The sequence below is a fragment of the Ranitomeya variabilis genome, chromosome 1 (genome assembly GCF_051348905.1).
Source record: "Ranitomeya variabilis isolate aRanVar5 chromosome 1, aRanVar5.hap1, whole genome shotgun sequence".
Lineage (NCBI taxonomy): Eukaryota > Metazoa > Chordata > Amphibia > Anura > Dendrobatidae > Ranitomeya > Ranitomeya variabilis.
This window is the reverse complement of record NC_135232.1, coordinates 751610916-751744433: the sequence shown is the minus strand read 5'-3', so window position 1 is coordinate 751744433 and position 133518 is coordinate 751610916. Positions and strand designations below refer to the sequence as shown.

Here is a 133518-nt window from a genome sequence, read left to right as displayed (position 1 = left end):
GTCTATTTGGTTTTTTTAAACATCAAAAACCGCAGGCCTACACATAGTCCATAGCAATTTATAGTGTACTGCTTTAACTCGCCAAACAGTTCATTAACGTCCATGGAACACAACAAGCACCAACAGTCTGTTCCAATGGCAGATACTCGTCTGCCCACAACCCCCTTTATCTGGAGGTACATCACAGGAGCTCCTGCTCCACACACTGACTCCTGTCTGTCCTGGTTCCCAGGGAAAATCTGCCTTACTGGGATCACCGTCCTTGTGACCAGGGCACTTCAGATAGTCCAGACCCACAGAAGGAACAGTAGCTTCCCCAACACAGTAGCCATCGCAGGCTCTGCAGATACAGCCTGTCCTTGCACTATTCAGGAAGTCCAGTCCCAGTCACTTCCAACACACAGGCAATCAGTCCATGGCATCACAATGTGGTTCCAGGAACCCAGTCCACTCCAGGAAATTCCAACACACATGTCTTTAGGATCTCACACTCTGACCATTCAGGTCCAACCACTCTGACCATGTGACCCAAACCCTGGTCACATTATGTAGCTGTAACGACCCCCATAGGTGGGAGGTGTGTGTGGGTAGTCAGTCCCGCCCAGCTCTCCAACTAACCCTGTAAGACCCCCTTATAACTTAACAAACACTTGTGGAACTACAAGTCCCAGAACAACAACATTTCGGGCTTACAGCGCAGAGTACAATCTCTATCTCTGTGACCCATACCGGCCATTCACAATGACGCCAGTCACTGTATCGCACAACCCAAAACATCTAAATGACCCTGATCAAAAGTTCACATACCTCATTTATTAATACCGTGTATTGCCCCCTCTAACATGAGACAGCTTAAAGTATTTTGTGGTAGTTGTGGATGAGGATCTTTATTTTTTCAGATGGTAAAGCTGCCCACTCTTCTTGGCAAAAAGCTTCCAGTTCCTGTAAATTCATGGGCTATCTAGCATGAACTGTGCACTTGAAATCTCCCCAGAGTGGCTCAATGATATTGATATCAGGAGACTGAGATGGCCACTCCAGAACCTTCACTTTATTCTGCTATAGCCAATGACAGGTCGACTTGGCCTTGTGTTTTGGATCGTTGTCATGTTGGAACATCCAAGTATGTCCTATGCGCAGGTTCTGGGCTGATGAGTGCAAACTTGCCTCCAGTATTTGCAGTATTTGCTGATAACGTGCTGCATTCATCTTTCCTTCAACTTTGTCCAAGTTTCCTGTGCCTTTGTAGCTCACACATCCCCAAAACATCAGTGGTGGTGTTCCTTTCATCATAGGCCTTGTTGACCTCTCTCCAAATGTAACGTTTATGGTTGTGGCCAAAAAGTTAAATTTTGGTCTCATCACTCCAAATTACCTTGTTCCAGAAGTTTTGAGGCTTGTCTCTGTGCTGTTTTGCATATTGCAGGTGAGATACTTTGTGGCATTTGTGCAGTAATGGCTTTCTTCTGGCGACTCGACCATGCAGCCCATTTTTCTTCAAGTGCCCCCTTATTGTGCATCTTGAAACAGCCACACCACTAGTTTTCAGAGAGTCCTGTACTTCAGCTGATGTTATTTGTGGGTTTTTCTTTTGCATCTCGAACAATTTTCCTGGCACTTGTGGACAACATTTTTGTTGGTCTACCTGATCGTGGTTTTGTTTTTACAGAGCCCCTGATTTTCCATTTGTTAATCACAGTTTGAACGCTGCAGACTGGCATTATCAATTCCTTGGATTTTTTTTGTATCCCTTTTCTGTTTTATACAGTTCACCTACCCTTTCCCGTAGATCCGTTGACAATTCTTTTACTTTACCCATGACTCACAATCCAGAAACATCAGTGGCTGGATGAAAAATGCAAGAGTCTGTCTGGATCCCAGAAACTCACTCAGCTTTTATGCACACACACTGATTACAAGCCAACAGGTCACAAGTGAGGATGTTACCTTTAGTAGCCATTCAAACCCATTTGTGTCAACTTCTGTGCATGTTATCAGGCCAAAATCACCTGAGAAAACACAGTAGTTTGACAGTAAAAGGCTTCACCCAACCACTAACCATGAGTGGAGAAAAAGTTTTGGTGTTATCATTAATATTCTCTGAAAAAAGGCCAAGAAAGCAAAAATTTTGCCAGGGTATGTAAACTTTTGAAGCACAACTGTAAAATGAACAAATAAAGTTGCACTTTGCAGTGCGAAAGCATGTAAGGCACCTTGTCGTTGGATGCTGAGCATGCATGAATTGGCCAAATTATGTGCTAAGTGTGTTTATTTTTTCTCCTTATCTAGAGCAGTAAAGCTATTCATATTTCATATACAGTTGAAAGCAGAAGTTTACATACACTATATAAAAATACACATATGCATGTTTTTCTCAATATCTGACATGAAATCAAAATAAACCTATCCCATTTTAGGTCAATTAGGATTACCATAATTATTAATATTTGCCAAATGCCAAAATAATAAGAAAGAGAGTGGTTTAAGGCATTTTTATTATTTACTGCAAAGTCAAGAGTTTACATACATTTCATTAGTATTTGGTGCCAGTGACCTTAAACTGAATGACTTGGGTCAAACGTTTGGGATATCTTTCCACAAGCTTCTCACAATAGTTGGTTGGAATTTGGGCCCATTCCTTCTGACAAAACTGGTGTAACTGATCCAGGTTTGTAGGTCGCCTTGCTCCTGCACCGGCCTTTGCAACTTTGCCCATAAATTTTCAATAGGATTGCGATCAGGGCTTTGTGATGGGCACTCCAAAACATTGACTTTGTTATCCTTAAGGCTATGTGTACACGTTGCAGATTTGCCTACGGATTTTTCTGCACTAAATCCGCACCTCTTGGCAGAAAACGCACGTGCGTTTTTTATGCCTTTTTTTGTGCAGTTTTGATGCATTTTTTAATGCGTTTTTTATGCGGATTTGTATGCGTTTTTGAAAGCTTAATAAATATCTATTATTGAACAAAAAAAAAGATTTGTGATGTCATTTCTTGTCCAACCTCCTCTTTTACATGATAATACATTAGATACATTAGATAGAATAGATAGAAGGAATGAGATAGATAGAATAGATAGAAGGAATGAGATAGATAGATAGATAGGTAGATAAATAATAGATGGATAGATAGATCGATCGATCTATGGATAGATGTAGATAGATATATGGATAGATAGATCTATAGATAGATAGATATACAGTACAGCCCAAAAGTTTGGACACACCTTCTCATTCAAAGATTTTTCTGTATTTTCATGACTATGAAAATTGTACATTCACATTGAAGGCATCAAAACTATGAATTAACACATGTGGAATTATATACTTAACAAAAAAGTGTGAAACAACTGAAATTATGTCTTATATTCTAGGTTCTTCAAAGTAGCCACCTTTTGCTTTGATGACTGCTTTGCACACTCTTGGCATTCTCTTGATGAGCTTCAAGAGGTAGTCATCGGGAATGGTTTTCACTTCACAGGTGTGCCCTGTCAGGATTAATACGTGGGATTTCTTGCCTTATAAATGGGGTTGGGACCATCAGTTGTGTTGTGCAGAAGTCTGGTGGATACACAGCTGATAGTCCTACTGAATAGACAGAATTTGTATTATGGCAAGAAAAAAGCAGCTAAGTAAAGAAAAACGAGTGGCCATCATTACTTTAAGAAATGAAGGTCAGTCAGTGAGAAAAATTGGGAAACATTGAAAGTGTCCCCAAGTGCAGTGGTAAAAACCATCAAGCGCTACAAAGAAACTGGCTCACATGAGGACCGCCCCAGGAAAGGAAGACCAAGAGTCACCTCTGCTCCTGAGGATAAGTTTATCCGAGTCACCAGCCTCAGAAATCGCAGGTTAACAGCAGCTCAGATTAGAGACCAGGTCAATGCCACACAGAGTTCTAGCAGCAGACAACAACTACAACAACTCTACAAGTCTACAACAACTGTTAAGAGGAGACTTTGTGCAGCAGGCCTTCATGGTAAAATAGCTGCTAGGAAACGACTGCTAAGGACAGGCAACAAGCAGAAGAGACTTGTTTGGGCTAAAGAACACAAGGAATGGACATTAGACCAGTGGAAATCTGGGCTTTGGTCTGATGAGTCCAAATTTTAGATCTTTGGTTCCAACCACCGTGTCTTTGTGCGGCGCAGAAAAGGTGAACGGATGGACTCTACATGCCTGGTTCCCACCGTGAAGCATGGAGGAGGGGTGATGGTGTGGGGGTGCTTTGCTGGTGACACTGTTGGGGATTTATATAAAATTGAAGGCATACTGAACCTACCACAGCATCTTGCAGCAGCATGCTATTCCATCCGGTTTGCGTTTAGTTGGACCATCATTTATTTTTCAACAGGACAATGACCCCAAACACACCTCCAGGCTGTGGTAAGGGCTACTTGACCAAGAAGGAGAGTGATGGGGTGCTACGCCAGATGACCTGGCCTCCACAATCACCACACCTGTACCCAATCGAGATGGTTTGGGGTGAGCTGGACCGCAGAGTGAAGGCAAAAGGGCCAACAAGTGCTAAGCATCTCTGGGAACTCCTTCAAGATTGTTGGAAGACCATACCCGGTGACTGCCTCTTGAAGCTCATCAAGAGAATGCCAAGAGTGTGCAAAGCAGTCGTCAAAGCAAAAGGTGGCTACTTTGAAGAACCTAGAATATAAGACATAATTTCAGTTGTTTCACACTTTTTTGTTAAGTATATAATTCAACATTCGTTAATTCATAGTTTTGATGCCTTCAGTGTAAATGTACAATCAATTTTCATAGTCATGAAAATGCAGAAAAATCTTTGAATGAGAAGATGTGTCCAAACTTTTGGGCTGTACTGTACATAGATAGATATATCCATATCTATCTCTATAGATATATCCATAGATATGTAATAGCAAGGCCGATGTTTATTAATGAAAAATGTTTAATTTTTGGAAAAAAAATGGCGTGGGCTCCCGCGCAATTTTCTGCGCCAGAGGGGGAAAGCCGACGGCTGGGGGCATTATATATGTAGCCTGGGACTGGGGTAATACCCATGGCCCCTTCCCAGGCTATGAATATCAGCCCGCATCTGTTTGCGTAGCCTTTATTGGCTATTAAAATAGGGGGACCCCCCCAAAAAAATGACGTGGAGTCCCCCTATGTTTTATAGCCAGAAAGGCTACGCAGACAGCTGTGGGCTGATATTCATAGCCTAGAGAGGGGCCATGGATATTGGCCCCCCGGCTACAAATACCAGCATCCAGCTGTCCCAGAAATGGCGCATCTGTAAGATGCGCCAATTCCGGAACTTAGACCCTCTCTTCCCACTCCCGTGTAGCGGTGGGATATGGGGTAATAAGGGGTTAATGACCCCTTTGTATTGTAAGGTGACATTAAGCCCTGTTAATAATGGAGAGGCGTCAATAAGACACCTATCCATTATTAATCCTATAGTAGTGAAAGAGTTAAAAAAAGGACACAGCCAGAATAAAGTTTTTTAATATTCTTAATTTCACCATACTTACCATACTCAATCGTCTGCAAAAAATTAAAAATAATAAATCAACCGTATAGTCCCTGTCCGATGCAGTCCAATTAATAATGAGTGTCCCACAGCGATCTCCCCTATAGAACAGTGACATCGGGTGATGTCACTGCTCTATAGGGCCTCCCAGTGACACACTGACAGGAGACAATGGCTCCTGCAGTGTATCACTGAAGAGGTTACTGTAGTTCAGGCTCTCACTTTATGGCAAAGCTGCGTGGGAAATTTCCCACAGCAGTGCTGCAAGTGAAAGTGGGAACTATTTCTCACAGCGGCGGAGGGATACAGTGCGGAAGGATACCTTCCGTCATTGTATCCCGGCACCCCTGGAGATCGGTCGCATCTGCCGATGTGACAGCTCTCCACGGGAGATCGTCGTGGGACACTCGTATTAATTGGACTTCTGCGGATCAGGGAGTATATTGTTTGTTTATTATTTTTAATGTTTTTGACAGGTGAGCAATGGCTTCGGAATCAAGGTGATGTGAGTATGTACTGTATGTTGTATGCTCTGTATGTTGTATGCTCTGTATGGTGTATGCTCTGTATGTTTTATGTTCTGTATGTTTTATGTACTGTATGTTGTATGTACTGTATGTTGTATGCTCTGTATGTTGTTTGTACTGTATGTTGTATGTTCTGTATGTTTTATGTACTGTATGTTGTGTTGTATGTACTGTGTGTTGTATGCACTGTTTGTTGTATGTTCTCTATGTACTGTATGTACTGTATGTTGTATGTACTGTATGTTGTATGTTCTGTATGTTGTATGTTCTGCATGTTGTATGCACTGTATGTTGTATGCTTTGTATGTTGTATGTAATGTATGTTGTATGTTCTGTATGTTTTATGTACTGTGTGTTGTGTTGTATGTACTGTATGTTGTATGCACTGTTTGTTGTATGTTCTTTATGTACTGTATGTTGTATGTTCTGTATGTTTTATGTACTGTATGTTGTGTTGTATGTACTGTATGTTGTATGCACTGTTTGTTGTATGTTCTTTATGTACTGTATGTTGTATGTTCTGTATGTTGTATGTTCTGTATGTTGTATGTTCTGCATGTTGTATGTACTGTATGTTGTATGTACTGTATGTTGTATGGTATGTATGTCGTATGTACTGTATGTCGTATGTTGTATGTTCTGTATGTTGGTATGTTGTATGTACTGTATGTTGTATGTTCTGTATGTTGCATGTTCTGTATGTCGTATTTACTGTTTGTTGTATGTTGTACGCCTTATGTACTGTATGTCCTATGTTCTGTATGCCGTATGTACTGTATGTCGTATGTACTGTATGTCGTATGTTCTGTATGTTGTATGTTCTGTATGTCGTATGTACTGTAAGTTGTATGTTGTATGTGTGTATTTGGTTTTTTTTTACACTTGAACACATACTGTCCCACTATACTGTCCCATCATCCGGCTACCTGTCACTGTAGCAGGCATAGCCGGATGGGACTAGTAGACCCATCAGACGATGCCTGCCTACATACATACCTGCACACACACCCACACACAAACACACACAGCTCCGCAGATGTCTGCACAGCCCTGCAATCCCCACACAGCCCCGCAATCCCCGCAGACCCCCGCGATCCTCACAGACACCCGCAATCCCCACACACAGACACACAGCCCCGCAGACAGCCGCAGACCACCGCAGACACACACAAACACCCGCAGACAGACACGCACATCTTCTCCGCACACAGTCTCCGCCCACACACAGTCTCCACCCACACTCCGCCCACACACTCTTCCCCCTCCCGATCTGCAGCGTTTCACGCATCCAACTCCGCAGAAAAACAGCAGATCTTTTTTTAAACCTGCGGTTTTGCTGCAGATTGGCCTGACACAATGGAAGTCAATGGGTGCAGAAACGCTGCAGACTCGCACAAAAGAAGTGACATGCTGCTGATTTTTCCGCAGCATGTGCACATCAAGTGTGCGGTTCCCATAGACTTACATTGGTTGTGCACTACATTGCAGATTTGATGCAATTCCGTGCGGAAAAAAAACGCTGCGGATCCACAATAAAATCTGCAACGTGTGCACAGAGCCTAAGCCACTTTGTTACCATTTTGGCAGTATGCTTCCGGTCATTGTCCACTTGGAAGACCCATTTCCGCCCAAGGTTTAACTTCCTGTCTGATGTCTTGAGATGTTGCTTCAGTATTGCCACATAATCTTCTTTTCTCATGATGCTATCTATTTTGTAAAGTGCACCAGTCCCTTCTTCAGCAAAACAACCCCACAACATAATGCTGTCACCCACATGTTGCACAGTTGGGATGGTGTTCTTGGGCTTCCAAGCTTCTCCCTTTTTCCTCCAAATGTAACGATGGTTATTATGCACAAAAAGTTAAATTTTAATTTCATCACACCACAGGACGTGTCTCCAAAAATCAAAGGGAACCTGTCACCTGAATTTGGCGGGACCAGTTGTGGGTCATATGGGCGGGGTTTTCAGGTGTTTGATTCACCCTTTCCTTACCCGCTGGCTGCATGCTGGCCGCAATATTGGATTGAAGTTCATTCTCTGTCCTCCGGAGTACACACCTGCGCAAGGCAATATTGCGAAAACCCCGCCCATATGACCCAAAACTGTTCCCGCCAAATTCAGGTGACAAGTTCCCTTTAAGGTCTTTGTTCCTGTGTGCTTTTACAAACATTGATCTGGCTTTTTTCCATTTCTTTTGGAGTAATGGCATCTTCCTGGCAGAGTAGCCTTTCAGCCCGGGTTGATACTCTTCACAAGGTCTTTTGCTTTTGTCCTTCGGTTGAAATGCACATGTCGGACCAAAGCACTTTAATCTCTGGGACACAGAACCCGTCTCCTTCCTGAGCGGTATGATGGCTGGACATTCCCATCTTGTCTGTGTTTGCCTATAATTTTTTGTACAGATGAACGAGGCATTTTCAGGCATCTTGAAATTGTACCCAAAGATGAGCCAGACTTGTGCAAGTTCACATTTTTCTTCCTGATATCTTGGCTGATTTCTTTAGACTTTCCCATGATGCTACACAAAGAAGCAGTGTGTTTCAGGTGTGCATTAAAATATATCCACAGATGTGTCTCTAATTAACTCAGATGTTGCCAAAACACCTATCAGAAGCTTCAAACACATGACATCATCATATGGGCAGTCCAGAATTGTTTAAAGGCATAGTAATCTTAGTGTGTGTAAGCTTTTAACTTTGCAGTGAGTAATAAAAAGCCTTAAAACATTCTTTCTCTCTCATTATTCTGGCATTTGGCAAATATTAATAATTATGGTAATCTTAACTGACCTAAAATGGGAAAGGTTTATTCTGATTTCATGTCAGATATTGACAATAACATGCATATGTGTCTTTTTATATAGTGTATGTAAACTTCTAGTTTCAACTATATTTCATATTTACATGCTTTAGCACTACAGAGTGCAACTTTGTTTGTTGTATATGGAGGTGGCTACTCCTAGTTCACACCTGTGTACACCAGTTTTCTGATTTGGCAATGCCAGTCAGTTTTTGCTATCAAAATAGATAAGGACACCAACAAAAAACCTTAGAAACCAAAGTTAGAAAGGCGAACAAGCTTTATTCAAATAATCACATATAAAATAAAACAAAATGTTTAAAAACAGTAAAACACCACAGGTGAAACCATATGTAGGTGTACCTGGAAACAAAATAGTGTACGTATGTGAAGGTGTAACAGGTTAAAATATCACCGAAGTGTGCTAGTCATATATGGTTATAAAACAGTGTTGGTATTTAGTTGGTATCAGCTGTATTAGCAAAACAATCTCAATAATACTATACTGCATATGTCTTAACCCCTTCCCGACATCTGACGGTATAGTACGTCACATGTCGGGACCCCCGCTTTGATGTGCGCTCCGGCGGTGAGCGCACATCAAAGCCGGGACATGTCAGCTGTTTTGAACAGCTGACATGTGCCCGCAATAGGCGCGAGCAGAATCGCGATCTGCGCGCGCCTATTAACTAGTTAAATGCCGCTGTCAAACGCAGACAGCGGCATTTAACTACCGCATCCGGCCGTGCGGCCGGATATGAGCGCATCGCCGACCCCCGTCACATGATCGGGGGTCGGCGATGCTCCTCCATTGTAACCATAGAGGTCCTTGAGACCTCTATGGTTACTGATTGCCGGTGGCTGTGAGCGCCCCCCTGTGGTCGGCGCTCACAGCACACCTGCAAATCTGCTATGTAGCAGCGATCTTATGATCACTGCTGCATAGCAGAGCCGATCGGGCTGTGCCTGCTTCTAGCCTCCCATGGAGGCTATAGAAGCATGGCAAAAGTAAAAAAAAAAAGTTTTTAAAAATGTGAAAAAAATAAAAAAAATATAAAAGTTTAAATCACCCCCCTTTCGCCCCAATCAAAATAAATCAATTAAAAAAAAACCCAACCTACACATATTTGGTATCGCCGCGTTCAGAATCGCCCGATCTATCAATAAAAAAAAAGCATTAACCTGATCGTTAAATGGCGTAATGAGAAAAAAATTTGAAACGCCAGATTTACGTTTTGTTGGTCGCCACGACATTGCATTAAAATGCAATAACGGGCGATCAAAAGAACGTATCTGCACCAAAATGCTATCATTAAAAACGCCAGCTCGGCACACAAAAAATAAGCCCTCACCTGACCCCAGATCACGAAAAATGGAGACGCTACGAGTATCGGAAAATGGCGCAATTTTGTTTTGTTTTTTGCAAAGTTTGAAATTTTTTTTCACCACTTAGGTGAAAAATAACCTAGTCATGTTAGGTGTCTATGAACTCGTAGTGACCTGGAGAATCATAATGGCAGGTCAGTTTTAGCATTTAGTGAACCTAGCAAAATAGGCAAGCAAAAAACAAGTGTGGGATTGCACTTTTTTTGCAATTTCACTGCACTTGGAATTTTTTTCCTGTTTTCTAGTACACGACATGCTAAAACCAATGATGTCGTTCAAAAGTACAACTAGTCCCGCAAAAAATAAGCCCTCACATGGCCAAATTGACGGAAAAATAAAAAAGTTATGGCTCTGGGAAGGAGGGGAGCGAAAAACAAAAACGGAAAAACGGAAAAAGCTCCGGGGGTGAAGGGGTTAAAGAGATATATAGAAGAGCCAACCAGCTATAGTTGCAAGGTAATCTTGATATATGTTGTATCACATAAGATATACATGTTGTTATCTAATTGGCCCATATTATCATTAGTATTGTATAAACCATGTGGTCACATATAAACATATGCAGAGGATAAAGTGCAATGGATATACACAGCATCAGATTTGAAATACAGGGGCTATAGTAGTCATGATGAAGTCTTAGTAATAGTGTTGAGCATTCCGATACCGCAAGTATCGGGTATCGGCCGATATTTGCTGTATCGGAATTCCGATACCGAGATCCGATACTTTTGTGGTATCGGGTATCGGTATCGAAACAACATTAATGTAAAAATGTGTAAAAGAGAGAATTAAAATAAAAAATATTGCTATACTCACCTCTCCGACGCAGCCTGCACCTTACCGAGGGAAGCGGCAGCGTTCTTTGTTTAAAATTCTAAAAAATTTTAAAATGCGCGCGTGTCCAGCCTCCCGGCTTGTGATTGGTTGACCGCGAAGCAACCAATCACAAGCCGGGACGTCACGGGAGGTTGGACAAGCGCGCATTTTAAAATGTGCGCGTGTCCAGCCTCCCGGCTTGTGATTGGTTGACCGCGAAGCAACCAATCACAAGCCGGGACGTCACGGGAGGTTGGACAAGCGCGCATTTTAAAATGCGCGCGTGTCCAGCCTCCCGGCTTGTGATTGGTTGACCGCGACGCAACCAATCACAAAGCCGGGACGTAATTTTAAAATCCTGAAGGACCTGAAATTACGTCACGGCTTGCTGTGATTGGTTGCGTCGCCCATGTGACTGCGACGCAACCAATCACAACGCCGGAACGTAATTTTAAAATCCTGAAGGACCTGAAATTACGTCACGGCTTGCTGTGATTGGTTGCGTCCCGGCCACATGGGCGGCACGCGACCAATCACAAGCTGGGACTTCACGTAAAGGAAAGAAAAGCGCGAATTTTAAACAAAGAACGCTGCCGCTTCCCTCGGTAAGGTGCAGGCTGCGTCGGAGAGGTGAGTATAGCAATATTTTTTATTTTAATTCTTTCTTTTACACATTAATATGGTTCCCAGGGCCTGAAGGAGAGTTTCCTCTCCTTCAGACCCTGGGAACCATCAGGAATACCGTCCGATACATGAGTCCCATTGACTTGTATTGGTATCGGGTATCGGTATCGGATTGGATCCGATACTTTGCCGGTATCGGCCGATACTTTCCGATACCAATACTTTCAAGTATCGGACGGTATCGCTCAACACTACTTAGTAAGCATCTCTGCCCAAAGCCGGGAACTTTGTCACCTTCAGACACCATACAGGAGATTTGGGAGTGAGTATCCGCGTTACTATGTAACTTCCCTGGCCTGTATTCTATGTGGAAACTGAAATCTTGAAGGGCTAAGAACCACCTAGTCACCCTGGCATTCTTACCCTAGAAGTGCATGGTCAGACACTAGCTTAAATCTACAGCCTAGAATGTGATACTTCACCACTTTATGGCTAAGCACTCTTCCTTCTCAACAATTGCGTAGGTTTTCTCATAGGACGAGAGTTTCCAGCTCAGATACAGGATGGGATGCTCTTCTCCATTTATTGCCTGAGACAGCACAGCTCCCAGCAAGACCTCTGAAGCATCTGTCTGAACACACAAATGTTTTGCTGAAGTCCAGTGCGACCAGAATCGGATGCTTGGACAGAGCCCGCTTAAGCTCCTGAAATACCACCTCTGTGTCAGGAGTCCATTTCACCATTGTCGACTTGGTGACCTAAGGAGATCCGATAATGGTGTGGCAATTATGGCAAAATTCCATATATCTCTTTAAGACATATGCAGTATAGTGTTATTGAGATTATTTTGTCATAGGTTCTGCTTTTGTTACTGCCTGTTAGTTCCCATGCTGTCCTCTCTCTGTTGGGGTATAATCCAGAACTTGGATGAATCGTTGGCCATCATACTGAGTTAAGGGGCATTGTGGGGCATCATACACAGTTGGAACACACTGTGGGGACATCATACTGTGTTTTGTGGGAATTCACCATGGGGCATTATACTGTGTGTGTGGGGGAAGCCATGAAAGGTGTACTGTAGTGGTTGAGACCACTAAGGGGCTTCAGTATGGGCACTATTTCCTTTTATGTGCCACAATACATGTCCTCCTCTCTATATTTAAATCTTGGTCTTGCTGGTGACTATGTGACATTTCTCCACTTGATGCGATTGAATGTTTTTTAATGTTTATTTTTTCTGTGGGGGGGGGAGAAAATGTGAATGAGGAAGAGGCAATCACTTTGTAAGTCTGCCCCTGCAAGGCAATATTATGATCAGTAGTCTGCATCAGTGTTTATAAGCCAAAATTAGGAAAGGAACTTACTGTGAGAAAAACAACTATGAAAACATTTTTCTTTCATGTTTTGAGCCATTCCTGGTTTTGGTTTACAAATACTGTTGCAAAACACTGACTAAAATGCTGATGCGCAAATAAAGTCTATATATATCTTATATTCCTTAAACATAACCTAGTAATACAGTTGATAAGGGTGAAAAAGACAATACAGGTGCTTCTCACAAAATTAGAATATAATAAAAAAGTAAATTTATTTAACTTCTTCAATACAAAAAGTGAAACTCATATATGTAGTCATTACAAACAGAGTGATCTATTTCAAGTGTTTATTTCTGTTAATGTTGATGATTATGGCTTACAGCCAGTGAAAACCCTAAAGTCATTATCTCAGTGAATGAAAATACTTTATAACACCAGCTTGAAAAATGATTTTAAAATCGGAAATGTTGGCCTACTGAAACGTATGTTCAGTAAATACACTCAATACTTGGTCGGGGCTCCTTTTGCATCAATTACTGCATCAATGTGGTGTGGCATGGAGGTGATCAGCCTGTGGTACTGCTGAGGTGATATGGAAGCCCAGGTTGCTTTGATTGCAGCCTTCAGCTCGTCTACATTGTTGGGTCTGGTGTCTCTCATCTTCCTCTTGACAATACCCCATAGATTCTGTATTGGGTTAAGGTCAGGTGAGTATGCTGGCCATTCAAGCACAGTGATACTGTTGTTTATAAACCAGGTGTTGGTACTTTTGGCAGTGTGGACAGGTGCCAAGTCCTGCTGAAGAATTAAATTTCCATCTCCAAAAAACTTGTCTGCAGAGGGAAGCATGAAGTGCTCTAAAGTTTCCTGGTAGAAGGCTGCGCTGACTTTGGTCTTGATAAAACACAGTGGATCTACACCAGAAGATGACATGGCTCCCCAAACCATCACTGATTGTGGAAACTTCACACTAGACCTCAAGCAGCATGGATTGTGTGCCTCTCCACTCTTCCTACAGACTCTGGGACCTTGATTTCCAAATGAAATACTAAATTTACTTTCATCTGAAAACAACACCTTGGACCACTGAGCAACAGTCCAGTTATTTTTCTCCTTGGCCCAGGTAAGATGCTTCTGGTATTGTCTATTGGTCATGAGTGGCTTGACACAAGTAATGCGACACTTGTAGCCCATGTCCTGGATACATCTGTGGTGGCTCTTGAAGCAATGACTCCAGCAGCAGTCCACTTCTTGTGAATCTCCCCTGCACCTTTTTCTACCAGACATTTTCCTTCCACTCAACTTTCCATTAATATGCTTTGATATGTAACACCCCAGGTAACCGGTTGTTACAGTGGCATTGCTTTCCTCAAGGGGAGAGTGATGTCATGCTTGGAAGCGAGGAAGGATCCCTTTAACAGGTAACCAGCACATACAACACTGTTTTGACTCCAAGCCAGAAGGGGGAGCTCTGAACCCGGATTCAGTGGAGCTTCCCTAGATAATATATATTCTGGCCTGAGGGAGGAGTGGGTTAGTTTGTGAGTGGAGAGTTAGGAGAGAGGAAGCAGACAGAGTCTGTGAGAGAAAAGCTGGGGCCATGCAGTCACGTGAAGTGCTGCAGCTCCTGGGGAAGGAAAGGGGAAAGCAGAGCAGTCTGTAGGATACTGGAAAGGAAGAGAAGCAAAGAAAAGTAAAGGGCTGGAGGGAAGCTGCGACTGAACTTCCTCCATGCTGAAGCGCAGAATTCCGGTAGCCGGAAGACTGAGGTTATGGGGTTAACTCTATGCCCCACAGCAGAAACCGGTGGGCAGCTGGATTTCAAGTCACATGTCCACCATTCACACCCGATGGCACAGTAACACATAGAGCCCGGGTCATAATTAGAGATTTTGTAAAAAGGCTTGCGTTACCTGCCATGCGGGTTCGTGTCCTACCTAAAGGGGGACAGAGAGAAAGTGGGGGCCTTGTGTGAGGCCTAAGGCAGCAAGGGACTACAACACAGCACTAGTAGGAAGGCTTCCAATTCCACCTGGCTAAGGGGATTCCTGAGTCGCTTCCAGGCCTGCCGCGCCACACAACACCCGTGATCTGGACCCTGGACTGTGGCTGCCTTGCATCAGTAAAGAGGTAAAGAGACTGCAACTTGTGTCCTCTGTTTCTTTCTACTGCACTGGGAGCCCTGGGGACCCAGCTTCACCTGTGGGAAGCCATACCATCCCTGCTGACATAACATCACCCCAGTGCACCCCTTTAAGCAGTGTCGGTCATCCATGACCGAATACCACAGGTGGCGTCACTAACATTCTTATTCTTAAAAACCCCTTTAAAGACCTTCCCTTTAATTTGCTAAAGAAAAGAGCCAGCGCACTACTAGTAATATACAAATAATGTGAGGGGTGCAAAAGAGATGGTAAAAAATAGTAACAGCAGACGAAAGAGAACAGCACCACTCTATATAATTGCACACCACTAATAATTGATAAAAATAGGAAAACTTTATTGATACACCAATTTAAAAACAATTAAAATGGCAAAATGCCATACACTCCACACTGGCCCGCCAAACAAGATGATATGTGTTCTCAACACAATAATAGACAGGTACACTTGGCAAACAATACAAATAACCAAATGATCACTATCACGCGGTATAATGTCGTGTGACCATAGTATGGTGAAAACACTGGCGCAGAGAATAAACAGCCTCTTGAAAACACAAAAATTATATGTATATAATATACAATAAACAATGGCACCTAATAGCAGAACAATGATGCCCCTAGTCTAAGAACAAGGTACAAAAAATGCTGGACCACACAACTAGTGGCCACCATGTGGCAGCGATGTGAAAAAAATAGTAGACTAGTAGTGATAGGAACAGACCACTAAGTGCTCCTAAGGATGGTGTAGTTACCACAAAAAAAGGGGGGAGCGCAGATCATAGGTCCAGCCAGGTAGAGATGCTAAGGGCATGTACCCATAGGTGCCATGACATCCATATGTAGAGGACTAAGCGCCGGAGGCAGAGCACAGCGTGGGGAGTGGACCCAACGCGTGTCGCCGTCACTGAGGACGGCTTCGTCAGGGGAAGGTGCAGCCAGGCAGTAGCATAAAGTTTAAATACCTGATCGCGCGGTCAGGTGGGGGTCGGGACGCGCCTGGGAGCCGGAACCGGAAGTGACGCATAAGGGCGGAAACACCCGTGCTGGCAGACGTCTCCGCCAGCACTGCACAATGCGCATGCACCGGAGAGGTCCGGCGTTGCGCATTGCGTGGAGGACATGTAGTGCCACGGAGATATATAGGAGGATGGAAAAAGTTTAGGGGCACAGCAACAGGCATTGCATGAAATAAAGGATGCAGGCATGTCAGAGGGTGAAATGTATAAAGGGGGGGTGATGCCCATGTGTGTAACCAACTAATTAAATAAAATATAGACAACAAGAATAAATAAATGAAAATAGAAAAGGACACACTTAAAGAATAAGACAATTAAATCAGACAAAACATGTAAGGGACCACATATAAGGAAACTTCACTGGGTATAAACACATACACAAATGGAGAAGGGAGGGGGATTAGTTGTTTGAGATATAGCCAAAATAGTTACTGATATAACCCCCTGGAAAGCGGGCTATCAGTAAAGAATAGATCTGTGCCCAGAGTACTGAAAGCACATAAACCTGACAACCATCAAGGAGCCCCTTGATGAAGCCTATGGATGGAAAGAAAATGATACGGCTGTGACAAGCAACAAACCTCTCACAGGGGTACCGGGGTCAGCCAGCCAATCTACCAAGCAATCGGTGTAAATGTGAGTACCCCAAATATATCAATTTGAAGTACCTCATTGGAGTTTACAAAACAAATAAGAATAGTCAGTTGCAGGATATGAGAACCTTCATCAAAAGTATATAAGACTTGATACAACCAAAAAAAGGTTATTATAATATTTAATCAGCTATTAGTCAATGTCTTTCTGATTCCGCCGAAATTGCTCAATCCATGATATAGATATGACGTATGTAATCAGCAACACGCATCCAATGGGACGAAGAACCAGGATGCACATATCCATCCATGGATAGAACAAGGATAAGAGCAGGGCCCAATAACATCTGATGAATCCATCTGAAACAGAAGATCACTTGTTTAGAATCAGCCCAGAAAGCCAGTGAAAAGAAGGTCCTCATTAATGCCCAGGGGGACCGTGGACCGCAGTGAGAAAATCCAACGTGCCTCCACTTGTAGAAGCTTGTTCTCCAATGAACCCCCTCTGCCCGAGCCATGCACCCGCTCTAAGCCAACGACTCTGGTACCTAAATATTTACCCCCATGGCACAACAACAACACTGGAAAAGAGGTATTCCAGTGGGACAATTCCTCAGGACAAGGAGGAATTGCACACGTGATGAGGACTTTTACAGGGAAGCACAAGACCTGACCAGGAGGTTTAAGAAAAGGACATATCCCAATAAATACATCTCTCAAGCGTACCAAAGAGCTAAGACGCAGTCCCAAGTTTCCCTTCTGGACTCAAGAAAGAGGCCACCGGACAAATCTGTCCATTTCATCACTGAGTTTACTACGTATTGGCCGAAGGTAAGGGGGATACTACAGGCACATTGGGACATCCTCACGACCGATCTTACAACAGTGCAGGTGGTCAGTGAGCGCCCTATGCTAACTGCGAGGAGGGCCCCTAACCTACGTGACATCCTTACAAGAAGTCACTACACAAGGCCAACTGTGAAACTAAATAGGGGCATCTCATTAAAAGGATCTTTTCCCTGCGGTGACTGTAATGTCTGCCAATATATGGTTCCTGTGAGGGACCAATTCCATAACCCCATTGATCAAAGTAAACATCTACTTAGGACTTATGTCAATTGTAAGACAATGAACGTTATCTATGCCCTCATCTGCCCCTGCCCACGGGTCTACGTGGGACAAACGTCCCAAGAGTTACGTAGACGTATACAAAAACATTTTTCTACAATTAGCACCGCAGCGGCTGATTCTTGTAAGGGCAAACTACTCACTACGGTGGCAGCGCATTTTTTGTTGTGCCATGGGGGTAAATATTTAGGTACCAGAGTCGTTGGCTTAGAGTGGGTGCATGGCTCGGGCAGAGGGGGTTCATTGGAGAACAAGCTTCTACAAGTGGAGGCACGTTGGATTTTCTCACTGCGGTCCACGGTCCCCCTGGGCATTAATGAGGACCTTCTTTTCACTGGCTTTCTGGGCTGATTCTAAACAAGTGATCTTCTGTTTCAGATGGATTCATCAGATGTTATTGGGCCCTGCTCTTATCCTTGTTCTATCCATGGATGGATATGTGCATCCTGGTTCTTCGTCCCATTGGATGCGTGTTGCTGATTACATACGTCATATCTATATCATGGATTGAGCAATTTCGGCGGAATCAGAAAGATATTGACTAATAGCTGATTAAATATTATAATAACCTTTTTTTGGTTGTATCAAGTCTTATATACTTTTGATGAAGGTTCTCATATCCTGCAACTGACTATTCTCATTTGTTTTGTAAACTCCAATTAGGTACTTCAAATTGATATATATGGGGTTCTCACATTTACACCGATTGCTTGGTAGATTGGCTGGCTGACCCCGGTACCCCTGTGAGAGGTTTGTTGCTTGTCACAGCCGTATCATTATCTTTCCATCCATAGGCTTCATCAAGGGGCTCCTTGATGGTTGTCAGGTTTATGTGCTTTCAGTACTCTGGGCACAGATCTATTATTTACTGATAGCCCGCTTTCCAGGGGGTTATATCAGTAACTATTTTGGCTATATCTCAAACAACTAATCCCCCTCCCTTCTCCATTTGTGTATGTGTTTATACCCAGTGAAGTTTCCTTATATGTGGTCCCTTACATGTTTTGTCTGATTTAATTGTCTTATTCTTTATGTGTGTCCTTTTCTATTTTCATTTATTTATTCTTGTTGTCTATATTTTATTTAATTAGTTGGTTACACACATGGGCATCACCCCCCCTTTATACATTTCACCCTCTGACATGCCTGCATCCTTTATTTCATGCAATGCCTGTTGCTGTGCCCCTAAACTTTTTCCATCCTCCTATATATCTCCGTGGCACTACATGTCCTCCACGCAATGCGCAACGCCGGACCTCTCCGGCGCATGCGCATTGTGCAGTGCTGGCGGAGACGTCTGCCAGCACGGCTGTTTCCGCCCTTACGCGTCACTTCCGGTTCCGGCTCCCAGGCGCGTCCCGACCCCCACCTGACCGCGCGATCAGGTATTTAAACTTTATGCTACTGCTTGGCTGCACCTTCCCCTGACGAAGCCGTCCTCAGTGACGGCGACACGCGTTGGGTCCACTCCCCACGCTGTGCTCTGCCTCCGGCGCTTAGTCCTCTACATATGGATGTCATGGCACCTATGGGTACATGCCCTTAGCATCTCTACCTGGCTGGACCTATGATCTGCGCTCCCCCCTTTTTTTGTGGTAACTACACCATCCTTAGGAGCACTTAGTGGTCTGTTCCTATCACTACTAGTCTACTATTTTTTTCACATCGCTGCCACATGGTGGCCACTAGTTGTGTGGTCCAGCATTTTTTGTACCTTGTTCTTAGACTAGGGGCATCATTGTTCTGCTATTAGGTGCCATTGTTTATTGTATATTATATACATATAATTTTTGTGTTTTCAAGAGGCTGTTTATTCTCTGCGCCAGTGTTTTCACCATACTATGGTCACACGACATTATACCGCGTGATAGTGATCATTTGGTTATTTGTATTGTTTGCCAAGTGTACCTGTCTATTATTGTGTTGAGAACACATATCATCTTGTTTGGCGGGCCAGTGTGGAGTGTATGGCATTTTGCCATTTTAATTGTTTTTAAATTGGTGTATCAATAAACTTTTCCTATTTTTATCAATTATTAGTGGTGTGCAATTATATAGAGTGGTGCTGTTCTCTTTCGTCTGCTTCCCTTTAATTTGGACACCCAGGGCCATGGAGCGGGTCGCTGCCACTATGACCACCCCTTTAATGACGACCGGACCCGGTCCCGAGTGCCCCTAAGCCCTGGCAGGGGCACTCCAGATACAGCACTCTGTGAACACCCAGCTTCTTAAGTAATAACCTTTTGTGGCTTACCCTCCTTGTGGAGTGTGTCAATGACTGCCTTCTGGACATCTGTCAAGTCAGCAGTCTTCCCCATGATTGTGAAGCCTACTGAAATAGACTAAGGGACTTTTTTAAACGCTTGGGAAGCCTTTGCAGGTTTTTTTTCTTAATTATTCTAGTTTACTGAGATAATAACTTTTGGGTTTTCATTGGCTGTAAGCCATAATCATCAACATTAATAGAAATAAACACCTGTAAATCCATTCAGTCAAAACTAATATCCTGCAATGTTGATCCTGATTCATAGAAAGGATCAAACCTTAATTTTCCCCAACATTGGCGGAGAAGATGAGAAGAAATATAGAGCTGGGTTTTTCATTGTTTGGAATTAACTTCCTTACTTCCAAAATTTTTTTACGATAAAATAATATAGTCGTGAGCTGTAATGTGGTAACAGATGAGCGTATGAAAAATTGACTGTTTTTCATCCATATGCCATTTCTAGATTTGTCCATTCATAGCATCTGTTTTAATACCTTAACAATTAAACAGTGATACAATGTCACTTACAGTTTCCTATGAAAATAATTGAAGTGGATCTGTAAGGCTACGTTCCCACGACCCATAACTAGCAGCGCTTTGGACACAGCATATGTGTCCGTAAAGTCATGGTGCACTTTTGACCAGTCACTGGAAAGCAACAAAAAACTATAGAAATGTGAAATCTGCTCCAAATAAAAGAAAAACTCTCCCAGTTTCATACCTATTCAGTGCAGTTCGATGTGGGCTCCATTTGTTGCCCTACACACATCCAAACGATAGTGAAGTTCTTGCCACACACGGGTAAGGACGTCTGGTGTAACAGAGTGAATAACGTCTGTGATTCTCTGTTTTAAGAGATGTCGTTGATATGTTCAATGTACACATGTTGCTTCACATAACCCCAAAAGTAAAAGTCTAAGGGCGTCAGATCCAGGGATCTTGCTGGCCATGGCTTGATCGAACCCCTACCTATCCACTCACGGAGGGAATGTCCTATCCAGAAACTCACGAACAAAGGTGGCGTAGTGTGGAGGAGCGCCGTCCTGTTGAAAAATGACACCTTCTGGAAATTGTGGCACTGCATACAATTCCAACATGTCAAGACATGTTTGCCGTCACAGACCGCTCTGCGCCTATCACCTTATCATGCATCAGGCCACACCACACGTTCACTTTAGGGGTGTTACATTCATACTCAAGGTAGGCATGGAAAACCACACAGCTGGCATAAGCTTGTGGTTGCATGATGTCACAGACCTGGCAGCGTATTAATCAGAGTTCAGTTTATCAGGGGTTAATCTGACTCGGGGCTCAGCAACAGCTTAAATGAGTTTGTGTTGTTTGATTGGTTCTTGTTATCTCTCCTCATGAACAGGTCTGATATGATTGGGCCAGAGAAAGGGCGCCAAAATGTAAACTTTAAATAGATCCTGTGACTGGTCAAAAGTGCACCATGACTTTACAAACACTGTATATACTAAGGGACTGTGCTATACTAATTAATGAGTACACTATATACTAATGGACTGTGCTATACATAATAAGTGAGCACACTATATACTATGGGACTGTACTATACATAATAAGGCTACATTCCTGTATCTGTGCAGTGTCGGTATGCTGCCCGCTTTTACAGATGCATTGACCATGTCTTATTCTGATCCTCAAAATCTGATTAGAACAGGATATTCTCTGACTCTCATGGATCTCATTCTCAGAGCTGTGATTTTCACGGATGTGTAAATGGACCCAGAAAACTCTACAAGTCCATATGCCATCTGGTAGCACACGAACATTTCACACAAATGTGAGAATGTAGCTTATGGCATTTTACAGATAACTTTATCACTCCAAGTGACGCAGTGCAGATACAGAATAATATTTGCATCCAGGCACTTACCTCTGATGTCTCATCTGATTAGCGACGCTTTCTCCTGTTTCTTCTCCATCTGGTCAGACCTTCATGTCAACATCTCCCACCCACGACTCATCTTGTCACGATGATTGTCACAGTTCTAAAAATAGCAAGGCCATATACATTGTATACATACATGTGTCTCCCCCCTGAATACAGATATGTGCCCCACCATTAATATACACTGCTTAAAAAAATAAGGGGAACACTAAAATACCACATCCTAGATATCACTGAATGAAATATTTTAGTTGCAAATCTTTATTCATTACATAGTGGAATGTGTTGAGAACAATAAATCATAAAAAAATGATCAATGTAAATCAAAATGAATATCCCATGGAGGTCTGGATTTGAAATGATACTCAAAATCAAAGTGGAAAATCAAATTACAGGCTGATCCAACTTCAGTGGAAATGTCTCAAGACAAAGAAATGATGTTCAGTTGTGTGTGTGTTGCCTCCATGTGCCTGTATGACCTCCCTACAATCCCTGGGCATGCTCCTGATGAGGCGGAGGATGGTCTCCTGAGGGATCTCCTTCAAGACCTGGACTAAAGCATCCGCCAACTCCTGGACAGTCTGTGGTGCAATGTGATGTTGGTGGATGGTGCGAGACATAATGTGTCCAGTCGGATTCAGGTCTGGGGAACGGGCAAGCCAGTCCATAGCTTCAGTGCCTTCATCTTGCAGGAATTGCTGACACACTCCAGCCACATGAGGTTTGGCATAGTCCTGCATTAGGAGGAACCCAGGGCCAACCGCACCAACATATGGTCTCACAAGGGGTCTGAGGATCTCATCTCGGTACCTAAAGGCAGTCAGGCTACCTATATGGAGGGCTGTGCGGCCCTCCAAAGAAATGCCACTCCACACCATTACTGACCCACTGCCAAACCGGTCATGCTGAAGGATGTTGCAGGCAGCAGATCACTCTCCACGCGTCTCCAGACTCTGTCACATCTGTCACATGTGCGCAGTGTGAACCTGCTTTCATCTGTGAAGAGCACAGGGCGCCAGTGGCGAATTTGCCAATCCTGGTGTTCTGTGACAAATGCAAAGCATCCTGCACGGTGTTGAGTTGTGAGCACAACCCCCATCTGTGGACGTCGGGCACTCAGACCATCCTCATGGAGTCGGTTTCTAACAGTTTGTGCAGACACATGCACATTTGTAGCCTGCTGGAGGTCATTTTGCAGGGCTCTGGCAGTGCTCCTCCTGTTCCTCCTTGCACGAAGGCTGAGGTAGCGGTCCTGCTGCTGGGTTGTTGCCCTCCTATGGCCCCCTCCACGTCTCCTGGTGTACTGTCTTGTCTCCTGGTAGCGCCTACAGCCTCTGGACACTACGCTGACAGACACCGCAAACCTTCTTGCCACAGCTCGCAATGATGTGCCATCCTGGATGAGCTGCACTACCTGAGCCACTTGTGTGGGTTGTAGAGTCCGTCTCATGCTACCACGAGTGTGAAAGCACAACCAACATTCAAAAGTGGCCAAAACATCAGCCAGAAAGCATTGGTACTGAAATATGGTCTATGGTCCCCACCTGCAGGACCACTCCTTTATTGAGTGTGTCTTGATAATTGCCAATAATTTCCATCTGTTGTCTATTCCATTAGCACAACAGCATGTGAAATTGATTGTCAAACAGTGTTGTTTCCTAAGTGGACAGTTTGATTTCACAGAAATTTGATTTACTTGGAGTTATATTCTGTTGTTTAAGTGTTCCCTTTATTTTTTTGAGCAGTGTACTATTAGCCATGCAGCAATCAAAATATAAAGTGATAAGCAGCACTGTGCCCCCCATTAACTATAAACTCTGACATCCAATAAATATAAACTATTAAATCTGTGACTCTCCCCAATTACCTGTAAGGCTATGTGCACACAGAAAATATACAAGGTGTTACAGTACAAGCAAAGTGACGGAGATCCCTAAAGTCTCATGCACACCCTGCTTATTTTTTCATTGTAGATTTGCAGCAGATTAAAATCTGCATGTCAATTCTTGCAGTGTATTTCACCCATTTTGTGGGTAAAATAGGTAACAAAAGCATGTCCAAAACGTGGCAAAAAATAAATGTATTTTATGCAACTTTCTTCCTGCCAACACATTAGGATATGCAGCAGAATTTTCTCCTAAAAATGCTGAACATGTGCACAAAGCCTTAGTCACTCTCCTGTGTCCCCTCATCATTCATTATAAGTCTTTGATAACATCATAATGAATTTGGGGTGGGAGAAGACATTATCAGGACACTATCAGGAGATTAGCACCCTCCTCCACCATCTAATTAATTTCACATCCATATCTAATGTCCTTCTCCCCATCCCCCTATTCATAAGTTCATTATAAGCCCCCCTTACTCCCATCCCAATTTCCCACCCCCTCATTGTCCTCTCCTCTACATTCCTCATTGTCTCCTTCCCCACCCCCATCATTGTGCTGTGCAATTTTTTTAATCACACCCATTGACTTGCATTGGCAAGTCTCGCAAGAGACACGAGGACAATGACAGCATGCTGCGATTTTTTTCTTAGTGCGATTTCAGCTGAGAAAAAAATTGCAGATGAGCTCTGACTTATAGATTAACATTGGTCAGAGTGCAGTCCGATTTTTTTATCGGATTACACTTGTCTGTTTTTCTCGTAAATTAGTATGAGCCCTTAATGTTCCTGTGGAAAATGGTTGGATGTCCACATACTTCAGACTATGTAATGAGGTTCTGACTGTGTTTCATTTCATTTTTTCAATATTTTTATTGAATTTTTTATAATTTTAACAAAATAAAGGATAATATTAAAAGTGGAATAGGAAAGTTAAGAAATAAGTAGAATGATGAACAATGCTTTAATAAGGATGGAAATTGTCACTCACATTGTCTTTGGGATGCTGTGAGGATAGCTCAGCTGTCCTATAGGATCAGGGATGTGCAGAGCTGTCAGGATTGTGAGTGACAGCTGAGCCTGTGTGTTCATTTGTTCGTGTGTGTGTGTGTGTTCTGAGTTCTTATATTCTGATGTTTGGTTCCTGACCTTCAATTTACCTTTGACCATCCGATTGCCTAACCCTTTTGTCTTGTTCCGCTACCTGCTAGAAATTAATACCCTGGACTTTGACTTGACTACTCATTTGTCTCACTCCTGTGTTTATGACATACCCTCCTGGCCTATGATCTCAGACTCCTTGACTTCCCCGACCCAGGTTTGTCCATGAAAAGTGTCTCAAGATCACAGAAAGTTGGGGAAAAGTGAGTGGAAAGAGGGGGGAAAGGAGAATAATTTAACCCCTTCCCGACATGGGAAATGTGTTTCTGCAGACCACCGTATATGTATGATGTCGCAATTGCACCAGCTCACATGCCTCTGCAATCGGGTGCGGGTTTCAGGTCTAAGTAAGAGCTGGCACCCTGCAGCAATGCCCACGACCAGTGCTAGCACCTGTCACAGAAGCTTAACCCTTCTGATGCCGCTGTCAATAGTAACAGCGACATTGAGGAGCATTGCAGAGGGACTGAACTCGCTCTGTGCTTCCATTGGCGCAACGCAATGCTGTCGTGTTGTGTCTATGGTCTCCATTGTGACCCTGGGGCTCAAGATGGCCGTGGGGTCCTTCAGGGTCCTGCAGTGAAGGTGGCTTCTGAAGGTGGCACCTGTCAGACGCTGCTCTGATGCCCTGCAGTACAGAAGCATTGCATCAGATCAGCGATCTGTCAGCATACAATGATGTCCCATCCTGGGACAATGTAAAAAAGTTTTAAAAAAAGTTATTAAAAAGTAGACACCATAGGACCTGTGAACCAGCGGTGTCTGTTTTTTAGGCAAGTATAAAAGCGCATTGACCACAGTTTTGTGCACTCCTGAAAAGAAGGACACCGCTGAGCAGAGACCAGGCAACTCTGTTGCCTCATTACAGTGTATGAATCCCTCGGGGGTTTCATCTGTCACGTCACTCGGAGATTTAGATGGAAACCCCAAAGTAATTTCTCAGCGTACAGCACAGGATAAATTTGATCCTAAATGTTACGTAAAATGTTCCCAATGAAGGCTTCAACTCAATCCACAAGAAAAAAACAAATCCCCACTCAGGTCCATCATCTGTCAATGGAAATATAGGGGACTTCCAAGTTACTGGCAGTGCAATGGCTTTGGAAAAGTGAAATAGCTCCTTGCCATTCAAAATAATTCCAGCAAATTCTGCATTCCCAAACCCAAATGCCCCCTCCCTTCTGAGCCCCACAGTGTGTCTAAACCACATTTAGCGTTCAAATGTTTGTCATTTCTGTAGTGATGAGAGCTCACCTAATTTACGGGTGCATGTATCCAGAAGCATGAGCTAGTCATAATCCACTGGTCACTGCAGCATATTGGTCACTACAAAGTACTGGTCACTTCAACATCCACAGCTACTTGTTTCTGGAAAACATCCATGGAGTCAAAATCGTCACTACACCTGTGGATAAATTCCTAAAATGGGGTCACTTGAGTGGGGATTTCTGTTTTTCTAGCACTTAGGGGCTCTATATATTAAGTCCACAAACTATTCTAGGAAAATCTGCGCTCCAGGAGGCAAATTGCGCTCTGTCACTCCTAAGTCTCGCCGTGTGGCTAAGCAGTGCTGTTCAGCCATATACTGTATAGGATATTTCTACATTCAGCAGAAATTGTGGGACAAATTTTAGCGCCATTTTTACCCATTTCACAGTGTAAAAATGTAAAATTTGGGGATAACATATGGTATAAAATTCTGTTACACACCAGTGGTGTCAATATGATCACTGCACCCCTAGATGAATTAATTGAGTTGGTTTTCTGGCACCTCAGGGGCTCTGCCAATGTGACATGTCACCCTCAAACCAGTGCAGCAAAGTCTGCACTGTAATATGGCGCTCCTTCCCTTCTGAACTTTGCACTGTGCCTCAAAAGTAGTTTTTGTCCACATATAGGGTATCAGTGTACCCAGGAGAAATTACACAACAAATTTTGGGGTCCATTTTCTCATGTTACCCTTGTGACAATGCAAAATTTGGGGCTAAAAAACATTTTGGGAAAATGTGATTTTTTTTTTTTTAGTTTCACTGCTCAACATTATAAATTTCTATGAAGTACCTGCGGTTTCAAGGTGCTCACCACACATCTAGATAAGTTTCCTGAGGGGTCTAGTTTCCAAAATGTTGTCACTTGTGGGAGGTTTCAAAATGTTTAGGCACATCAGGGGCTCTCCAAATGCGACATGGCATCCTCTAATTGTTCCAGCAAATTTTGCATTCAAAAAGTCAAATGGCGCTCCTTCCCTTCCAAGCCCGGCCGTGCGCCCAAACAGTAGTTTTTCTCCACATATTGGGTAATGGCTTACTCAGGAAAATTGCATGGTGCAATTTTTCCTGTTACCCTTATGAAAATGCAAAATTTGAAGCTAAAAACATTTTGTGGGAAAATTTTGATTTTTTTTTTATTGTCACGGCTCAACGTTATAAACTTCTGTGAAGTGTCTTGGGGTTGAAGGAGCTCAATCAGGGGCGGACTGGCCATCTGGCAATTCTGGCAAATGCCAGAAGGGCCTGGCTGGTCATGGGCTGCCTTGTCTGCTACGTTGTTAACAGAATTGTTGTTCTGAAGACACCCATACTGTTAAGAGTTGTGATGGAGCACAAAGTCGCTGACTCCGTCACTTACCCCAACAGGCCACGGGTATCATTAGACATATTGGTCTTGTAGAAAATCTTCCTTTCCAACATCCAGGGTAATATTAGTAATATATCCCCTCTGGTTCATGGGGACGGGGACAACATGGGCCTGTGTGATTTTGAATGCCAGGACTGAATTTCAGCCCCAGTCCGTACCTGAGCTCAATATACATCTATATAAGTACCCTGAGGGGGTCTAGTTTCCAAAATGGGGTCACTTGAGAGAGGTTTCCACTGTTTAGGCACATCAGGGGCTCTCCAAACATGACGTCTGCTAATTATGCCAGCAAGTTTTACATTGAAAAAGTCAAATGGTGCTCCTTCCCTTCCGGGCTCTGTGGTTTTCCGCCACATATGGGGTATTGGCGCACTCAACAGAAATTGCACAACAAGTTGTATGGCCCATTTTTATCCGTTACCCTTGTGAAGGTAAAAAAATAAAAAGTTAAATGTTTATTTTTTCCTTTGACACTCCATGAATTCCTGTGAAGCACCCGAAGGGTTAATAAACTTCTTGAATGCGGTTTTGAGCACCTTGAAGGGTACAGTTTTTAGAATGGTGTCACTTTTGGATGTGTTCTGTCATCTAGTCACCTCACATGTGGTGCGGTCCCTAAAAAAGATGGTTTTGTAGATTTTGTTGGAAAAATGAGAAATCGCTGGTCAACTTTTAACCCCTTTCTAACATCTGACGTACTATCCCGTCGAGGTGGGGTGGGCCCGTATGACCACCGACGGGATAGTACGTCATATGCGATCGGCCGCACTCACGGGGGGAGCGCGGCCGATCGCGGCCGGGTGTCAGCTGCATATCGCAGCTGACATCCGGCACTATGTGCCAGGAGCGGTCACGGACCGCCCCCGGCACATTAACCCCCGGCACACCGCGATCAAATATGATCGCGGTGTACCGGCGGTATAGGGAAGCATCGCGCAGGGAGGGGGCTCCCTGCGGGCTTCCCTGAGACCCCCGCAGCAACGTGATGTGATCGCGTTGCTCCGAGGGTCTCCTACCTCCCTCCTCGCCGCAGGTCCCGGATCCAAGATGGCCGCGGCATCCGGGTCCTGCAGGGAGGGAGGTGGCTTACCGAGTGCCTGCTCAGAGCAGGCGCTGGTAAGCCTGCAGCCCTGCACAGCAGATCGACGATCTGACAGAGTGCTGTGCACACTGTCAGATCACTGATCTCTAATGTCCCCCCCTGGGACAAAGTAAAAAAGTAAAAAAAAAAAATTTCCACATGTGTAAAAAAATAAATAAAAAATAAATTACTAAATAAAGAAAAAAATATATATATTATTCCCATAAATAAATTTCTTTATCTAAATAAAAAAAACAAAACAATAAAAGTACACATATTTAGTATCGCCGCGTCCGTAACGACCCAACCTATAAAACTGTCCCACTAGTTAACCCCTTCAGTAAACACCGTGAGAAAAAAAAAAAAACGAGGCAAAAAACAACGCTTTATTACCATACCGCCGAACAAAAAGTGGAATAACACGCGATCAAAAAGACAGATATAAATAACCATGGTACCGCTGAAAACGTCATCTTGTCCCGCAAAAAACGAGCCGCTATTCAGCATCATCAGCAAAAAAATAAAAAAGTTATAGTCCTGAGAATAAAGCGATACCAAAATAATTATTTTTTCTATAAAATAGCTTTTATCGTATAAAAGCGCCAAAACATAAAAAAATGATATAAATGAGGTATCGCTGTAATCGTACTGACCCGAAGAATAAAACTGCTTTATCAATTTTACCAAACACGGAACGGTATAAACGCCCCCCCCAAAAGAAATTCATGAATAGCTGGTTTTTGATCATTCTGCCTCACAAAAATCGGAATAAAAAGCGATCAAAAAATGTCATGTGCCCGAAAATGTTACCAATAAAAACGTCAACTCGTCCCGCAAAAAACAAGACCTCACATGACTCTGTGGACTCAAATATGGAAAAATTATAGCTTTCAAAATCTGGTAACGCAAAAAATATTTTTTGCAATAAAAAGCGTCTTTCAGTGTGAGACGGCTGCCAATCATAAAAATCCGCTAAATAACCCACTATAAAAGTAAATCAAACCCCCCTTCATCACCCCCTTAGTTAGGGAAAAAATCAAAAAATTAAAAAAATGTATTTATTTCCATTTTCCCATTAGGGTTAGGGTTAGGGCTGGGTTAGGGTTAGGGTTACGGCTACAGTTAGGGTTGGGGCTAAAGTTAGGGTTAGGGTTTGGATTACATAAACGGTTGGGAATAGGGTTGGGATTAGGGTTAGGGGTGTGTCAGGGTTAGGGGTGTGGTTAGGGTTACCGTTGGGATTAGAGTAAGGGGTGTGTTTGGATTAGGATTTCAGTTATAATTGGTGGGTTTCCACTGTTTAGGCACATCAGGGGCTCTCCAAACGGGACATGGCATCTGATCTCAATTCCAGACAATTCTGCGTTGAAAAAGTAAAACAGTGCTCCTTCCCTTCAGAGCTCTCCCGTGTACCCAAACAGGGGTTTACCCCAACATATGGGGTATCGGCGTACTCAGGACAAATTGGACAACATCTTTTGGGGTCCAATTTCTCCTGTTACTCTTGGGAAAATACATAACTGGGGGCTAAAAAATAAGTTTTGTGGGAAAAAAAAGATTTTTTATTTTCACGGCTCTGCGTTGTAAACTGTAGTGAAACACTTGGGGGTTCAAAGTTCTCACAACACATCTAGATAAGTTCCTTGGGAGGTCTAGTTTCCAATATGGGGTCATTTGTGGGGGGTTTCTACTGTTTGGGTACATCAGGGGCTCAGCAAATGCAACGTGACGCCTGCAGACCAATCCATCTAAGTCTGCATTCCAAATGGCGCTCCTTCCCTTCCGAGCTCTGTCATGCGCCCAAACAGTGCTTCCCCCCCACATATGGGGTATCAGCATACTCAGGACAAATTGGACAACAACTTTTGGGGTCCAATTTATTATGTTACCCTTGTAAAAATACAAAGCTGGGGGCTAAAAAATCATTTCTGTGAAAAAAAAGAGGAATTTTTATTTTCACGGCTCTGCGTTATAAACTGTAGTGAAACACTTGGGGGTTCAAAGTTCTCACAACACATCTAGATAAGTTCCTTGGGAGGTCTAGTTTCCAATTTGGGGTCACTTGTGGGGGGTTTCTACTGTTTGGGTACATCAGGGGCTCTGCAAATGCAACGTGACGCCTGCAGACCAATCCATTTAAGACTGCATTCCAAATGGTGCTCCTTCCCTTCCGAGCTCTGTCATGCGCCCAAACAGTGCTTCCCCCCCACATATGGGGTATCAGCGTACTCAGGATAAATTGGACAACAACTTTTGGGGTCCAATTTATTATGTTACCCTTGTAAAAATACAAAGCTGGGGGCTAAAAAATCATTTCTGTGAAAAAAAAGAGGAATTTTTATTTTCACGGCTCTGCGTTATAAACTGTAGTGAAACACTTGGGGGTTCAAAGCTCTCAAAACACATCTAGATAAGTTCCTTAGGGGGTCTACTTTCCAAAATGGTGTCACTTGTGGGGGGTTTTAATGTTTAGGCACATCAGGAGCTCTCCAAATGCAACGTGGCGTCCCATCTTAATTCCAGTCAATTTTGCATTGAAAAGTAAAATAGCGCTCCTTCCCTTCCGAGCTCTGCTATGCGCCCAAACAGTGGTTTACCCCCACATATGGGGTATCAGCGTACTCAGGACAAATTTTACAACAACTTTTGGGGTCCATTTTCTCCTGTTACCCTTGGTAAAATAAAACAAATTGGAGCTGAAATAAATTTTGTGTAAATAAAAATGAACATTTAACTTTTTTTTTAAACATTCCAAAAATTCCTGTGAAACACCTGAAGGGTTAATACATTTCTTGAATGTGGTTTTGAGCACCTTGAGGGGTGCAGTTTTTAGAATGGTGTCACACTTGGGTATTTTCTGTCATATAGACCCCTCAAAATGACTTCAAATGAGATGTGGTCCCTGAAAAAAAATGGTGTTGTAAAGATGAGAAATTGCTGGTCAAATTTTAACCTTTATAACTCAATAACAAAAAAAAAATTTGGTTCCAAAATTGTGCTGATGTAAAGTAGACATGTGGGAAATGTTACTTATTAAGTATTTTGCGTGACATATGTCTGTGATTTAAGGGCATAAAAATTCAAAGTTGGAAAATTGCGAAATTTTCAAAATTTTCGCCAAATATCCGTTTTTTTAACAAATAAACGCAAGTTATATCGAAGAAATTTTACCACTATCATGAAGTACAATATGTCACGAGAAAACAATGTCAGAATCGCCAAGATCCGTTGAAGCGTTCCAGAGTTATAACCTCATAAAGGGCTGTCCCACACGTCCAGATAATTCCGGTACCGGAATAAATCGGTACCGGAGTTATCCGTGTCCGTGTGCCTGGGAACTCACGGAGGCCATACCTGCGGCACACGTGTGCCGCCCGTATGGCGAATGGGTACCACACGGAGCGTGTGGTACCCACTCTGCATGGTGCTGAAGCTGCGATTCATATCCTCTCTGCAGTAACGTTTGCTGCAGAGAAAATATGAAGAATAGTGTTAAAAATAAAGATTTAGGTGTCCGCCGCCCCCCCACCCCCTGTGCGCCCCCCCCGCTGGTCAGAAAATACTTACCCGGGTCCCCCGTCGGCTGTCGCTCCTTCTTGGTCTTGCCGCGGCTTCTCCTGCATGCGGTCACGTGGGCCCGATCATTTACAGTCATGAATATGTGGCTCCACCTCCCATAGGGGCGGAGCCGACTATTCATGATTGTAATTGATCGGCCCCACGTGACCGCATACAGTAGGACGCGCGGCCAGACCAGGAAGGAGCGACAGCCGACGGGGGACCCGGATAAGTATTTTCTGACCAGCGGGGGGGCGCACAGGGGGTGGGGGGGCGGCGGACACCTAAATCTTTATTTTTAACACTATTCTTCATATTTTCTCTATAGCAAACGCTGCTACAGGGAAGATATGAATACCGGCTTCAGCACCATGTGGGGGGGACAGCGCTTACTGTAGCGCTGTCTCCTGCACGCACACGGACCCCAGACGGAGAATGTCCGTGTGAGGTCCGTGTTTTACGCGGACCCATTGACTCTATTGGGTCCGTGTAAAACGTGCGCTCCCACGAACACTGACATGTCTCCGTGTTTGGCACACGGAGACACGGTCCGCAAAAAATCAATGACATCTGCACAGATGCATTGATTTTTATGGGTCTACGTGTGTCAGTGTCTCCGGTACGTGAGGAAACTGTCACCTCACGTACCGGAGCCACTGACGTGTGAAACCGGCCAAAGGGACAGTGGTCAGAATTGTAAAAATTGGCCTGGTCATTAACGTGCAAACCACCCTCGGGGGGTGAAGGGGTTAACCTTTATAACTTCCTAACAAAAAAAAATTATGTTTCCAAAATTGTGGAGTAGACATGTGGAGAATGTTATTTATTAACTATTTTGTGCGACATAACTCTCTGATTTAAGGGCACAAAAATTAAAAGTTTGAAAATTGCCAAATGTTTGATATTTTCCCAATTAAACGTAAGTCATATCAAAGAAATGTTGCGACTATCATGAAGTACATATAATTATTATAATATCAGAATTGGAATAAACACTAAAACGTTACACTACTTATCTGAGGAAAGTGTAGTTTATTGGAGCAAGAATGAGAAATAATTGTAGAGAAGATTGAGTACTCAAGAAGGTATTAATTCAAAGTTCCCACATTTTGTAATATTTAGCAAAAATATTATTGTTGATAGCATGACTGCTTTCATATATATTACGTATAGATACTTATTCTTTTATGTCTTCAAGAGTGAGAATTTTGTATAGAATTGTTTGCTACTAATAATATGTATATTACAATTTGAAGCCGTATCCATGGATTGTTTTTCATTTTCAATGTCATGTGGCAGGGACAGGTACACATGGGGGAGCAGAAAATCTGCGTTGTAGTTCCGCTCACTGAGCACTAGGTGGCGCCGTCCCGCCAGGCTGCCAGTGGAAAGCATTGCGTTCTGGGGGATGATGCTTGCTGGTGATGCAGCGCATCTGGCTCTGCGGGTAGAGGACTACATTTCCCAGAGCTCCCTACATATGGTAGACTGGCTGCAGCGCAAGGATGGGGTGCTGGTGGCTGGGATGAGTCTAGAGCACTGACCGGAGGATGGCAGCTTGTGACAGGGAGATAGTGTATCACAAGGACAGCTCCCAGGTGACGACTAGCTCAGTGTACATGTTGTGTTGGTGGTGTGGGCATGGATGTCCTGGTGTGCGGTGGTGTGCTGCAGGGATGCAATCATCAGCTGGCATGCATGTCTCCTCAGCACAGTGGGCATGCCTGCTTAGGAGAGTGGGTGGTGGTGGTGGTACATGTTGCTGCATGCAGCGTATAGCAGAACTGCCTCATTTCCATGCCCTGCTCCGTGTCCTGTGCAGAACCCCACATCCCTGTCAGCTCCATAGGAAAACATAGTACAAATTGGCTTGTGCTGGGGAGTAAAGGGAATCATCTGCCTAGCAACAACATGGAGGAGCCGGGGAGTAAAGTAATTCCGTGCCTTCAAAGTCGCTGTCAGACAGGGAGAACACAAGGGGTTAACTGGCCGGCTTCCCTCCTCGGCTGCTTGTCTTTTCTGCTCTTCTCCAGAGGTCCAGTGTCCTCATACCTGACGATTCTGTCATATTTCACTGTAGATGTAATAGTATTTGTGTGGGGGCGAACCGTGGTGGGATCCATTGTAATCGCTCCATTGTTGTCTGCTCGTAGCTTTACCTTGGTGCGATCTGCCAGCCGGCATACATTGCCATTCCTGATCTTCCCATGCGATGTCACCGTCTTGTGCCCGCTGATCGAAACGCACAGTACAGGCCTCTCGTATATGTTAGAATCATTGTTGGTGCGACCAGTAGAGCAAAACATGATATGGAAATACAGTAACAAATGTCATTTTACATGGCTGTCCTGCGAAAATCCAAAAATCAAGTGTTTCCTGGTGCCTTGTACAGTAGTTTGATGATTGCCATGTCCTGTAGCAATCCTTGCCAAGTCCATGCCCCTTGCACATCATCACATCATCTACAAGCGATTTTTTTTTCCTATATGTCTGCTGAGGGCTGGATTAATGCCGAGATCCAATCCGCTGTGATGTATACGAGAACCAATCTCCACAACTTGAGTTTTACCAGAACTATAGCATAGAATGTAATCTGTCAAAGGATTTCAGCCACAAGCTATTTGTATGAGCATGTAGCTCTTTCAAAGACAAGTCCAGCAATACCTTTACATGGCCGGTCTGTACCGCCGTTACTAAGAAATCAGTGTTTGAATGAATATGTAAAAGAGGCTGGAGATCTGAAGCCTCTGTCACTCCAGCTCTGTTCCTAACCCAGCACCGACTCCTCCTGTTTAACTGACAGCCTCTATGCTGTGTGGCTTCATGCAAAGGATTTGTCAGTCATGTAGGAAGAGGCCGCGATGCTGGGTGGAGAATAGAGCTGGAGTGACAGAGTTTTCAGATCTACAGCCTCATTTGCATATCAATCTAAATGCTGATTTCTTAGTGATTGGAGAACGGACTGCTAACGGAAAGGCATGGCTGGATTCGTCTGTGAAAAAGCTACATGTGCATATAAATGGTTTGTGGGCCGAAATCCTGCTGATAGATTCCCTATAATTTACTGATTCTGCATCAATGGTTAACAGATACTGGGTGAAACTCACTAACAGCAACCATTATCGTAGTCACAACGGTTGCCCCCAACTTAACTGTCTTGCAGCATTGTATAGGTGTTCAAGGCTGTACACACACACACACACACACAGACACACACACACACACACACACACACACACACACACACACGCGCCGAACATACAGTGGCTATGTGGCCCTTGGAGAAACAAAGGCCAACATTGCTTCATTCCTTCCACTTTGGCATTGATTAGTCTGACTGAACCTCTCAGGATTATCTTTTTTAGGCAGAGACAGACTGCCGTATAACTCGTGCGAGGATCGCACTGCACGGACTGGCCCGGCACCTCTCCTGACCTGAGCAAGACAGTATGATGGATTACTATGCAGCTTTCAAGTTCAGGTCAGGAGAGCCGACAGCCACTACGAGCTTTACCATGCAATTATCGCACGAGAAATACGGCAGTCTGTCTCTGCCCTTACACAGAGGAACAGGAGTGTGGGCAAACAAGGGGTGAGGATTTGGTCCAAGGCTTATGGAAAGGTGGTATAGAAGGAAACAATTACCAGGCCTACTATCCTGGGTGGCAAACTACACATTTGATACTTGCTGTGGGACATCTCGTCTTCCATGCATGGTACAGTCTGTACTGTACCTTCTTCCATCAGTAATTGTGTAGTCAATCTACCGCTAGTATGGACAAGGTCCAGGCAATTTGCAGCATGGAATAATCTGGTGCTGATAGGAGGCAGAAGACGTACTTGCTTGTGGCTAATTGAGCCTCGTGTGAACATTAGATGGAAGCTGATACTGTATGTCCATTTTTCATAGGCCATGGCCATGGCCATGGCCCTCCTTACGTTAGTTATTGGCCAAAAATGCAACTTATTTTAGCAATTTCCTAATCAACATGCTATGAACTGAATCATTGCCGAAGAAATGGGGGAAAGCTGGGGCTGACAAATTCCCCTCTGTTACTCTTCCTGGATTACTCTTCCTGGCACTGTCAGTGTATACAGATACAGCATCCATGTCTACGTAGGGCAGAGAGGTTGGTACAATGTGTCGTTACAATGTAGATTTGATCATCCGCCACCTTCTCATGAAAATAGCAAATCAGTTACTAGCTATATGTTAGTGAACATGAACCTAGTGAAATGAGTGTAAAGAGAGTCTGTAATTACAGTGGCAGCTAGTGGATATAGTCACTCCTTTTGCACTCTGAAATCATTTACTATAGAAATGTCATCGGCAATATAAGTCTATAAGTCTTTGTACACTTGTTGCTAGGCAAAGGCTCAAATAGGCTCTTTCTAGTATCCAGCACACATATGTTCCATATTTACAAGGTATCCGGAAACCATAAGAGAAATAATTCATATCATGAAAGAAAACTAGGCAGCTGGGGTATAAGGAACAGAATCCAGATTGTGTTTGCCCCTTCTCATGGACATAGGGAGTGTGAATGAGGTGCCCTCGATCCCCCAGTGGCACAGTATAAGCAAAACAGTGATCAAATAGCCAGCTGAGCAATCTGTGAAAGCAACAATGTGACCAATGGATATTCACCGTGGGCCTTTTCTAATCTCTGGATTGCTACAAGTTATGATGACACTTTTAGGGGCTGATTCATTAAGACTGGTGTGTCAGTGTCAATGAAGGGCTCGCTGGGGTATGATGTGCCAAATTCATTAAGAGACGCACATCACTTAATGAATTTGGTGCATCTTCTCCATGGCATGCACCTCGCCAGGAATCTTGCTCCATTCTGAGACTGAAGTACCATTTCTGGCTTAACGAATGCCGGCACTTTGCTGAATTTAACGAACACGAGTTGCTTCAGATTGGTGGGAAAACGCCAAATGTCACACATTTTTCTCTCAAGTTCATGTTGCGCCAAAAAAACAACTTTTCTAAGCAATTTACGCAGATTGCTTGCTTAAAGGGAATCTGTCACCTCATTTCACCTACCTAACCTATTAATACGGCATACAAGTTATGGAATGCTGAAGACAGCCCTCCTTGTGTGCCTCATATCAGATGTCTTGTTGAGATAACTCTGGCCTGGATGCTACCTGGAGATTACGCTGCCTCCAGAGCTTATTTTACATGAAAGAGTTGTTCCCAGTGTGAGATAAGTAACCAACACAGGACAGGAGTAATTAAATTTGTCTTCTTGCAAAAACATGTTTTGCTTCTCTCCGAGCTCTGCTGTATTGTAACAATATTGCAACACTGTCTGCCTGTGAGATGGAAACTGAGAGGAACCTGCAGATGTGTCAGTTATAATCACACACAGCTCTGCAGTGAGATCAGGAGCGGCGAGCTGACATTACATATCACACTGGTAACACTGGCAACCATATCACATTACACTGGTAACCATTACATATCACACTGGTAACACTGGCAACCATATCACATTACACTGGTAACCATTACATATCACACTGGTAACACTGGCAACCATATCACATTACACTGGTAACCATTACATATCACACTGGTAACACTGGCAACCATATCACATTACACTGGTAACCATTACATATCACACTGGTAACACTGGCAACCATATCACATTACACTGGTAACCATTACATATCACACTGGTAACACTGGCAACCATATCACATTACACTGGTAACCATTACATATCACACTGGTAACACTGGCAACCATATCACATTACACTGGTAACCATTACATATCACACTGGTAACACTGGCAACCATATCACATTACACTGGTAACCATTACATATCACACTGGTAACACTGGCAACCATATCACATTACACTGGTAACCATTACATATCACACTGGTAACACTGGCAACCATATCACATTACACTGGTAACCATTACATATCACACTGGTAACACTGGCAACCATATCACATTACACTGGTAACCATTACATATCACACTGGTAACTATTACACATCACACTGCTAACACTGGTAACCATTACGCTTAACACTGGTAACACTGGTAACCATTGCACATCACACTGCTAACCATTACACATAACACTGGTAACTATTACACATCACACTGCTAACACTGCTAACCATTACACATAACACTGGTAACAGTGGTAACCATGTCACATCACACTAGCAACCATTACAAATCACACTGGTAACCATGTCACATCACTCTGGTAACCATGTCACATCACTCTGGTAACCATGTCACGTCACTCTGGTAACCATGTCACATCACACTGGTAACCATGTCACGTCACACTGGTAACCATGTCACGTCACTCTGGTAACCATGTCACATCACTCTGGTAACCATGTCACATCACTCTGGTAACCATGTCACGTCACTCTGGTAACCATGTCACATCACACTGGTAACCATGTCACGTCACTCTGGTAACCATGTCACATCACTCTGGTAACCATGTCACATCACACTGGTAACCATGTCACATCACTCTGGTAACCATGTCACATCACTCTGGTAACCATGTCACATCACTCTGGTATCACTGGTAACCATGTCACATCACACTGGTAACCATGTCACATCACTCTGGTAACCATGTCACATCACATGGTAACCATGTCACATCACACTGGTAACACTGGTAACCATGTCACATCACACTGGTAACACTGGTAACCATGTCACATCACACTGGCAACCATTACAAATCACACTGGTAACCATGTCACATCACACTGGTAACCATGTCACATCACTCTGGTAACCATGTCACATCACTCTGGTAACCATGTCACATCACACTGGTAACACTGGTAACCATGTCACATCACACTGGTAACACTGGTAACCATGTCACATCACACTGGTAACCATGTCACATCACACTGGTAACACTGGTAACCATGTCACATCACACTGGCAACCATTACAAATCACACTGGTAACCATGTCACATCACACTGGTAACCATGTCACATCACTCTGGTAACCATGTCACATCACTCTGGTAACCATGTCACATCACACTGGTAACACTGGTAACCATGTCACATCACACTGGCAACCATTACAAATCACACTGGTAACCATGTCACATCACACTGGCAGCTATTACAAATCACACTGGTAACCATTAGACATCACACTGGTAACACTGGCAACCATTACACATAACACTGGTAACCATGTCACATCACACTGGTAACACTGGTAACCATGTCACATCACACTGGTAACCATTACACATCACACTGGTAACCATTACATATCAGACTGGTAATTCCCCTTCATGTAAAATAAGCTCTGGAGGCAGAGTTATCTCCAGGCACCATCTGCCCCAATGCCTGGATGAGGTCATTTGTGCAAAGCCATAAAAGAGGATTTCTCAACAACAACACAGCTGATATGAGACATACAAGGAGGACTATTTTCAGTCCTGTTTGCTCATATTAATAGTTTAAAAATGTCAAATGTGGTGACAGATTCTTTTTAAAAGGTTTGACACATCACCCGCTTAGTCTTTTAAATAAAAAAGTATCACTTTAAAGGCATATATGGTCGCATCGCTCTCCATAAGATATGCCTTTATTTGTGCACTCTGTTGGTTTTTGACAAATGAAAAATTGCTGTATTAATTCATATGCAAATGAGTCTCTATTAACTGCCGAACACCCTCTTCTTTTTGACTTATAGCTCCCTGGCTTGACCACATAGTGAGTAAGGTGTCAGTCAAAGAGAAGAAGGTGACACTAGGCAAGAAATAATCCTTGGGAGGCAGAGGTTTGGGAAGTGCTTCGGCACACCAAAAGCACTTTGGCCTCATTTTTATATGTAAAATAGAAATTTTTCATTTGTCAGGGAGCAACGGATTACATACTTAAAAGTATGGATGACAATTTTTCAGAGAGCAACATGACCATATAGATAGTATGGTGGGTTGGATTGTTCTCACAGATTCCCTTTAACAGCAAACCTGCTGATTTAGAGCAAACCTTTCAGTACATGGTAATAGCTTTCTAAAGCTGTTGCTCTCTGCAGTCTCCCTTATAGATAAATAAAGGTAAAGTTATAAAGTAGAGTGCTTACCGGTGAAGAGTCGTGTGGGTGGTTCAGGTCACCCCAGGAGTCATGCAGTCCCACTCTCCTCCTAGCATGACTGAAAGCTCCCTTATGCGGCATCCTGCACATGTGCACTACAGCCAGGTGTACTAGCATCTGTGTCATCTCAGCTTGTGCCAAATGTCACTAGACCTGACTTGTAGGATGTCAATCAAGCCCAAACTGCAGGACTGCTGAGGAGACTGGGACCACCCACCAGACTCTTCACAGAGCATAAGACTTTATTACTTCTTTTAGGCCTCTTTCACATGTCCATGTCTCCGGTATGTGTGGTGACAGTTTTCACACCTACCGCAGACACTGACACACGTAGACCCATTCAAATGAATGGGTCTGTGCACATGTCAGTGTGTTTCCACGGACCTTGTGTCCATGTGGCTCACATGTAGATATGTCTGTTTTTTACTGACAGCATGGGCCGCAAAACATCCCGCACACGTGCAGATGGAGAACATACATGGATGTCATCCGTGTGACACGCATCGGTGCCGGGAAAGAAGCACTATAGTAAGCGCTGTTCCCCGGCACCGGGTGCTGAACATGGCTCTCATCATTCTCCCCTGTTCTGCCGCCGATCGGCTAGAGCAGGGGAGAATGATGAGAGCCGGCTTCAGCACCCGGCGGTGGGGAACAGCGCTTACTATAGCACTTCTTCCCTGCCGTCTCTCCGTGTGGCACTGATGCGGCACACAGTTGCCACACATGTGCCACAAGTACCGGAAATAAACGGACTTGTAAAACCGTCCTTATACTGTAAGAGACATTTCAGTCAGCGACATCTTCAGAAACCTACTGTCACCCTGCGTGGGAATATAACGGTGATTTAGGTTCACTATCAATTGTGGCATTAATCTGTAAGGCCTCTTTCACACTAGCGTTGTTTGCTGTCCGTCGCAATGCGTCGTTTTGGAGAAAAAACGCATCCTGCAAAGTTGCCCGCAGGATGCGTTTTTTCTCCATAGACTTGCATTAGCGACGCATTGCGACAGATTGCCACACGTCGCAACCGTCGTGCGACGGATGCGTCGTGTTTTGGCGGACCGTCGGCACAAAAAAACCTTCCATGTAACTTATTTGTGCGTCGTGTCCGCCATTTTCGACCGCGCATGCGTGGCCGAAACTCCGCCCCCTCCTCCCCGGACTGCAGAATGGGCAGCGGATGCGTTGTAAAACTGCATCCGCTGCCCACATTGTGCTACATTAACACACTGTTCGTCGGTACGTCGGGCCGACGGTTTGCAACGGCCCGTACCGACGGACTAGTGTGAAAGTAGCCTAAGAGGACATCCATAGATATCTGTAGGTCCATTTTCCACCTTTGTATACCTCCGACGGAAGCATAAGGAAGAAACTATGAGGTAAATGATTGGGATATGTGTTATTTCATTCCATATCACAAAAATATGAAGCATATTTTTGTGATCTGGAATGAAATAACAGAAGTAACATATGAAATAACATAGAAGCAATGACAGCAACACACAGATTGCCTATGGCTCTGTAATATTAGCTTATGGACTTCTTGTGCCACCATGTAGGCTTCTGCTATTAGTAAGACGTAAGAAAGAGAACATGGATAAAAATGGCCTTTGCTATAAATCGGGAATAATTAAAAGGTGAGTAAACCAATTATTGTTCATACAAAATGAAATGTGAGTCATATCGTGGTGACTATAAGCTGGGAAGATATGAGCCCGTCCTTATGGCTGAGCATTAAGAGTAGGGGGTCCTTTGTACGTGTTCTGATCTTAGAAGTTGGAGCTGATGACGGATACGTGTATTCCTGAGTATGACAAGAATGGATATAGCTTTGTGACTGTGTGGTAAGTAGTGACTGTATTTATCCGGATGGAGAAGGAGAGAAATAAGTGTGCTAATGACGAGAACATGAGAATCGGATGTGTCTTGAAATATCTTCTCTCGGGTCTTTCAGAGTGAAGATATTGATGAGTGGGACGATGCTGCTCTTATTAAATCCTATGAAAAGGCTGTCCAGTCTTTCCAGGTACCTAATTACTAGCTGCATTTACCTAATAATAAATACTAATTAATTTTTAGCCTCAAGTGACAGAAAACTGTTATACGTTCCCCTCTGCTTTGGTTAAATGCATAAATACTGTTGACACGCTTTAAAACTAGAATTCCAGCTAAATCTCATATAGTGGAATGAAGAATGACAGTTTTCACCGAATTCTTCTTGCATTTCTGATCAGTCAGCTAGATGCCACTCAGAGCCCTGGGCGGATTTCCAAATTGAGGCAAAACCCAAAAGCAGCATTTTTTCTATCGTAAAGGCGACAGTGTGTAGGAAGGTAATGTACATTTCCTCTGTCTGTCACATTTGCTTTCATTAAATGGAGAAATAGTTATTTTTCTTACTTTCTGGTAAGATCTCTTAGTTTAAAGTGGACCTTTCCCCAGTTTAGGCATGGTAATTGGCCATATCATGGAATACTGGTTGCCGCGCTGAATATAACAGTTTTATTTTTTAAAGGGAACCTGTCAGGTCAGATAATGCTTTTATGCGTACACAAAAATTGGAGTATATCGTCCAAGATGAAATCTAAAAATATTTTACTCATGATTAGACATACAAGGCAACAATAAGTGTAAAATATGTATCAAAAAACAAAGTAATTCAAATTGGAGAGCAGGTACCAAAAAAAGGGGGAGCGTGAGTATCCCAAATATGGCATAGAGTAAGGAGAGCGTAAACAATGGATTACAGTTTTTAAATAATGTGACAATGCAGCATTATAATAGTAATCAATGTACTAAGCCATTACAAAAAGGGATAAGGTCACGTTATAAATGGTAAAATCCTGGATCCCACCAGATGGCAAAATGCATCTATCAGTAAGAAGCTCTTTACCCATATTCCGATTTGTTAGACCACGTGCTCAACCACAACGCACGGCCCCCTGAGGAAGCCAACGCGAAACGCACGTTGAGGCTGTGCGCGTGGATCCCAAGAAAAATAAAGTTCATTTTTTCCCACTTGCCGCACTTTTATTTTGGTGCCCGGGCACTCTCCTAATGCTATTAACCTGTATATTAATCCTATAGCTGCAGGTTAGTAGCATTACTGAGAGGTTCCCTTTAATTTGTCATCACATGCAGAGATTTCTGATAAGTCTAAGGGTTGTTACCAGAATTTTTTTCCTGGGGGTCTGTACTTTTAAACCTGCATGATGCTGACCAGTCATAAGCCGGAGGCATCATGTAGGGAAAAAAAGAGCAACCCTCTAGAGAAACGTAGAATATGCTTTCTCCTGTGAGACATGTAATGATAGGCCGCCTCAGCTCCTGCAGCTACTGTGTATAGCATAGCCCAGTGTGATTACAGAGTTAGCTTTCATCTAACAGCAGTCAGTGTGGGGGGGAGGGTAATTACAGCAGAGCTAGTAGCACTGTGAGAAGAGTGCTGCAGTTTCAGAGGAGTTTGTAATGTCACAGCTCAGCTCTACTCCCCCCCCCCCCGCACAGACTGCTGTAAGATGAAAATGTTTGTAATCATTCTCAGCTCTGCTTTATTCCACATCCCTCTAAACTGACTGCTGTAAAATGTAAAGGATGTATGTAATCACTGCTATAGTCTATATAGTAGGTACAATGATCATCGTTGAGAGCATGAATGTCTGTCTTTACAGGAGAGGACAGTGACCTTGTAGAGGGCATCTTCTTTTTTTCTCCTGTGTGACGCCTCCTGCTTATGATTGGTCAACATCGTGCAGGGGAAAAAGTGAATACCACCAGAGAAAAATTCTCTTGTAAGACTGATTTTGGCTTATCATAAATTATAACCTTAATTCTACAGGCTAATATCTCAAAACATGGGAGATATTTTTTAAAAATGACGTGTTTCTCAGCTCTGCAGCCACTATTCCATGATGTGGCCAGTTTAACATGCTCAGACTAGTGAAAGGTCCTCTTAAACTCACATTTACTTGAATTTCCAGTTGTGTTTATGTATAATGGGGCTGTGCTTTACTGTTTTTCGATGCCATTAAGTAACATATAAAGGAAAACAAGGGATAAAGCCTTACATGGACTGGGCACTAAGTGTATGCATATGCTACTTCTTGAAGTAAAATAGTGTTGATTATATTTTGAACATGAGATGCAAAAAATAATTGAACCGGACCTGGAGTCTACTTATAAGGCCGGAGTCACACTTGCGAGTGCAATGCCAGAAACTCGCGCGAGTCTCTCGCATCAATATCCGGCACTGCCGCCAGCTCTCAGGACCAGAGCATTCAACTACATAGAAATACATGCAGCCGCATGCTCCGCTCCCGAGTGCCGGCGGCAGTGCCGGGTATTGAGGCAAGAAAATCGCTCGAGTTTCTCGCATTGCACTCGCAAGTGTGACCCCGGCCTAAAGAGTATGAAAGTGGCTGTGCCTGAGGAGGAACCCACAAAAAAGCTTAGACACAACAGAAGACGCAAGCATAAAAATATCAGATTATAGGTGGGGATTTACAATGAAACATTAATGGGATTATCGTAAGTTTGTGTGAAAAAAGCTACATTTTCCATGTAAAAAACAGATACCGTATATACTCGAGTATAAGCCGACCCGAGTATAAGCTGACCCCCCTAATTTTGCCACAAAAAACTGGGAAAACATAATGACTCGAGTATAAGCCTAGGGTGGAAAATGCAGCAGCTACCGGTAAATGTCAAAAGTAAAAATAGGTACCAATAAAAGTAAAATTAATTGAGACATCAGTAGGTTAAGTGTTTTTGAATATCCATATTGAATCAGGAGCCCCATATAATGCACCATAAAGTTTATGATGGCCCCATAAGATGCACCATATTAAAATATGCCCCAGATAATCCTGCATAAAGGTTAATAATGGCCCCATAAGATGCTCCATAGACACATTTTCCCCATACAGTGCTGCATAAAGTTTAATAAGGGCCCCATAAGATGCTCCATAGAGACATTTGCCCCATATAATGCTGCACAAATGTTGATTATGGCCCCATAAGATGCTCCATAGAGATATTTGCCTCATATAATGCTCCACAAACCTTGAATATGGCCCCATAAGATGCTCCATACAGACACTTGCCCCATATAGTGCTGCACAAACGTTATGGCCCCATATGATGCTCCATACAGACACTTGCCCCATTTGCTGTTGCTGCGATAAAAAAAATAAATCACATACTCACCTCTCCGTCGCTCAGGACCCCGGCACTTTCAATATTCACCTGCTCCTCGTTCCGGGCGCTGCTCCGTCTTCAGCGTCTTCTGCACTGACGTTCAGGCAAAGGGTGCGCACTAACTATGTCACCGCACCCTCTCACCTGAGCGTCACTCCAGAAGACAGAGCGGCGCCTGGAATGGGGAGCAGGTGAATATCGTGCAGCGCTGCGCTCCCCTCCCCGTTATACTCACCTGCTCCTGGTGCGGTGCAGTCCCTGCTTCCGCGGCACCGGCAGCTTCTTCCTGTACTGAGTGGTCACTGTTACCGCTCATTACAGTAATGACTATGCGGCTCCACTCCTATGGGAGGTGGAGCCACATATTAATTACTGTAATGAGCGGTACCATGTGACCGCTCAGTACAGGAAGAAGCTGGGGCGCCGGGGAACCAGGGACCTGCAGGGACCACGCCAGGAGCAGGTGAGAATAATTAGACAGCCCCCGCTCCCCCTCCCCTGCCGAGCCCTGGGTATGACTCAAGTATAAGCCGAGAGGGGGACTTTCAGCCCAAAAAAGGGCTGAAAATCTCGGCTTATACTCGAGTATATACGGTAATATCTTATTTTCAGTCACTTGCCTTTTATTGGACAATTTTATTCTGTTAGAATTTTACTAGTCTGTGGCTGGATTAGAAACCATTTGTAAGCAGGAGTAAAATATTGCAGTAAGGCCATGTTCACGCTATCAGGGTTTGGTCAGTATTTTCCCTCAGTATTTCTCAGCCAAAATCAGGAGTGGATGCTAAATACATGAGTGGTGACGTGTTTCTATTATACTTTCCCTCTGATTGTTCCACTCCTGGTTTTAGCTTACAAATACTCATGTAAAGTACTGACCAAATACTTGCTGCCTTGCTATTTTTTTAAGTATTTCCAAACACTTCCAGGCTCCTACTTACATCCATGGGCAATGGAGAACAAATATGCATTTCAAAAAATGTGCACAGGAGTGCTAGAGGAACACAGTTCATTAGCACATACATGTCCACCGCTGCTGGAAGCTGAAGGTGACTGCAACTCTTCATAACAGCAGAGCCGCTGTAAAGTTGTTGAACAAATATCTACATAACCATATGTTCCTTAAAAACATATATTTGGTAAAATATAGTTCGTGTTGCTGGTTATTGTTGCAAATATGACCCAATACTCCTCTAACTGTATCATTCACTATCCTTCAGGATATGCTCAGGTGCAGTGATAAGAACCGGAGACAAGAAGGAGCCATCGCATCTAGTGATACCCAAAAAGATTGTCAACGAGAGGCACCTAGAGAGCCAGAATGGGAGAGAGATGGGTACAAGGATCACCCAAAAGATGATGGGGAGAAGTGGAGCAAGAAAAAGAAGGCACAGCCTCCTCCTCCTCCTTTAACCCACCCGACCACACAGCCTACTTCTCGCTCTCTTGTATCCAAAGTGAGTACCATAAATGAAAATCTCCGTGTTTGTGTACTAGGCTCAATGAATTATCAACGTTTAAATATGTATTGATGTTTTTGTATTGGGGTTGTGCCGTGGATTTCCTACATAAAAATACCCCATCAGCTATCATGTGCCGGTAAAGGTGCGGGCTCATCACCAGACCCCGCACCAAACAGGGGGAGGCGTCCAATGTCGGATATATCCGTCACTGGACGTTAAGGGGTTAAACGCATCCAACTTATTATTATTCCATGATCTATTGATTAAAATATACTTTTGTTCGTGGGAGAACCCCTGTAAGTCTTTTTTTGTTGTTTATTTTAGTCTTGGAACATAAATTATTGAATGGGTTTTCCACTTTTCGAAAAGTGGAACTCAAACAATTCCATAGTGTAAAAGATTAATATTACTCCCGTTCCCTGCTCTTTGCACTGGCATCCCGCCACACTTTTGGTCTCTGTGTTTTGGCTGCAGTGGTGATGTTATGTCGACAGTTCACATCACTGCTGCAGCCAACCTTGAGTTCAGACAAACTGCTGAGCTCTGTGATTGGCTGCAGCAGTGAATGCGCTGTTGGCACAAGCCGCTAAGCTCAGTGATGAAAGTGGCTGTCGTGACATCACCGCTGCAGCCAAAACATAGAGACCAGAACAGCAGCAAGATGTGGCAGTGGAGGAGGGAGAGGTGAGTGCTGTCTGTCTTTGTTATTTTACATTCCTGGAATAGTTTGGGGTCCACTTGTCTAAAAATTAAAAACCCCTTTAAACATTACTCCTAGACTAATCCAAAATATAATGAAGTCACTTTCTTGAGCTTAAAGGCTTTAAAGGGGTAGTCCAGGGACATTGAGTGGGGAAGAGCTGCATTAATAGATGTAGTAGAAGGACTACTGTGGCACGGTTACTGGTCAAGACCTATAAGCAACTGATTGAGATTCTGGAATAAACGTCTGAAAATCCATTAAGCAATGGAGTATAAGAAAACTGATAGGGCTCACTCCCTCTTGCAATTAAATCGGACAAATGCAATCTGATTATAAACTCGGATTGCATTTATACCAATTTAATCCTATCTTTCTGTTCTCGGTGTTTTTTTCCCTGCTCCGATTGGATCGCGATCGGATGGATAAAAAAAGCAGCATGCAGCAGTTGCATGCAAGATTCGGATCGCACACACCCATATAAGTCTATGGCCAGGTTCACACTGTGTTGCAGGCATCCGTTAGATGGACTACGTTACACCGCGGCATAACCGGTGTAACGCAGTCCGTTAACGCCGCCATTAATTCCTATGTTGGATGCACCGCTAGCGCACGCCCACAATGGGCGTGTGCTAGCGATGTGCCGTCATTGAGTGACGTACCCTGGTACGCGGGCTGCAGCGTTTCCGGGTCCGTCACTGCTAGCGCGGATAGAGCTAGCAGATGCTCTATCTGCGCTAGCGCGCTGACATACCGGCACTTGCGTTAACAGCAGCCCGTTAACGCACGTGTTGAACGGGCTGCTGTTAACGCAGTGTGAACCTGGCCTAAGGGTGAGAGTGAAACATCGTCCTGCACTCGGATATAACCTGAGTACAGTGCGATATATGCCGATGCCAGAAGCGGCGGAGATGGAGAAATTACTTTCTCCATCTCCTCTTCTCGTGTGTTGTGATCTCTCATGCGGGAGGATCGGAGCACAGATCACTGACACTCAGATCACACTCACAGCAGAGCAGGAGCCGAGGGTCATTAGCATATCGCATCCAATGCTCTCGCATCGTATGTGATATGCTAGTGTGTCTCCCGCCTTAGGGTGTGTGCACACAACATCTTTTTTTAGGCAGGTTTGGAGTGGGGTCACTGTTAAAGTTGTCTGAAAAAAACACTAAGAACATCTATCTTTCTATGTAGGAAAACACTTGTCCATAATGTTCAGGCTTTTGAGCATACCCAGGTTTGCTAAGATGCCAAGCAGCGCTTTAAGTCAATGGGAATGCTTAAAGCGAAGCTGTCACCAGGTTTGGCCAATATAAGATGCGCCCACCGTCTTTCAGGGCTTATCTATACCATTCTATAATGCTGTAGATAAGCCCCCGATCCGACCTAAAAGATAACAAAAATAAGTTTCATTATACTCACCTGCAGGGCGGACCGGTCCGATGGGGGTCACTGGTGCGGGTCCGGTGCCTCCCATCTTCTTCTGCGCTCCTGCGCAGGCGTACTTATCTGCCCTGTTGAGGGCAGAGGAAGGTACTTCAGGGCGCAGGCGCCGGGAAAGGTCAGACAGGCCCGACACCTGCACACTGCAGTACTTTGCTCTTCTCTCAGCAGGGCAGATAAGTACGCCTGCGCAGGGGCGCGATGTCGGGGAGCCATGATGCAAGCAGGAGGGCGGTGATCATAAGAAGATGGGAGGCACCGGATTCGGACCTGCAACACCCATCGGACCGGACCGCCCTCCTGTGTGAGTATAATAAAACTTACTTTTCTTATCTTTCAGTTCATATCGGGGGCTTATCTACAGCATTATAGAATGCTGTAGATAAACCCTGAAAGGCGGTGGCCGTATCTTTTATCGGCCAAACCTAGTGACAGGTTCCCTTTAAAAAATACCCAGTAGTGTCTTTGTTTGAAAAACCGAGGTTTCTTCATGGTTGAATGCAGTTTTAAAAAAGTACCCTGATAAGACCAATACAAAAGGTGCCCCATAACGCTGGGAAAATGCTCAAAAAACTTTCAAACATGTTTTTAGCCACCTTAGGATTAATTTAGATCTTGTTATTATACCCTAATACCTCAACTCTTTGTAGACTGGTTGAAAGCAAATCTCCTATTTCATTCTCAAGGGCCTGCAGGAACTTTTGGAAGTGAAAAGACCAGTGGTGGCAGGTTATCTCTGTGCATTACTTGGACTTACATGATTGGCATGTAGTAATCATTAATGTAAGGCCAGATTCACACATCCATGTGACACAGTCCAAGTATGGACCGATGAGAACTGACGAGCCTCAGGTCTTCTGACCGACCCGAACACTTAACAGCCTCATATATGCCTCACAGACCGTGACAAACAGATGTTTGAATGCAGTTTACAATCTTACCTGCATTCTTTTTACATAAAATGAACTTCTCAGGTAGGTCGCATAACACTGGCAAGATCATCATAAAATTGCACATGCCATGTTGTATTTTCATTTTTTCCACTAGTGAATTAGAGGTTGTGCACAGTTTGCAAAAATGCATCAAACTTAAAGGAGGATTCCCATGTGGGACGTATGATGACATGGATAAGCAGGATCAGCAGGGTATGCTAATAATGTCCCAATAGATACGGTCCTACTCTTGAGACCTGCATCTGTCTCAAGAATGGGGCCCTGTCACACGCTGTAAGAAATGTTGACCGTACCTCTGCGGCTCTCCCTATTCATTTCCATGGAAACAGTGTAAATTGCGAAGATTGTTTGGGTATTTTCAAAGTTCCCATAGATATTAATGACAGTGTGTGCCATATCTATATTGAGGTATGTATGGGTCACAGTGGTGGCGCCCTCATCTACAAGTATCTGAAATTTATGCCACATTTTGTCTAAATGCTAGTAATATAATAAAAATGGCACAACTCTGTCAAATAGCTTGCAGAAATGATTCAACTTTTTTTTACATGGTGGGTACAAATGCAAAAAAATTACTTTTTTATCCAATATGTTAAAAAAAGACCCCAATTAATTTTATACTGGAACTTCTGACCCCCAAGAGGGAGGTGGGAGATCAGTATCAAATTAAAGGGAGTATGTCACTTCCAAACCTCAAATTAAACCATTTATACATTCAGATAGGAGACTCAGCCCATATTAAAATTATTAGTGTAGATTTTACTTATCTTGTTTTACATAAAAAACAAAGGCTCAGTGCTCTGTTCCACTCCCTCCAATACAATCATTCTCACCTCCCCTTATTTTGATTGCGAGCGCTTGCTTTGGAGCACTACCTGAATTGAAACCTAAACCCAGCACACACGGCCACTAGAAGAGCTGAGAGCAGGCACAGTGTCAGTGTGTGCTAATGTGTTCTCACCCCTCTCCTGTCTGCAATGGCCACTCGCTGCACAAAGGATCACACATTAGTGGGCAGCCGACGTGGACAGGAGAGATCAGATCACGCTCTGACGCTGTGTGTGCCCACACTTGCTGGGCTCTTGCAGTGTCATTTCCTTCCCTTATCTTTATCCTATCAGCATTCGCTGGCCCTTACTGTTTCATTCTGCATGCAGCAAGCGGCCGCTGCAGACAGTAGAGTGATGCAAACTCACCTGTACACGCTGTGTGCGCTCATCACCTGCAGTGTCAGTGCATTCAGGACTGAAGATTCAATTTACACAGCATTCCAATTAGTTTACTGAGCTCTTGGCCATGCCAAGGGTGCACCAAGTCCACTATATGAATGTATTAGTGGTTTAACTTGCGTTTGGGGGTGATATTTTAGCATGAGACTTTATACCATTTTATTCTGTCTTGATTTTTAGTGGAAGGTGGGAGACCCTTGTAGTGCTGTGTGGTCAGAAGATGGATGTGTCTATCCTGCTACGGTAAAATCCATTGACAGAGAATCAGGGACATGTGTGGTGCAATATAACGGCTATGGAAATACTGAGAGGCATCAGCTGGATGAAATAGTATCTGTGGGGAGCAGTGGGGACAGCACCCCACCTGTTAAACAGGTGACTAAATCTTTCTTGTCATTGTTACCACTTCCATATGATCTATGATAAATAATTATAATCCCCTCCCTCACCTCCTGTAATGACTCATTTTTCCCACATTCTGTCTTCATTACTCTTTTTGCTAGCATTTTACTCCAACATTTTGATGAATCTTTCACAACCCATGGCATCCAATGGCAATTAACCAAATACATGTACTGTCTTTCCTAACCCAGGGCAACTACAGTATCATTGTTCTTGCTCTAAGGCTAGGGTCAAACGAGCGTATATTCTCTCATCCGAGAGAATCGGGTCAGTTATACAAATCACACTCTGATCACACTCTGATCAGAGTTTGCTCAGAGTGTGCTCATAGTGTAATCCGATTCTCTCGGGGAGGAAGATGGAGAAAAAAATGTCTCCATCTTCTCCATTGTGTCAGTTCGTGGAAATCAGACAGCACTCAGTTATCCAAGTGTTGTCCAATATTTTCCACACACTCATTGACTTGCATGGTCTAGTGCGATTCGAATATTGGATCAAACTCAGGCATGCAGCGATTTTTTCCTTGGACAGGCTGTGCAATCTGATGTTTTGTCGGATCGCACTTGGACCGAAAATACAGTCGTCTGTACAAGTCCTTATACTTATAAAAGTTATTTTAGTGTACATTGATGTTTTTTGGTATATTATTTCAAATGTTTCAATTAGTTTTCACTTAATTCCTATTGTCATCAATGTCACTATGATGATCCATGCTATTGCCACCATATTAATTGTCTGGCATCTTAACTCCTGAAACTGTTTCACCTATACTTAACTGACGTGTGTAATGCGAGAAACTTGTGCAGTAGTGGGCCGCTCGAGTGTGCCGCTGTCGGCACACTCTCCCCGCTGTCGGCGCACTCCCGGCCCCGCATTCAACTATACCGGCGTCATAGACGCCGGTACAGTTGAATGCAATGATGGAGGAGAGAGCGTCTGCTAACGCTTCCTCTCCCATCATTCCCCGCTCTGCCTGCCGCTGACACTGCGTGTGCGCGATGACGTCATATCATCGCGCACCTGCTGTGTGACCGGGCGGGCAGACTGCGACTGCTGAGACCAGAGCCAGGAGCAGCGCGGGGCAGGAGGAAAGGTGAGTAGAGTGTTTTTTTGTTTTTTTTTATCAATGAGTGATGACTGGATTGTGGAGCTATTGAGGGGGGGGGGGCTGTGCTGCATTCCATTCTATGGGCCTGTGCTGCATTGTATTCTATGGGGCTGGCTGCAATCCATTCTATGGGCCTGTGCTGCATTATATTCTATGGGGCTGGCTGCATTCCATTCTATGGGGCTGGCTGCATTATATTCTATGGGGCTGTGCTGCATTCCATTCTATGGGCCTCTGCTGCATTATATTCTATGGGGCTGGCTGCATTCCATTCTATGGGCCTCTGCTGCATTATATTCTATGGGGCTGGCTGCATTCCATTCTATGGGCCTCTGCTGCATTATATTCTATGGGGCTGGCTGCATTCCATTCTATGGGCCTCTGCTGCATTATATTCTATGGGGCTGTGCTGCCTTCCATTCTATGGGCCTGTGCTGCATTATATTCTATGGGCCTGTGCTGCATTGTATTCTATGGGCCTGTGCTGCATTATATTCTATGGGCCTGTGCTGCATTATATTCTATGGGCCTGTGCTGCATTATATTCTATGGGGCTGTGCTGCATTCCATTCTATGGGCCTGTGCTGCATTATATTCTATGGGCCTGTGCTGCATTATATTCTATGGGGCTGTGCTGCATTATATTCTATGGGGCTGTGCTGCATTCCATTCTATGGGCCTGTGCTGCATTATATTCTATGGGCCTGTGCTGCATTATATTCTATGGGCCTGTGCTGCATTATATTCTATGGGCCTGTGCTGCATTATATTCTATGGGGCTGTGCTGCATTCCATTCTATGGGCCTGTGCTGCATTATATTCTATGGGCCTGTGCTGCATTATATTCTATGGGGCTGTGCTGCATTATATTCTATGGGGCTGTACTGCATTCCATTCTATGGGCCTGTGCTGCATTATATTCTATGGGCCTGTGCTGCATTATATTCTATGGGCCTGTGCTGCATTATATTCTATGGGCCTGTGCTGCATTATATTCTATGGGGCTGTGCTGCATTCCATTCTATGGGCCTGTGCTGCATTATATTGTATGGGGGCTGTGCTGCATTACATTCTATGGGGCTGTGCTGCATTACATTCTATGGGGCTGTGATGCATTATATTGTATGGGGGCTGTGCTGCATTACATTCTATGGGGCTGTGCTGCATTATATTGTATGGTGGCTGGCTGCATTACATTCTATGGTGGCTGGCTGCATTACATTCTATGGGGGCTGTGCTGCATTACATTCTATGGGGGCTGTGCTGCATTACATTCTATGGGGGCTGGCTGTATTACATTCTATGGGGGCTGGCTGTATTACATTTCTATGGGGCTGTGCTGCATTACATTCTATGGGGGCTGTGCTGCATTACATTCTATGGGGGCTGTGCAGCATTACATTCTATGGGGCTGTGCTGTATTATAGTCTATGGGGGCTGGCTGTATTACATTCTATGGGGGCTGTGCTGTATTACATTCTATGGGGGCTGTGCAGCATTACATTCTATGGGGCTGTGCTGTATTATAGTCTATGGGGGCTGGCTGTATTACATTCTATGGGGGCTGGCTGCATTACATTCTATGGGGGCTGTGCTGCATTACATTCTATGGGGGCTGGCTGTATTACATTCTATGGGGGCTGGCTGTATTACATTCTATGGGGGCTGTGCTGCATTACATTCTATGGGGGCTGTGCTGCATTACATTCTATGGGGCTGTGCTGTATTATAGTCTATGGGGGCTGGCTGTATTACATTCTATGGGGGCTGGCTGCATTACATTCTATGGGGGCTGAGCTGTAATGCTGGATACAGCTGTAATTATATGTTATATAGTCGTGTTACACTCCCCTCACTTCTTGTAGCCTACAAGTGTACAAAGATATTATACAGTCACCATGTGACAAGTGGGCCTGTGTGACTTCAAATGCCAGGGCTGAATTTTAGTCCCAGTCCGGCCCTGGCTGCTGCATAGAAATACATACAGCTAAATGCTCCGGTCCCGAGTGCCGGCGGCAGTGCCGGGTATTGATGTGAGAGACTCGCGCAAGTTTCTCGAATTACACACGCAAGTGTGACCCCAGCCTAACATAGAGACCAGTGGAGCTCATGCTGTTTTTTGCTTTAACCTCTTCCCTGACATGGCAATTTTCGTATTTGCCATTTTTTTAAAAGAATGTTTCTATTTACTTTTTTCAGATTACAAAAAGCACAGAATGTGTATAAACAAAGGAAATAGAGTAATAAATGGTTGATTTGATTAAACAGAAACCATTCTATTTATAACATTTATGATATACACTGCTCAAAAAAATAAAGGGAACACTAAAATCCCACATCCTAGATATCACTGAATGAAATATTCCAGTTGTAAATCTTTATTTATTACTTAGTGGAATGTGTTGAGAACAATAAAACATAAAAATTATCAACGTAAATCACAACTTATATCCCACAGAGGTCTGGAGTTGGAATGATGCTTAAAATCAAAGTGGAAAATGAAGTTACAGGTTGATCCAACTTCAGTGGAAATGCCTCAAGACAAGGAAATGATGCTCAGTAGTGTGTGTGGCCTCCACATGCCTGTATGACCTCCCTACAATATCTGGGCATACTCCTGATGAGGTGGCAGATGGTCTCTTGTGGGATCTCCTCCCAGACCTGGACTAAAGCATCCGCCAACTCCTGGACAGTCTGTGGTGCAATGTGACTTTGGTGGGTGTGCGAGCCATGATGTCCTAGATGTGTTCAATCGGATTCAGGTCTGGGGAACGGGCGGGCCAGTCCATAGCTTCAATGCCTTTATCTTGCAGGAACTGATGACACACTCCAGCCACATGAGTTCTGGTATTGTCCTGCATTAGGAGGAACCCAGGGCCAACCACACCAGCATATGGTCTCACAAAGGGTCTGAGGATCTCATCTCGGTACCTAATGTCAGTCAGGCTACCTCTGGCGAGCACATGGAGGGCTGTGCGGCCCTCCAAAGAAATGCCACCCCACACCATTACTGACCCACTGCCAAGCCGGTCATGCTGAAGGATGTTGCAGGCAGCAGATCGCTCTCCACGGCATCTCCAGACTCTGTTACGTCTGTCACATGTGCTCAGTGTCAACCTGCTTTCATCTGTGAAGAGTACAGGGCGCTAGTGGCAAATTTGTCAAACCTGGTGTTCCGTGGCAAATGCCAAGCGTCCTGCATGGTGTTGGGCTGTAAGTACAATCCCCATCGGTGGACGTCGGACACTCAGACCATCCTCATGGAGTCGGTTTCTAACCGTTTGTGCAGACACATGCACATTTGTGGCCTGCTGGTGGTCATTTTGCAGTGCTCTGGCAGTGCTCCTCCTGTTCCTCCTTGTACAAAGGCTGAGGTAGCGGTCCTGCCGCTGGGTTGTTGCCCTCCTATGGCCCCCTCCACGTCTCCTGGGGTAGTGGCCTGTCTCCTGGTAGCGCCTCCGGCCTCTGGACACTACGCTGGCAGACACATCAAACTTTCTTGCCACAGCTCACATTGATGTGCCATCCTGATGAGCTGCACTACCTGAGCCACTTGTGTGGGTTGTAGAGTCCGTCTCATGCTACCATGAGGGTGAAAGCAGAATCAACATTCAAAAGTGACCAAAACATCAGCCAGAAAGCATTGGTACTGAGATGTGGTCTGTGGTCCCCACCTGCAGAACCACTCCTTTATTGAGTGTGTCTTGATAATTGCCTATAATTTCCATCTGTTGTCTATTCCATTTGCACAACAGCATGTGAAATTGATTGTCAAACAGTGTTGCTTCCTAAGTGGACAGTGTGATTTCACAGAAGTTTGATTTACCTGGAGTTATATTCTGTTGTTTAAGTGTTCCCTTTATTTTTTTGAGCAGTGTATAATCATGGCCGAACGTGTTGGCACCCTTGAAATCAGGCCCGGATTAAGGGGGGGGGGGGGCCCAAGGGACCCGGGCCCTGGGCCACCCACCACATGGGGGCCTCCCACCAATATAGGGATAAATCTCTCAAAACATGTAAAAGACATGTCTCTTTGCTGTGAACCATTTCTAATGATAATAAACATTTAACAAAAGAGAAACTATTGAAAGTGTAGGGACCTGGCTACGGTCCTACATCTCAGTGGCTGGTGCAGAGCGGCAGAATCATGGCACCTGACCTGCGTCAGCATCCACTGACTGACTAGCCTAGCCAGACTTCTTTAGTACCCTCCCTGTACCTAATTGCTTAGCTTATGGCATGCGGCAGCCTTATCCGATCCCAACAGAAGCTTCTAGGGCTACCTATTCAGCTATATGATCGCTCCCTCGGATTAGATCAGATGAGAGTTTGTTCAGCTACCTTCGAGGAAGGAGGCGGAGCCACGATGTCGGCGCGAGAAGAGGTTTCTCCACTGCAGAGCACGGCAGAGCTTCATTCTGGATCTTCAGTCATTCAAGATCCAGAGGTGAAGTGGTTCAGTCTTCAGTGTCGCGGTGGGTGAGTATGATCTCTATCTGTCTGTGTGTGTCTTTCTGTCTTTCTATCTGTGTATCTTTCTTGTAGCTCCTGTCCTACACAGTACCATACTGTATATACAGGTCCACACAATATACTGCATTACAGTGTGTCTGTGTATACTGTATGTACAGTGCCTTGCGAAAGTATTCGGCCTCCTGGAACTTTTCAACCTTTTCCCACATATCATGCTTCAAACATAAAGACACCAAATGTAAATTTTTGGTGAAGAATCAACAACAAGAGGAACACAATTGTGAAGTTGAACGAAATTTATTGGTTATTTTAAATTTTTGTGGAAATTCAAAAACTGAAAAGTGGGGCGTGCAATATTATTCGGCCCCTTTACTTTCAGTGCAGCAAACTTACTCCAGACGTTTATTGTGGATCTCTGAATGATCCAATGTTGTTCTAAATGCCTAATGATGATAAATATAATCCACTTGTGTGTAATCAAGTCTCCATATAAATGCACCTGCTCTGTGATAGTCTCAGGGTTCTGTTTGAAGCACAGAGAGCATCATGAAGACCTAGGAACACAACAGGCAGGTCCGTGATACTGTTGTGGAGAAGTTTAAATCCGGATTTGGATACAAAATGATTTAAAAAACGTTAAACATCCCAAGGAGCACTGTGCAAGCGATCATATTGAAATGGAAGGAGTATCATACCACTGCAAATCTACCAAGACCCGACCGTCCCTCTAAACTTTCATCTCAAACAAGGAGAAGACTGATCAGAGATGCAGCCAAGAGGCCCATGATCACTCTGGATGAACTGCAGAGATCTACAGCTGAGGTGGGATAGTCTGTCCATAGGACAACAATCAGTCGTACACTGCACAAATCTGGCCTTTATGGAAGAGTGGCAAGAAGAAAGCCATTTCTCAAAGATATCCATAAAAAGTGTCATTTAAAGATTGCAACCTGGGAGACACACCAAACATGTGGAAGAAGGTGCTCTAGTCAGATTAAACCAAAATCGAACTTTTTGGCAACAATGCCAAACGATATGTTTGTTGTAAAGGCAACACAGCTCATCACCCTGAACACACCATCCCCACTGTCAAACATGGTGGTGGCAGCATCATGGTTTGGGCCTGCTTTTCTTCAGCAGGGACAGGGAAGATGGTTAAAATTAATGGGAAGATTGATGGAGCCAAATACAGGACCATTCTTGAACTAAACCTGTTGGAGTCTGCATAAGACCTGAGACTGGGACGGAGATTTATCTTCCAACAAGACAATGATCCCAAACATAAAGCAAAATCTACAATGGATCATTCACAAATAAACGTATCCAGGTGTTAGAATGGCCAAGTCAAAGTCCAGACCTCAATCCAATCGAGAATCTGTGGAAAGAGCTGAAAACTGCTTTTCACAAACGGTCTCCATCAAACCTCACTGAGCTCGAGCTGTTTGCCAAGGAAGAATGGGCAAGAATTTCAGTCTCTCGATGTACAAAACTGATAGAGACATACCCCAAGCAACTTGTAGCTGTAATCGCAGCAAAAGGTGGCGCAGCAAAGTATTAAGTTAAAGGACCCAAATAATAATTTGATGGTAACAAACGGCAGAGGTAAGTGTTCCTTCTCAAAACTTAAACTAGTTGAAAACCGATTAAGGACATCCATGAAGCAGGAACGACTTGTAAATTTGGCTATCATGAGCATCGAGTCAGCTCTACTGTTTGAATTGGACTTTAGTGACATCATTAGTGATTTTGCAGCACGAAAATCAAGGAAAGTGCCTGGATTGTAAAAAATGAATGATTTTACCTGAATTACTCTGCGTAAATGTTTTTTGTAAATAAACTTGCGTTCGTTTCATTTTGTGCTTTAGCATTACATATTGCAACACCTTGAAAAATGGGCCTCCCTTCAAAATGGGCCTCCCTTCAAAATGGGCCTCCCTTCAAAATGGGCCCTGGGCCACCCAGCTCTTAAATGCGGCCCTGCTTGACATTGTCCCAGAAAATGAAGTATTTCTCCCAGAAAATTATTGCAGTTACACATTTTGTTATACACATGTTTGTTTCCTTTGTGTGTGTTGGAACAACAGAAAAAAAACAGAGAAAAAAGGCAAATTGGACATAACTTCACACAAAACCCCCACAATGTTGGCATCTTTCCAAAATTGTGGGTAAACCCATTTTGTTTCAAGGATTTGATGCTCATTCGGCTGCCTGCAGAATGTTTTTTTTTCCGTGTTGTATACAAATGTATATATACTGTATATATATATATATATATATATATATATATATATATATATATATATATATATTATTCGTTATGTTAACTAGGGGGCAGTCAGCAGTCTCATAACACAATATAACCCCCCCACACAAACACACACTGCCCCCTAAGCACTGGCATATCATTAACTCAAACCTGAAAATAAAGATGAACCCCTTTCTGATGTTGGCTGCTGTGGGCTCCGTTCTGTTTTGAACAGCTGACATGTGCCTCTAACAGCCGCGGGCTGCACTTTTTTTGCAGTTTCATCGCACTTGAAAATTTTTTCCCCGTTTTCCACTACACAGTATGTTAAAACCAATTGTGTCGTTCAAAAGTACAATTTGTTCCGCAAAAAAAACAAGCAGTCACCTGGCCATTTGGACCAAAAAATAAAAAGGTTATGGCTCTAGGAAGAAGGGGAGCAAAATCGGAAAATGGCCCGGGGGTTAAGGGGGTCAAACAACAACCACATAACGGATTTCATCACCCAAAGTATCATTGTAATCAGGATAACGGCGCTGACCTGATACTGTCTGTAGGTTACTGTACACAATCCTGCTTACAGGTTCCCTTCAAGTTGGATTTTACGAAAATACTCACCTTTTCTGTCTTTCCTGTCCTTTCTAAATGTAGTGTAACCCTCTACATTTGTTACCGAGTCATGGCTTTCATCCAGCCAGGTTTCCGTAATGCCCACCACACCACATCGTATTCTGTGACTGACATAAGAGTCATTATTTCTGTCTACTACATCTATCCCCTTATTAGCACAAATACCCTCCCCCCAGATCCTGGTTTAAAAGCTCCTCCATCCATCTTACCATTTTTTTCACAAGCACAGCTGCACTCTCCCCATTGAGGTGCAGTCCATCCCTACAGTAGAACCTGAAAACGACAGAAGTCTGTCCCGTTCTTTATGAACCCAAACCCTTCTTTCGTGCACCAATTTGTAAGCCACTTATTTATCTCCCTAAGCTGCTTAAGTGTTTCTAGTGACTCTCGTGGCATCGGCAGTATTTACGAAAACACCACCTGGGATCTCCTGGACTTTAGCTTCTCTCCTAATTCCCTGTAATAATTCTAAGGACCTTCCACCTCCCTCTAACTTTGGCATTGGTACTGATATATACCATGACCGCTGTTTTTTTCTCAGCCACACTCAGCAATCTATCCGATCCGCAATATGTCAAATCTGAGAACCCGGCAGAGAACACACTCGTACGTAGTGTATATGGACTTTTCCAAAGCTTTTGATACGGTGCCACACAAAAGGTTGTTACATAAAATGAGAGTAATGGGGATAGGGGAAAATATGTGTAAGTGGGTTGAGAGCTGGCTCAGGGATAGGAAACAAAGGGTGGTTATTAATGGAGCACACTCGGACTGGGTTGCGGTTAGCAGTGGGGTACCACAGGGGTCAGTATTGGGCCCTCTTCTTTTTAACATATTTATTAATGACCTTTTAGTGGGCATTCAGAGTAGAATTTCAATATTTGCAGATGACACTAAATTCTTCAGGGTAATCAATACAGGGGAGGACAATTTTATATTACAGGATGATTTATGTAAACTAGAAGCTTGGGCTGATAAATGGCAAATGAGCTTTAATGGGGATAAATGTAAGGTCATGCACTTGGGTAGAAGTAATAAGATGTATAACTATGTGCTTAATTCTAAAACTCTGGGCAAAACCGTCAATGAAAAAGACCTGGGTATATGGGTGGATGACAAACTCATATTCAGTGGCCAGTGTCAGGCAGCTGCTACAAAGGCAAATAAAATAATGGGATGTATTAAAAGAGGCATAGATGCTCATGAGGAGAACATAATTTTACCTCTATACAAGTCACTAGTTCGACCACACTTAGAATACTGTGCACAGATCTGGTCTCCGGTGTATAAGAAAGACATAGCTGAACTGGAGCGGGTGCAGAGAAGAGCGACCAAGGTTATTAGAGGAGTGGGGGGTCTGCAATACCAAGATAGGTTATTACACTTGGGGCTATTTAGTTTGGAAAAACGAAGACTAAGGGGTGATCTTATTTTAATGTATAAATATATGAGGGGACAGTACAAAGACCTTTCTGATGATCTTTTTAATCATAGACCTGAGACAGGGACAAGGGGGCATCCTCTACGTCTGGAGGAAAGAAGGTTTAAGCATAATAACAGACGCGGATTCTTTACTGTAAGAGCAGTGAGACTATGGAACTCTCTGCCGTATGATGTTGTAATGAGTGATTCATTAATTAAATTTAAGAGGGGACTGGATACCTTTCTGGAAAAGTATAATGTTACAGGGTATATACACTAGATTCCTTGATAAGGCGTTGATCCAGGGAACTAGTCTGATTGCCGTATGTGGAGTCGGGAAGGAATTTTTTTCCCCATGGTGGAGTTACTCTTTGCCACATGTTTTTTTTTTGCCTTCCTCTGGATCAACATGTTAGGGCATGTTAGGTTAGGCTATGGGTTGAACTAGATGGACTTACAGTCTTCCTTCAACCTTAATAACTATGTAACTATGTAACACTGTTCGGTATTCACGGTCTCGGCGGCAGATGACCCTGTCTGTCCCCCTAATTATAGAGTCCCCTACCACCAATATCTGTCTGGCATTTCCTGCACTCCTATTTCCCTCCTTCCTACAGCAGTCATTTTCCTGGTTGCTAGGAGCAATGCCCTGCTTTAGTGATCCCAGTCCTGGGCTTGCATTCTTAATATCAGCCAAACAGGCATATTTCCTAGGTTGTGCCAGATCAGGACTGAGCTCCCTGGCACTTTTCCCCCTACCCCTTTTTGTAACTATCACCCATCTATGTACTTATGGCTATAATCAATTCCTGAAAGTATAGTTGGTGTAGTGATTTCTGGTATATCCCGCGACCATTTGGCTAGTGATGTTGACTGGGTGATATGGTCTATTGGTTTATTAAGGAACTTATAATACCTTGATATTTGACTTTTTTGAGGGCTGAGATTGTGAAAAGAATATCCTTAATTGTCGGTTTCACTCTGTGTCGGTAAGGTGGGGAAGAATAGTTGATATATATGTCTTAGCTTGTAGATAGGGAAAGAATGCAATAGAGATTTTGGGGTATTTAGAATTTAGCTCTGAAATAGTATATGTTGATGTGAATGATCTAATAAATTATCAATAGATCCAACTCCCATTTCATACCAAAGGTAAAATGTATGATGAGATTGTCCATGTTGGAAGCTAGGGTTTTGGATTAGGGAGAGGTGGGTCTAAGGACAACAATTATCAGGTCTTCTGCCATGATCTCCATGTTTATATTAATAAAGGATTAATTGGGAAGTTATTAGGCAGTTGGGAAAATGGCAGATGAAGTGCCGATGTGAGAGATATATGAGAGACGAACTGTTGATTAATAGAATGATCTGTAAATATAGATGTAACATGCAGCCAGTGTACAATAACTGTAAGGAGAGAGGCCAAATTATACAGTTTAATGTTGGGGAAATTTATGTCTCCATTTAGCCTAGGTTGAGATAACATATAAAACAAGATTCGAGGACTCCCATCCCCCAAAATAATGGATCGATACAAATAATTGATTGGTTTTACTTCTTTTGGCTTTAGGTATATGGGTAGTGTGAAGCAGTGAGGGGGATCATATACAAGGGTCGATATGTGTCCCCCAGGATACGGACGGAGTCATATTAAACCCGCTGGAGCGCCTTGTGTTTACAGTAGTAAGCCTGTGAATCACAAGGCAAAATAAAAGGAAGGGTGGATTGGGTCCAAGAATATGACCCAGTCAAATTGTTAGGAAAACCCGACAAGGGCTTTTATTTTTAGAGGGATTTGCAGGTTTGGTAGTGAGGCGAATCCCTCTCTCCATTCTGGGTTTTGGAAGTGGCCCTATTATGGCCTTGATTTCATTTAATCATTCAATTTGGCCTTGGGTGTATCAGTTTGGAGTCTTGCAAGCTGCAGAGTAGGAGGCTCTGTGCAACCCAGGGCTGTGTGAAGGCAACACACAGCCAGGGACTTCCCAGTGGCTGATGCACCCAGAAGTTACAGCGGTGCCATTGGCCATGGCAACGGGTTGAAACAAGGACTATTTGTGGAAACCCGGCTTCGGTCCGCAGGAATATCACTTCTGTTTATGTGAGTCTGAAAATAAAGATCCTGCTGCACTACATATGGTGGAGAATGTGGGCAGTGTGAACTGAGGCATACCCAAAGCAAGCTGCATGTCAGTAATTAAGCCTGCAACGCTACAGCTCAAGCCTGCCAGTAAAATGGAGGAAATACTGAAACAGTTGGCCCTCTCTCAGAGGCAGCAGCAGAAGCTGCAGGAGTATCAGCAGGAGCAGCTATAGCAGCAGCAGACCAACAATCTGATTCTGCAACAGATTGCAGCCCTGTGAGAGATGACCTCACAAGTGACCCGATCCTTTTTGAGGCCCAGGACCAAGTCCGTTCAGCGCTGAGGAAGATGAGTCCTGAGGACGACATGGAAACTTTCCTCATCGTGTTTGAGCGCACAGTGGAGTGGGAAACCCCTTCCGATTTCCCAGTGGGTCGAAGTGGTGGCCTCATTCCTGGTGGGCGACGCCCAGAAGACCTACTTACACCTTAGCCAGGAGGATGCTTAGAACTATGGGAAACTGAAAGGTGAGATCCTTGCCCAACTGGGGGTTGACACATATGTATGGGCACAAGGGGTGTTTCAGTGGTCCTTTGTGGTCAGCATTGGGTGAGCCAAGGTGATCTAGGCACCCTAGACCAGGTGGTCAGCCTGATCGAGCAGTATATGGCCACTCAGGACTTCATACATAACTCTGCCCCATTATGGTTATTACGCTGGGCCCCGCCAGCCTAGTAGCTTGGGAAAGTGACACAACCTTCTACTGGGGCTAATCAACACCCAGCCATACTGAAGGAGTACCCCAGAGTGAGTGTCATGCGGGTACTGGGTAGACTACAGCTGATTACCCGGGCCCCTGCGATATCCCTCAGACTAGGGAAAACCCTGTCTGTCCGTCTCCCAGAATTTACACTGATGGTCTGCTTGTCTGGGCCGCCAGGCCTGACCCAGACTCCTTTTTCAGTCCTATGCTGAAACCTCCACCCGCCACCCAGTGATTAGACCACACACCAACCCCTACAGAAAGCACAGACAGGGAAAACTAAAAACGCACCACGCCGCAGACACACAGGGAAACACTAAAATGTGCACAGGGCAAAACAAATACAAATATAGGAAGGAGAAATATGACAAAGGATAATACACCACCAGATATGATATTTCTTCTCCTAGACCACCACTCCAGACCGAGATCACCAGGCACAAGACACAAGCTATAATCGGCGACACCCAAAGTCCAGAATGACTATTTAAAGGCCACGAGCGTGACCCAGCCTCCAACCCGATTACCAGCTAGATTAACCCCGGACAAACTGGATAAAGTCTAGCCGGCACCACAGAACGTATAGTGGACGAATGTGGAATTACCACTGTCTGTCGGACGCCCTAGTGTGAATAGCGTCCGACATGACAGTACCCCGCCTTCTACGAGGGACCCCAGGGCCCTCACGGCTTATAGGACCCGGCTTGTCCGGATGGCGGCGGTGAAACATACTAACCAGCCGGTCCGCATGTATGTCCGAAGCTGGTACCCAAGACCTCTCCTCCGGCCCATAACCACGCCAGTGTACCAGATACTGTAATGTGCGGCGCACTATACGAGAGTCAACCACCTTGGAGACTTCAAACTCCAAATTGCCATCTACCAAGACTGGAGGTGGCATCGGCGCCGCGTCCATGGAACCCACCACCTTCTTTAAAAGAGATCTGTGAAACACGTTGTGTATCTTATAAACCGTAGGAAGCTCCAATCGGTAGGCTACCAGGTTAATGATGGTGGCGACCCTAAATGGACCAATAAACCTTGGACCCAATTTCAGGGATGGTACTTTGAGTTTTATGTTTTTTGTGGACAACCACACCCAATCACCCACACTCAGGTCCGGACCTGGCACACATCTACTGTCAGCCACTCGTTTGTACCTTGCACCCACGCACAGCAAGCGCTGTTTAACTCTCCTCCAAACGGATGACAGTTGTGCTCCTAGCTGGTCCTCCTCCGGAACGCCAGCAGAGCCACCCTGACGTAGAATACAAAATTGAGGATGGTACCTGTAAACACAAAAGAACAAGGACCCCCCAGACGATTCCTGGCGGTGATTATTAATGGCAAACTCAGCCAAAGGAAGGAACGTCGACCACTCCTCCTGATTGACAGAAACAAAGCAGCGTGTTGTGGACTGGTAATTTAGGAGCGACATGCGACTAGCTCTGAGCAGGTGGTAACTATACAGACCGCAGTTCCTGATCTTAACACAACACTAGCAGTAGCCGTGGGATGTTCCTGTCACTCCCTGGACACCTTGTCACAGCCGGAGAACTAGCTACCCCTAAAGGTAGAAATAGGAAAGCTATCTCGCCTCAGAGAAAATCCCCAAAGGATAGGACAGCCCCCCACAAATAATGACTGTGAGAGGAGAAGGAAATGACATACGTAGTATGAAACAAGATTTAGCAAAGGAGGCCACTTCTAGCTAGATAGATAGTACAGGAAAGAACACTGTGCGGTCAGTAATAAAAACTAGAAAAAGTCCACCGCAGAGATATGCAAAAATCTCCACACCTGACTAAAGGTGTGGAGGGCAAAATCTGCAGCCCAGAGCTTCCAGCTTAGCTGAATAGATCCATACTGATAAGCTGGACAAATGAGCAAAACATAGAATGTGCTGAACAATAAAGTCCACAACAAGTGGACTGCAAAAGGACAAGCAAGGACTTATCTTTGCTGAACTTGGTCAGAGTGTCAGGGAAATCCAAAAGAGCCGTGACTCCAAGCAGGAACAATTGACAACTGGCATTGATTGAGGGATAAGGCCAGACTAAAATAGCCGAGCCAGAAAGACGATCAGTGGAAGTAGCTGCTGATGCTAAATCCAAGAAGCAGCTATACCACTCAAAACCACGGGAGGGAGCCCAAGAGCAGAACTCACAAAAGTGCTACTTACAACCACCGGAGGGAGCCCAAGAGCGGAATTCACAACAGCAGCGTAAATACTGCTCCAAATTCTGGTTCATATGCTCGGTCTGACCATTTGCCTGAGGATGAAACGCCGAAGAATGCGACAACTTGATCCCCAGCCGTGAGCAAAATGCTTTCCAAAACTTTGCCACAAACTGAGTACCCCTATCCGACACTATGTCAGACGGGATCCCGTGAAGTCTGACCACCTCCTGCACAAAAACCTGAGCCAGAGTCTTCGCGTTAGGCAACGAAGGCAAGGACACAAAGTGCGACATCTTTGAGAACCGATCAACAACCACCAAGATGACCGTGTTCCCAGCTGAGGAGGGTAGGTCTGTAATAAAATCCATAGAGATCTCCGTCCATGGCCTACTGGGTACCCCTAGAGGATGTAATGTGCCAGCAGGACGGGAGCGAGGCGTCTTAGCCCTAGCACACGTGGTACATGCTGACACATACGAGACCACGTCCTGTCGGATTTTGGGCCACCAAAACTGACGCAACACCAACTCCAAGGTACCCCTACCCCTAACCCCTGGATGGCCAGCCAGAACAGCATCATGATGCTCACCCAACACCTTTAGGCGAAGATGGAGTGGTACAAATGATTTGTTAATGGGAAGCTCTGGTGGTACTTCCTCCTGAGCCTCGGCAATCTCAGCCTCAACCTCTGTCATGAGAGCCGAGACCACTACACCCTTTTGGAGGATGGGTACCGGATCTTCCCGAGGTTCTCCCCACGGAAAACACCTGGATAAAGAATCTGCCTTAGTGTTCTTAGACCCTGGTCGGTACGTAAAAAAAGTTGAATCGCGTGAAAAACAATGCCCAGCGAGCCTGCCTGGGGGACAGACGCTTGGCTGAGTCTAAATAAAGCAGATTTTTATGGTCGGTGATAACTGTAACCTGGTGGACCGACCCCTCCAAGAAGTGTCGCCATTCCTCAAAAGCCAACTTGATAGCCAACAACTCCCTGTTGCCGATATCGTAGTTACGTTCGGCGGGCGACAGCTTCTTGGAAAAGTAGGCGCATGGACGCAACTCGCCCAAGGATGAGCCTTGTGACAGCATCGCCCCCACTCCAACCTCAGACACATCGACTTTCATGGTAAACGGTTTTGATACGTCCGGTTGCACCAGAATGGGGGCCGAAGCAAAACTGTTCTTCAGAAATTCGAATGCGCGCACAGCAGCCTCAGGCCAGGCGGAGAAATTGGTACCCTTTTTCATCATGTCAGTAAGCGGTTTAGCAATGGAATTAAAATCTTTGATAAATTTTCTATAATAATTAGAAAATCCAAGGAACCGCTGGAGTGCTTTTAGGTTATCAGGCCGTTCCCAATGCAGCACCGCTTGCACCTTAGCGGCGTCCATTTTAAACCCTGAAGCAGACACAATATAACCCAAGAAAGGCAACTCCTGAACCGAAAAACACATTTCTGCAGTTTTGCATAGAGCTTATTTTCTCTGAGTAGCTGAGTATCACGGTCGCATGAATAAATGAGAATGTCATCTAGGTACACAATAACGAATTTCCCCAGTACATGCGAGAACACATCATTTATGAAATGTTGAAATACAGCAGGCGCGTTTGTCAACCCAAATGGCATCACCAAATTTTCAAAATGACCCTCAGGAGTATTAAAAGCCATCTTCCACTCATCACTTTGACGGACTCTTATGAGGCAGTTTTTCGACCGTGAACCCGGCCGTGCGCTCAAACTCCTCATCAATGAGATATGAGATTAGTGGCCGACCCACTATCCACAAAAACAGTGATTGGCAGCTCTCTGCCAGCGACCATAACTCTGGCAGGAAGCATACATTGAGAAACCACCATGGAGGATATGCATAAGCTCAGATTGGCCTCCTCCACACCCTCTGAGCTTAGTAGTTTTCCGCCGTTGCGCTTTTCTTAGAAAACAGAGGACAAGCATTAACATAATGTCCTTTTTTACCAAAGCAGAAACAGGCTCCCTGCTTCCTGAGTGAGGGGGCTCGATGATGTGACACCCCTGCGATTTGCATAGGCTCCGTGGGCTCACCTGCAGCAACCTCACGTGCACCTATGCCCTCCCGCATAAGCGGCGTCTCTTGCACCCCCTGACGCAAACGGCGATCAATGCGGACAACAAGACTCATAGCAGACTCTAGAGAAGCAGGACAATCTATAAATTTTCTTCCAGAATTAGTGAATACCGCCTCCTGACGAAGCTCATCGGGTGAAACGCGCGTCGAGGCGCCTGGCAGCTCGGCAGCAGGATTCACCCACCTCCTATAGACCAGCTATGGCCACAGGTATAACAAGCTAACATATTATGGTGTCACTTTTTCTAAATTGCTAAGACAGTGGTGCAAACCAGTTAGTTATTGTTATTAACCCTTTAGTCTATTATGACTCAATAGCCATGGCGGTCTAAATATTCGGTATCCCAGATTGGGGCCGCTTATAAGTATTCCATGTGGTGTGGGTTTTTAATTTTTAATCTTGCTTTCGCTGCCTGGCACAGTATTTATATATTTTCTGCCTCTTTTGTCTGCTACTGGTGCTGTTCACAAAATTATTATATATATGATGTTACTGTCTAATATTACACTTAAATAAAGTTTGTTATGTTTATAAACTCTGGTTGTTTTACCTCCATTATGATATATAGTCCTCCTAGAATATTACTTTTGGTATTGGGAGAAATTTGGACCATATTGATATAGGTTATATGTTCTAGAGAAGCAGGAGTCTCATACATCAGGAGGGCTTGTTTAACCCTTCTCGAAACCCCATGTGCAAACTGATTCCGCAGTGCTGGGTCATTCCATTGTGTGTCCACCGCCCAGCGGCGAAATTCAGAACAGTAATCCTCCGCCATTCGCTCCCCCTGGCGGAGAGCACGTATTTTTGATTCTGCTAGAGCCAATCTGTCAGGATCATCATATATGAGCCCAAGAGCAGAAAAAAAAACTCCACTGAGTTAAGTGCAGCTGAATCAGATGGTAATGAAAATGCCCATGCTTGGGGGTCTCCGTTCAGTAATGACAATACCAGGCCCACACGCCGAGCCTCATTACCTGAGGAAACCGGGCGCATACGAAAATATAATTTGCAAGCTTCACGAAAAACAACAAATTTACTGCGTTCCTCTCAGGTAAAGGAATCTTTGGCTCTGCAACTCTACCTGCATTTTCAGCTTGCACATTAGATACTATAAGACCCTGTTGCTGAACTGCCCCCTTCAACTCAGTGACCTGTAAGGACAGCGCCTCCAACTGGCGGGTTATGGAAGTCATGGGATCCATGGCATCCAAAATTTATTTTGGTCGATTATAATGTCATGCGGGTACTGGGTAGACTACAGCTGATTACCCGGGCCCCTGCGATATCCCTCAGACTAGGGAAAACCCTGTCTGTCCCTCTCCCAGAATTTACACTGATGGTGTGCTTGTCTGGGCCGCCAGGCCTGACCCTGACTCCTGTTTCAGTCCTATGCTGAAACCTCCACCCGCCACCCAGTGATTAGACCACACACCAACCCCTACAGAAAGCACAGACAGGGAAAACTAAAAAAGCACCACGCCGCAGACACACAGGGAAACACAAAAATGTGCACAGGGCAAAACAAATACAAATATAGGAAGAAGAAATATGACAAAGGATAATACACCACCAGATACGATATTTCTTCTCCTACACCACCACTCCAGACCGAGATCACCAGGCACAAGACACAAGCTATAATCGGCGACGCCCAAAGTCCAGAATGACTATTTAAAGGCCACGGGCGTGACCTAGCCTCCAACCCGATTACCAGCTAGACTAACCCCGGACAACCTGGATAAAGTCTAGCCGGCGCCACAGAACGTATAGTGGACGAATTTGGAATTACCACTGTCTGTCGGACGCCCTAGTGTGAATAGCGTCCGACATGACAGTGAGAGTGACAAGATTCCCATTTCCCCTAAACCGGTACCGCGGTCCAGTCGTGCCGCAGCTATTAGGTGTTGGCTGTGCCAAGGGCCAGGACATGTGGCTGTCAACTTCCCCCTGATAACCGAACCCATGACCTGCGTGTTTACTCTCTGTATGTTGATGTACTCTGTACTACTGTTTTCACTGGTGACCCATTTGTCCCCGCGGGTGAACCGCATCTGCCAGGTGCACGTCAACGGACACCAGACTGAAGCCTAGTGACACTTATGCATGAGTCATTAATCTCGGGCTTAGAACCCACTGGAAAAAAGTGTGCCGTATGTATTCATGGGGAACTCCGTAAGTATTCCGACAGTGGAGGTTACATTTTTTACTCCATGTGGAGAGGTTAAACATGTGGTGGGGGTAGTGAAGATCCTTCCTTATGGGGCTGTCCTGGGAAGGGACTTGCCCCTGTTCTGGTCCCTGTGGAAAAACAAAATTAAGACTCCCCAGGCAAACATTTTTCCGGATGCAGAGGCCTAAGATCCCGACACAAGGATTCCTGCCATAGGGGTCATAGGGGAAAGAGTGTGAACCCAATAGGTTTCCCCTAGTGGTGATGGCAGGAGAGATAGAGGAGACCCTGACAATTCCAGAGCTGGGAGTGCTCCGGGGAACTTTTGGGACTGCCCAGCTACAGGATCCTACTCTGACCTGAGCACGGGAAAGAGTGATAGAGGTAAATGGGGTGGCTCAGCAACCGGGTGCGGAGGAGGTGTTCCCATGCATGGCAATCAACCAGGAGTTACTTTATAGGGGTTATGAAATCTGTGACGAAGTTGTAGAACAGCTGGTAGTGCCTCAATCCTACCATAGTGAGGTGCTTGAAATGGCTCACACCCACATGTTAGGGGGGCACTTAGGGGTTAAAAAGACAGAAACGTATTTTACACCGTTCCTTTGGCCTGGGGTCTACGCCGAGGTACAGAGGTTTTGTGAGTCATGTCCTGAGTGTCAACTGACCTCAACCACTGCCAACTTCCGGCATCCTTTGGTATCTCTACCCATTATAGAGGTACCTTTTGGAGTGGATTGCTATGAATCTGGTGTGCCCAATAGTAAAATCCGCCAGTGGCCGTCAACATATATTGGGAGTAGACTATGCCACTCGGTACCTGGAGGCAATTCCGCTTTGTCACGCCTCAGCTAAACCTATTGCCTGGGAGCTGTTTGCCATGTTCTGTTACCTTGGGCTACCTAAGGAGATCCTCACTGATCAGGGGACTCCTTTTATGTTCAAGGTGACAAAGGAACTATGCAAGCATCTACAAATAAAATAATTGCGCACATCGGGGTTCCACCCCCAGACCAACGGATTAGTTGAACGGTTCAACAAAACCCTCAAATCCATGTTAAAAAATGTGGTTTCCAAGGATGGAAGGGATTGAGACATGTTATTGCCCTGCTTAATGTTTGCCATTCATGAGGTACTGCACTCTTCCATGGGATTTTCACCCTTGGAGCTACTGTATGGCAGGCATCCTAGGGGCCTGCTGGACGTAGCCAAAAAGATGTGGGAGCAGGAACCTACTCCACATAAGAGTGTAATAGAGCACGTGGCCAGTATGCAGGATTGGATCGCAGTGGTCATGCCTATTGTAAAAGAACATTTAGTGGTTGCTCAGGCAGTGCTGAACCGAGCATATAACAGAAAGGCTACGGTACGGGTCCTTTAAAGAAGGAGATTGAATATTAGGGCTCCTTCTCACTTGCGAGAAATGTGCAATACATGGAGCTGCACGCTCCGCTCTGGAGTGCCGGCGCCAGAGCAGGGTTTTAACCTGCGAGACTCGGACGTATTTCTCGCAAGTGAGAAGGAGCCCAAAGTCTTAGTATCCACCACCGAAAGTAAGCTTATGGCCAAGTGGCAAGGGCCGTATGAAGTCCAAGAAAAGGGTGGGGAGATGAACTACCGAGTATACCAGCCCGAGAAAAGAAAACCCAAACAGTTGTATTATATAAATCTGCTTAAAGCGTGGAAGGAACGGGAGTATATGATTACGGACGCGACTCCAGTTGTATCATCTGGGGACCCTCCGATATCGGCCCGGACGGAGGCCGAGAGAGAGGACAGATAGGCAGCAATCTCTCAACAGCAGCAACGAGAGGCTCGGAAATTAGTGCAAGAGAATACGGATGTATTCTTGGAACTACCTGGCCGTACTTCTGTAATCCAACATGAGATTGTCACCGAGCCTCAGGTAAGGGTATGAATGAAACTGTACCATATGCCAGAAGCCCGGAGGCAAGTCATCGCGGGTGAGGTAAGACAAATGCTCCAGCTAGGAGTAATTGAGGAATACAGAAGTGAGTGGGCTAGCCCCATTGTACTGATTTCCAAGCCAGACGAATCGTTATGATTCTGGAATGATTTCCGGAAGTCGAAATTTGAACTTTATCCAATGCCCAGGGTGGATGAGCTGGGACAGGCCTAGTACTTTAGCCCTCTCAATCTTACCAAGAGTTAATGGCTGGTGCCTCTTACAGAGTTGGCGAAATAAAAGACCGCCTTTATAACACCGAAGGGTCTGTATCACTATGTCGTCTTGCTTTTTCGACTACATGGCACCCTGGCCATGTTCCAAAGGCTGATGGACATAGTATTAGAGCCCCATCAGAAGTATGCGTCAGTGTACTTGGATGATATCATCATCTTCAGTATTGATTGGCATACCCACTTGTCCCGGGTACAAGTGGTAGTAAACTCACTCAGAGCCGCAGGCTTGACAGCGAATCCAAAATAGTGAGCAATAGGTCATGAGGAAGCCCAGTACTTAGGGTATATGATCGGCCGTGGGGTTATCAAACCCCAAATAAATAAAATCGAGGCCATTCAAAACTGGCCCTGGCCTGTTACTACTAAACAGGCAAGAGCATTCCTCGGCATCATTAGGTATTACCGACGGTTCCTACCTAATTTTGCCAGGGGAACAGCACCCCCTGACCGATCTCTTAAAGGGTAAGTAGTCTGTCATGGTACGGTGGACCCTCAGGCGGAGGAAGCGTACCAATATATGAAGTTGGCGTTGTGCAGACAGCCCATCCGCTCTAGCTCCAACTTCAAGAAAGATTTCATCGTGCAAACAGATGCCTCTGACGTTGGCGTAGGAGCGGTCCTGTCACAGGAGGTGAACGGAGAAGAACATCCGGTCACCTACCTGAGTAGGAAACTTTCCCCGGCTGAGAAAAATTATAGCGTAGTGGAGAAGGAGTGCCTGGCCATTAAGTGGGCTTTGGAGTCCGTATTCTATTATTTGCTCGGGCTACAGTCTTGCATGATGACAGATTATTCACCCTTGGTCTGGATGAGAAATGCCAAGTAGAGGAATGCTCAGGTTACGAGATGGTTCCTGTCACTGCAAAACTTTAGTTTCATGGTCGAACATCGTGCAGGGAAGGCGCAGGAAAAAGCAGAAGCCCTGTCACGGGCACCCTATATGCTGACAAGTGCTCAACCCAATAAGTTTGAACAGAGGGGGAGATATGTGAGGTAGTGAAGGGGATCATATACGAGGGTCGATATGTGTCCCCCAGGATGCGGACGGAGTCATATTACAGTTTACAGCAGTACGCCTGTGAATCACAAGGCAAAATAAAAGGAAGTATGGATTGGGTCCAAATAGTTGACCCAGTCAGATTGTTAGGAAAACCAGACAAGGAATTTTATTTTTAAAGGGATTTGCTGGCTTGGTAGTGAAGTGAATCCCTCTCTCCACTCTGGGTTTTGGAAGTGGCTCTATTAGGCTAGGTTCACATTGCGTTAGGGCGATCCGTGCACTAATGCAATGTAACGGATCCGTTAACACGCCCATAGACTTTATCGTAACGCATCCTAACGCATGTCAAAATCGACATGCATTACTTTGTAACACACCCTCGAACGTGGTTTACCGCGATTTTGGGTACGTTACGTCTAACGCAGAGTGAACGGATGCGTTCGCTGTGCATAGGCCTCTATTGCTAACGTATGCCTACGCAATGATACCATGCGTTAGCGCGATTGTAGCAAAAAAGCGATTTTGGGCATCAGCGTTAACGCATCCATTTAACGGATCCGTTACACAGATGGCACTAGTACGATGTGAACCTAGCCTTATGGCCACGATTCTATTTAATCTCTCGGTTTGGCCTTGAGTGTGTCAATTTGGAGTCTTGCAAGCTGCGGAGGAGGAGGCTCTGTGCAATCCAGGCCTGTCTGAACCAAACACACAGCCAGGGACTTCCCAGCGGCTGACGCACCCAGGAGTTACCTCGGTGCCATTGCCCACGGCAACGGGTTGGAACAAGGACTATTTGTGAAAACCCCGCTGCGATCCAGCACAATATCACTTCTGTTTATGTGAGTATGAAAATAAAACACATTTATGTTCAACTTTCTGTGGTCCCTGCCTATCTGTCGCAATATATCAACCCTGCTTCACTACAGTAGGGAGTGGAATAGGTAAAGCAATTTGGGAAATTCTATCATTGTAAGTAAATTTGCTCTACCGAAATAAGAAAGGATATTAATGGCGCCATATCTTTAGTGTGGATTCTAGTGACTGAATGTAGGGATTAATATTAGCTGAATATAAATGTATGGGAGATCTAGGGATTTTGACCCCTAAGTAGGTAAGAAAGTTTGTTTTCCAAATTATTGCTATATCTGTTGACCAAAGTTGCTTACTGGGTCCTTTAAGGAGGAGAGTCTCTGACTTTTCCATGTTTAAAGTGTATCTGTGATGCTCAGTCACTACTCACCGGCAAGCCTTGAGACAGGGCAGTCAGGAGGTCCCAAGTCAGATACCAGGAGGCAGGGGCGTAACTACCGCGGTCGCAGGGGTCGCAATTGCGATGGGGCCCGCAGTGCTTAGGGGCCCACCCAGTCCAGCAGACTGGGCGGGCTCCTAAGAACTCTAATCTACAAAATGGGCCGCCGGCCCTTTAAATAATTCTTCCTTACAGGCCCTGCTGCGCGTGCACTCGCGATCACGGGTGGGACTGCACTTGACCCGCAGCAGAGCCCCTCCACCGCAGAGAGCCGCACACCACTACTATAGCTGCCACTGCTCTGTGCGCACAGGACCTGTGATGAGGTCACAGGAGGGGAGGAGTCGGAGTCACATGATCAAGGGCTTCCGTGTAGTGCAGGACAGTAGTGCAGTGCTGGTTGTCATCATGCTGGAGGAGGGTAAGCTTTTGTGTGAGGTCAGGAGGGGTTTGGGTGGATGTAGCAGAGCAGTGTGTGTATGAGGTGTACGGAGCGGAGCCGGGTGTGTATGAGGTGTACGGAGCGGAGCTGGGTGTGCATGAGGTGTACGGAGCAGAGCTGGGTGTGCATGAGGTGTACGGAGCAGAGCCGGGTGTGTATGAGGTGTACGGAGCAGAGCCGGGTGTGCATGAGGTGTACGGAGCAGAGCCGGGTGTGCATGAGGTGTACGGAGCAGAGCCGGGTGTGTACGAGGTGTACGGAGCAGAGCCGGGTGTGTACGAGGTGTACGGAGCGGAGCCGGGTGTGTACGAGGTGTACGGAGCGGAGCCGGGTGTGTACGAGGTGTACGGAGCGGAGCCGGGTGTGTACGAGGTGTACGGAGCGGAGCCGTGTGTGTACGAGGTGTACAGAGCGGAGCCGTGTGTGTATGAGGTGTACAGAGCGGAGCCGTGTGTGTATGAGGTGTACGGAGCGGAGCCGGGTGTGTATGAGGTGTACGGAGCAGAGCCGGGTGTGCATGAGGTGTACGGAGCAGAGCTGGGTGTGCATGAGGTGTACGGAGCAGAGCCGGGTGTGTATGAGGTGTACGGAGCAGAGCCGGGTGTGCATGAGGTGTACGGAGCAGAGCCGGGTGTGCATGAGGTGTACGGAGCAGAGCCGGGTGTGTACGAGGTGTATGGAGCAGAGCCGGGTGTGTACGAGGTGTACGGAGCGGAGCCGGGTGTGTACGAGGTGTACGGAGCGGAGCCGGGTGTGTACGAGGTGTACGGAGCGGAGCCGGGTGTGTACGAGGTGTACGGAGCGGAGCCGGGTGTGTACGAGGTGTACGGAGCGGAGCCGTGTGTGTACGAGGTGTACGGAGCGGAGCCGTGTGTGTACGAGGTGTACGGAGCGGAGCCGTGTGTGTACGAGGTGTACGGAGCGGAGCCGTGTGTGTACGAGGTGTACGGAGCGGAGCCGGGGGTGTACGAGGTGTACGGAGCGGAGCCGGGGGTGTACGGAGCGGAGTCGGGTGTGTACGAGGTGTCGCATCTCTGCTTCAGGAAAATGGCCGCCGCGATCTCCATCTGGGCACGCGCGGCATCCTGCGGCCATTTTCCTGAAGCCGCGGCCAGCAGAGCGCCGCTTCTGCGCACGCGCGGCCAAAGGAAGATGGCCGCCCCCACCGATCACCAATGAAATGTCGCACATCACGCTATTTTCACTCCCCTGTGCAGTGGATTCGGGACCTTGGGCATGCGCACACCACTACGCCACCAACGGAAAACTAAGCAAGATCTGGGGGAAGACACCACGCCCATCTGACCAGACCAGCCTGATTGACAGGCGAAAACGACTACTTTGGTAACGTATTTCGGCAGCATAGGTGGGGAATCGGGGTCCACAAAATACACTATTGCAATGCACAGCTCAGGCCCTATTTAACAGTATTTTTATCTCATACGGAAAAAACGGGGTGACAGGTTCCCTTTAAGAGAAAGCCAAAATAACCCCGGGACAGAAGGCGAGAGCAGGGGGGAGGTGCGGGACAGAGCCGCTTTAGGCTACTTTCACACTAGCGTTAACTGCAATACGCCGCAAATGCGTCGTTTTGCCGAAAATACGCATCCAGCAAAAGTTCTTGCTGGATACGTTTTTTCGTCATAGACTAACATTAGCGACGCATTTGCGACGCATTGCCAAACGTCGCGTCCGTTTTGCGACGCTTGGGCGTGTGGTAGTGGACCGTCGGGAGAAAAAAACCTTACATGTAACGTTTTTTGCTCCCGACGGTCCACTTTTTCCGACCGCGCATGCGCGGCCGGAACTCCGCCCCCACCTCCCCGCACTTCCCCGCACCTCACAATGGGGTAGCGGATGCGTGGGAAAAATGCATCCGCTGCCCCCGTTGTGCGGCGGAGACCACACTAGCGTCGGGAACGTCGGCCCGACGCACAGCGACGGGTTGTTCCCGACGCTAGTGTGAAACTAGCCTTAGTCAGGAGAAGCTGAGGAGCTGCAGCCGGTTTACATCAGCCACCCCTGTACCAGAGAGGAGATTGTGAGTTGTGTATATGAGCTGGTATCTCTGGTGTGTGTGTGTGTGTGTGTGGTATCTGTAGTGTGTGTGTGATAACTGTAGTATGTGTGTGATATCTGTAGTATGATGTGTGTGTGTGTGATATCTGTAGTGTGTGTATGTGTGTGTGTGATATCTGTAGTGTGTATGTGTGTGTGTGTGTGATATCTGTAGTGTGTGTGTGTGTGTGTTATCTGTAGTGTGTGTGTGTGTGTGTGATATCTGTAGTATGATGTGTGTGTGTGTGTGATATCTGTAGTATGTCTGTGTGTGTGTGTGATATCTGTAGTTTGTATGTGTGATAACTGTAGTATGTGTGTGATATCTGTAATATGATGTGTGTGTGATATCTGTAGTGTGTGTAATAACTGATGTGTGTGTGTGTGTGTGATATCTGTAGTATGATGTGTGTGTGTGATATCTGTAGTGTGTGTGTGATATCTGTAGTATGTGTGTGTGTGAGGCAGCGGCGTAACTACTACGGTCGCAGCTGCAAGCGGCTCTGGCAGGTCAGGGGGCCGTGAGTCCCCTTGAGCCTGTCTCCCTTATGCTTGTGTCCCCATGTGCCAGTCTCCCTTGCCCATTAGTCCCTGTGTGTCCCCATGTGCCTGTCTCCCTTGTCCCCTTATGCTTATGTCCCTTGTCCCCGTGTGCCAGTCTCCCTTGCCCATTAGTCCCTGTGTGTCCCCTTGAGCCTGTCTCCCTTATGCTTGTGTCCCCGTGTGCCAGTCTCCCTTGCCCATTAGTCCCTGTGTGTCCCCATGTGCCTGTCTCCTATGTCCCCTTGTGCTTGTGTCAGTCTCCTTTGTCCCCTTGTGCTTGTGTCAGTCTCCTTTGCCCACTAGTCCCTGTGTGTCAGTCTCCCTTTCCCACTTGTCCCTGTGTGTCCCCTTGTGCTTGTATCCCTTGTCCCCTTGTGTCAGTCTCTTGCTCACTAGTCCCTATGTGTCCCCTTGTGCCTGTCTCCCTTGTCCCCTTGTGCTTGTCCCTTGTCCCCGTGTGTCAGTCTCCATTGCCCACTAGTCCCCTTGTATCAGTCTCCCTTGCCCACTATTCCCCGTGTGTCAGTCTCCCTTGCCCACTAGTCCGTGTCCCCGTGTGCCAGTCTCTCTTGTCCACTAGTCCCCGTGTGCCCTTTGTGTCAGTCTCCCTTGCCCACTTGTGTCAGTCTCCCTTGCCCACTAGACCCCTTGTATCCTTCTCCCCTGCCTCCTAGCCCCCATGTGTCCCCTAGTGCCTGTCTTCCTTGCCCCCTTGTTCCCTCTCCTCTGCCCCCTCGTCACCATTTGCTCGTGTCTTTGTCACTGCCCCTGTATGGAGGGGCTGCATTATACTATGAGGGGGGCTGCATTGTATTCTATGGGGCTTACATTGAATTTTATGGCGGGGGGGGCCCCATTTGGAAGTTCGCACCGGGGCCCATAACTTTGTAGTTACGCCACTGCCAGGAGGTCTCATAATACAGAGGGGTGAGACAAAGGGGTGGTCAGGTAACAGTATGGAGTCAAATGCCAGGATGGTATGTCAAAACCAGGGAGTACAAAAAACGGAAAGTCAGAGGCCAACTCCAGTGTCAAATACCTGAAGTTAGAGAGCATCAAAAGCGGAAGGGAAAATCCAAAAGAGTAGTCACAACAAAATCCAACATTATCAGCAAGATCAGAGTCAGACACAGACCAACCATACATACCTACCTAAAGCAAATCTACAACTGACACAGACTATCAACAGCTAGCCAGCTAAATACCTGGCAAATGATTTGGGCTGGGAGGCACCTGAGGAAACGCCCACAGACTAAAGCAGATTGAGCAGCAGGACTGTCAATCAAAATGTTGACAACCCAGCCCGCCTCAGGATCAGATTGGATATCTGGACTGTCACTCACAAAACTGACAGTCCAGCACACTCCAGATCCCATAGGGCGACTGAGCTGTTACTCACGGTGTTCCTTGGCCACAGGCAATGTAGATACCATGACAGTATCCAGTTAAGGCTCCCACCCTCTTAAGATCATCTGGCAGATTCATTAAGGAATGTTTGGCCTTTGAAATCATTAGCATGATGTCATCTGCAAAAGCTGCAATCTGAAATTCTGAGTCACCAATTTTAAGACCTTACAAGCTTGAGATGTTGAGATGTGTTGAAGATGGTAGAGTAATGGTTCGAGGGCTAAATTAAATAAAAGAGGAGATAGGGGGCAACTCTAATGGGTTCATCTAAACATTTCAGAATATGAAGTAATAAGGCCATTCACTGTTATCTGGGTCTCCACCTCATGCTGAGTATATGTGAGGAGGTTATGGAAAGTAGCCCCAAAACGACACTATGAAAGTGTGGCATGAAGGAATGGCCAGGACACCGTGTCAAAGGCCTTCTATGCATCAAGACCCAACAACATTGAAGGCGGATGTGACTGATCCTGAGCATATACAGCTGTGTTAAAAAAGTGTTTGCCCCCTTCCTGATTTCCTATTCTTTTGCATTTTTGTCACACTTAAATGTTCAGATCACTAAACAAATTTAAGAGAGTAGAGGGACGGTAAGATTGAGGCAGAGTGTGATCTTCACTTCAGTTTTGGGAGTACTATTATTCTTAAATCCAATAATCAGTATACACTGGGTTAGGAAGACTGGTAATTGTAGGTACAATATCGAGTAATAGAAATTTACAATATTCGGCAGTATAGCCATCTGGACCTGGTGATTTATTGTTTGATGCAGAAGATATTGCCAGTTTCACTTCTTCTGTTATGGGAGCATCAAGATCATTTGCCTGGTCTGTAGATAATTGAGGTGGAGCTTGGGCAGTAAGAAATTAATTAATGGATTCTAGGTCAGTAGTAGTAGCTCTATAAAGTTCTTCAAAAAATTAAATAGTACTTAGCTCATTTTTGATGTTTTGGTATGTAGTTCTTTGGTGTTTGGATCTCGCAGTGCAAGTATAGGTTTGTGGGTGGAATAAGGGTGAGTTAGTCACGCCAGCAGTGAGCCTGGTATATTGTCCCAACGATGATACTTCTTTTGGCTCTGTTTGTTTTGTCATGGGCTTGGCCATGTAAGAATTTTTCCTTTAACTTTTTTTGTTTCTTGGTATATCTGTTTTGTATCAAGAGAGAGGATTGCGTTATACAGTATATACATGGTGGACTTTGAGTAAGGCATTATTAAGTTTATGGAATTGTTCTTAAAATTTACATTTTATTAACACTGTAAAATTATTTATGTGACCCTTCATAACAGTTTTTGAGATGGCTCATAATAGAGGGGTGTCGTTTAAATGTAATCTATTATCATCAATGAAATTATTCCAATGCATAATAAGGTAGGAGCTAAAATCTTCAGACTTGGCAAGGTAAGAAGGGAGTCTCCAAAATTTAGATTGTAATTGATGTGGGAGAGATTGGGGTGAGAGAGAGACGGGAGCATGGTCCGAAATTATGATGGAGTGTATGTCTGTGTGGGTTGACTGCTCAAATAGGCTTTCTGAGAAAAAGTGTTCTTGAAAAAGAATCATGTGCTGCAGAGTAAAATGTGTATTCTCTAGTAGAGCTATGTCGAAGTCATCAGAGATCACAAAGGGACAATGCTTTCATTATCTGGGAGAGCTGTTGTAGTCGATAGGGATTGAGTACCACGATTTGATTTGTTCATTTGTGTATCAATTACAGAGTTTAAATCACCCCTTAGAATTACCGTATGTTTTGAGGATTTCCCTGTCTGTTGTAAAATGACTAGAAGGTTAGGGTGAAAGGTAGAATCAGGCTAATTAGGGGCATACACATTTTATAACATGTAATTGTTGTCAGCAGTGTTCACAGATAGCATAATAAATCTGCCACGAGGATCAACTAATCTGTCCTGATTTGCGTAGAGAAGACCTTTAGGAAATAGAATAGCCACCATTATAGTTTTTGAAGAATAATCTGTGGCTTTAAGTGTGTAATTTTTCCTTTTCACCCAGTGTGTCTCTTGTAGGTAGATGATGGTTTATATGATTAAGGACCTTTCTACGATTAACAGGGGTATTCAAGCCTGCTGTGTTCCACGATGTAAACTTAAGATCACTGGAGGTTGTATAATGTGGTGATGTATTGATGTTTGATAAACTCATCTTTGATGTCTTGACAAAGGGTTTAATCTGCAAAGTGGAATGCGGTTAGGATTTTTCATCCCAGTGAGCGAAGAAATCCTGGGCTTTATTTAAAGTCTGCAAAGAAGGAAACCCACACACCACTAGAGAACCTCTGTAAAGGAAGAATGGGCATAATTAAATGAATAAAGAAAAACATCACATGTGAACAGATAATGAATAACAAGTAACTATAATTAATTATATCAGGCCATATAGCCCTTAACAGTGAAGACAAAGTCATGAAGGTCAGTTATGCTTTCCCACTGAAATGATAATTACACACATAGGTTGAAAAAAAGACCTAGGTCAAGTTCAACCTTTCTCCACCAATTATACATTTTGTCACTAATTTAACTATAACTCACAATGTTATGTTTATCGACGAAATCATCCAGCCCTTCTTTAAAAGCTGTTTAGTCATCCTTCATTTGGCAACCGGAAAAGCATGCATTTATCGGATCATCAAAAATGTGGGTGCGGCCATTGTCTTAGACTTTTAGTTTGGCTGGATATAACAGCTGGAACCTAATAGAGTTGTCATGAAGGTATTGACTAGTGATGAGCGAGTATACTCGTTGCTCGGGTTTTCCCCAGCATGTTCGGGTGATCTCCGTGTATTTGTGACTGCTCGGAGATTTAGTTTTTGTTGACTCAGCTGCATGATTTGCGGCTACTAGACAGCTTGATTACATGTGGGGATTCCCTAGCAACCAGGCAACCCCCACATGTACTCAGGCTGGCTAGCAGCCTTAAATCATGCAGCTGAGTCAACAAAAACTAAATCTCCAAGCAGTCACAAATACTCAGAGACCACCCGAGCGTGCTCGGGGAAACCCAAGCAACGAGTATACTCGCTCATCACTAGTATTGACAAATGGGTAAGAAGCCTTTATGTTTTTGAGTGATCGAAGAAGAAAAGTCCTGAAAGCTGAGGATATGATTGTTAGTGAGTTGATTCGACAGTACGCTCTGAGGATTTGTTCTTTAGTGGACCAATTTAGGAATCTAGCAATGATCGGAAGTGGACGTCCTCATTCTTTGTTCCCTGAGGACCTATGCAATGGCTCTCTCAACCATCAGTGAATGCCTAGTGATAGGAACTTGCAAAGCTTGTATTAGATCAGTAGTGAGAAAGGTGATTAGATTATCTCCATAAATATTTTCTGGGACACTTATGAATAGATTACTCCGCCTCTCTCTCTATTTTCTAGGCCCTCCAACTTGACACGGAGGGAAATTTCTTCTCTTTGACTGTTGGTGGATGCCTGAGCGAAAGAGATGAAGGTAGTTTCACAATTATTGTCCCTGTTCTCCAGTTCAACAATTTGTTGTGCATTTGTCATTAGCAGGGCTAGAACGGAATTGATAGATTCATGGAGGACATCTAATCTCTTATCAAAGAACAGTATGAGGCATCTTGAGACTTCCTGAGCAACAGCAGCTGCTTGCAGATTTTCTATTGCAGGCGCAGCTGGAGGAGTTTGGCATGGTGACATTTTAGGAGGGGTATTGTCCTCACCAGTTAAAAGTTCAAGCAATACCTCTGGATTTTCTGATGATGTTGTCATCTGAGACTTTGTAAATAGTTGTTTATCTTTATTATTTTTGCAATTTTTTTTTTTTGGTAGGGTTGAAGATGTAGGTGTTCCTAAACCGGTAGATCTGAGTGACATTTGCTATACGAAGTTACTTGAATTTTGTTGCTTTGATAAGTATTTTTCCATGCACTTTGATATTTAGGGCTCAATAACTGTGAGGAGGTCGTCGAAAAAAATGTATGAAATGCACAGAGAGCAATTTCTCGTATTAACAAATCATAGGAGATGAATTAACATGTGCCATTAACAACTCAGAAGAATGGTGTGTTACCAACAGCAGTAATGTTTAAAAATGCTAAATCTCTCTTCCATTCTCCTGTTCATTTACTCTCCTCTTGAGTTGTCGGGTGAGGCGAGGTGACTAAATTTATGTAAGTTCAGGAAATGATGCTGCCTGTATCGGTCACTGAGCTGTCATTTTATTCTAGAAATATAGATTGTTCAATTACAAACAATAATGTTCAAACTAGGGTGTCAAATTCTGATCTAGCACAGAGAAAAAAATGAAATGCTGTTTCAGAATCAGTTTACTTGTTAGCACTGCAGCAAGGCATGGTGTCAGTATTTGAATATTAGCTATAACCCAAGATTCAAGCATATGAGTTATAAATCAACCACTGGATCAGAGGTGAGGAACCTTCTTTCGGCCAAGGTCCAATGGTTAATCAAGCCATCCTTCGGGGGTCGTAAAATTTGTGCCCTAACTGCGCCCACAAAGTAAGTCATGACACTGACACTGTGTCAGGACGTAATATTTCATTGTACATGCTTCAGCATGCAGTAGTGAACATTGCATGTGTGTGCTCCCAAAGTAAGAAGAAATTAAAAGGCTGGGGACCATCGGTACACAGCTGCCGGCGCATGCACTGTGGTCCCCAGGAATCTTCCCCTCGGGCTGGAAAAAAGTAATTGCGGGCCATAAATGGCCATCGGGCCTGTGGTTCCCCACCCCTGCACTAAATGGTAGTGTTGCACAGAAAATACAGCAGTGTTGATCTGTAACTAGGGAGTTTTCTGCTTTGAGAGAAGTTATAACTAGTTAATGGACAGTTTAGGTTGTTTGACTATGTTCACACTTTGCGTTTTTGCTGCATTTTTTGCAACATGCAAAACCTACTCGCTTGGCTGTAAAGAAGCTGCATACAAAAAGCATATTTTGCTGCATTTTTTGTTGCATTATTGCTGCTTTTTTCCGGTACATTTATCTCTTGTGTATGCTGATAAAGTTTAGTGCCCCCAGAAAAAGGACATAATGCAACTTCCTTTTGAACTACACATATTTTTTTTCTGTGACCTTTGGTAACTTTACCGATGTCACCACTCGCAGCATGAGTTCTTTCTCACACTGCGAGCGGTGACGTCAGTAAGGTTACCGCAGTTCACATGAAGACTCACACAGAGGTTACTGTAAGAACCGCCGCCTGTGACCTGCGGAAACCTTAATTACGTCACTGCAGCCGCATTCTTATGCTACTGTCAGTGTGTTCCAGCAGCCGTGCTGAGCGGTGATATTACTTATGTTATGTATGGATTATTATTTTTTTGTATGCTAATAAATGGGTAAAAGAGGGGTGCTTTTTTACAATTAAAGGACTTTTCTGTGTGTGTGTGTTTATTACTTTTGACTACGGGGTCAATATTGGGGGTGTCTGACAAACTAACCCCTGGTCTTGATGTCAGTGGACATTACACAGCTGACATCAACCCCAAAACCATTATCCCACTTGCCAATGCACCAGGGCAAGCGGGAAGAGCCATTTCTGGGGCGGCTAAGGGATTGTGTTGTTAGTCTGGGAGGGGGCCAATATCCACGGCCCCTTTGCAGCCTTTTTAAGATCAGTCTGCAGCTGTCTGTTTAGCCTTAGCTGGTTATTAAAAATAGGGCGGACCACACATCATTTTTTTGGGTCCTCCTTTTTAATAAACAGTAAAGGTTACGCTCACAGCTGTGAGCTGTTATTGATAGGCTGAAAACCATAATGGATATTGTCCCCTTCCCAGAATAATAACACCAACCCCCAGCTTTCTGCTTTTCCTCAGCTGGTTAGTAAAAATAAGGAGAACGCCACTTTTTAAATTTATTTATCTCTGCCTATTTTCTGTCCTGTAAGGAACGCGTGCCGAGCGTTAGCTGGCTGGAAACATCTAGCATATTATATAGAGTGATTACAATCAGAGTGATCTATTGCAAGTGTTTATTAACATTTTTTAATATAAATAATGTCTCAATTACTGTATATGCTGATTTATTTTTTAATATAGCTTTATCATTCATTCATTCATTCATTAAAATTAGATTTTGTTTTTTTGTTGTTCAGTTCTCGACATTCCCAACATGGACATAGATAAAGCAAAACGTGTTGGTAGCTTACAGCCACCATAATATATAAAGGGATACGTAAATGCTTACTGCATACTGTTTACACATACTACTCAAATGTTAAAAAAAAAAAACGTGTGCAGGAAGCTACCAAGCTCCACCTAGTGGCAGGGGCAGGTATTCAGAATATCATATTTTCAAGTCTATGGAGTATAGAGTTTTGATTGCTATAACAATATGGTGAGAAATAATCAGCACAGAACTCTGGGCCTAAAAGTGACATAGGATAAAAAGGTGGAGATTCTCTTGAAGTGAAAAAACAAAAACAAAAATGAAATCACTGAGCTAAAAAAAAGTCATTGACAGTTCACTCTCCGACACAAAAATAATTCATACACCTTACTTTCATATTCCTGGTAGGTGGTGTGTGGTGACTGTATGGCCTGAAATTGCTGAATTGCTGTGGCTACACATCTATCTGTTTGATGCTTACATGGTTATCGCAATACATGCCACCAGTAGACCAGGGGAGGTTATGCACAGTACACCAGAGGCCGGCTGGCTTTCACATTTAACAGCTTTGATTGGCAGGATGAGGAAGACACTGATTGGCTGTACACTCGGAGGAGTTCTACCTCTTCACCTGACCTATCCCGCAATTGGAGAAAACAAGGGAAGAAGTCCGATTGGATGTACACGTTTCCACCTCCACCACCGCCTCCACCTCCCCCTCCACCACCTCCACCTTCATTACCTCCTCCTCCACCACCTAAGGTGAGTATTGCATAATACACCTGCTTTTTGCATTAAGTGAACTCTAGGTAAACATTTACCCTTGTATTTTTGTGAGCTATGATGTTTTGTTGGCACTTTGTATTTTATCAAGTACAATATAATATTTAATTTTCAAACATCTTATTGGACAGCATCACATGATGATTACTCATGCTACTTATGGACAGGAACAGAAATTGGTTCAAAATGTATCTCTTCCCACCTTTCTTCATTATATTCCTGTCCGACAGGTACATGGAAAGGCAGTTTATCATTGACACCCTGAATGTAAGCATCCTGTGTCTACTAACACTCTGAATGTGAAGAATACTCCTCCTACACACCCCTAACCCTAACCACAACCCTAACCTAAACTGCAAAGAATGGAAAAAATTAAAAAACAAAATGTTATTATTTTTATCTAACTAAGGGGGTATTTTTTGATTTTGACACTGTGATAGGGTCTATCACTGTGATCAAAATGAACCAATAGAAAAAAAATCTATTGTTGCCGGGTACCAGCCGACAGATCTCGGCGGGCTCACTGTGTATGTGCCTGCCATTTTCTTCCAGGAAGATGACATGGAGGGCTGGAGGACGGAGCAGGAGGATCCAGGGATGGCGGAGGTATCTGGAGGGCTCGAGGGACCCCATTTCTCTCTTCTCTGGTATGCCAGATCATATCCGAAGAGAAAGAAATGAATGGAAAACCGTCCTTTTTTTTGTGATCGCCATTATTCAGTGAATAATGGTGATCACGTGACAGGGGATCATAAAAACCAGCTCGAATCATGTTCTCCAGGGTCTCAGCTACCCCCGGTAGCCGAGACCCCGGAGATTTTCTGACGCTGGGGGGGCGCTATATACTTATTTCTCGGCACCGTTAAAAGGCAGCACTGAGGAATAAATACTCTTAACTGCCGCCGTTAAGAGGCATATCGGCGGTCGTTAAGGGGTTAAAGCCCTGTGCATGTGCTCTAGAAAACAGTGCCTAGATCCCAAGAAACTAATACTGCTCTCAGTGCTCCTCTTTGACATTCACAATGCTTTGATTGACCCTATAGCAATAATGCTTCTTAAGTGACATTTAATAATGTCCCTTCAGTCCACCCACGTACATTAAAAATCCCCCCCATTTACAGTAATAACAATAATACATTTTTTTTATTTCTATAACACCAACATATTGTGCAGCACTTTACATTTCAGAGGGGACTTGTACAGACAATAAAATATATTACATAATAACATAATTCAACAGATAGTTGTGCTCAAAAGTTTACATACCCCTGCAGAATTTTTGCTTTCTTGCCTTTTTTTCAGAGAATATGAATGATAACACCAAAACTTTTTCTCCACTCATGGTTAGTGGTTGGTTGAAGTCATTTATTGTCAAACTACGGTGTTTTCTATTTTTAAATCATAATGACAACCCAAAATATCCAAAAGTCCCTGATCAAAAGTGCACATACCCTGGTGATTTTGGCCTCATAACATGCGCAGAAGTTGACACAAATGGGTTTGAATGGCTACTAAAGGTAACATCCTCACCTGTGACCTGTTTGCTTGTAATCAGTGTGTGTGCATAAAAACTGAGTGAGTTTCTAGGATCCAGACAGACTCTTGCATTCTTCATCCAGCCTCTGACGTTTCTGGATTGTGAGTCATGGGGAAAGCAAAAGAATTGACAACAGATCTACGGGAAAAGGTAGGTGAACTGTATAAAACAGGAAAGGGATATAAAAAGATATCCAAGGAATTGGTAATGCCAGTTAGCAGCGTTCAAACTTTGATTAACAAATGGAAAATCAGGGGCTCTGTAAAAACAAAACCACGGTCAGTTAGACCAACAAAAATATCGTCCACAACTGCCAGGAAAATTGTTTGTGATGCAAAGAAAAACACACAAATAACATCAGCTGAAATACAGGACTCTCTGAAAACTAGCGGTGTGGCTGTTTCAAGATGCACAATAAGGAGGCACTTGAAGAAAAATGGGCTGCATGGTCGAGTCGCTAGAAGAAAGCCATTACTGCGCAAATGCCACAAAGTATGTTGCCTACAATACATAAAACAGCACAGAGACAAGCCTCAAAACTTCTGGAACAAGGTAATTTGGAGTGATGAGACCAAAATTTAACTTTTTGGCCACAACCATAATTGTTACATTTGAAGAGAGGTCAACAAGGCATATGATGAAAAAAACACCATTCCTACTGTAAAGCATTGAGGTGGATCGCTGATTTTTTTGGGATGTGTGAGCTGCAAAGGCACAGGAAACTTGATCAAAGTTGAAGGAAAGATGAATGCAGCACATTATCGGCAAATTTGCACTCAACGGCCAGTAAGCTGCGCATGGGACATACTTGGACGTTCCAACTTAACAACGATCCAAAACACAAGGCCAAGTCGACTTGTCATAGGCTACAGCAGAAAAAAGTGAAGGTTCTGGAGTGGCCATCTCAGTCTCCAGACCTCAATATCATTGAGCCACTCTGGGGAGATCTCTGGTACACAGATCATGCTAGACAGCCCAGGAATTTGCAGGAACTGGAGGCGTTTTGCCAAGAAGAGTGGGCAGCTTTACCATCTGAGAAAATAAAGACCCTCATCCACAATTACCACAAAAGACTTTAAGCTGTCATTGATGTTAGAGGGGGCATTACACTGTATTAAGAAATGGGGTATGTGAGCTGTTGGTCAGGGTTATTTGGATGTTTTGGGTTGTCATTATGATTTAAAAAGAGAAAACAGTAGTTTGACAATAAATGGTTTCACCCAACCACTAACCATGAGTGGAGAAAACGTTTTGGTGTTATCATTCATATTCTCTGAAAAAAGGCCAAGAAACCAAAAATTCTGCCGGGGTATGTAAACTTTGGAGCACAACTGTATCTATGCAGCTTCCTCGCCTCTATAACATGCTACCTGCAGATGGGACGGCATTTTCATGGTGACAGGTTAACTTTTAGTTTTCCTCACACACTCAAACAGTGTCGGACTGGGGCACCAAGGGCCACCAGCAACATTGACTTTGGGGAGGCCCACTTTTCACCTCTTTCACAAATTTACCTATATCTCTATATAATAATAAACTGGGTAGTTTGGTTAATGCATCATGAGATGCTGCTTTTTTCTGTATGGAATAAATCAAGTGAATTATGCCATGTACTGCCCATAGAGTGGGGTTGGGGTCCAATGGGGGATTGCCCTGTTACCCTATGGGCCAGTAAAAAGCCTGCACTCAAATAATACAAATTATTGATGGATTGTCATCCTATGTAACTGGCCCGTGTGATTGTTTCTGAAGGTGCAAGGAGAGATGATCGTGACTGCAATCTCTTCATAACTATGTGCATCATGTTGCAGCTCCAGCTTTGTAGAAGTAGCTTTTTGAAAGAGAAGAGCTAGAAGTGGGATAATTAAATAACCTGTCTCTGATTCCTGTCCACGTGTAGCATTTTTCATTCATTTGATTATGTTAAGGAAAATCAGTGAACATAATGACATATATATTTACATTTTCTCTTTTTTGCCAATCACAGGGCTGCTTTTGGCCACCACCACCACCTCCTGTGAGAGCTCATCTTCCTGCCTGGCACAATTGGCCCCCTGTATGTAGCTGTCACCTTGTACACTATAATTTATCCCTGTGTTTTTTCAGACCCATTTTATTGTCACTTTTCTCCATTTTCTTTCCCCTAGTCAGCACCCCTTCCCCCACCTCCACCGCCACCTCCTTTCTTCAGCACAGAGTGGGAGGATTATGATGAAGAGGAACAAGAGGATGAAGATGTACTAGCTTGTATGCTCATGGCTTGGTATATGACTGGATATCACACTGGCTTTTACAAGGTAATATGTTGATGAAGTATCGTTTGAAATTGAATCACAAATATAACCTACATTATATTTTTAACTTTATGGGTATGTGCACACATTCAGGATTTTTCGCGTTTTTTTCGCGATAAAAATGCATAAAAAAAGCATACATATGCATTCTATCATTTAGAATGCATTCCGCAATTCTTGTGCACATGATGCGTTTTTTTCCGTGAAAAAAAACGCATCGCGGTAAGAAAAAGTAGCATGTTCATTACGGTAATTTTGCCGATTTTTCCCGTTTTTCCCACTATCTAATGCATTGGGAAAGTTCCGGAAAAAAACGCATAAAAACGCGAAAAAACCGCATGCGGCTTTCTGGCAGAAATGTCCGGTTTTTGTCAGGAAATTTCTGCAAGAAATCCTGAACGTGTGCACATACCCTAAAATGGTTTTCCACTTTTATATGAATCAAAATTAATGAAACACTCCACTTTTGAACATCAGTTTGCACTAAGAAACTACTTACCACAAATGGATCCTGAAAATTCCATTAGCACTTTCAAGTTACACAATAATTTCTTTCCCATGTCTATATGCTATAAACTGTAACAGCTACTGAGATCTTACAGCCAGTGCCTGATACATGATGTACATGCCATTGATTGAGCAGCATGTATCAGCTCACAAGTTCACTTTAAGATCAGAATTACATTTATTCCAGTCTGTAGGCAGGGTCTGGACAAAGTATTTTGGTGCCCTGGGCAGATAAAGCTAATGTCGCCCACCCCCACACCAAAAGCAAAGGAATGGCTCAAAGACTAAGGTAACAGGACCTCTAATGCACATTCCCCCTTCTTGGCTGAGCAGGGGAGATGTGTTGGGTAGCAATTGATGACCACTTCCACTAGAATTGCTACCTTTTTCACAATTTTTTTTTTCAACAGTAAAAAAAAAAAAGGGTTGTACTTTATGGATGTGAGTTAACAGGGAGCGATTTCAAAGTTAGATACAGAATCAATAACTTTTTGCTGACCATTTACACAATACAGGGAAAAAAATTGCAGCATTCATCCCTGACGTGACGTCCTATATTTTGAACGTAGAACCCAAGGATAATTATGGAAACTAATAAAGCGTAACTATAATTTGGGTCATTTGGTTTCAATTAAGGTGTCCAGCATTTGGCAAATACCCTAATGGAAAATAAACAGATCCCCATTATAAATAAAGGGATATGTCTGATGGTTTTTGCATCCGTCATACGACAAATACTGCTTGCACAAAACTGGTGTTGGTTCTGGTGATTTATTCGGGTTCTGGTGACATTCATGTAGTGATGGTTGTTGTGGTGCTGTATTCATGTAGTGATGATGATTTTGGTGATATATTCATGATCAGAACCATCATCACTACATGAATACGAAGCCCAAATCATCATCAGTACATAATTAAAGCAACAGAGTCATCAATAGTACATGAATATGGCACCAGAAACCTCTTCAGTAAATAAATTCATCACTAGAACCACCATCAGTACATGAATGTCACCAGAACTACTATCAGTACATGAATACGACACCAGAACCACCATCAGTACATGAATACATAATACATCACCAGAACCACCGTTAGTACATAAATGCATCACTAGATCCACCATCAACAGAACCATCATCACTACTTGACTACGTCACCAGAACCACCATCAGTAAATTTATCCTTCACCAGAACCTCCCTCAGTGCATGAATACATCACCAGAACCACAATAAGTACATGAATACATGACCAGAACCAAGAGTACTTAAATACAAGAACCAAACTTGGTACAACAATCAATTGTACTTTCAAGTCAGCCCCATAAACAATTGTATTGCTTTAACCTACAACTCCCAGTATGTCCTGAACAATGGTAAAGAGTCACTAGGGATTGTTATTAATAGCCATCATCAGACTGTGGACCATACAGAAACCTCAGTACTGATGAAAATTAGTATCACAAATAAACATTTATATCCAGGTACTTTATAGATTACAACTTTCAGTTGTCTCTTTCTTTTCATCTCCATCTTGTCTAGATGCCATGATGACTTTTCACATCCACAGCTGTTCTCTGCAGACCTCACTCTTCTCCAGTCTTTAGCAGCACATCCCAACACAGTGCCCATGAAAATAAGAGTGTTATTAACATGCCCTCTGCATAAAAATATCTGTCCATGTTATGACCCTAAATAAGCCTCCACACTGTCTACCATTATCAGCAATAACTGCCACACCATCTGCCATTATGAACCACGGCCTAGGCTGTCCACTCTCTGATTTTTCATTACACTTTCATTATCTCCACACTGTCCCCCCACCATGCTAACCCCTCTCCATATTGTGCCTCCATTTCACACTGTCCCCTTTCCATATCCATTCTGTGCCCCTTTTCACATTATGCCCTCATACTGCACACCACGCTGCCCTCTTCAAACTGTAACCATTTCTCACATTGTCCCCTACACAGTTTGATGGTCACCACAGCCACCCATACAGTATGATAAACACAACAATATGTCGTATGGTCACCACCGTAGACCCCCCATATATAGTATGATGTCCACCACAACCCCTATAAATAGTATGATATCCAAAACAGCCACCATATACACTATGATGGTCCCCACAACACCCCATACAGTACTATGGTCCACATACAACACCCCAATCATTATGATATTCACTACAGTCCGCTATCCAGTATGGTCACCACAGCTCCCAATATAATGACTTCCACAGACTCATATACAGTATGGTCACCACAGCTGCTCATATACTTTGCTGAATCCCCTTCACAGCCCCTCATTTCATTGCCACACCGCACTGCCCCTCAGTTTATTCCCTCCGCTCTGCACAGCCCCTCATTTTAATCCCCCCATCTGCACAGCCCCTAATTTTATTTCCCCCCATAAGCACAGACCCTCACCTCATTTTATGCCCCCATCAGTCTCACTTCAGTTTATACTCCCTGTCTGCACAGCCACTCAGTTTATTCCCCCATCTGCACAGTCCCACATTTTATCCCCCCTCTGCACAGCCCCTCAGTTTATTCTCCCCATCTGCAAATCCCCTCAGTTTATTCCCCTATCTGCACAGCCCTTCAGTTTATTCCATCTGCTCAATTCCTCAGTTTATCCCCCCTCTGCACAGCCCCTCGTTTTATTTTCCCTCCATCAGCACAGCCCTTCCCCTCATTTTAATTCCCCCATCTGAACAGACCTTCATTTTATTTCCCCCATCAGCACAGCCCCTCCCCGCATTTTATTCCCTGCATCAGTACAGCCCGTCCCCTGATTTTATCCCCCCATATGCAAAACCCCTCATTTTATGCCCCCCTCCCCCCGCACAGTAATATTGAGAATTAAAAAGAAAAAGCTCATAATCACATACAGTGAAGAGCAAAAGGTTAACAATGCTTTGAACTTTTTACTTTCAGGCTCCATATCTCCCCATCCACTACTGCTTCGAACTTGAGACTATCATCATGTCATAGATAATCATCTTGGCTATCTCACACATACATTTGATTTGCAACTATTTAGCATATGAAGCTCCATAACTAATCATGTGTTAAATTATTGCAAGTCAAATTTAAGTCTGAAATAATAATAATTGTCTTTAAAATGATGGCAGTCTAAAGTTCAAAGCAGTAGTGGATGGGGAGATATGGAGCCTGAAAGTCAAAAGTTCAAAACATTGTTATCCTTTTGCTCTTCACTGTAATCTCAGCTCTCATTTCCTCTGTGCAGCACTGGGCGCTGGATGTCGCAATGACGTCACTGCACCCAGGGCCGGCCTTTGCCCTGTGCGACCTGTGCGGCCGCACAGGGCGCCAAGGCTCGTTAGCATACAAGGGGCGCATTTGAGCTCAGCAGATTTGAGCTCAGCCGCGCTCCCCGGAGGTGGTCGCTGTCAGGGTCGTCCTCCGTGCAGCCCGGTGTGCTGTGAGCCCCCCGTGTGCACAGCGGTGTACAGGGGCTTGTGACCAGCGCCGGAGCCCCAGGTGCAGCCTCCTCCGGGGGCAGCTGCCGGCACCAGCACCGCGGAAGCTCCCGCCGCCGCCCCGTGCAGGCAGTGGAGCCCGGAGGAAGGAGCCGCCCCCTCTGTCGTGCGGCGCAGTGGTAGGAGCCGGGATCACAACAAAGGAGAGCGCCACATAAAAGCCATAGAAGCGGAGAGAGCAGCAGCGACAGCACCGACCGCACCGGCAGCCACCGGCAGAGCACGACAGGCAGGGAGCTGGCGCTCTACTCCATCACCAGGTCCAGCAGGGAGCCCGCAGCAGCCCCGGCACAGACCCCGGCTCCAGGTAAGCACCGGAGGATGAGGAGCAGCAGCGACGGCGGCGGCAAGTTCTGACAACTGTGTGAGGGGGCAGCAGGGAGGGCAGCGGATGTGTGTCACTGTACGGGGGCAACTGTGTGTGAGGGGCAATTACCTATATGTGACTGTACGGGGGCAACTGTGTGTGTGGGGCAATTACCTATATGTGACTGTACGGGGGCAACTGTGTGTGAGGGGCAATTACCTATATGTGACTGTACGGGGGCAACTGTGTGTGAGGGGCAATTACCTATATGTGACTGTACGGGGGCAACTGTGTGTGAGGGGCAATTACCTATATGTGACTGTATGGGGGCAACTGTGTGAGGGGCAATTACCTATATGTGACTGTACGGGGGCAACTGTGTGTGAGGGGCAATTACCTATATGTGACTGTACGGGGGCAACTGTGTGTGTGAGGGGCAATTACCTATATGTGACTGTACGGAGGCAACTGTGTGTGAGGGGCAATTACCTATATGTGACTGTACGGGGCAACTGTGTGTGTGAGGGGCAATTACCTATATGTGACTGTACGGAGGCAACTGTGTATGAGGGGCAATTACCTATATGTGACTGTACGGGGCAACTGTGTGTGTGAGGGGCAATTACCTATATGTGACTGTACGGGGGCAACTGTGTGTGAGGGGCAATTACCTATATGTGACTGTACGGGGGCAACTGTGTGTGAGGGGCAATTACCTATATGTGACTGTATGGGGGCAACTGTGTGTGAGGGGCAATTACCTATATGTGACTGTACGGGGCAACTGTGTGTGTGAGGGGCAATTACCTATATGTGACTGTACGGGGGCAACTGTGTGTGTGAGGGCCCAGGGGCAATTACCTATATGTGAGGACAGAGGAGCTGTGTGTGACTTTAGTTCCGCCTTCTGCTGTCCCCGGCGGGAGAGAACGGCTGCACAGCGTGTGACATGATTACACCACACGTCCCCGCTCGTGCCCCGCCGCTCTCTTCCTGGCACTGAAGAGCAGAGCAGAGGTGGACCTGAGGAGCCAACTGTTACTCAGCCAAGCAAAGCGTGAGTAATAACCACCTCACATGGCCTCCACTATGCTGGTGGTCGCCCCGGGGGGGGGGGGGGTTGTTGTGCAGCTTGCTTTTTTGCAGTGTGCGTGTGTGTGTGTGTGGGGGGGGGGGGGTTGGGGTGCAGCCTTATTTTTTGGTGTGTGTGGGGGGGGGGTTGGGGTGCAGCCTTATTTTTTGCAGTGTGTGTGTGGGGGGGGCGGGGGGGGGTTGGGGTGCTGCTTTATTTTGCAAACGTATTATGTGTGGGGGGGGCGGGGGGTTGGGGTGCAGCTTTATTTTGGAAACGTATTATGTGTGTGGGGGGGGGGCGGGGTGGGGTTGGGGTGCAGCTTTATTTTGGAAACGCATTATGTGTTGCCGCAAGCAAGGGGCCCATCCGCAAGCATGGTCGCTGTGACTGGGTCCGGACACTGTGGCTGGGCACCATTGCTGTGACCCTTTTGCTGTGGGGCCCATTGTGTGGCTGGGCCCTGTTGCTGTGGCTGGGCACTGTGCTTGTGGTGGGGCCTAGCCACAGCAATGGGGCCCAGCAGCAAGCACGGGGCCCAACAGCAGCAATGGGGCCCAGCCACAAAAAAAGGGGACCAGCCGCAAGAAAAGGGCCCAGCGACAGCAATGGGGCCCAGCCACAAGCACGGTCACTGTGACTGGGTCCGGACACTGTGGCTGGGCACCATTGCTGTGACCCTTTTGCTGTGGGGCCCATTGTGTGGCTGGGCACTGTGCTTGTGGCAAAAATAAAAAAAAAGGACACACCATGGATGCGGGCGGGCGGCACTGGGCCCCCCCAAGCCACGGGCCTGGGTGCTTCCGCATCCGTCGCATCTATGGTGTGTACGCCACTGCATATGGCTCTAGGAACACAAAAGGGTGTTTAGCCTGATTTTCAGGCGTCCTATGGGTCTACCATGTAACATACTACTATGTCCAGGGCAGAAGGGGCTAAAATAGCCCTATGGTGCCTAACCTAACCATGGCAACCGGGGGGGCAATTGGGGGTTAGGTGCATTGCTCAGGAGCCACCCTACTCTCACTTCCTCCCGCTCCTCTCTGCTAAATGTATTCATCCATCCTTCTCCTTCTCCTTCTCCCCCTCCCACTCTTCCCAGACTTTGTGCAGTGTACAGTGGCTTACTTGTTTCTAGTTACTTATCACCTGCTCACCTCTGCCACCTTAGGTTTAAATGAGCAGATAGATGGTTATAGTAGCATGTGGACTGCACTAATAAGACTTTTGGTCCACACCTAACCTTTTCAGGGAAGAATAACATTTGTCAGGCAAGATGAGCCCTAAGAAAGCATCTGGTGCACAGAACAGAAAGCGAAAGGCCTTAGCAGAACAGGCAAATCAAAAGCAAGCAGGGTCTTTAAAAAGACTGTTCGAAAAATCTTCTGAACATGGTGGCACCAATGTACCGAGCACTGCTGAGGAATCAACATCAGATATTCCACAGCAAGAATGTGAAATAAGGAGTGGTATGGATACAATCCCATTGGAGCCAGGGGAACCATCAACGTCATTGAAAATTAGGATCAGCGAAGTTGACCAAGAGTCTACCATAGCAGACGTTTATGAGGTTGCAGTAGAACAAGATCAGTCTACCACACCAGCCCTCACATCAGAAGGGGATAACACATGCCAGCATGTGGAGGGCATTGATGAGGCTGAAAGCAGTGAAATTTCTGCAATCATTGACTCAGATCCTGCACTTTGGCCTACATTAAATTCTTCATCAATTGATCTAATCGTAGAAGCAGGCCCTGTGCAACTTAAAAATATAGAATTTAAGAGAGATGAGAGGAATCGACATTTTTCAGAGGACTTTTACTCTAGAATTTTGGACAATGGCGTGAAACGAGCAAGAAAGTGGTTGGTGTTCTCCAAAAGTTTGAACAAAGTATTTTGCTTTTGTTGCAAACTGTTTGATAGAAGATCCCGTACGGCACTTGCATTGGATGGATCACAGGATTGGAGCCATATGAGTCAGATGTTAAAGGCCCATGAAACTTCCATTAACCATTACTCAGCAGAAACAAAGTGGATAGAAGTTCAGCTTCGCATGAAAAACAAAAAAACTATTGACCATCAGTTACAGAGCAGAATACAGAAAGAGCAGCAGCACTGGAGAAACGTACTGGAAAGACTCATGCGTATTACTCAGTTGTTGGCTGAACGGAACTTGGCATTTCGAGGATCTTCTGATCGTCTATACACCGCAAATAATGGAAATTTTCTTGCTATAGTACAGTTATTAGGAAATTATGACTTTGTAATGGCAGAACATCTGCGACGAGTCAAGTCAAAGGAGACATCTGACCACTACTGTAGTAAAACTATTCAAAATGAAATAATTAATTTGATGGCCAAAAAGGTTATTAGTGAAATTCTTGAAAGATGCAAAAAGGCAAAGTATTATTCCTTAATTCTTGATTGTACAACTGATCTAGCCCATCAAGAGCAGATGTCTTTTACCATCCGTTTTATTGATGTTAAACTTGGGTTATGCCAGATCAGGGAACATTTTCTTGGATATGTTGCTGTAACAGACACAACTGGTAGAGGATTATCAGATATTATTCTTAATTTCCTAATTAGCAAAGAGCTAGATATTGATGACTGTCGTGGCCAGGGCTATGACAATGGTGCCAATATGGCAGGCAAAAATAATGGTGTTCAAGCCAACATACTAAAAAAAAATCCAAGGGCGTTTTTTGTACCATGTGGATGCCACAGCCTCAATTTAGTGGTTGGAGATGCAGCAGAATCTAACATAGATTCTATAACCCTGTTTGGAATTATTCAGCGTGTATATACTATTTTTGCTGGGTCAGCCAAGAGATGGAAGGTTTTGACAGACCATGTATCAGGTCTTACTGTAAAACCTCTATGTACCACAAGATGGGAATGCCGGATAAACTGCCTCAAACCACTGATCCAAAATCTAGCAGGTATACAGGAGGCATTATTTGCCCTTTCTGAAGACAGCAGTACAGAGCCAAAAACAAAACATGATGCTCTAGAGTTGTCCCAACATATCCTTAATTTTAAATTCATGGTGTCCTTAATTGTGTGGTATGACATATTATTTCAAATCAATATTGTGAGCAAAGCTTTGCAAAACCAGACCGCCAACCTCATCACAGCAGCAGACATGATTGAAAAAACCCATGATTTTCTTAAGAAATTCAGGGAGAATGGTTTTGAAGGCTCTTTCCAAAGAGCAAAGAATATAGCAGAGGAAAATGGTGTGGACCCCATATTTAAGAGTACCTCACGTGTTAGAATTAAAAAACCCACTTTTAGCTATGAAGGACGGGATGAACCAATTGTGGATGCAAAGCAGAAATTTAAGGTTGAGTTCTTCAATGTGTTGGTGGATACTGCTTTAAATTCAATGGAGGAGCGTTTCCAGCAACTCAGTATTCATAATAAAAAATGGGGCTTTTTGTACGATATAAAGAGCCATGAATCACGGGAAGACTTGTTGGCACATAGTGTAGAACTGCAGAAGTCTCTGACTTATGGCAATAAGTCTGACATAAATGGTGCTGAACTTTCTGATGAACTCTGGCACATTCGGAATGTGCTCCCTGATGATGTTGAGACTCCGCTGCAGATACTTGGTTTCCTCACCAAAAATGAGTTTACAGAGCACTTTCCACAAACCTGGACTGCACTTCAGATTCTGTGCACCATCCCGATTTCTGTGGCCTCAGGAGAGCGCAGTTTTTCAAAACTTAAGCTCATTAAGACATATTTAAGGTCCACTATGACAGAGAGCAGGTTATCCTCACTTGCAGTCTTGTCAATTGAAAATGATGTGTTGGCATCTCTAGACTTAAATGAAACTATTGATGAGTTTGCCAAAGTAAAAGCACGGAAAGTTGCTTTTTAAATCAGTTTATGTAGCACGTTATTATGTTCTTGTTGTTGCTGGATTACAGTATAGTGCACTTTATTTTTATTTTTTTGTCTTGAAGGTTGAAAATTGTGCACATATTTAATGACAGTTTTTCTCATGTATGTTGCATATTTATTATATTATTTATATTTGATATTTTAAGATATTTTATTTAGTATTAAGGTGGATCAAAAGTCATAGAATGACTCTTGGTCCGCATGGCACCCGACCTGCTGCCACCCGTCCGGAACTCTTCTCCATGCTGGCCATCATCTCTGCACTCCGATTGGCTGTCAGCGTTGGGCTGACAGCCAATCAGAGTGCAGGGCGGTGTTTGGCCTTGCAGGCCGCCGCTCTGCACTCTGATTGGCTGTCAGCCCATATGGCTTTGGACCAAGCGTCATTTTTTCCTTTTGGTCCGCTTTAAAGCACTTTATAATTCCCGTTATTGCAATATTAGTGTTTCTTCAAGTGTTTTGCAGGGAAACACAAGTTTTCTAAGTAAACGTGTTGTTGTGAATATTAAAGAGTTATTGTTTTCTTTCAAAGTTTGGAGGGGGGGGGGCGCCGTCCTGCAGTCTCGCACAGGGCGCCTTTTGGGCTAAGTCCGGCCCTGACTGCACCACACCTTCCAACTTCCCCTGTTTGCAGCTTCTCCGCAACAAGGCGCAGGCTGGAAGTGACCTACATCTTGCTGGAGATGTCGGCGGAGCAGTGAAGATGACAGCTCTTCTGCTCCTGGCCCGTGCTGCTCAGACACAAATTGTATTCGCGTCTGACAGAGGAGAGAGCGTCGGCTGGGTGCAGGGCTCAGAGAGGGGTGAGCGTTGTCAGTGACTGACACTGCTCCCCTGTGTGCCCACACCCTGGCCGTCACTCTGCTGAATATCTGCGGCCACAGGAAGATGTCGAACAACCACAGAAATTCAGCTTTATTTTTTGAAAGTGCACCACCCTCAGGTAGGCAGGAGGTAGCGCCATAGACAGGTGCCTACACTGCCTACCCCTCATCCTGGCCAAAGTCTGTAGGTACAGCATCTTGCTTCTCATTAGCCATAATTGCAATTTGTAGCTATTAGGTGTGTAACAATTAATTTGCAAGCTGAATGATTCGGAGTGAAGTTTGCTGGTGCACATGTTGGAGAAACAATGGGAAAGATAATATCGCAATGCTGGCTCTACAAAACAAGAAATCAATCAATTTGACAGCTTCAAGATGCTCCATGAATTGAATGATTCTCTTCCTTGAAAATAAGTGTAACATGAAGATCTGCTGTATAAGTTCCTATAGCACATGTGGCAAATTCCTACAGCGAACATGGTAGCTTTTACTTACCACTAGGGTTGAGCGACTTTGGCTTTTTTAGGGTCGAGTCATGTTTCGCGAAACCCGACTTTTTGAAAAGTCGAGTCGGGCGAAATCGGCCGATTACTGTGAAAAGTCGAGGATCGGCCGGAACACGAAACCCTATGCACGTCAATGGGGATTATTATTATTTTTTTTTTCTCTCTCTCTCTGAAAAAATGGCGCTAAACGCGTCATACGAAACGCGACTTTGGCACCAAGATCGCGTACCGCATGGCCGACCCCACACAGGGATCGGGTCGGGTTTCATGAGACGCCGACTTTGCCAAAAGTCGGCGACTTATGAAAATGAACGATCCGTTTCGCTCAACCCTACTTACCACTATTTCAGCTTTGTTTGCATTTACTATTCATAGTGAGTAATGAGTGAGTAGTGAGTAATGCAGTGTTGTCAAGACGTGATCCTATCACAAAAGTCTTATTTAACATCTCAGGATGTCATAGAATTAGTCATTATTACTATGCTTCTGTGATGTTACTAATGCCGGAGTCACACTAAATGTATGAAAAATCTGTTTGAGTCTCCCTGCCGAGAGTCGCACAAGTGTAATGCGAGTGTCATGGGAGTACAATCTGATTTTTCAGAACTAGCATCCGATTTACATCTGAATTTACATCTGAATGCAGTGCTATTGCTATCCGATTTTAACATGAGCTTTTACATACAGCAATTCTCTGTCAATTACACATTGTTTTCAAAGGAAATATTCATGAAAATAAACACACATACAGTATATGTGTGCTAGCTCAAAAGGGTGCTTCAAGTCAGTACTGAGCAAAGGGTCTGAATACTTATGACCATGTGATATTTCAGTTTTTCTTTTTTATTAAATTACTACATTTCTGTTTTTTCCAGTCAAGATGGGGTGCAGAGTGTACATTAATGAGAAAAAAATGAACTTTTTTTGAATTTACCAAATGGCTGCAATGAAACAAAGAGTGAAAAATCTAAAAGGGTATGAATACTTTCCATACCCACTGTGTGAATATATATAAATATATATAAATATATATATATATATATATAAAAATATATGTATACAGTATATATACATATATATATAATAGATATAATAAAAGCCGACAATTCATGTGCTGCGTACAGCATAATCACAGTGTGACAGGTTGGATTAGATAGAACAGATTTATACACATACAGGGTGGGCCATTTATATCGATACACCTAAATAAAATGGGAATGGTTGGTGATATCAACTTCCTGTTTGTGGCACATTAGTATATGGGAACTTTTCAAGATGGGTGGTGACCATGGTGGCCATTTTGAACTTGGCCATTTTGGATCCAATTTTATTTTTTCCAATGGGAAGAGGGTCATGTGACACATCAAATTTATTGAGAATTTCACAAGAAAAACAATGGTGTCCTTGGTTTTAACATAACTTTATTTTTTCATGAGTTATTTGCAAGTTTATGGCCACTTATAAAATGTGTTCAAAGTGCTGCCGATTGTATTGGATTGCCAATGCAACCCTCTTCTCCCACTCTTGACACACTGATAGCAACACCACAGAAGAAATGCTAGCACAGGCTTCCAGTATCCATTGTTTCAGATGCTGCACATCTTGTATGTTCACAGCATAGACAATTGCCTTCAGATGACCCCAAAGCTAAAAGTCTAAGGGGGTCAGATCAGGAGATCTTGCTGGCAATTCAACTCGCCCATGACAACCAATCCACTTTCCAGGAAACTGTTCATGTAGGAATGCTCGGACCTGACACCCAAGATGGTGCAGCTGTGGGGGCTGACACCCTGCTGCGGGGGCTCTGCTGACATTTTGTGGTGGACTCAGCACTGAGATCTCATCTCCCGAGATCTTGATGCAGAGATCTCCATCTGCGCATGCGCCGCCCCCAGCATCCATTTTCCTGGAGTCCACCGCATAGGAAACCATGGAACTGCGGGGGCTCTGGCCTTTCTCAAAATGTTGGCAGAGCCCCCGCAGCGGACACCACCCGCAGCATCGGTTACCCGCAGCGGCGTGCCGCACATCCAGACACACCCTCATCCCAGCCTGCGGCCTGCAGCAACGCTCCACTCTTGCCTCCTCCAGCAGCATCCCTGGGACTCCGCTTCACCGCAGCCACCACCAGTGGTAAAGCAATAATACACATGGATTATAAGAAGCACCACCATTTTATTAGAATTTTTTTTTCCTATTTTTCTCCTCAAAATTTGGGGTGCGTCTTATAATCCGGAGTGTCTTATAATCCAACAAATATGGTAGATAGATAAAATAGAAAATCGGAACAGCACTCTTTATACTAAATATGATGGGTGCAGGGCTTCCCATGCAAATATATCCGCCATTTGCAAAAATAAAAGTAAGCAGAGCTCCAATAGTTACCAAAAACAAATTGAGCTTTAATGACAGAAAAAGCCACAATGGTCACAGAAATATCGTGAATCTGGCAAAAGTAATACTAAATTAAAATTATATGAAAATAAACAAATGAAAGTCAGACATTGCTTTTCAACCATGCTTCCACAGAATTTTTGAAAAAAATATAAAACTCATGAAATATGCCTGGAGAGAAATGAAATGAAACTTAATATTTTGTTGCGCAATCACTGCAATCAAACGATTCCTGTAACTGTCAATGAGACTTCTGCACCTCTCGACAGGTATTTTGACCCACTCCTCAAGAGCAAACTGCTCCAGTTGTGTTGTATTTGAAGGTTGCCTTTTCCAGGCGGCATGTTTCAGCTCTTTCCAAAGATGCTCAATAGGATTTAGGTCAGGGCTCATAGAAGGCCACTTCACAATAGTCCAATGTTTTCCTCTTAGCCATTCTTGGGTGTTTTTAGCTGTGTGTTTTGGGTCATTATCCTGTAGCAAGACCCATGACCTGCGACTGAGACCAAGCTTTCTGATACTGGGCAACACATATCTCTCTAGCATCCCTTGATAGTTTTGAGATTTCATTGTTGTCTTGCCAAGTATTCAAAGGGGTTGGATTCAGCTTTAAAGAAGGCGATTCATCTATATATATAATTGTCTAAGGGTTTTTCCGTCTGTCTGTCTGTCTGTCTGTCCTGGAAATCCCGCGTCTCAGCGACGGGCGTAGCATGGCGACGATGATGTCATAATGGAAATCCCGCATCTCTGATTGGTCGAGGCCTGGCGGCCTCGACCAATCAGCGAAGGGCACAGTATCGACGTAGATGTCCTAATGGTTGCCATGGCGACGATGATGTCATAAAGGTTGCCTCGACCAATCAGCGACGGGCACAGTCTGCCGCGAATCACATACTACGGGGACATGCATATTCTAGAATACCCGATGCTTTAGAATCGGGCCACAATCTAGTTTTATTATAATAATTAAATGATTACAGAAAATAGGAAATCGTGTTGTATTGTGTACACTTTTGCATAATGTAAATCACAAAGGTAAAGTACTTACATTGCATACTACACAGGAAAAACTTCAACAGGAGTAGCACATCATCTGTCTGGGAACATCAGCTGTGAGAAGCAGAACAGCGAAGACAGAGAAATTCCTGGGATCCACACTGTGGCATCACGGGCATCCCCTTTTTAGTCCACAAGTTAACAGGGTTTCTGTCTTAGCTGAAGTCTCCCCCAACTTATAGCTTATATCTTGTTTAGAAATAAATGCTTGCGTAACCAAGTATTACACGAGCCCTACCAAGTTCTATTTGTCCAATATAGTACGAGCCCTACCAAGCTCTATTTGTCCGATATAGTATCCCTCTGGCTGAGTGGCCAACTCTTCAGACGTCAATCAACATCGGACAAATACATCACCGGATAAAATATGCCAAAGGCTCTCCTGGTAGCAAATGTTTTACCATACTATAAACACAACATTTCTCACTAAACATGGATATCGATACTGTGCAGTAATTGCATGATACTATAAACATACGCTTTCCCACTAAAGATTGATAAAGGAGCTATTCGGTCCAAGTGTTGGGAAAATTACAGAAAATGCAAGGCTAATATAAGCTGAACTGTTACTGTCTAATATCTTAAAGGTTCCTTAAAGACAGGCTACGAATACGGATTCCCGATGGCCATTAACATCTTAGCAAAACCAGGAAAAACCAAAGTAGAAGGAAAGGGAGTTATCACATTTAGTAAACCAAGCAGCAGCCTCAGATAAACCTACCAGACGCCTTCTCATATAACCATTAACTCCTATCCTCCCAGCCATGAAGCATAAGATATCTCTGACGATGTGTGTCAGTCAGGATCCAGATTATATAGGGGATAGGAGTGGCTAAATGTTCTTAGCTGAGAGCCCAGACTCCCAGAGCTCTCAGCATGGCCAAATAACTCCTGTACTGTCAAAAGAAATTTGCACCGTTTAAAAAGAAGGTGAAGTGCTTCTTTTCAGCGCAGGAGTAGGAGCTATCAGATGATGCGGTCTTCTGGCTTCTCTCTGTCGCGGTAACTCCATGACAGAACCCATCCAGATGGGTGGGGGCAACTCGTTATGGAATGCAATCTGTTGTTCAGCGCAAAGGGGGGAGTATGTGTTTACTGTGGTACAAAGGGCCATTTTGTGACAGGTATCACTACTAAAATACTTTTGTCATTTTTGGGCATAAAAGTATTTACATTGATTTTTCTTGCTAAAACGGTACCACAATATAATTTTTTATTGCACAGCAAAGTTTAGATAAAATTTTATGATAAGTCCAAGTATGGTATTAGCAGAGATTTATTAATGGGGTGTGTATTTTGTCCCTTGCATGATGTTGCCCAATCATAAGCTGGAGGTGTAATGCATGGGAAAAAAAGAACATGCAGCCAGAGAAGGTCGTAGCAAGGTTTCTCCTGTGAAACATGTGATGATACTGATCTGCTCTCCTCCATGATCTGATTGCAGGAAGCCAGCGGATTGTTTTGATTTGTGTGCCCAAATGCATTCCACATTTAGCATGTCAACCACTAATAACTTTATTGATAAAATGCCTAGGCATGTAACTGTGTATGTCTGTGTGTCGTGTTCATACTTAATACTGAATAAATCAAGATGTTTTGTTTCTATTTTTTCATTACATTAAGTTTACATTCACACGTTCTTAAACTTGATCAATATTTTATATTAGTGTTTTTAAGGCTACTTTCACACTTCAAGTTTTTGGCGTCAGGCACAATCTGGCGAATTTTGAAAAAAACTGATCCGTTTTTTTTCCGCCGGATCCGTTTTTTCTCATAGAGTTGTATTAGTGCTGGATTGTGCCTGATTGCCACACGTTTCATCCATTTTTTGCCGGATCCGTTCAAAATGATTTTTCCGGCGGACGGCGAAAACGTACAGAGGAACGTTTTTTCTGACTGGCAAAAAAATGCACAGTGACGGTTCCAGCAATAAACGGATGGAACGTGAGGTGAAAAGAGTGGATCCAGCCACCGTTTCTGATATTTTTACATTGAGCATGCCCCGTAGCTTCGTTTTCCATTCTGGAGTCGCTCTCGCTCGCTCTCGCTTGCTCTCGCTCTCTCTCTCTCTCTCTCTCTCTCTCTCTCCAGAAAGTCCAAACTCTATGCCCGGTAAACAAAAATGGATCCAGGAAAAACCAGATCCGGCGCATTAGTTTTTCACAATTTGCATCAGATCCGTTTTTAATTAGCCGGATTGTGCCTAAAGGCAAAAAACTGATGTGTGAAAGTAGCCTAAGCCAAAATCAGGAGTGAAACAATCAGAGGAAAAGTATGATAGAAACACGTCACCACTTTTCTCATCCACTCCTGAGCTCTGCTGAATTACAACAGTATTACAACCATGTCTGGCAGTAAGATGGAAACTGAAGCGGAGAGGAACCTGCAGATGTGTCAGTTATAATTACACACCGCTCTGCAGTGAGATCAGGAGCAGAGAGTGGCCATTACACATCACACTGGTAACCATTACACATCACACTGGTAACCAGGTAAGGACTGGGGCTGAAATTCAGCTCTGGCATTTGAAATCACACAGGCCCATGTTGTCCCCGTCCCCATGAACCAGATGGGATATATTACTAATATTTCCCTGGATGGAGGAAAGGAAGATTTTCTACAAGAGCAATATTTCTAATGATACTCGTGGCCTGCCGGGGTAAGTGACGGAGTCAGCGACTTTGTGCTCCATCACAACTTTTAACAGTATGGGTATCTTGAGAACACCAATTCTGTTAACAACGTAGCAGAAAAGGTGGCCCGTGACCAGACAGGCCCTTCTGGCATTTGCCAGAATTGCCAGATGGCCAGTCCGGCCCTGCTGGTAACCATTACACATCACATTAGTAACTCCCCTTCATGTATAAGCAGCTCTGGGGGCAGAGTTATCTCCAGACACCATCTGCCCCGGAGCCTGGAAGAGGTCACGTATATAAAGTGACAAAAGATGATTTCTCAGCAGCAACAAGGCATCTGATAAGACAAACAGGTATCACTATTTTTCAGCAGTCTATAACCTGTAAAAAAAGTATCCGTTAGTGTCACCTTTTTCCCATAACTTTGTTTATCAATGTTATTTTTCAACATACAACAATTTGATTGGTTTGTGGGATGTGTGTTGACCAAAAACAACAACAATTCTGGCACTTTTATTTTTTTTGCTTACAGTGTTTTCCTTAAGGATTAAATAATGTTATATTTTCATAATATGTTCTCTTGCAAATAAAGAATATGCTTTTTTTTTAACTGTTTAGCATTTATTTCTGGATGGGGAAAAGGAAGGTGATTCAAATCCTTTTTTGTTTGTTTTTTATGTATTTTTAAAAACTATTTTTATTTAATTTTCATTTAGCTTTTTGGTCCACATACTGTATAGGCAACTTGAACCGCAATTCACAGGAATGGGTGTTAGGGGGGAGAGTATTTGATGCCAATTCCATGGTGGGTAGGAGGTTGCGATGGGTGCTGGAAAGGCCGCCCCACCAAGATCGCCACTTAAATCGCACTTAAGTAGTTTAAGGCCGGGATCACACATATGCGAGATACAGCCGAGTCTCGCAGGTGAAAATCCAGCCCTGGCGCCGGCACTCCGGAGCGGAGCGTGCGGCCGCACAGCAACACATGGAGCTGCACACTCCGCTCCGGAGTGCCGGCGCCAGAGCTGGGTTTTCACCTGCGAGACTCGGCCGTATCTCGTGTATGTGTGATCCCGGCCTAACAGCAGTGATCATAGCTAGCGACAGGTGGCTGTATTAGTCAGCCAGGACCTGCCCTGCAGGAAGGATACTCAGCTCCTGAGCTCTCTGCCATGCACTCACACCCTCTCTAGAATGTACTGTTATAACCAGGGGAGGGAATGAGTTAAAACAAAATAAAATGACATCCCCCCCCTTTCTGCTGGCTCTTAGTTAATGCATTATTTTAGGTTTAGAAATCCATGATTATTGATTACGGTTACCATTTGTGTAGGGAGGATAGAAAATTCTATACTTGTATAATCCTCATTTAATTGACATTGTATAGTATAAATGTATTGTATAATCCATATTTACTTTACATGAAAAAATTGGTTGACATTTTATGTGGTTTTGGCATTTCTTTTATACATGCACTTGGGAAAGCAGCTTATATGTAGTATGTTTCCATTGTAGTGTTGTAACTTCAGTATTGAGGAGTGTAATAAAAAAAATACAAGTTTGCTATTGTTGTAATGTAGTGATCTGAAGAATCATTTTGCCAGGGCATGTTTATTATAATATGACCGCTGTAAAAATTAAACCCTAAAAAACAATAGTGGAATGGTAAAATTAATGGTGACATTAAAAATTACAACTCATTGCACAAAAAAACAAGGCTATGTTGATGAAAAAATAAACAGTATGTACTATAGATGTTCCACAAAAATTGGACCTCCTGTATGAAATCTGTGTAGTCCAGACCATATCTGGATGTTTTCCTCATAGCAACCAATGTTGTGAAATGACAACTCATAGGAATAGAACTGCTTGAGAGTTGGTTTACATGTATAGCACATGCAGTATGTCCACACTAAATCTGTGTATACCAAATAGGAATACAGCACAGGTTTACCTGGAAGAGAAATGTTACATAAACAGCACATATCAGCTCAAGCAGTGTAATACAGGGGTCTCAAACTAAAATGGGGGTACAAGGCCACTTAAAAATAGCTCGGGCGCTGGTGGTATTGTTAAATTTAGGCTGGGGTTCACAATGACTTTGGCTATGACAGAAACAAAGTCCACCACACCGCACCCCTGAAATTGATAAGCCAGCACTGTGCCCCCTTAACTATAATTAGTCACTTTCCCCCAGACCAATAAAAATATAAATTCATTAGCCACTGTGCCTTTCCCCAAAAAATGTATTACAAGCCTCTGTTCAGATTCCTATTCCCCCTATTCATTGCAATTCCATGTCCTTTCTCCCCTACCAATGCATTGTAATTCCATATCTTCTTTCCTACTCCCACCCCCATTTCATTACAATTCTATGTCTTCTGTCCCACCCCCAATTAATTACAATTACAGGTTCTCTCTCCCACCCCTAATTCATTATATTTACATGTCCTTTCTCCCACCCACACCCCCAATTCATTGCACTTCTCTCATCTCCCAGTTCATTAAAATTAAATGTCACCTCTTCAACCCCCAATTCATAACAGCTAGATGTGCTTTTTGCCACCCCATACCAATTCTTTACAATTACATGTTATCTCTCAGACACCACTCCTCAATTCATTACTGTTACATGTTCTCCCACCGTCTCCCCTCAGTTCTTTGTAATTTTATGTCCTCTCTCTTACACCCCCAATTCATTACAATTCCATGTTCTTTCTCCTTGCCTACCCTCCTATTTTTTACAATTACATTTCCCCACTGTGTTAAAAGAAATCACCTCTAGAGGCGATCCCCTGTGACAGCGCTTTCATCCTCTTCTGGCTGGGTAACTTATTCTGAATGAAATAGCCGGCATGGTTACACCATTGCACTGTCTGAGTCATGTAGAAATCGCCGTTTTTGGTTTCCTGCATCTACTTTTGCTATTGTGAGCAGTGGAGCTGAAGGAATGCTCTCTGTCCGGTGATGCACACTGCCAATGGTGGTGAAAAAGACTATAATGAGGGCAATCCTGCTCTATTCCTGCGGTGTTGGCACTGGCTCTCCCTGGGGTCACGTGCTCCCAGCGGACAATCAGTGGTCACTTCACTGTCCCATGCTTTGGACATAATTGACATCTGGAGGAAGTGAGAACTCTGGTGGCTGCTCTCTCACTGTGGATGTCTGATTTGTCTGAAGGAAGGGAGAGTGAAGCCAGAACTGATAGGCTGCAGAGATCACGTGACATAACAATGTTATGCAATCCCTGGAAGACCATGTATCAATATCACCGAAATGGTGCCAGCACCGGAGGTGATTATAGTTATTATTTTACTGGACGGAAACATAGGGATTCAGAATGGGGTATCCAAATAGAGGACAACCAATTTAACTTTCAAATTCAAGTTTAATATGGAGAGATATGATGTATTCTGCATAAAAAATGCAAAGTAGATTACATAATATCCAATCTCAGAAAGCTCAGGTTGGTTTACCACACTGGGAATCTGCCAGTGTATAGATGTCCAAGTAATATTTTCCATTTTCTACCTGACTTCCCTAAATTGATAGCCTTGCACTTGTCCTTAAAAAGGAGCCCCTGTGCAGCAAGAAACAATTCCAAGCTAGGAACCCTATTCTTCTAAGAGTTTCATCATAGGTAGAGCCGTCAGGTGAAGATGTCACACTGAACATGTATAGTAAAGGATAAGGTACTATGGGTAAGGTATGGGTATTCTTTACTGTAATGTTCATTTTAAAATCTGTTTGTGTTGTATTTCAAAAGTCATGCAACATGGGTCCTGCACTATGTGTAACAGTTCCTTCCCTCTTAACTATGCTATGGACAGAGCTTTATTAGCATCTAGTAAAGCTAATTTCTTTCCTATGTAGGGTCTAAAACAGGGTCGTGCTGAAGCTTTGAGACCCAACCTTAAAAAAGGCTCCAGAAGAAAATAGCATGATCAGGTAAGGTTTTTTGCTTCCATAAAGGCTTTTTATCTTGGAATGGGTGAATGTATGATGTTTGAATTTTATAGAGTATGATCATTTTTTCTTTTCTCCATGTGTGGAATAAAGATGGAAAGAAGAAAGTCTCTGTTTTCAAATAAATTTAAGAACTAGAGCATCCTGTCCCCGTGATGCAAGGGTGTATACAAAAATATAGTGCAGTACAGGCAAAATGTTAAACACACGAAGCCATATAAGAGCAGAGATTTAAATTTAAAGTATTTCTCATTTCAGGTCAATATTGTATTGAATAAGTCACCGGGTGTGTACTGGAGTAATAATAGTATTCCTAATCACTATGTGATATGCATGAAGCATTTATCACCATTTTTCTGTCTGTACACTCCAGTTGTAATGGTTTTTCTATTTTCTGAGCTCTGCTCTAGAAGGGTCTAATGCTATCTGCTATGATCTCTCACATTGAGAATCAATAAACTTTGTCACCAGCCAACTATACTGAGAACCCCAAAGGTTCTGATCAATGGCTGAAGTGAACTCCGTGTTATTGCTGCCTTCCACTCCATGAGACTTGATTACTGGCAGTCTATCTATAGCCAACGATCCAAACACACACACACGCACACACACAATCATTTCAGAGTGTTTAGGGCATGAAACATGAAAAGCCTGAGCTGTGCTGCTTTTACTGAAGCATTGATATGAGATAGAGCATGCATATGTAGCTTTTCACTCACACTATGTTACAGCTCTGCTCTATGTAAAATAAACCCTTAATGAGGTTGAAAACACTCAAAAATTAATTCGTCCTAGCTGATATTGCTTTTTAATGAGTGCAGAGATTTTGAATAAGTGTAGAAGAAAGACATCTCCTAAGTGGATAAAGAGGCCTTAAATGGCTTAAATTTGGCACAACAGTGACATTACCAAGAAATGGACATGATACATCCCTCAGAAATTTATGAAATGACAAGAAGAAAATTGGTCCAGGAGGCTGCATAGGTGTCTACAGCAACATATAAGGAGCTGCTGGAATTTCTGGCAAGTACTGCATGTGACAACATTCTCATGTATTCTTCATATGCCTGCCCTGTGGGGTTAGGGTGAGAAGATGGAATTTTTTTTACAAAGAAAAACATCCAATCCCTGCAATGTTTTGCCAAATCCTACATATTCCAAAATCATTTCGGAAAACATGTTATGGTCTGATGAGACCAAGGTTTAACTTGTAACCATAATTCCAAAAGGTATATTTGGCGAAGAGCCAACACTGAGCATCACTACAAGAACACCCTACCCATAGTGAAGCATGGTGGAGGCATTCTTATGCTTCGTGGCTGTTTTTCGGCAGCTGGAACCGGGGCTTTAGTCAAGGTGAAGGAATTTATGGACATTTACAAATATCAGTCAGTTTTGCTTCAAAACCTTCAAACCTTTGCTAAAAAGATGAATTACACTTTCAGCATGACAATGACCCTAAGAATTCCTCCAAGTAAACGAAGAAAAAGATTCTCACTTCATTAAGGATAAAACACAAATATTACTAGCTATGCATTAAAAAGGAAAACAAAAGAAAGACACCAGGGCCACATGCCTTGATGAGCTCCTAAATCAGCCCTTATCTGTCTCCTCCCCACCCAGGAAAGTGGGAGTTGTAGTTTATAAGAACACACAAACCAAACTAACAAGGGAAGACGTACCAATACCAATCATACAAATATGCACTCACAAACAGCAGAGTGAAACACTGGGAAGTAAAGGAAGGAAAACCAAATACCAGAGGATGAGGATATGCACACAGACAAATCGCCAAGCAACAGTCTTCTAAACAACACTCCAAATGCCTCCTCAAACAACCAACACCTCAAACTCCAGAACTAGGCAGTAGGAGCTAACACTGGCAATCAATGATTGCCACAGGCGAGTATAAATAGCAGAGGGAAGTGGCCAACACTGAACAGCTGAGATCATCAAAGCAGGAAAGCTCCAGGAGGTCTCAACTGAACAGATTAATCCCTGTGCATTGATAGCAGAAACCTGCACTGTTTAATATGATGAAGTGCTTCTAATCAGTGTAGGAGTACATAAAATCAGACACCGCGGTCTTCTGGCCCCTCTGTGTCACGGTAAAATTGTGACAGGTTTGATGGGAGGAAAATAATTTGTCACTAAACAGCCCTATTGTCTGGTACTGCCTTGCTGCGGAGATTGGCACTCTAGAAGCAACCCAAGTTGTGGCGCCCCCTCTCAACGTAGACTTTCCCTCTCTGTTCCCAAAACTACACAAAATTCACCCATTAACAGCCAATGTAGCATAAAGAATGATGAGGTGACACAAAATAAAATGGCACTCATAATCAAACCCAGTGGTGATCAAGCAGGAAGAGCCCTACTCACAGCATACAAATTAATGTTCATATGTGTATATCTGTATAATTAGTGATGCAACCAGTCACAATGGTCCCAATACCCAATGCACACATTTATTCAGAATGGGGGAAATCACTAATTGAAATAGTTTGATAAAAAGCAAAAATTGCAAAAAAAGGGCTACGGAAGGAAGAGATAAAGATATACTTCCCTTTAAGAAATGGTCTTAAGGCATGGCCTCAATGCATTTCCCCTCCCATGGGATACAGGTTCATCAGGAAGCTGGGTAAACAGTGGACTGACAGAGTTTGTAGCCAAGATAGATGCTCGACGCTTTGTCAGAAGAAGATCAAAGTTTTGGAATGGCCCAGCCAGAACCCAGACCTGAATCCAATTGATAATCTGTGGGTGACCTGAAGATAGCTGTACACAGGAAATGCCCTCGCAATCTGACAGATTTGTTGGCCTAGTGCAAAGAAGAGTGAACAAACAGCCAATTCTACATCTGCCATTCTGATAAACTCCTACCCAAAAAGACAGATAATTATAAATTCAAAGGGTACTTAAAGTATTAGTTTATCGGCTTGCTCACACTGGTGTATATTCTCTAATGCGAGAGAATCTGGTCAATTATGCTAATGACACTCGGCTCAAACTCTTTTATCGGTGTGTCATCCGAGTGTGATACTACATCTTGCATGAGAGAATCACATCACTGGTGCAGAGAGTATGGAGAACTTAATTTCTCCATCTCCTCCATTGCCTCTGTGAACATACATGACATCCGAGTGCAGTCCGATGTTTCACACGCACCCATAGACTGGTATGGGTGCGTGTGACCCAAATATTGGAGTCACTTGCAGCGTTCTGTGATTGTTTTCTCATTCTGAATCCCTGCACTGCTATCTGATACATCACAGATCTGGAGTGCCCTATAGTATAACATTGGGCTGAGTGCCATCTGATAAACATCACAGATCTATACTGTCCCATAGTATAACATTGGGCTGAGTGCTGTCTGATACATCACTCATCTGCACTGCCCCATAGTATAACATTTCACTGAGTGCTATCTGATAAACATCACAGATCTGCACTGCCCCATAGTATAACATTTCACTGAGTGCTGTCTGATAAACATCACAGATCTGCACAGCCCCATAGTATAACATTTCACTGAGTGCTATCTGATAAACATCACAGATCTGCACAGCCCCATAGTATAACATTTCACTGAGTGCTGTCTGATAAACATCACAGATCTGCACTGCCCCATAGTATAACATTTCACTGAGTGCTATCTGATAAAACAAATTGGAGAGCTCTCGGATGTGTTATACTCCAGAGTGTGTGAACCCTTAGGGTGTGCATATGTATGCAACCACATTATTTTAGTTCTTTATTTTATTTCTTCAACCCAAAAAGGTTTCAGTTTATTTTTTAGTCAAATTGTACTGCTCATGAGTGACATTAAAATGAAAAAGTTCTAAAATTATTCAACTTAGCATGTTGCCCAGGTTATTCATTTCAAATGGAAATTTTTAATGGTATATCATTGTTGATTTTTCACCACATTTTGTTCTGAACATGCTATTAGGGTAATGTTTTTATTGGCACGTGGCTTGACCAAAGTGAATGGACAGCATTGATTTGGTGCTCTTGTTATTATCCTTTGGAAATTGGATTAGTTCACTTGAGAATCTGAATTTGATAATCAGTGTTGATATGGATAATCTGTTTTAATATGTGTAATCCCTTTTAATCCTGATATTTTTCTTTTTGTGTAATCTGGGGAAATGTTGCAACTTTTACAATAGCCAAATTCTTAGTTTTATTTTTGCTCCTGATATTTTTCTTTTTGCTTTCAGAACAAAAGGATTATCTCTCCCATGGAGAAGGCAGGATGCTTTACTTGGTTCCCCTACGCCCCAATGGAAAGCCTCCTCCACTTCCCTTTTTCCCTGCTCCCTATAAATGCTCACAGATGTTGAGAAACCCATATAAAAAAAATTTATTCTGAAGTGCTATATTAAAATAAAAGTTATTTCCAATTCCTTGCTTATTTTTTATGGTGTATATTCTATCCTGTACACTGTACATAAATCTTATTTCTTGACAGCTACAAATCTAATACCCAAGTTTCAACATTCAAAAACCTAAAGGATGAATATGACTATGTATCATTCAGAGTGTGAATTAATACAAAATGTAAGATTTGACATTAAGAGCCATCTTAAGAATCGGAAGTGATCAGTGGAAAGAGCTAGGACTCGTACTTGCGCATCATCGGTGACCTTATGCCTTTCCTCTTAGACACAGCCACATTATGTAAACATGAATCCTTTTCATTTTCAATTTTGTATCTTCCACATAAACAAACAACATAGATGGTAAATCAGAAAAGGTACGTGTGTCTTCTTACTGAGGGATTAGGTTGACAGTTATGGCCATACGGAAGTCATCTTTTCCTCATGCTATTTCAGTGAGCACTGTTCCCTATGTACACAGGTTTTGACATGTTCAGTATGTGAGGTGATTGTCACCAATCATTTTGTTTAGTTATAAAAGATTGTAAAGGGAGTTTAAAATGAAAATTGGGATTAAGATTTTGTCATTTATCTCTACTAAAAAAACAAACAAAATTTGAGCCAGAGCACATGTTGGTAAAAGTGCAATCCATAGGTGAGCATTCACACTGTGGCCATTTAATAAGCAGAAACTAAAACGAAAACAAAATGAACCAATAACCTCAAGTAAGTAAATACTTAGTAATTGTACACCATACTGATCATTAGCCAAAACCAATATACTAAGACCGATATTACCACCATACAGTGACCATATAATGGTAGTATCAGTTCTACACCAGTGCTCTGCAGACCATATATGTTGTTTTTCCCATTCAGCTCTGACCACCTTGACCATTTCTTCCTGGAAATGTAACACAAAGACATCTTTGGCTTACTTCTTTTCCATGATATGGCTCACATTACACCACCTTTACACAAACCATATAGTGCTATAACCAGTATAAAAATATAGTCCCTGAGTCCACACACAGATTTGTTGTTCTAGTGCAAAGAAGAATGAGCAAATATAGCCAATTCTACATGTGCATCTAGCACATGAATGAAACTGAAAAGGACAATTAAAAAGAAACCCATCTAAATGTTCCTTGCTACCGTTAAAAAGAAACGAAAAAAAAAGTTTGTCTGAGAGAGATGCTGAGAGATTTCAGGCCAAATGTATTGTCAGTTCTGCAAGTATTGCAGTATGCTGTGTATGGCTGCATATATCGGATGAGACTCGCCAATGCAAGTCTGAGTGCTAAAAAAAAAAATCGAACTGCACACGGACCACCTGTATGGTGTCCGATTTTTATGCATCGCAAATAAAAATGAGACATCATCCCATGACAGGAAGTAGCCATGCCAGGATGTGTTGGTACCCTCCCCAAAGTAGTTGTTTTCAAAGCAGAACATACACGCCTCTACGGAGAACAGCATAAAATATGTCAAGGACAATCAATGTTGAGATGCTCCTAGTCCTTGTAGAGGAGCGTTCTCAGCAATGCCTTATTAGGGACTAGGGTTATGCCAACAAGGAGAAGCGAAAAGAAAAAAACACAAGGCGCCCCCAATGTGTCACACTGTATATAAATAAATAGACTTGGTAGGGAATGTGCTCACCTATTGCAGTTGTGAAAATGGGTCACAACTCCCATGCGGGTGTAACCGTAGCAGCAGGTCTCCACAGAAATCCAGGAGGATGTTGGGAGTAGTAGTCTTAGGCAAAATGAAGACCGCGCTCACGGGATATATTTAAAATGGTTTATTTTAGCCTACGCGTTTCAAGAGCGTTCCTGCTCTCTTCCTCAGGGCATGTAATACATAACACAATATGGAGTATATTTATAGAAAAGAAAGGAAGGGGAGGGGCGACCATGCCCCTATATTATAGTACTTGAACAGGTTAAAAACATATATATATGGTAATACAAAGGCAATACACATTAATATCAATAACCTAAAACGAAAATTTATTAAAAAAAAAAAACAAACAGAAACATGAAAAAATGAAAAAAATTATTAAAATGAATAAAAAATAAACTGGGAGCTGAGTATAAAAAGGCAGGGATCTCAGGTAGCACAACAAGTATTCGAACCGGGGACCCTTGTATGGTAATTCTATTATTTAAGCTCCTCAAGTCATTGTGCCACCGGTTCCTGATAGGTTAGAGGATATCTGCTATTACATTTAGCCCTTCAGGTTCAAGGGAATTCAAGGTATATATCCAAAAAATTTCTTTCCTATTAAGTGACTGTGTACGATTAGAAACATGTGCAGGAACGTGATCAATGGGGTGAACACGAAATAATAAAGGATTACAATTATGTGCGATATTGAAATGTCTAGAAAGACCATGTTTTAGATAACCTGTTTTAATATTGTGTCGGTGTGAGTTCATACGGAGGTGGAGTGGTTGTGTAGTCCTACCAACATATATCTTGTTGCAAGGACAAGTGATAATGTAAATAACAAAGGAAGTGGTGCAGGTGAAGACATGACTGATTGGAAAAGAATAAGGAAAGGAAGGATGTTTGAATCCTGTACTGGTATGGGCTATAATACCACAACATAGACATTTTTTGTGAAAACATTTAAAAATCCCTGGTTTTTGTGCAACAAATGATTTTTTTCTTTCATCAAGAAGTCTGCTGGGAGCCAATTTGTTTTTCAGGCTCGGTGCTCTCCTAAAAATAATTTTAGGATGTTGTGGCACCAGTTTACCAAGTATATTATCCTCTCTTACTATATGCCATAACTCATTAATAGATTTTTTAATGAATTTGTGGTCAGTACTGAATGTGGTTAAAAAACTACAGGTGTATTCATCTAAATTAGCTGCAGTGTCACCTATTTCTTTTTTTAATAACATTTCTTGATTAAAATTCTTAAAAACGTGTTCGATTGCTCTGTTTACCAACTCCCTGGGGTATTTTTGTGCTAAAAACTTATTTTTTAAAATCTCCGATTGATCCTTAAATGAGAACGAGAGCAAGTTTCTTTCCATAACAAACCCAAGCGTACCTTTCATGTACCATATTCCTAAAATTCACAAGAGTCTAAAAAATCCCCCGGGTCGTCCCATTATTTCTAGTATTGGTTCCCTGACTTCAAACCTATCTAGCTATATAGACAGTATTATGCAGGTACATGTTACCCAATTGAGAAGCTATATTAAGGATTCTGCACATGTGATCAGACGTATCAGAAATATTAAATGGAAAGATAGTTATGTATTTGTTACAGTTGATGTTTGCTCGTTATATACAAATATCAAACACGAAATTGGACTTGAAAGTATGAAATTATTTATGGATACAGATCCGAGATTATCGGACAAACAAAAACAATTTTTAATGTCGGGAATGAGTTTTATTTTAAAAAATAATTATTTTACTTTTTTGGGTGAACTGTACCACCAGACACGTGGTGCAGCAATGGGATCTCGGGTAGCACCAACTTATGCTAATTTATTTATGGGTCATTTTGAGAATTCCTTTATTTATAATAGTGCTTTTACTGATTGTATGGTTTTTTATGGACGTTATATTGATGACCTTGTTTTTATTTGGGATACAACTTTTAAACCTCCTGAATTTTTAATATCAGAGCTGAAAAACAACCCCTGGGGTCTCGATTTTACTTCTGTTTTTAATAAAACTGCTATCAATTATCTAGATGTGATATTCTTTATTGTGGATGGTGAAATTCATACAAAGAACTTTTTAAAAAAGTAGATAGTAATAGCTATGTTCATTATAATAGCAACCATCTTGATAAATGGCTTTGTAATATTCCAAAAAGCCAGTTCATGCGTATTAGGAGAAATTGTTCTTCTGATAGTGATTTTAAGGATCAATCGGAGATTTTAAAAAATAAGTTTTTAGCACAAAAATACCCCAGGGAGTTGGTAAACAGAGCAATCAAACACGTTTTTAAGAATTTTAATCAAGAAATGTTATTAAAAAAAGAAATAGGTGACACTGCAGCTAATTTAGATGAATACACCTGTAGTTTTTTAACCACATTCAGTACTGACCACAAATTCATTAAAAAATCTATTAATGAGTTATGGCATATAGTAAGAGAGGATAATATACTTGGTAAACTGGTGCCACAACATCCTAAAATTATTTTTAGGAGAGCACCGAGCCTGAAAAACAAATTGGCTCCCAGCAGACTTCTTGATGAAAGAAAAAAATCATTTGTTGCACAAAAACCAGGGATTTTTAAATGTTTTCACAAAAAATGTCTATGTTGTGGTATTATAGCCCATACCAGTACAGGATTCAAACATCCTTCCTTTCCTTATTCTTTTCCAATCAGTCATGTCTTCACCTGCACCACTTCCTTTGTTATTTACATTATCACTTGTCCTTGCAACAAGATATATGTTGGTAGGACTACACAACCACTCCACCTCCGTATGAACTCACACCGACACAATATTAAAACAGGTTATCTAAAACATGGTCTTTCTAGACATTTCAATATCGCACATAATTGTAATCCTTTATTATTTCGTGTTCACCCCATTGATCACGTTCCTGCACATGTTTCTAATCGTACACAGTCACTTAATAGGAAAGAAATTTTTTGGATATATACCTTGAATTCCCTTGAACCTGAAGGGCTAAATGTAATAGCAGATATCCTCTAACCTATCAGGAACCGGTGGCACAATGACTTGAGGAGCTTAAATAATAGAATTACCATACAAGGGTCCCCGGTTCGAATACTTGTTGTGCTACCTGAGATCCCTGCCTTTTTATACTCAGCTCCCAGTTTATTTTTTATTCATTTTAATAATTTTTTTCATTTTTTCATGTTTCTGTTTTTGTTTTTTTTAATAAATTTTCGTTTTAGGTTATTGATATTAATGTGTATTGCCTTTGTATTACCATATATATATGTTTTTAACCTGTTCAAGTACTATAATATAGGGGCATGGTCGCCCCTCCCCTTCCTTTCTTTTCTATAAATATACTCCATATTGTGTTATGTATTACATGCCCTGAGGAAGAGAGCAGGAACGCTCTTGAAACGCGTAGGCTAAAATAAACCATTTTAAATATATTCCGTGAGCGCGGTCTTCATTTTGCCTAAGACAACAAGGAGAAGTGGACTGAATCATGGACCTATATATGCCTCAGATTTACCTGCAGTATGACACCAGCCCTCATATCTGTCCCACATATGTTAGACTGTTTACAAGCATATGTACTTACAGTTCATTTAGGCATTGACTTTGGCCACTATACCTAATGCGACATCCAACATCACGCAACATGTCTAACAAACCGCATGCACTCTGAGATGTGCTTTCTTATTGTACTGACACAGTTGTCAATTACTTTCCTATGTAATGTATGTGTTTTGTCTAATTCTAACTTTTCGCTATGTAATGTTGCTGATTTCCAAATGACCACATTCGTATTGCTCTCTTCCTTATTTTTAGACAGCTAATCACATTTACTCAACACTGACATACTAGATTTTGAAATTGGAGATATTCATGAACAGGCAATGTGTCTTCAACCCATAAATAAGTGCCAAAAAAGAACACTGTAAAGCAGTGAGGCAAATCATATACGAGGGTCGTTACATGTCCCCCAGGATGTGTATGAAAACATACTGAACCTGCTGGAGAGCATTGTAATTACATTCACAACAGTGGTTACAATGAAAAATAAAAGTGAGTGTGGACTTGATCAAACTATTTGACCAAGTCAGAATTAGGAAAACCAGACATGGGCTTTTCTTTGTGGAGGGGTCTGTAGGAAGGTAGTGTTACCGATCTCTCCCTCTCATTCCTGGTCTTGGAAGTGGCCCATGACCACAATTCTCATTTAACTTTCAGGTAAGGATAGGGTGCGTCAGTGTTGGTTTGCAAGCAGCAGAGTAGGAGGCTCTGTGTATGCCTATCTGTGTGATACTGAACACAGACCAGAGCCAGAGACTACAGCAAAGCCATTACAGTTGGCAGTTGCCAACGACAACTGACTGATATGGACGTTCCAGCTGCAAACCAGATGATAATGTTTGGACTTATTTCATAAGTTGGCAAATAAAGACATTTAACTTTATTGGGTCACTGCCTCATAACTGCATGGATATGAAAGCCGCTGCCTTACATATGGTGGAGAATGTGGAAGGTGTGAACTAAGGCATACCCCCAAAGAAATCATTACAACTTTTGCCCAAGGACAATATGGAGGAACTCCTACAGCATATGGTCCATTCCATGGTGCAACAGCAGCAGACTAACCACCTGTTAACTCAGCAGATTGCGACTCTACGAGAGATCAGCGACCCTGGTCCGACCAGCGATAAAGTCAGGTTGAGGAAGATGAGTCCAGAAGATGACATGGAAGCCTTTCTCACAGTAATTGAAAGAATAGCAGAGTGGGAGAGTTTGCCAATATCCCATTGGGCTGAAGTGGAGGCCCCGTTCCTGATGAGAGACACCCACAAACTTATTTTGACCTCATCTGGGAGGATGCCCAGGACTATACGAAACTTAAAGGTGAGATCCTTGCCACAATGGGGTTAATACTTATGTATGGGTGCAGAGAGTATACTAGTGGTCATTTGTGGAAGCCGGACCCGCTAGGTCTCAATCATATTACTTGTTGTATCTAGTAAAAAAGTGTCTCCAGCGTGATACCTTGAGCCTAGTCCAGATGGTAGAGAGGGTAGTAGTCGACCGGTTGATGCGAACTCTAACAGTAGCCATACAGCACTGGTTGGGGCAAGGGTACCCAGCTAATCTAGGTCCGGTAGTTAGCCTTATAAAACTTTATATGGCCACCCTGGACCTGGTTCGGGACTATGCCCCACTGCAGGTATCATGCCAGCTACTTCAGGCCCAGGAGCCTGAAAAAGGGACACAACCCTCTGCGTCGGTCAGTCAGAATCAAGCCCATAATGAGGGGATTCCCTGGAATGAGGGTGGCAGGAGACCACTTTCCCCTAAACCGGTCTTGTGGACTAGCGGAGCCACTGCTATCAGGTGCTGGTGGTGCCAATGGCCAGGACATGTGGCTGCCAACAGCAACCTGACTGCTGAACCCATGGACTGTGGGTGTTGATGTATGCCCAGATTGTCTACACCGCGGATGCCTTGCTACAACTAGTAAGCCCCATCTGTGCCAGGAGCGCGTAAACGGACAGTGGTCGGAGGCTCTCTTGGACTCGGAGCCTAGTGACACTCAAACATGGGTCATTGATCCCTGGGTTCATTTTCTTGAGCCCATCATAGAGCTAAGACCATAAGTTCAATCATCTGTGCTGTTGGTTCCAATTGTGCTTTGCTTGTCTATTATTTGTACTTCTCCTGCAAATGTTAAATTGCAGAACTGATACCAACTTACAGGATCGGACACACCATCTGAGCCCGAGGTGGTGGACACACAAGAGGAGGAGCCAGGAACATCAGTTGGCCCAGCAGTGAAGCCCTACCGGGAGGAACAAGGGCAGGGCAGCAGCCCTACCCTGCCGCTTGACACCTCCCCCTAGCAGCCCCTACATCCCCATAAGGGATCACTTCCCAAAGACCACACATCGGGAGATAGTCGAGGAATCGACTATCTAGCACGGTCAATGACAATGGCAATGAGGCATCTTGTCGCAGTATGGCGCACCATTTAAGAAAGGTCCCAGAGGATTTGTCACTATTACCACTTTATGAAAAAATAGTGCATGTAATAATTAATATGGATTCCATAGTTAGTAAAGGGCCTAATATTCTTAAATACATCATATACACCTAAAATTACATATCATATAAAATACATGTGTGTTAAGTAACAATCATATACTAAAAAATATATTAAACAGCATATAGATTATACATATCAAGAATCCACTGCCAAAATAGAGTATTGTTTTATTAATAGATTATATATTGCCTGTAGCGGTAAATATATCAATAATAGCAACAATTGGAAGATATATACAGAAAATGTGATCGATATTAGTAGGTTATATTGACTGTAGCAATAACAACATCAATGATAGGAACAAACGGAGGATTTATATCATTTCACCTAATAGATATTTGTAAAACATCTTGGATATGTGTGAATATTCACACTCTGACATATTAAATAGGAAAATATAGTTATTAAGTGGATTATAAAAGAAATAATAACATATGAACAATCCAGTGTAAATGTATCAGGTGTTTACCATATCAAAGTGAATGTGAATTATTATGAAGTAATGAAACATATATAAAAAGTAATATAGTGTCCTCATATTGACATCAATGATTGTATGACATCGATATGATACATATAATATAGCAAAATAACTATGTATATTAAGGACGTGTTTGTGAATGAGACTGTAAGTGGATAAATAAGATGTCAACAATATAAGATGTTATATTAAAAATAATCAGGATTCCTCATATCCATCACATCAATTGGCACACAGATTTCTCTTACACATATACTACTGTCCAATATATGAGGATATTTTCTATTTGATCAGACTAAGCGAAGAAGACTAGGTCGTTCACCAGCTGCAGCTACTGCGACCACTAATAGTCCAACACTTCACCCCAGCTCAGACCCATATGGACCCACTGTAAATAGAAGAACACCGTAAGTACACTAATAAATCTAAAATGAAAAAAAACTATGCGGACAACAAAGGAAACGCTACTAAGGACATATTAAACAAAATTTGCACTCTAAATAAAGGGTTTTAAACTCAGTGACTCATTAAGGCCTCTGGGTGCAAAGCTATCAAGGGAGAATATCCATTTTGATTCTCTTTTTAAAAGTCTTTTATATAATTCTCTCCTCTTGTTCCCAGTTGGACCCAGTTGGATCTATTCCTCTTACCTTCAAATATTTCGGATTGCTATTATGGTAAGTTTTGAAGTGTCTGGGGATAGTTTTCAAGTTTTCCAGACTAGTGGCAGATGATGCATTGCGGATATCCCATGCATGTTCTAGAAGTCTCATTCTCAGCAGGCAGGTCATCAGGCCTATATAAAATAAATTGGAAGTGCAATAAGCATAGTAGATGACCATATCAATTTTGCATGTAATATGGTGTGTAAAAATGCTATTACCATCACTACTTGTAAAGGTATGAGATCTATTGATGTATTGGCACACTGAGCAGTCCCCACATTGAAAACATCCCCATCTGGGACACAATGTCTCTGTAAAGAAAGACTGAGGGGCAATATAGTAACTCCTAGTTATTAAGTCTTTAAGATTTTTAGATCTCCAGGTAACAGAAGGATGAGTAGGGAGATGTTTTTCCAAATCCTCATCTATCAAAAGTACTGACCAATGTTTCTTGTGGGCCTCAAAAACCTCTGTCCATCTGGGGTCTTGTATCCAAAACGAGGTCAATTGTGGCGGATTTCCACTGTTTAGGGCTTCCACAAATACGACATGGCGTCCGCTCTGGATTCCAGCCAATTTTGCGTTTAAAAAGTCAAATGGTACTCCTTCCCTTACAAGCCCTGCCATGCACCCAGACAGTGGTTTTCCCCCACATATGTGGTATCGGCGTACTCTCTCCTGTTACCCTTGCTAAAGTAAAAAAATGGGTCTAAAATATAAAAAAAATAAAAAAAAAGTTAAATGTTCAATTTTTCCTTCAATAATCCATTAATTCCTGGGAAACACCTGAAGAGTTAATAAACTTCTTGAATGTGTTTTCGAGCACATTGGGGAGTGCAGTTTTTAGAAATGGTGTCACTTTTAGTTGTTTTCTGTCATATAAGCCCCTCAAAGTCACTTCAATTGTGATATAGTTCCTAAAAAAATTGTTTTGTAAATTTTGTTGGAAAAATGAGAAAACACTGGTCAACTTTTAACCTTTATGTCTTCCCCACAAAATTATTTGTTTCAAAAATTGTGCTGATGTAAAATAGATATGTGGTAAATGTTATTTATTAACTATTTTGTGTGAAATATCTCTCTGATTTGAGGACATAAAAATTAAAGTTTGAAAATTGCAAAATTTAGAAAAATTTCAATTTTTTTCTCAAATAAACTCAAGTCATATTGAAAACATTTTACCACTATCATGAAGTACAATATGTCACTAAAAAACTTTTTCATAATCCTTGGGATCCATTGAAGTGTTCCAGAATTATTACCCCATAAAGTGACGCTGGTCAGGATTGTAAAATTTGGCCTGGTCATGAACGTGAAAATAGGTTTCGGTGTGAAGACTTTAATAGTGGAGACAAAATTAGAATTCATTGCTGATAAGTTTCGAACATAGTCCACTCTCTTACGCTGCATTTATACATTGTGGCTGCACTGTGGTTTGCTGTCACGATTGCGGTAGAACCGGCGCGGTTGCGTAAAAAGACATCATTTCTGCAGTGTACACTCGTATGAACACTGCCTAAATCATAGCATCTGTGAATACCAAACTAAGTTAGTTAAAATGTATCAAGTAGCCAATTGGTATAACCTGTGAGTTTACTCTTAATTTCATTAACGTTTATGTGACATAATAAAATATTACAAAATAAAACATTGGGAAAGCAGTATAATACAAATAAATTAATGATACTTAATTTCCTCTTTTTGCATTTAATCCAGATGGATTTCGTCATGAACATCGCTCTCTTGCTGCATTTATGATTCAGATGCGCCTGAAAAGGTGGACTCTGCTTCTCACACTCACATATCCACTCACCTATCTCAATAGGCTAGCATGAGCTAAGTGCACCCCACAGCCAGTTCACCCGTCCACAATACCCTTTTTTGCTGCCACCACCTGCTCTTTTGAAAGGCCAGCGGGAGGCCTGAACTGAATAATACACTAGCATGCACTTCACCCAGTTTTCCCAAGCATGAGATAAGTGCAGTTCTTCCGCTCTGGCATAGACAGGCTAACACCGTCAGACTATATTTTCCCTCTTCATGGTTGTGTGTACCTACAGAGCAGGAAGTGACAAGCTTAGTACATTTTTAGATTTAAGCCCTTCCAGACATGCGCCATACATGTACTGCTCTGCGAGAGCTTCGTTCCTGCACACAGCAGTACAGGGACGGCACACCGATAGCAAGGCCTCATGCTGAGTGCCCCTGTGATCAGATGCGGGTGTCAGCTCTGTGTAAGAGTTAACACCCTGCAGCAACTCCCACAATCAGTGCTAGCACCCATCATGGGCATTTAACTCCTCTGATGCCGCTGTCAGTAGTGACAGCAACATAGAGGAGAATCGGCCAGGGAATGAGTTCTATGCGCACTTCCATCAGGACAACGCGATGCGATTGCATTGTCCTGATGGTCTCCATGGAGACCCCGGCCACAAGATGGCCGCAGGGTCCTTTAGGGAAGGTGGCGTGTCAGTGCCTTCTCAGAGCAGGACCAGAGACTCCTCCTTCCCTGCATGTCAGACCCTGCTCTGATGCTCTGCAGTGCAGAAGCATTGCAGAGTATCAGATCAGCGATTTGATGCTAATACAGTATTGTCCCATCCTGGGACAATGTAAAAAAGTAAACACAAATTATTAAAAAGTGTAATAATATATATTTTTTTAAATCCCCAAATAAAGAAACAAAAGAAACAAATATTTGTCCAACAAATACATTTATGTAAATAAAAAATAAGCAATAAAAGTACACATATTTGGTATTGCCGCGTCTGTAACGACCCGCTATATAAAATTGTCCCACTAACCCCTTCAGTGAACACTGCAAAAAATTAAATAAAAAAACAAGGCAAAAAACAATGCTTTATCACCATACCACCGAACAAAAAGTTCAATAACACGCGATCAAAAAGACGGATATAAATAAAAATGGTACCGCTGAAAACGTCATCTTGTCCCGCAAAAAGCAAGCCATCATACAGCTCCATCAGCAAATAAATAAAAAAATTACAGCTCTCAAAATAAAGCAATGCAAAAATAACTTTTTTCTATAAAATAGTTTTTATTGTGGAAAAGCGCCAAAACATAAAAAAATGATAAAAATTGGGTATCGCTGTAATTGTACTGACCCGAAGAATTAAGCTGCCTTATAAAAAAAAACAAAAAACAAAAAGCAACTCCTCAATTGCTGGTTTTTGTTCATTCTGTCTCCAAAAATCGGAAAAGAAAGATGGAGAAAATGGTACCAATAAAAACGTCAGCTCGTCCCACAAAAAACAAGCCATAACATGACTTGGTCGGACGAAATATGGAGAAATTATAGCTTTCAAAATATGGTGATGCAAAAGCTAGTTTTCGCAATAAAAAAACGTATTTTAGTGTGTGATAGGTCTCACACTAAAAACCCGATATAAATCTGGTATCGCTGTAATCACACCGACCCGAAGAATAAAGTCACCTAATCACTTATATTTCTCGAGGAATGGCGTAAAGAAACTAAACCAATTCCTCACATGCTGTTGATTTTTTCATTCTGCCTCCGAAAGATAGCAGTAAGGCTCGGCGCACATTTATCCTGCGCTCTGCGCTGAGCACTTACACTGGGATTTCCATGTAAATATCTGAAATGCGTGATTCAGACGGAACCCATGGTGGAAGATTCCCTATAATGAGGGAGATGGAGGCACTGTGGCAGCCGTCTGACCTGTGATCTGGCGGTGTCCACCTTTTATAGGATTGCATAAAAGTGCCTTTGACAGCTTAACAGAGGCCAGATGGAGTCCAGAGTAACTCTGCTGGCTCATTATAGTGAATTTATCCCTTGGGGGGTTTCACATGTGACATCACTCAGAGATTTAGATGGTAATCCCGATGTAAGTGCTCAGCGTAGAGCGCCGGATAAATGTGATCATAAATGCTATGTAAAAGCTTCAACTCAATCCACAAAAAAGCAAGCCCTCACTCAGGTCCCTGATCTGTTAATGGAAATATAGGGGCATCCACGTTACTGGTAGCACAAAGGCACTGGAAATGCGAAATGGCTCCTTGCCCGCCAAAAGAAATTCAGCAAATTCTCCGATTCCAAATCCAAATGCCCCCCCCCCCTACACCTTCTGAGCCCCAGTGTGCCTAAACCACATATAGCACCCACATATTTGGCATTTCTACACATAAGGAGAAAACTGAGTCAATGCTACAATATTAAAACCAAAAAGTTTTATTTGAAAATAACACAAACAATTAGAATACATTAAAAAAATGGGCAAAAGGTAAGGATGAGGGCAGAATAGTGACAATTACAAAAAACTTTTTTTTAATATTGTATCAATGACTCCTTATGTCTATATTGCATAGAGTTGCTACTATATTCATTATTGGGCTTAAATGTGCATATTCATGCATAAAATAGTAAAATGTTAGATTGAAGATCTTCTTTGATATTAATGTTTGGCATTTCTGTAGTGATGACAGCCCGCCTAATTTACATGTGCGTGTCTCCAGAAGCATGAGCTGGGCATAATGTACTGGTCACTACAGCGGCAGTTTGCAATTTTCACTCAGCAACATCCACTGATGCTTTTTTCTGGAAAACATTTATGGAGTCAAAATAGTCAGTACATCTGTAGATAACTTCACAAAGGGGTATAATTTCCAAAATGGGGTTACTTGAGGGGGGGGGGGGGATTCTGCTTTTCTTGCACTTAGGGGCTCTTTATATGGAATCCGCAAACTATTCAAGGAAAATCTGCATTCCGGGAGGCAAATAGAGCTCCGTCCCTCCAGAATCTCTCAGTATGGCTAAGTAGTACTGTACAGCCACATACAGGGTATTGCCAGGTTCAGTAGAACTTGTGGGACAAATTTTGGTGCCATTTTTATCCATTTCCCAGTATGAAAATGTAAAACTTGGGGCTAAAACACAACCTTGGTGGTAAATTATTTTATCTTCACTGCTCAATGGTATAAAAGTCTGTGACACACCTATGGTGTCAATATATTCACTGCACCCCTAGATGAGGTTTAATTGCTAAAATGGGGTCACTTATGGAGGGTTCTGCTGTTCTGGCACTTCAGGGGCTCTGCCAATGTAACATGGCACCCTCAAACAAGTGCAACAAAATCTGCACTGTAATATGGCGCTACGTCTAGTGTTGAGCGATACCTTCCGATATGCAAAGGTATCGGTATCGGATTGGATCGGCCGATATCCAAAAAATATCGGATATCGCCGATACCGATACCAATGCATATCAATGGGACACAAAATATCGGAATGGTTCCCAGGGTCTGAAGGAGAGGAAACTCTCCTTCAGGCCCTGGGATCCATATTCATGTATAAAATAAAGAATAAAAATAAAAAATATTGATATACTCACCCCTCCGGCGGCCCCGGCTCTCACCGGTCCAAGCGTCTGCCTCCGTTCCTAAGAATGCAGGGAGTGAAGGACCTTCGATGATGTCGCGGCTTGTGATTGGTCGCGTGACCGCTCACGCGACCAATCACAAGCCGCGACGTCATCGAAGGTCCTTCACTCCCTGCATTCTTAGGAACGGAGGCTGCCGGTTACACCGCTAAGGTCCAGGGTCCGCCGGACGGGTGAGTATATCCATATTTTTTATTTTTATTATTTATTTTTTACATGAATATGGATCCCAGGGCCTGAAGGAGAGTCTCCTCTCCTCCAGACCCTGGGAACCATACGCACCTCACACTTCCGATTCCGATTTCCGATATCGCAAAAATATCGGAACTCAGTATCGGAATTCCGATACAGCAAATATCGGCCGATACCCGATATTTGCATTATCGGAATGCTCAACACTAGCTACGTCCCTTCTGAGCTTTGCACTGTGCCTCAAAAGTAGTTTTCGACCACATATGAGGTATCAGTGAACTCAGGAGAAATTGCACAACAAACTCTTGGGCCCATTTTCTCCTTTTGCTCTTGTGAAAATGCAAAATTTGTAGCTAAAAAAGATTTTTGTGGGAAAAAGGTGATTTTTTTTTATTTTCACGGCTTAACGTTATAAACTTCTGTGAAGCACCTGTGGGTTCAAGGTGCTCAATACACATCTAGATAAGTTCCATAAGGGATCTAGTTTCCAAAATAGTGTCACTTGTGGGAAGTTCCACTGTTTAGACACATCAGGGGCTCTCCAAATGGGACATAGCAACTGCTAATTATTCCAGCATATTTTACATTCAAAAAGTCCAATGGCCCTCCATTCCTTCCAAGCCCTGCCGTGCACCCAAACAGATGTTTTACTCAACATATTGGGTATTTGCGCTCTCAGGATAAATTGCAGAACAAATTGTATGTAGCAATTTCTCCTGTTACCCTTATGAAGATGCAAAATTTGGAGCCAAAAAAGATTTATCTGAGAAAAATGTGATTTTTTTATTTTTACGGCTTAACATTATAAATTTCTGTGAAGCACCTGTAGCTTCAAGGTGCTCAATACACATCGAGATAAATTCCCTAAGGGGTTTAGTTTCTAAAATGGTGTCACTTGTTGGGGGTTTCCACTGTTTAGGCACATCAGGGGCTCTCCAAACGCAACATGGCGTCTGCTAATTTTACATTCAAAAAGTGAAATGGTGCTCCTTCCCTTCCGAGCCCTGTCGTATGCCCAAACAGTAGTATTCCCCCACATATAGGGTATCGATGTGATCAGGAGAAATTGCACAACAAAATGTATGGTCCATTTTCTCTTATTATCCTTGCAAAAGTAAAAAAATTAAGACTAAATTAAAATGTTTGTGAAAGATAAGTAAATGTTTATTTTTTTCTTCCACATTCCAAAATTCCTGTGAAGCACCTGAAGGGTTAATAAACTTCTTGAATGTGGTTTTCAGTAACTTGAGGAGTGCAGTTTTTAAAATGGTGTCATTTTGGGGCATTTTCTGTCACATAGGCCCCTCAACATCACTTCAAATGTGATGTGGTCCCTAAAAAAATGGTTTTGCAAATTTGTTTGTAAAAATGAGAAATCGCTGGTCAACTTTTAACCCTTATAACTTTCTAACAAAAAAAAATGTTTCTAAAATTTTGCTGATGTAAAGTAGACATGTGGGAAATGTTATTTATTAGCTATTTTGTGCGATATGACTCTCTGACTTAAGGGCATAAAAATTAAAAGTTTGAAAATTGCGAAATTGTGAATTTTTTTTGCCAAATTTCCTTCTTTTTCACAAATAATCGCAAGTCATTTCAAAGAAATTTTACCACTATCATAAAGTACAATACGTCACGAGAAAACAATCTCACAATTACTGGGTTCTGTTGAAGCATTCCAGAGTTATGACTAGAGTTGTGTGAATTTTTTGGGGTCCCCAGATACATGGAGCGTGCCGGCTGATCGCGCCGCAGTTGCATGTGTTGCGGCTTTGTCACTGTCACAGCACAGGCATGGATAGCCTGTTTGTTGGGCTTTCTATGCATGTGCTGTGACAGTGACACAGTGGCGACACATGCAGTTGTGGTGCTGATCAGCCGACACACTCCATTTGTCTGGGTTCCTTCTGCAGCTTATTCAGCTAGCACTATAGCTTGCCGAATAAGCGGGGACCCGAAGAAATTCGCTCAACTCTAGTTATGACCTCATCAAGTGACAGTGGTCAGAATTGTAAAAATTGGCCTGGTCAGGAAGCAGAAAACAGGCTTCGTGGCGAAGGGGTTAATATCACTGGCAACTTGTTTCTTTGTAGATAACTTTGCTAGCTTGATTTCTTTTTTACATTTCCTATTGAGATCTTTATACTCCTGAAATGCTATTTCTGTATTCTCGGTCTTCAAGATTTGCCCTTTGTTTTTGTCTTATTTAACTTTGTACTGTATTCTTTAGCTTGTCAGTGTTCTACAGGATTCTAGCAGTATATCCTTAAACATGCTCCATTTATGTTCTTTATCCTCAGTTGCCATGATATGGTCACCGTCTACATGATTAAGCTTTTCCCTTAATTTGTTGAAATCAGCTTTCTCCAAGTTGCAGGTTTTTTCATTTTCCCTTTGAAATGTTTTATTGAATATTACAAACTTACCATGTTATGGTCACTACATTCCAAATGCTCCCAGACCTGTAGATCTGAAATTGTATTTGGTCTATTTGACAAGACCAGATCCAGCAAATTATCTCCCCTGGTTAAGTACACTCATCAGAAGTTTCTAACAAATCTTATCAATATGCCATAAATGTTTTTGATAATTTCTGCATATTAGAATACCTAAGGACTCTCCTACTCACCTTTACAAGGATATTTGTTGCCGAGTTATATCAAGTTTCTCACTACACTATCTCTATATCTGTTCCCTGTGCTGAGCCTGGCTGCCTTCTCCTATTGCTACCATTCTTTACATTATCACTCTAGGCATTTTAAGGCTGGATTTGAGAGAGGCCAGGTGCTGGAGTATTAAGTAGCATTGTCCGCAGCAACTTCATGTTTGTCAAGAGTTTGCTGCTACTTTACTTGGCTCAGCTCCAGAAATGTGACTGTCATTTTCTCAGCTTATCCTGGCTTCCACAACCATAGATATTTCCAAGCTAAGTGCAGTTTACTGTCCACATCAAGGTTTCCTCCATTTCGCATTTGCTCCTGGTGCTGTTCACACCTAACCTCTGCAATCAAGGTAGCACATCTCTTTAAGCATATAGTTAACTATTTCCTTGCTACAAGTTCCAGTTTGAATACATCACTGCTATTAATTAGTTATTATCAATTGCCTTGCTGGAAGATACCACTCGGCATTTACTTTTCTGTTTGGACATCCCAAAAGTTTGACCCAAGTCATTCAGTTTAAGGGCAATGGTACCAAATACTAATGAAA

General features: G+C 43.4%; 1 protein-coding gene across 5 annotated transcripts; it reads left to right on the top strand.

Moving 5' to 3' along the window:
- The first annotated feature begins 33689 nt into the window (after window positions 1-33689).
- Window positions 33690-111392, top strand: LOC143782753 (survival motor neuron protein 1-like). 5 transcript variants are annotated; one of them, XM_077270581.1, is made up of 9 exons: window positions 33713-33979; window positions 42471-42542; window positions 42751-42849; window positions 46933-47169; window positions 51681-51875; window positions 86685-86867; window positions 90413-90481; window positions 90573-90722; window positions 111318-111392. In XM_077270581.1, exons 1-9 carry the CDS (start codon window positions 33932-33934, stop codon window positions 111381-111383), a joined length of 1119 nt encoding a protein of 372 aa, XP_077126696.1. In that variant the 5' UTR covers window positions 33713-33931; the 3' UTR covers window positions 111384-111392. The 5 variants fall into 5 exon arrangements, with proteins under 5 accessions (XP_077126721.1, XP_077126696.1, XP_077126713.1 ...); XM_077270606.1 differs by lacking the exon at window positions 86685-86867 and having other exon boundaries at window positions 33690-33979; XM_077270589.1 differs by lacking the exon at window positions 42751-42849 and having other exon boundaries at window positions 33751-33979.
- Window positions 111393-133518: the final 22126 nt, after the last annotated feature.

What these genes read in the sequence shown, in the direction of transcription:
- LOC143782753 (XM_077270581.1), top strand. Translation starts at nt 33,932, where the DNA reads ATGGCAGCTTGTGACAGGGAGATAGTGTATCACAAGGACAGCTCCCAG. An exon ending in AGGCTGTCCAGTCTTTCCAG is followed by an intron (nt 42,543 to 42,750) that starts GTACCTAATTAC and finishes ATTTCTGATCAG; the next exon opens with TCAGCTAGATGCCACTCAGA. An exon ending in AGGCGACAGTGTGTAGGAAG is followed by an intron (nt 42,850 to 46,932) that starts GTAATGTACATT and finishes ACTATCCTTCAG; the next exon opens with GATATGCTCAGGTGCAGTGA.